This window comes from Aotus nancymaae, unplaced genomic scaffold (genome assembly GCF_030222135.1).
Source record: "Aotus nancymaae isolate 86718 unplaced genomic scaffold, 86718_ANA_hifiasm-v0.15.2.pri h1tg000003l, whole genome shotgun sequence".
In the NCBI taxonomy this organism is placed as follows: domain Eukaryota; kingdom Metazoa; phylum Chordata; class Mammalia; order Primates; family Aotidae; genus Aotus; species Aotus nancymaae.
This window is the reverse complement of record NW_026988414.1, coordinates 17,223,602-17,366,006: the sequence shown is the minus strand read 5'-3', so window position 1 is coordinate 17,366,006 and position 142,405 is coordinate 17,223,602. Positions and strand designations below refer to the sequence as shown.

Sequence of the window (142,405 nt, the reverse complement as noted above, 5' to 3'; positions counted from 1 at the left end):
TTACAGGCATGAGCCACACTGCGCCTGACCTCACACACTCTGAATTATATGGAGTGGGGTCCTAACCAGCTCAGCCTTCCTAGCCAGACTAAACAGTAGCTATTCTCCATTCTAAAAGTGGGAAGGAGCTGCCTATTGAGGGAGAGGTGGGCCTTCTTCCCATCTCTCCATCTTCACCTAGAAGAGATGATTTCCCATTTCTCCATCTTCACCTATTGGCTATGCAGGGGCTGCTTGGAGTTTTAACACTGATCTAGCAGCTCACCTGGCTCCTGCATAAGTAAACGACCTTTCTTCCTTGGGGTGGGGGAGGTATGGGTCTGGGTGATGGGCACTGACTCTACCTCCAGCCCAGCTCCTTCTCTTTGGTCCTGCCCCCCAGGGTTTTACATATCCATATAACCACTGACTCAGGTCAGCTCTTTCCAGTCCAGTGTCAACACGAGCGAGTGATAGAGCCTGAGGACCATTACTCAGGGGAGGACAGTGGTGAGTCATCATGAGAGACTCCTTCCCTAGTCTGGCCATTCTGCTCCAGACTGTGTTGGGAGACTGAGAATAATAACACCTTTTGGACTGGCCTTTTAAAAATAGAACCAATGGCGTCTGTGGCTTTAGGAGGAGAAGTCCCGGGAGTCAGGTGCTCAACCAGCTAGCTTATCATTTCCTGGAGGATGCTGGCTACTACCTTGCCCACTGGTAATTGGAGAGTGTTGTCCTAGGCCATTTGAGGTGGGCTTTCTGAGTCTTTTGGAGGTTACAGAATCTTACAATGTGTGCTGTAAGCCAAGGACACACCCTACCCAAAATTTATATACGCATTCATGCAAAATGTTTCATACAATTTCAGGGGTTCATGGAACCCCCGACACCCAGTCATGGGCTCCTGGCAATGAATTCCTGATATCTGGGCTCTATTTGTCTAATAATTCTATGAAATATGTTTCCTCTGAATTCGATACTCCCCACACCCTCCATAATTTTTTTTTTTTAATTTTTGGTCTTCATTTATTTAAGAAACATGTATTGAGTGCTATCTACTCCTTGTGAAAAGTACAGTATTTCTGGGAGAGAGGAAAGAGGAAGGGTCGCTACCTGGGGTGTCTGCAAAAAAGTCATGGACACTGGAGGTGCAGACGCACTGAAGAACTGACTGGTCACGGCTGACACTCAGAGAGGTGACTGTTACCCACCTCTTCACCCCTTCCCTGGCTTGTTTTGGCAAGATCCTTCCCTCAATACTAGAAGTAAGTCATCATGTGTTGATGTCAGCCCTGCAGCCCTGGCAATCCCATTCCTTTTTTTTTTTTTTTTTTTTTCTGAGACGGTCTCACTCTTGTCCCCCAGGCTGGAGTGCAATGGTGCAATCTTGGCTCACTGCAATCTCTGCCTCCTGGGTTCAAGATTCTCCTGCCTCAGCCTCCCAAGTAGCTAGGACTACAGGTGCCTGCCACCATGCCAGGCTAGTTTTTGTATTTTTAGTGGAGATGGGGTTTCACCATGTTGGCCAGGCTGGTCTTGAACTCCTGACCTCAGGTGATCTGCCCACCTTGGTCTTCCAAAGTGCTGAGATTACAGGCATGAGCAACCGTGTCTGGCCCCATTCCCCTTTTTGAGTGTTTCCAACCCCAGTTTTGGCCAAAGAGACCTAAGGGAAGTCAGTCTGGGACCCTCAATTGCTAGAAAAAACACAAAACCTCAGAAAAAAAGGCTTTTGGGCTGGATTACAGCTGGCTCCGGTGAAACCCCATCTCTACAAAAGAGTAAGAAGAAGAAGAAGAAGAGGGAGGAGGAGGAGGAGGAGGAGGAAAAGGAGGAGAAGGGTAGGGGAAGAAGAAGAAGGAGAAGGAGAAAAGGAGGAGGAGGAAGAGAAAAGGAGGAGGAGGAGGGGAGGGGAGGAAGAAGAAGAAGAAGAAGAAGAAAAGAGACTGGGCTCTTGATCTCAGTGATCAGCACCTCTGAGCGGCCCTGCATCCTCTGGCTCCATCTTCTAGGAAAGATAATAAGGTCTGTTTCATTTAAGCCACTATCAGATGGGTTTTGTAACTTAGCCAAAACCATTGGTCACTGATGCAAATGAACAGTCTCAGAAATAGGGGGTATGCACAAAGGACTGATGGGTTTCTAAGCAGCAGGACCATTGTGGCAGACGTGTCAATCAAGTCACCTATCTGATAGTATTCCCTTCTCAGATATGTGTATTTTCACAAGTCTTACTGAGAAGAAATGAAATTGATCCACATCCTTCCCAAAAAACATTAAAGGTCATTGGCCGGTAGTTGTACAGGTCATTGTACAATGTTATGCAAGGATGCCCCTTTGTCTTTTCCCTAAGGCCAAGACAGACATAGGGTCCAAACTGGGGTGTCTGCAAGAAAGGATACTGGTATTTTGTTCCACTGTTAAATATCTGTCTAGCCAGCTGATTTGCAAAACTTCTCATCTACTACTTGAGCTGGGGAAAATAGGAAATGGCACGGCAGAGGGTTATCAGGTAGGGAGGGTGCCAAAAAGGTCACCTTGAATTCTTAATCCCTAGGAATTAAAGAAAATAAACTCCACACCTTCACATAAAATACACTGTAAATGGTGCCTGAGGAGGTGGGCAACATGGTGATCCTGATACACCTCAAGGGAGGAGGTGGGGGCCCACGACCCAGTATCACTGCCTGTAACATTGAGGGGAATGGTCATACTCAGTCCGACATCTGCTACTAAGATCTGTCCCTAGATCATTTGCCTTCTAGAGAGGATTATACTTAAAACTTGGAGGACTATCTCTGATTCCCATGACACCAACTAGGTGTACGACAATCCAATTCTATTCGGACACTGACTAACCAGAGTTAGTGTCAGACTCCATAGGTTTAAGGGCTCAGTCCCACAAAACAGCCCTCACTTGGGATGCCAGCCATGAGTCCCGGGTTTCTGGGCTACCTGCATTTTCATTCAACTTGGCTACAAATTTAGGAATCCCCATGGCCCATGCCTGCTTCAGGTACAATAATTTGCTAGAAAAACTCACAGAGCTCAAGGAAATACTACACTTACAGTTTATTATAAAGGAAATGAGTGAAGAGCTAGGTGAAGAGGTGCATAGGGTAAAGGCTGGAAGGGTCCCGAGTTCAGGAGCCTCTGCCCCTGTGGAGTCAGGGTGCACCATCCTCCTCATGCATGAATGTGCTCTTCAACTCGGAAGCTCCCAAACCCTTCTCTTTCCTTTGGGGGATTTTATGGCAATTTAATTACATAGCCATGGTTGATTAAATCACGTTGATTTAAATCATGGTTGATTAAATTCAGCCACTGGTGACTGAATTCAAAGTCCTGCCCCTGTCCCCTCCCCAGTGGGACTGAATGTTCCAGCCCTGTAATCACATGATTGATTCCTCTGATGACCAGCCCCATCCTGAAGTCATCTAGGTGCCCAACAAGAGTGACCTTATTCACATACACTTTCATATACGGCTGAAGACAGACAAGGACTCAAAGGCTCCTTTGAGTAACAAAAGACACTCCTTCCACTCAAAAAATTCCAAAGGATTTAGGAGCTCCTTGTCAAAAACCAGGGACCAGACAAGGACAATATATATATATATATGTATTACATTATACCATGGGGATTATATAATAATTGGTGTTTCACCAATTATTCATTAAGAAGTCTTAACTTTTTGGAGTATAAATAGGGTTACCAGGACCCTTTTGAGGATGAAAAAGGATGCATAAACCAGGACTGTCCTGGGCAAATTAGAATCTGTGGTCCCCTTAATATAGAAATGTATCTCTCTCTTTCAGTAGGTACACTAACTAACACATGCCTTCCCTGTTTCCCTGCCCCCTGACCCCCACTTTGCCCTTCCCATTGAGTAATAAGTCCCACGATGTCATCTTGGTGAGGTTCCTTAATTTACCTTCACTTTTCTGCAAAGGTATACAATTAAGGTACCACAGCATACTCAACTACGAAGGTGCAGGGACAGATGGAGAAATGAATCCCTTAACTCTCAGAGTAGCCTGGGTGGGGCCTGGGGCTGTCAGAGCCCTCGGCCAGTTGCCTTGGCCCATGAGTGGTCAACAAATGTCATCTTTTCTTTGAGATTTGGAAGCACTGTTTTAGGCTGTTAGTAAAATCTTGTTTTGACATTTAGGATACAATTTTGTTTGTTCAGTTATTTCACTTCAATTCCAAATGCAACTAAAACACTTTTTCTCCTCTTTTGTGTGTTATGAGTTAGTAACAGGAGCTCCCTCTGGGTGGACAGAGAATGCGATGGCTTTGGCAGGCAGAGTAAGCATTGGATCTCAGCCCCGTCTACATCTCAGCTGGGAACCCATGTGCTGGGCACAAAACATTCATGGTCCTATGGGCACACTCCACAGAATACACACCATAGAAAATGCCATGTAACCATTGTCCCCTGGCGTTGTGCAGTGCCATTGCCCTGGGCTGCTTCCTCTCCCAAGAATTGACTGTGCTGCAAATACAGTCAGTTTCACTATAAAATGACGTATGTGTTTCTAAAAATCACTGTGCTATGTAAAATTGTGTGATTAAAAATCACAGGACAGGTCTGGTGTGGTGGCTCATGCCTGTCATCCCAGCACTTTGGGAGGCTGAGGCATCAGCTGAGGTCAGCAGTTCAAGACCAGCCTGGCCAACATGGCAAAACCCCGTCTCTGCTAAAATTACCAAAATTAACCTGGCATTGTGGTGCACACCTTTAGTCCCAGCTATTCGGGAGGCTAAGGCACAAGAATCTCTTGAACTCAGGAGGTGGAGGCTGCAGTGAGCTGATATCGTGCTACTACACTCCAGCCTAGGCAACAGAACAAGACTCTGTCTCAAAAGAAAAAAAAATCACAGGGCTTATGGAAAAATGGAGTTAAGACACACTCAAAAACATTATCAGTGACACAGTATAAAAAAGATAGGAAACTAATAAAAATGGTAGCACAGTCTCAAACATGTTAGATGGTTAAGAAAGACATAAACACCATGCTATTGTTTGGATGTGTCCCCCAAACATCATGTGTTGGAAACCGAATCCCCAATGCAACAATGTTGAGAGGTGGGACCTTTAAGAGGTGATTGGGTCATAAGGGCTCTGCCCTAATGAATAGATTGATGCCATTGTCATGGGACTGGGTTAGTTATTGTGGGAGTGGGTTCCTGATAAAAAGGATGAGTTCAGCATCCTTTGCTTCTCTCTCTCTCTTTTTCACTCATGTGCTCTCTTGCCCCTCAGCATTTCACCATGGCATGATGCCACATGAAAGCCCTTGCTAGAAGCCAGTGCCATGCTCTTGGACTTCCCAGCCTCCAGAACCATGAGCCAAATAAATTTCTGTTCATTGTAAATTACCCAGTCGGTGGTATTCTATTGTAGCAACACAAAACGGACTAAGACACACTACAATAAATACGGCAGTTTATCTTGAATAAAACCTGAAGTTTAAAGTTGAGGAACGGGTGACAGCTTGTGAGATACCATGCAGTGGTAGAATTGTTACCAGAAAGGAGTCCCAATCCAGACTCCAAGAGAGGGTTGCTGGACCTTGTACAAGAATTTGAGGTGGCCGGCGTGGTGGCTCACGCCTGTAATCCCAGCACTTTGGGAGGCCGAGGCGGGAGGATCACGAGGTCAGGAGATCAAGACCATCCTGGCCAACATGGTGAAACCCCGTCTCTATTAAAAATACAAAAATTAGCTGGGCTTGGTGGCTCGCTCCTGTAGTCCCAGCTACTCAGGAGGCTGAGGCAGGAGAATTGCTTGAACCCAGGAGATGGAGGTTGCAGTGAGCTGAGAACGCGCCACTGCACTCCAGCCTGGCGCCTGGCGACACAGAGACTCTGTCTCAAAAAAAAAGAGAAAAAAAAAAAAAGAATTTGAGGTGAGTTCATATAGTAAAGTAAAAGGAAGTCTATTAGAGAAGTAAAGAAACAAAAGAATGGCTACTCCACGAGCAGAGCAGCCCCAGGGGCTGCAGGTTGGCTGTTTTTACAGTTATTTTCTAAGCATATGCTAAACAAGGGGTGGGTTATTCATGAGTTTTCTGGGAAAAAGGTGGGCAATTCCCAGAACTGAGGGTTCCTCCCCTTTTTAGATCATACAGATGAACTTCCTGATGTTGCCATGGCATTTGTAAACTGTCGTGGCACTGGTGGGAGTGTCTCTTAGCATGCTAATGTATTATAATAAGTGTATGATGAGGAGTGAAGCCAACCAGAGGTCACTTTCATGGCCATTTTGGTTTTGGTGGGATTTGGCCAGCTTCCTTACCTCATGCTGTGTCATTAGCAAGGTCTTTGTGACCTGTGCCAACCTCCTATGTCATCGTGGGACTTAGAATATCTAACCTCCTGGAAATGCAGCCCAATAGGTCTCAACCTCATTTTATCCAAGATGGAGTCGCTCTGGTTCCAACGCCTCTGACAGAAATACACACCATAGAAGGTGCCATGTAACCATTGTCCCCTGGAGTTGTGCAGTGTCATCTGAAATCAGGACATCAGCTGTAACACCATTTGGAGGTAGGTGTGGCTCATAACACACTTGGAGAACTGAGGCAGCTGGTAGGTGTTTGAAGTGTATGTATTTGTATGTTCTGTTGAATTCCTATTCAGCATTCCTATTGATGCTATTGAATTTTACTGGAGTCCTATGATCCCGGAAGACAGCAATAGGTAAAGAAATCCCGTGACTATTCTGTGTTCTGGAAACAGCTTACTACAAACAGCAACACTTCACATGTGACTTAGACACGCCTCATGGAAGGTCCCTCATTAACCTGTGACAAGGCCGGACACAGATCCTCTAAATGGCTTTTCTCGTAACCGTAAAATGCATAGCTGAACTGTTTTGCTCTACTGATCAATCAGAACCAAAATCCTTGTTAACCAAACAAGTTAAGCTTCTCTCCTTCCCTGAGGCCCCTGAGCCTTGGCCCACCCTCAACCTCAGCCACAGACAGCCCCTCCCTGTGAGAGATCCTCCTGGGAGCAGGCTGACATTCTTTGATCTGCTCTATTTGATCACAACAGCCTTTTATCTTAGCATTCACACTGGTTCCTTCTAGCCTTGTTTACTTCTCTCCATAAAAGAAAAACTGGTTTTGCCTAACCCTGGAGATGCTCACAAATCTCGTGGTTAAAGTGTTCTTTCTTTTGCCATAGTCCACCGCCCTTTGTGAAAAATCTTTAAATAAAAGTTTTCTTACCTTGGTCCAGATTTGTTTTTCACTTGACACCGTATGGCTCAGTTCAGCTGGAAGCAGTTTTCTGCTTTCACCTAGTGTCCTGTGGATGAAATCACACGGAAACAAATACAAAATCTGCCTTATGCTCAAATTGTTCTTCAATATATCAATTGCATTGGAACAAATTTGCATTTTCAAAACAAATTCTAAAGCAGAACAGACTAGAGATGTCTGACCCAGACACTTTGAGCCGCAGTGGTGGACTCAATTATTAACATGCCAGGGTCCCTATTACGTGACAGTTTTTTTTTTTTTTTTTTAACTTATGGAAAGAGAGATGCCAGGTGAGCATTTTTATATGTGCAAAAATCCATTACATCTCAAAGGTCTCTCACGCTTATGTTTAAGTAAAGCCTTTCTTCATAGGCTTCCTCTGAGAATTGACCTCACATTCATACAAATGACAGAAACTCAAGGTGAGAAGAGATTTTTAAATCTCTTACACTCTGACACCTTCATCTTACGAAGAAAGTGGTGCTGCTGACCATGAGCTCCCTGAGGCAGATCCTGGGCTAGATCCATATCTGAGACCCTCACACCTAGCTCCACACCTGGTACGATCAGGTACACAGGTGTGCTTGCTGTTTTGAATCGAAATGAATTACCCAAAGGGAAAATAACATGAAGAGCATACAAGAAGAGCTTGCTTCATAGCCTCTTTTTTTTTTTTAAATCAGGGTTTTACTCTGTCACCCAGGCTGGTGTGCGATGGCATGACCGTGGCTCACTGCAGCCTCAACCTCCTGGGCCCAGGCGATCCTCCTATCTCAGCCTCCCAAGTTGCTGGGACCACAGGCACACACCACACCACCGGCTAGTTTTTAATTTATTTCTTTTTACTTTGTAGAGACAAGATGCTCCCTGTGTTGTCCAAGCTGGTCTTGAACTCCTGGGCTCAAGCAATCCTCCCACCTCAGCCTCCCAAAGAGCTGGGCTTACAGGAATGAGCCACTGTGGCCAATCAGTGGCCTCTTGAATGACACCAACGGCCAAAGGCTTCCTTCCAAAGTCAACCAACAACTCCGATCATTGTCTGTCCCACCCTCCAATTGTTTCCTAAACCACCAAAAATGCAGAGCACGTTTGTGCTCAGGGAAGATGGAGTTGAGCATTTTCTGCTTTTCCTCTTTGATTGTTTTTGCCTATATCAAAGTGGGTGATGTGGATTATAAATGGTCAGACTACACATTCTAAAATGTGACTCCTTTGAGAGTTTTTAATCTATCCGAGACACAGACAAGCACAGCACGAAAAGTGAAAATATCGCAGCTTCATTAGGGAAAATTTATAGCTTGTCTAGGGTCACCATGGCGACCAAAAGACAGGAACTATTTGTAGATGCCAGTATCTGTAGAAGAGCTCAGGTAAGGGACAGAGCTACATTTACTGACAACAAACTATGCATCAGGTTGCTTAGCACACATTGCTTTATTTATTTATTTAGACGGAGTCTCGCTCTGTCTCCAGGCTGGAGTGTAGTGGTGTGATTCTCACTGCAACCTCTGACTCCCTGATTCAATCAATTCTGCCTCAGGCTCCAGAGTAGCTGGGATTACAGGCACGTGCCACCACACCCAGCTAATTTTTGTATATTTGGTAGAGACGGGGTTTCACCATGTTGGCCAGGCTGGTCTTGAACTCCTGACCTTGTGATCTGCCCACCTCGGCTTCCCAAAGTGCTGGGATTACAGGAATGACCCACCGTGCCCGACCTAACATTGCTTTATTTAATCCTCATAAGCACATGTGAGACAGTGTTCTCCCATTCAGAACAGAGGAAATTGAGGCTCAGAGGCTGAAAGCTATTTATTGAAGACCACACAAGACTGATCTGAACTCAGGTCTGTCTGACCCTAAAGCCTCCATGAGTTGGGTCTTTTAAGATTGTAATGGTAGCTGTGATCAGGTTGACGCAGGTGGTGGAAGTTGTTATAAAAATGCACAGACATATTGGCACCCTCAGGGAAGAACATCAGTGGGGTGGCATAGTCAGGACTCGGGAGGACACCAGCCTCCCCCAGGATGCCACCATTCCCCAGAGCCAGCTCATTTGTTGCTCTTTCCTTTTTCCTACTTTAGTTTCTTCCTTCTGCGTTCCCTGAGAAAAAGTTGGATTGGTTTCCCAACCATAATCACATACAGAGTAGAGTTGTGGCCCACCACAAGGGCTGTCTTGGGTCAAGGTTCATTCTTTGTCTAATCAGTTGAGTCTGGTAATTAGTATGGGTTCTCTCAGAAGCAAGGATTTGAATACAAGTTTGTCTTTGGAAGGTGTAGGACAGACTGGTAGGGGAATGTGGAAGTGACACAAAGACTGCCAGGTGCGGTGGCTCACGGCTGTAATCTCAGCACTTTGGGAGGCTGTCGCAGATGGATCAGGAGGTCAGGAGTTTTAGACCAGCCTGGCCAACATGGTGAAGCCCTGTCTCTACTAAAAATATAAAAATTAGCTGGGTGTGATGGCACACACCTGTAATCCCAGCTACCCGGGAGGCTGAGGCAGGAGAATCGCTTGAACCCGGGAGGTGGAGGTTGCAGTGAGCCAAGATGGTGCCACTGGGCTCCAGCCTGGTGACAGAGTGAGACTCCATCCCCTGCCCCACAATAAAAGAAGTGACACAAGGAAGGGAAAGTGCATTATTAAGCCAGCTACCATAGAGGGCAACTGAAGTTTAATTCCCTGGGGGAAACACAGCATGAAACATATGCCTCAGAATTATCCCATCCAAAGGAGGAGGAAATAGATGTATTTATACACAGACTTCCTACTGTCACTGAGGATACTAATTCCCAGTCACTTTCACCCTGCCCTGTGCCTGGGAAAAGCCACCTTCCTCAGTTCTGAGGAAAATAAAAAAGGCTCTGGGTTGTAGATACCGGAAGTTGGGAATGGGCGGGAGCCCACTAAAAGGTCACAGGGAAACAAGTGCAGCAGCTTGTTTCCTCTGCTAACAAGCTCTGCTACTCCAGGGCTGCAGGTCACGTGAGCAAAAGCATGGCAACCCCTGTGCAAGGACTGCACACCTCACTTGGCTCATACATGAACTGAGGGAGTGGCAGACACTGAGTGTGATCTCAATTCTTCAGTCAACCCAAGTAACAGAGAGAGAAGCTCTCTAAGAGAAAATGATGTTATTCAGGAATGAGCATTACAATGGGAGTACATGTGGGTATATTCAGGGAAGTAAAGGAAGACAAGGGTTTTTATTTTGTTTTATTTTGTTTTGGTTTGGTTTGGTTTGGTTTTGAAACAGAGTTTCATTCTTGCTGCCCACACTGGAGTGCAGTGACGTGATCTCGGCTCACTGCAACCTCTGCCTCCCGGGTTCAAGCGATTCTTCTGCCTCAGCCTCCCAAGAAGCTGGGATTACAGGTGTGTGCCACCACACCCAGCTAATTTTTTTTTTTTTTTAAATATTTTTAGTAAAGACGATGTTTTGCCATGTTGGCCAGGCTGGTCTCAAATTCCTTATCTCAGGTGATCCGCCTGCCTCAGCCTCCCAAAGTGCTGGGATTACAGGCGTGAGCTACCTCACCCAGCCCACAGAAGTATTTTTTTATGTACTGTTGTAGCGACTTTTGTGCAAGGTTGTTTTTGCAGTCTTTTGTGACTGTTCTTGTTACTAGGCACATATGTGTTCTAGGCACACATGCATGAGAAACCCCCTTCATGGCTTCATTTGTCAATTCGGTTTGACACAAGTGATACCATTTTGATTCTGACAACTTTTGTACTTTCCTTTTTTGGTCCAGATCTTTCTCTGAAGGCATCTTTGATTAATTATCTTGTGGTTAGGTTTTGACTGTCTCTTGGTGTAGACAACTTGTCCTGAGTTGTCAGTCTGGTCCCACCTCAGAAGGAATTAACTGGCAAGTAGGAGTAAGTGTCAAAACCCTTTTAGCCACATTTGAGCAACAAACAAGGTTTGGAGGGGATGGCGCTCAGGCTAAGTCGGCCTGGAGTCTATTGTCAAGTTTAATTTTGTCTGTTCCATAGGATTGTCTAGCATTCAAAGCTCTGGGACAACATTATAGTTAGAAGTCATACTCTTGCAGAAATTTAACGGGCAACAGATACAAAGTTATAAAGGAAAACACGAAGTATAATTGATAGTAATAAGATCATTTCAGTTAGCATAATAGTTCTGAACCATGAACATAGGCTTAAAGGCAACCGACTAATAAATCAAATGACTACAGCGAATTAGGTGAGACCTATTGCTTCTATGTGACCTGTTTCTTAGTTTGTGTATTTGGGTCTCAGCTTCCCCAGAGGAATTTATCCAGGTATAGCATGTGGTATTAGAAATAGCACAGACACTGCCTTTTCCAGCTAGATAATCAAGAGCAATTCTATCAGCGATTATCTCATGACTGGGTTGAGATAAAGCAGAGAGTGACAGTTGTATTAGGGACTTTGTTAAAGTTACCTATTGGATGGACTAAAGGCTTTTCTTTTTTTTTTTTTTTTTTAGACCATGTAAATATTTAGGATCGGCATGACAGATGCAACATTTGGTCAAGTTCCCTGCAGAAGCTGCTGACTGTGAAATTTTAATTGCATCATTATTATGCCAAGTGAAAAAGATAGGCATAAGCAAGGAAAAATTAAGAGGGCAAGAGGCTCTTATTCCATCATGTTAGGAAAAGCTGTCCACAGCATGAAGATGTCAACTGCTCATCCTGGTTTGTAGTTCAAATGTCTCTGGTTATAGCACTGGGTGGTTTGGTGGACTTTTGGTGTGGCCCACACATCAGGCGTGAGGCTTGACCCTTGAAATTTATACCAAGTTGTCTAACTTCAGCTTACAAGGCTATAGGAAAGAGCACTTCCCATTCTTAGTAATTCTGTGGGAGAAAAGTGGATTGGAGGAGCCTAGAAGAATTTAAGATCCAGTTCATTCCACGCAGGTAAATAATAAAAGCTCAAACAAACAAACAAACAAAAATACCCAACACAGGGCTAGGTATATTATAGTTTTTCTTTAGAAACATAGAAACAAGGCCCAGCATGGTGGCTCACACCTGTAATCCTAGCACTTTGGGAGGCCAAGGAGGGCGGGTCACCTGAGGTCAGGAGTTCGAGGCCAGCCTGACCAACATGGAGAAACCCCCTTTCTATTAAAAATACGAAATTAGCTGTGTGTGGTGGTACATGCCTGTAATCCCAGCTACTAGGGAGGCTGAGGCAGGAGAATCACTTGAACCTGTCAGGCGGAGGTTGCCGGAGTGGAAATTGCGCCACTGCACTCTGTCTCAAAAAAAAAAAAAGAAAGATAATCCCAGCACTTTGGGAGGCCAAGGCGGGCAGATCATGAGGTCAAGAGATCGAGACTATCCTGGACAACATGGTGAAACCCCGTCTCTACTAAAAATACAAAAATTAGCTGGGCATGGTGGCACGCACCTGTAGTCTCAGCTACTCGGGAGGCTGAGGCAGAAGAATTGCTTGACCTGGGAGACGGAGGTTGCAGTGAGCCGAGATCGCACCACGGCACTCCAGCCTGGTGCCTAGCGACATAATAAGACTCTGTCTCAAAAAAAAAAAAGAAAGAAAGAAAAAAGAAACATAGAAAGATAATTTTTTTGCTACAGTCATTCTGATTTCTACCAAAGATAATCCGATAAGACTAATTGGTTGTTATTTGTTTTGTTTTATCAAATTTGGCCTGATAAATTCACACAAGCACAGCAGAAATAGTAATTGACCAATAGGAATCTCAGGTTGAATTTTTAAAAATTTCTCAAGGCTAGAAAACTAATCTAAGGCAGAGTTAAGACTTTTTCTGCAGTGCCTATAAATAGCTGAAAGTAGGACATCACATTTAAAACCGTGGTAATATAACCAATGTTGTTTCCAATTGTATCTTGTTATTTAAAAAGTAGCTTCTTATTAAACTTATGCAAACAACTACATTGCCAAAAAAATAAAAAATTCTTATAAAAAAATAAGAATACTCACAAATAGTTTCAAAATTTTGGAGGGACAGAGAAAAAGTAAATGTTGCCAGTTTTGTTCACAAAAGTATACTTTACCAAATTGCTGTAAACTATAGATAACTTGAGAGACAGTCTCCTTAAATCTGGAAAACAAAACATTTAAGTAAAAAACCAACAGTTTCAAATATCTATCTTCATTAGATACTAATCTCATGTAATTAACTTTTGTTCTGTTTCATCTTAATTGTCAGTTCCATGAATTTATCAGTTTCTTCATGGGGGTCCTGAATAACTTTACTTAGTCCATTGATCTTAAATTTATCAGAAACCTATATTCAAGAGTACTTGCCAGAGTCTTTTCCATGAATCTGCAGATGCACTTAAAGAAGAATTAAAACTGTGGAAGACAGAGGCTTAGAACAGCCATGGTTACAAATCTGATGAGAGTTCAGAAATTGACCAGGAAACTCAGTTACGTTTATTGCATACAGCATTTTAAGATAACAGCCAGAAAAATGACTAACAACATCACATTAGGAGCATCAAACATTTATAAATTTTACATAATTTTTAGATCATTCACATCAATAACGCAGCCATATAAATATAACTTAGAGAAGATTTAGCATCACTTTGTTATTTGATCCCATCTGTGCCTCCAATGCTTCCCATACAACTCAATACATCAAATAAGCCTAATTAGTTTAACATCTCTACAGCTGAAAAATACATCCTTTGAGACTCTGAAAACAGCTGAAAAATACATCCTTTGAGACTCTGAAAACAGCTGAAAAATACATCCTTTGAGACTCTGAAAACAGCTGAAAAATACATCCTTTGAGGCTCTCCAGCAGCCCAACTAGAAAATCCCAAAGATAATTCTAGGTTAAAAAGACTTCATTTAGAACTCTGATACTGAGAAAGCCTGCCAAATATGTGAAAAGATATCAAACATTTAATTAAAACAGAATCACAGATAATAGTGAAATAATAGTCATTCACTTAACAAGAGTGACTGAAGATTTCAAGGTTTGAGGGTAGCAGATCTCACACACGAGTGTGAACACTCAGTCATCATGCTTATGAACTAGAAAAGGATTGTGAGTGAAGATTTCAAAAGTAAGCTGAGCATGGTAGTGTGCACCTGTAGTCCCAGCAACCGGGAGAATGAGGTGGGAGGATCCCTTAAGTGCAGTTCAAGGCCAGGCTGGACAACATAGTGAGACCCTATCTCAAAGAATAAAAATTTCAAAAGCAAATGCAGAAAGTCGCATGTATTTTTTTTTTCAAAGGCTAAAGACGCAGTTTTCCTAAGTAATCAAAAACCTAATAAAGACCACATGAAGCACAGGAAATTACCTTGATAAAACACAGAATCTTTTTTCCCTAAGCCAATTACCAAAAAATAAAGAAGATACTTCAGCAGTGTAATTGCTTCTTATAGGAAGTCCTTTTAGACAACCTGAAAATCTAACCTAATGAAAAGGTACTTGAATTCAATTTGACACTGGATGAGTGTGTATCCAAGGCTATGAGCATACACTATATTAAAGAAGTAAACAAAAAAATAAGTACCTTGAGCAGGAAACATATGGCTCTTAGAAAAAGTAAAAGCACATTAAATTTCCTGGTTACATGGAATAATTCAGACATATCAAGAAAAGCTGACAGTACAGAATCAAGTTATTGTTGGAGGAAAATACTGCTTTTCTATGCCTTTAAAACAAACATATCATCATTAGGTCTCAACAGCACAGTTAGAACCAGAGAAAATAAGTACAGAAGCGTACCAAAATGTCAAGGGAGAGAGTCATTAAGTTAATTAAGCAAAAAAAAAAAAAAAAAAAAAGTGTGCCTTCTTAAGGGGAGAAGGAGGAAGAGCAGAAGATAACAGTCTGTGACCTGCAAATCATGTGGAATGAGGTGAAGCAGAAGTTGAGCTTCTGAGACGTAAATCGGAAAATCTTCAAGAGAAAGACTCTATTTTGAGAAATTAAATTATTGCTTTAAATTTAAAAGATAGCATTCTAAACCTAGAATTAGGGAAATTAAACAGAAACCATAAAACAGGAAGAGGTTATAGTTCAGAAGATGGTAAAAAAAAATTAAAGAAACAGATATCAGATTTTTTTGTTTTAGAGGTAGGGTCTTACTCTCTTGACCAGGCTGGAGTGCAGTTTTATCATCATAGCTCACTGCAGACTCCTGAGCTCAATTGATCTCCTAACTCAGCCTCCTGAGGAGGGGGTTGGGAGGAAGACTACAAGTGTGCACCATCATGCCTGGATAATTTTCTTTTTTTTTTTTTTGTAGAGACTGGGGTCTAATGATTTTGGCTAAGCTGGTCTCAAACTCGTGGTGGCCTCAAGCAATCCTCCTGCCTCGGCCTCCCAACGCACCAGGATTACAGGTGTGAGTCACCACACCCAGCCAGATTTCAGGATTAAAAATCAAAACCTCTTGTAATTTTTTTAACTGAGAACAGTGATACTCCAGGAAACTCTTGTTGCTTTAAACATAGAGAACTAGTTTTTGTTTTGTATCAGTATATTCAATTTTCAGAAAAATTTATAAACAATTTCCTTCTAAATTTAGTCAATTTTATACGTACAAAATTTATTTTATAAAATTCATCTTTCACAGACCTTTTGCAACTTGCTCAAACCTCTTATGGCTTGCTTAGGCCTCATTTTGTTCTAGTCTTTCTTTTTAATATCAGAACAAACAGTTATTCTACCTTAGGACAAAAATTTACTTTTCTTTTTTCATCATTTTTACCACACAAGGTTCTATCTGATACAAAGTTACATATCTTTTTCATCTTTCTTAACAAAGATACCTTCTCATATTTATAACTTTCTTTGCATATCTCTTCTACTTATTGATTTATTTCTATCTTGTTTTTATTTTTTCTTAAATCTATATTTTGAAACCACCTTTAAATAATATCTGAATTAGGCCTAGCACTTCTCATCACAATCCAGTGTTTGGAGTCCTGTCATAAAACTGACTTCATAGTTATTGGGGTTAGAGAGGTGAGGAATAATTATTTTTTTCAAACCTCTGTGTTAGTTCAAAATTACCACAGTTGGTTAGTAAGCTGACTTTTTTATATGTTCTATATAAATAATTGTGAATTTTTAATATATTGAGTGCTTTAATCTTGATAACTGGGTCTCTGTTTAATACTTTCATTTGTATAACTCATTTGCAGTCTGAAAAAAACAATTTTTTTTTTTTTGAGATGGAGTCTCTCTCTGTGCCCAGGCTGGAGTGCAATCTCAGCTCACTGCAATCCCAGCCTTCTGGGTTCAAGTGATTCTCCTGCCTCAGCCTCCCAAGTAGCTAGGACCACAGGTGCATGCCACCATGCCTGGCTAATTTTTGTATTTTTAATGGAGATGGGATTTTACCATGTTGGCCAGGCTGGTCTCCAACTCCTGACCTCAGGTAATCTGCCCACCTGGGCCTCCTAAAGTGCTGGGATGACAGACATGAACCACTGTACCCAGCCTGCAGTCTGAAAATTTTTTTAGTGCCAGTCCCTGACATATTATTGGAAGTTAATTTTCTTTGCATTTTAAAATATCTGTCTCCTTTCAACTAAAATATATCATCATCATCATCATCATCTGCATCAAGAAACAAAGTGATGAAAATAAATTAAAACTAATTTTTTTTTGAGACCCACCCCTCCCCAAAACCAATTTTTTTTTTTTTAATGGAGTCTCGCTCTGTGGCCAGGCTGGAGTGCAGTGGTGCCATCTTGGCTCACTGCAACACTTCGCCTCTTGGAGTCAAGTGATTCTCCTGCCTCAGCCTCACAAGTAGCTGATTACAAGCATGCACCACTGTGCCCAGCTAATTTTTGTATTTTTCATAGAGAGAGGGTTCCACCATGTTGGCCAGGATGGTCTCGATCTCTTGACCTCGTGATCCTCCCACCCCACCCTCCCAAAGTGCTGGGATTAATTTTTTGTAGCGATGGAGGTCTCTACATCCACCGTGCCCGGCTAAACTAATGTTTTTAAAAAGACAAAATGCATAGGACAATTAAGGATACGATTTTATCAAGGCTATTGGAATAGGGAGAGCCATCTAGATGTGAAGATCAAAGTGTTGTGGCAAAGCAGCTTTGCCTTAGACCTTTATAAGAAGGAATGACAAGTCACAGGTGAGTGAGAAACAGTTAGAATGGTTTTGCAATCAGGGGAAGTCTCTGCCAGCTCAACAGAAAATGTTTACTTTTGTCTCTAGCTAGTTTCAGGGGGACAGGCAATTCTAATCTTAATTGTTCATGAAAAAAGGAACATGAAGTTGAAGTTTCTGCATTTGACCTTGTCACAAATACCTGGACGTCATCTGTGAATCCTACGGCAGGGAGTCTTATCTAAATTAGTGGAGCCTGGAGCAGTGGCTCACACCTGTAGTCCCAGCACTTTGGGAGGCCAAGGTGGGTGGATCACAAGGTCAGGAGTTCGAGACCAGCCTGGCCATCATTGTGAAACCCTGTCTCTACTAATAGTACAAAAAATTAGTCAGATATAGTGGCAGGTGCCTGTAATCCCAGCTACTTAGGAGGCTGAGGCAGGAGAATCACTTGAACCCGGGAGGCAGAGGTTGTAGTGAGCTGAGATTGCGCCACCGCACTCCAGCCTGGGTGACAGAGCGAGACTCTCTCTCTCAAAAAAAAAAAAAAAAAAATTCTGTATATTAATTTTGCCTTAGTTTATTTCTTTAGGTGGACAGGATATTGAGAATTAATACAAAGTTAACCCTTCCTCTCCCTTGATTTATACAGAAAGTAATTATTGTTAAGTAAAAATTATAGATGGGCCAGGCATGGTGGTTAACCCCTGCAATCCCAGCACTATGGGAGGCCAAGGCGAGAGGATCACTTGAGCCTAGGAGTTCAAGACCAGCCTGGCCAACATGGCAAAACCCATCTCTACTAAAAATAGAAAAATTAGTCAGGTGTGGTGGTTTACACCTGTAATCCCAGCTACTGGGGAGGCTGAGGCACGAGAATCACTTGAATCTGTGAGGCAGAGGTTGGAGTGAGCAGAGATCATGCCACTGCACTTCAGCCTGGGTGACAGAGCAAGACTCTGTCTCAAAAATTAAAAAATAAATTGATTAATTAATGTGGGAAGTAGAAAAGTTCCTTTTTAAGGTTTTCTTTCTTGTTAAAGAATAAGTGTGCTAATAACTTTGGTAAGCCCTATCCCATGTAGCTGTTAGACATGCCATGCTTACAGGCACGTAGTACATTCTGTGTCCTTGTACTTTAACCAAGATATCTGTGCTGGACATGCTCACAGACATGTCCCAGCTCTCCATTGCTTTTACCTGTTTAGAAGAGTTTTAAGTTATTAGCCAACGGGTTTTAGTTTAGATTGTGAGGTCCGACTCCAGTCAATGGAGATGAGACACAGCAGTAAGGACGACCCCAAATGCGGAAGGGATAAATTTGTGTGTTTTCCTTCATTCATTGTACTCTCGTGGCAAGATGGCTAGTGAGAGTACCCTTCCTGCAGTCCAGGAAGTAATTGTGTTGCTGAAAGATCCTTTGTCTCAGTGCTGATTTTTCTTTTTTCTTTTCTTTTTTTTTTTTGAGACAGAGTTTTTGCTCTTGTTACCCAGGCTGGAGTGCAATGGCGCGATCTCGGCTCACTGCAACCTCCACTTCCTGGGTTCAAGCAATTCTCCTGCCTCAGCCTCCCGAGTAGCTGGGACTACAGGCACGCGCCACCATGCCCAGCTAATTTTTTTGTATTTTTAGTAGAGACGGGGTTTCACCATGTTGGCCAGGATGGTCTCGATCTCTTGACCTCGTGATCCACCCGCCTCGGCCTCCCAAAGTGCTGGGATTAAAGGCGTGAGCCACTGCGCCCGGCCTTCAGTGCTGATTTTTCTTTACGGCATCAAGCATCTATTTCCAACAATGAAAAAATAAAATAAAATTCAAAAAGATGCTCCTTCTGGGCCAAATGGTCAGAGTATAGGCTGGATTTTAGCCCAGTCTTGCCTCCTTATGCAGTGAACAGCCTATCCCATCACTGGTAGTGGCCCTGCAGAGTCTCTGGAAGGAGTCCCCTTGTCTAAGGTGACCTTTCATTGACCAGGCCACCTTTCATTTACTAGGTCATTTCTTATTTTCTGTGGAGAAATTACTATTTTAGGTGAAGTCCCCAAATGCCAGTGGGACCTTGACCCCTACTGGTGTCCAGGCTTTTGACACTGTCATGAGAAGGAGTTCAAGGACTAGTAGAAAAATCGTGAAAGTAGAGAGATTTATTGCGAAGTGCAAAGTATATACTCAAGAAAGGGCGGTGTGGGTGTTCTCAAGACAGAGAGCTCTGCCATGGGGTTTGAGGTTTCTATCTTTATGGGTTTCCTTACCAAGGGGTGGAATATTCATGAAGATTCCTGGAAAAAGGTAAAGATTTCTCAGAACTGTTGCTGCCCATTTTTACAGAAAATACGGGTGTTCCTGGAACTGCCCAGGTGCTGGTGGGTGTATGGTTTAGTATGTTAATGAGCATATAATGAGGTCCTAGGAGAAACTTGGGACCACATGTTGGGTCCAGTCGATCTTAGCCAGCTTGGCCCATACCCTGGTTTTTCAGGGTCTTATCAGCCCCTGGCCTATGCAGCCATTTCAAAAGTTTCCTTTTGTTAGGTGAATCTGCTGCCTGGAATTTTCCATTCTCCTGCCACTGCCCTGTATTATTCCTGTAGTGAGCAGAGATCATGACACTGCACTCCAGCCTGGGTGACAGAGCAAGACAGGGTCAAGATATCTAAATACTTGTGAGTAGTGAATACCTTGTAAGCTAGTTACATGTGTTAACTGATTTAATCCTCACAATAACATTATTATACTATTATTAACCTCATTTTTTTGTTTTTTTGAGATTGGGTCTCACTCTATCACTCAGGCTAGAGTATAATGGTGTGATCACAGTTCACTGCAGCCTTCAACTCCTAGTTTCAAGCAATCCTTCCGCCTCAGCCTCTGGAGTACCTGTGCCACCATGCCTGAGTAATTTTTTGCCTTTTTTGTAGAGAAGAGGTCTCACTATGTTGCCCAGGGTGGTCTTAAACTGCTAGGCTCAAGCTATCCACCCACCTTGGCATGCTAACCTCATTTTTAACATATGAGGAGTTGAAGCCACAGAGTGGTTACATTTGCTAAATTACAGGGCTGGGGATTTGAACCGAGGCCACCTTGCTCTCTTAGCCAAGGCAGTGAGAGATCCCACCTACCTTAGTCCTAGCTGAGCTGGGGTATGTGAAGAACGCCCTTGCTACTTCTCCGTGTTTCCAGCTTGTCTATGAACAACTGCTCCTCAGAATGGAAACACTCCTTTCTTTGATATGCTAATACATTCCTTGGTCAGGGCAGCAAAGTCTAAGATTGCTCTGCGTCTTTCAGACAACTTTGTGAATTTCAAAACTTTTTCTGGGGGGCGGGGGTGGGCAATGGCTTCACCCTTAATTTCCTAGTTATTGTGGGATACCTCCCCAGGGTATTCAAGTTCTAACAACAAACACCCACTCAGATCATAGGAAAATTCAAACCAGTCTAAAAATTTCAGAGGCGGGATTGTCTAATTTTTTTCCGTTTACACAATAAACTTTTGAAATGCTGCAAGCAAAAAGAATTCTGGAATTTGTAGATATTTAGATGCTTCGAGGAACTGAGCTATTAGAGGAACCCTAATGTGAAGGCTTTTGTTAAGTGGAGGACCAGATTGTAAATCAAACAATCACCCCCTAGCCCGATAAAAATAACAGCTTCCATTTTCTGGCTCTTACTACAGACTAGAAATTGCAAGGGCTTCACATCTGTCATCATCTCTCACTAATAACACATTTATAGAGGTATAATTCACATACTGTACTTTTAAAGTATGCAATTCAGTGTTAATTTTTTTCTATATATTCACAAGGGTATGCAATCGTCACCACTAATTCCAGAACATTTCCATCACCTGAAAAAGAAACCCCATGCCCCAGTGAGCAGTCACTCCCCCATTCCTCTCCCCTCAGCCCCTGGTTAACCACTAAACTACTTTCTGTATCTATTTGTCTATTCTGGACATTTCATATAAACGGAACCGTACAATATGTAGTCTTTTGTGCCCAGCTTTTTTCATGTAGCATGTTACCAAGTTTCATCCATGTTGCAGCTTTATTTCCTTTTTATAACCAAATACTATTCTATTGTATGAATACGCTACCTTTTGTTTATCTACTTATCAGTAGATGGACATTTGGGTTGTTTTCAAGTTTTGGGGTACCATCATCTCTTTCTGTCTCTAAATGTGTGTATGTCTTTTAATATTCATGCCGCTTCTAGATGTGCTGTCCTCCGTTGATTGGCTGAGTGAATTGTGTTTTCTTTCTTTTGATCTCTTTTTATTTTTACAGATGGGGCCTCCCTGCATTGCCCAGGCTGGAGTGCATTGGCCATTTATAGGCGCAATCATAGTGCACTGCAGCCTCTAACTCCTGGCCTCAAGGGATCCTCCTGCTTCAGCCTCCCAAGTAGCTTGGACTACAAGTGAGCCACACCTGACTGTGAATTGTGTTTTCTGATGTCAACCAAAGAAAAAAAATCAAGCTTTTAAAGAATTAAGTTCTGCCAGTTGCGGTGGCTCAGGCCTGTAATCCCAGCACCTTGGGAGGTTGAGGTGCTGGATCATGTCATGTCAGGAGTTCGAGACCAGACTGGCCAACATGATAAAACTCCATCTCTACTAAAAATACAAAACTTAGCCAAGCATGGTGATGGGTGCCTGTAATCCCAGCTACTGGGGAGGCTGAGGGAGGAGAACTGCTTGAACCTGGGAGTGGAGGTTGCAGTGAGCCGAGATCCTGCCACTGTACTCCAGCCTGGGTGACAGAGTGAGACTCTGTTTAAAAAAAAAAAAAGAAAAGAAAAGAATTTAGTTTGTTTCATTCAGAAGGCTTACTGAAGACTGAAGACGAAGGAATACAGACTGGGAAGTTTCATCAGGCTGCTCCAAAACAGTGTTTTAGCCCACTGCTTATATATAGATGGTACAGGTTCAGTACACACAAAATCACATCAAAGTTTGGCTCTAAGAGAACATCTCTGACTAAAGATTATTAAAAGTACATTTTTTTTTCTTTTTTCCTTTTTTTGAGATGGAGTCTTGCTCTGTCAACAGGCTGGAGTGCAGTGGCGCGGTCTTGGCTCACCGCAACCTCCACCTCCTGGGTTCAAGCAATTCTCCTGCCTCAGCCTCCAGAGTAGCTGGGACTACAGGCACGTGTCACCGCACGTGGCTAATTTTTGTATTTTTAGTAGAGATGGGATTTCACCATGGAGGCCAGGATGGGCTCGATCTCTTAACCTTGTGATCTGCCTGCCTCAGTCTCCCAAAGTGCTGGGATTACAGGCCTCCCAAAGTGCTGGGATTAGAGGTCACCTGGTCCTTTCCTCAGCCCACAAGATTCCTGCAGAAGAGCAGTACTGACTGGATTCACATACCCTGTCTGCATGTTAATAGGGGCATGACTTTTGGCTCAGAGACTTTGGGACTCTCTGAGTTTCAGTTTGGTCAATATATAATGGAATTAGTAACAGTATCAAAGTTTCTGTGAGGAGTGAGTGAAGCGATGACAAGGACCTATCATATTGTAAACTCAACCCTTGGCTTCCTATTTCACTATTCACTGTGGATGGGGAGAAGTCTCTGTGACAAGTTGACCCCTCCCCAACTCTGCACAGGCTGGTCCTTTTTCCCTAACCATCCCTAACCGCCTCCAACCCCCACTATCCTTTCCTGGGTAACTTCTTATTCTTCAGATCTTATTTTATTTTTAAACAATTAAAAATTTTTTTTTGAGACAAAGTCTTGCTCTGTCGCTGGAGTGCAGTGGTGTGATCTCGGCTCACTGCAACCTCTGCCTCCCTGGTTCAAGCGATTCTCCTGCCTCATCCTCGTGAGTAACTGGGATTACAGGTGGGCGCCACCATGCCCAGCTAATTTTTTTTTTATTTTTCCTAGAGACAGGGTTTCACCATGTGGGTTAGGCTGGACTCAAATGCCTGACCTCGTGATCCACCTGCCTAAGCCTCCCAAAGTGTTGGAATTACAGGCATGAGCCATTGCGCCCAGCCTATTTTAACTTTAATTTTTTTTTTTTTTTGAGACAGGGTCTTGCTCTGTCGCCCAGGCTGCAGGGCAGTGGCACCATCTCGGCTCACTGCAGCTTCCGCCTCCCGGGTTCAAGGGATTCTCCTGCCTCGGCCTACGAAGCAGCTGCGATTACAAGCGTTTACCACCACGCCTGGCTACTTTTTGTATTTTTAGTAAAGACTGGTTTCACCACGTTGGCCAGGCTGGTCTCAACCTGGTGTGATCAGCGACTTTAAGTGATCCACCCACCTCAGCCTCCCAAAGTGCTGGAATTACAGGCGTGAGCCACTGTGCCCGACCTTCAGATCTTACTTCAAACACCACTTCCTTGGTACAGCATTCAGAGACATCTCCACATCCCTCCCTTCTAAAGTTTACTTCTTACAAAACCCTGCATTTTTCCTTCATAACTATCACAGTTTGTAATTGTCTATTTAAATTAACCTGTCATGTGTCCATAAACTGTGAGCTCTGCCAGGGACCTTGTTTGTCCTGCTCTCTGCGATGTCCTCAGTATCAACAGTGGTCTAGGATCATAGCGGGCTTTCATCAAATATTTATGGTAAACAGTCCAGTCCATTCCTGAACTCGGGTTCAGAAAGGAACAGCAACCTGTCCAAAATCACACAAGTTAGTGGCAGACTTGATCCCAAATCTCCTAACTTGCAACCCAAGACTCTATCCCCGGAACTGACAAGAATCTTCCTAAACTATTCCCCGATAAAATGTGAGTGCTAAACAAAGTCCCAGAAAGGGAGGGAGTAGAGCAGTGCGGAGAGTTGGAGGAAAGTGATTTGGCTTGGCCCCTCCTCTCTTGACCTTAATGTCAGCATACTGCAAACTGAGGGATTATGGAAATAACGACGTGGCAGGGCGGCTACACTGAGCCAACCAGCGACGCGGCTGCCATTAAAAGTGGCCAGGGCGGGTAGAGGAGAGGAGAGCGGAGACCCTGCGCAGGCGCAGTCGAGCTGCTCCGCTCTACCCTCCTCCGCCCCGCCCCATCTCTCCCGAATCACCAGTTCAAGAGCTGTCAGCTGATGCTACGCTACGCGGTCACGTGACGATGGAGGTGGGTTACGGGGGAAAGCGCAGGCGCAGATTGTGGGCGGCTGGGTCAGCTGACCCAAGGGGCCTTCGAGGTGCCTTAGGCCGCTTACCTAGGTCTCAAAATTGCTGCCGCCATGGCCAGTCAGTCGCAGGGGATTCAGCAGCTGCTGCAGGCCGAGAAGCGGGCCGCCGAGAAGGTGTCTGAGGCCCGCAAAAGTGAGTTTCAGGTTGGGGCTGCCGGGCGTGGGGCTCCCCGGCGTGGCCCGCGCGAGTCGAAGGAAGACCGCTGGGCCGCAGGTGGTGGTGGGTAGATTAGGCCCGAAAAACTGCAGGGTGCGGGCGTGGTTATAGTCGCGGAAGGTTATGTGTTTCGAAGCTCTGAGGAGCTGAGGCCCCGGAAGGCTTGCGGATCGCCTGGAAGCCACGATGTGAGATAGTAAATCGGGCTTGGAAACAATAATGGGTTACCGTCCTTGGGGCCTGGAGGCGTGTGAAATGGGCTATCCAAACGGGGTTCTTTGTCCTTCCCTTCTTCCACTTACTGCTCTGGGTTGGTCAATCTCGATGAAGGGAGCCAGCATACACACAGTTGCTCTGCCTAGAAACCTGGAGTCCTCTTTGCCTTTTCTCCCTCCCTCATTTGCCACCTTCAGTCAGTCGCAAAGGCTTGCGTATCTTTCACTTTTTTCCCTTGTCTACTACCAGCATCTTAGTCCAAGACACCAACTTCTCTAAAGGCACTGTAGCGCTCTAAATCATTGATTGGTGCGTGTGTTTCTGTCTGTCTAATATGTGGCAAGCGCAGTGCCCAGTGTATCAGTTATCTCCCCTAACGTGGCTTCGTTAGGGGAGGTCGGAGTTTGAAATCACCCCAGGGATTAATTGCAGGAGAGAGAAGTGCTAGAGTGGAAAAATGTAAGGTTGCTAAAGAATTTAACAGGTGAGTTTAATCTAGACTGGGGAGTGGAAGAACCCGTTCGACTCTCCTCCAAGCAATCCATTCTCCTCTCTGCTGTCGTCCTTCTAAAATGCAAATATGTGACTTCCTGCTGGCAAGGAACAAAAAAATAAAATGCAAATATTATTTCCCCACCGCCTTTGCAGTCGAACGTTTAGTGCCTGCAGAAGAAAGCTCAAATTCCTTAATGAAGTGGGGGAGGCTCTTATAGGTCAGGCTTGGTACTTTGCTTCAGCTATACTGAATCGCTGTGATCTCTCAGAAGCACCATGATTTCTTTCACCTGCAGATCTTTGTGCACGCTGTTTCCTCTGAAGAGGCCTTTTCCAGTTTTCCTCCCCTTTGTTCTCTGACCCTTAGTCTTCCATCACACCTCAAAATTTAGGGAGCATTTCTTCCGGGAAGCCTTTCCCGACTCATGCTTCTCCCCTCAGACTAGGCATGGAGTCCCTCCCAAGTGCTGATTTCTGCCAGTGCCGTGCAATAAGCTGTTTGTTTATATGGCTCAGTCACTAGACTAAGCTTCTGGAGAACAGAAACGATGTCTAATTTAACTTTATGTATCCCATTTCCCATCTGATGAGAAAGATGCTTCTATCCCTATTTTATAGATGGTAAAAATGAGGCTCAGAGAGAAATGATTTGTTCATACCCTGGGAAGCAACATAGTTGGGACTCAGAAGCCTCTTTTCTCATGCAAGGCTAAGATACTGAGAAAGACTGATCTTAGTAATTCCTTGATGTTTCTCCTAGTATAGGACTTATTCTATCTGACATCCACATCTCTACAATTAGGGGTTGTGTGGTACTTGAAAAGCTTTCTTTGAGGGTATTGGGAATGGGAAGAAGCCTTTTCTTGCTCCCATGACTGGAAAGTTCTGTGTTCTTCCCAGAATATTTGCAGTCATGCCCTCGGTAGAGTATTTCCAGAATGACTTCTCAGAGTTTGTCTTATGATGGTTCATCAGTAACAGAAGTTGTATCTGTCTGGAGGGATATGAGAATAGATTGGGGAAGTGCAGGAAAAAATACTTGGAATATGGTAAGAATAATTCTGAGTGCCCTGGAGGTAGGATTTATGTTTTATACCTTTATCCTGTCAAGCCTGGTGCAGGATTTTGTATATCTCAGGTAGCTGTGAATTTGTTTTAAAAAGTACTAATGGCCAGGCGTGGTGGCTTAGGCCTGTAAACCCAGCACTTTGTGAGGCCGAGGCGGGTGAGGTCAGGAGTTTGAGATCAGCCCGGGCAATATGGTGAAGCTCTGTATCTACTAAAAATACAAAAATTATCTGGGTGTAGTGGCACACACGTGTAGTCCCAGCTACCCGGGAGGCTGAGACAAGAGAATTGTTTGAATCCAGGAGGCAGAGTTTGCAGTGAGCCAAGATCGTGCCACTGCACTCCAGCCTGAGGAACAGAGGGAGACTCCATCTCAAAAAAACAAAACGAAGTGTTGGTTTATGGCTAACATACATCTCAGATTTTTTTTTTTCAGACAGTCTCACTATGTCTGTCGCTTAGGCTAGAGTGCAGTGGCATGATCTTGGCTTCCTGCGACCTCCACCTCCCGAGTTCAGCAGATTCTTGTGCCTCAGCCTCCTGAGTAGCTGGAATTACACATGCCTGCCACCATGCCCGTCTCTACTAAAAATACAAAATCAAATAAATTAATAAAAAATACAAAAATAAATGTTTATATTTTTAGTGGAGACAGGGTTTCACCATGTTGGCCAGGTTGGTCTCAAACTCTTGGCCTCCCAAAGTGCTGGGACTACAGGCATGAGCCACCGCCCCCCGGCCTGTCTCAGAACTGTTAATAGTTAGGAACAGAGGTATTTAGAAGAACTGCAGTTTGAAAAATTGCCTTTCTTGACTTATAATTATGATTGACTTGCCCAGTTAAGAGTTGGGAAGAGACAGTGCATGATATGAAATGGTCCCATCCAATTTTTTAATGAAATCATTGCTTTGGACCTTAACATTTTAAAAAGTTTGCGTTAATGGCGTATTTCATTGGAGTGAAACAAAACACTAGTTTCCATATGTAAGGCCCAAGAAAAACAAGATTTAATAGAAATATGATTTCCTGTTTAAATATTTTTGATTTTTAGAGGCGCCTGTCAATATTGAATGTTGAAGATGTTTGCTGAAGGCAGTAAATGGTATTATGTTGAGTAATAAATGCAGGGAGCCATGGGAGTGGGAGTGATGTCTTGTGAAATCACGCGGAGCTACTGCAGAATGTTCGGGCCGTGAGTGTTATAGATTGTTGGTTTGGAAAATATCTTTAGCTTTGAAATATAGTCCAATACAGCTGATGGGAGGATAGCATATGAAGGATTGCGGTACAGGTGCCCGAAGCAGACAGTAGTAGGCCAGAAATAATATTGGAGTGAATGTGGACTTACAGAAATAGTCATTGGAGTGCTTAGAGAGAGACTTGTTTCAGACTAGTGTCAGGAATGTTGGTGTCCTGGGGTCATTTCTTTACAGGTCCAAAGTTCTGTTCTTAATCAGGAGGTGGAAGATTAAGTTGGTTTTCATTCAGCCACATGGGCTTTAGACAGTTGATAATACAGTGATGTAATTAAGCTTTTATAACAAAGCTTAATTTTAGATCCAGGATGTCTTTTGCTCTGAATTAAATAAATAGGTTGATGGTCTAAAACCCCTCTTTTTTTTTTTAAATTGGTGATTGGACATTCAAAGCAGAGGGGATGTGTTGGCTGTCCTTGTGGTCTGTTTTCATACAGGCTCTGACCAAACCTAGAGATTTTTTCCAGCTGTATGTTAAGCCACTTATTTCTAGAAACCAAAATACCTGTGTCTCCTCTTCTCTTAGCCACTAGTGCAGTCTTACTGTCCAGTGCTCCTCATTCAGCATTCCTTTTCAGTTACCACTTTCTTGACTTCCTTGTGACAGGCACTGCTTTTAGTTTCCAGTGTTACATCATCTGGTTCATTAGTTACATTATAGGTTGATGTCCCTTGGGAGCTTATTAGCCTTCTTGCTAAGCATCTAAGTAGGGCTACAGTTTTAATCAGCAGCATACTTACTTGTTTACTTGTTGAGGAGAGATCCCTAGATGGTTAATGTTACCCATTTTATGTTGGTTCTTAATAGTTGAGATTGAGAGAATATTCTGACACATTCTACAGTTTCTTTCCATCATTTTTATGGGCTGTAGTTACAGAAGGTATTCCTTTTTGTCTTGTCACTTCCTAGTTAAGTACAGCCTGTAGGAGGGAAGAACCTGTACTATTTGTTAGCTCTGAATTCCCTCTTTCCCATGTTGGGACTGTGTCATAATTTATTCTTGGTTTATTGTTAAAATTTAACATCTCATTCTCTCCTTGCTTTTCTGCTTTTAACCACTTCCTGATACAGCTCTCTCCTTTGAAAGCAGGAAAGAACCGGAGGCTGAAGCAGGCCAAAGAAGAAGCTCAGGCTGAAATTGAACAGTACCGCCTGCAGAGGGAGAAAGAGTTCAAGGCCAAGGAAGCTGCGGTGGGGCCCCATTTGTTTTCCTTACTGCTTTAGTTTCCTGATCCCCCACCTGCCAAGGCTCTCAAAATATCCAGCATAGCTCAGAGATTCTGGTAGAATTTTGAAAATTGGGTAATTGTGTGTTTTATTGGATGCTCAGGCATCTGTCTCTTAGGATGATCAGTTTTTCCGCACATATCGAATCCTAATTTTCATTTATTCAGTCATTTAACACATACCTGTTGAATAGTTAACATGTGCCAGGTACTGTGCTAGATGCTAGGGATCAGAGGTGACGAAGAATAGGCACGATCCCTTCCATCATGGAGTGTAGCTTACCATCTGGTGGTCAGGGAGACTCGGTAATACAGTGCAAATCATGCAGAGATAACTGAAAAGTGCTGTGACAGTCATAAACATAAACCAACTGGAGCCCCACTTTAGTATATATATAGTACAGACATTTAACCAGTGCTATGGGCTGTACTGTGGTGTGCACAATAATAGCACAAAAACAGATCACAGAGAGTACAGAGGAAGCAGGGACCATTGTGGAAAGGGGAAAGGATGGAGGAGGACTTCACAGAGAATAGAAACTATCAGGATTCTTGGGTGCAGGCAACAGAAAATATAATTAAAACTGATTCTAAATGGAATATATTGGCCTATATAATTAAAAACCTAGGAGCTTAAATAACATGCCTAGGACTTTCTCTCACCTATGTGTTTGGCTTTGTATTTCTCTCAAGTTCTATATTGTGGCCTCTAGTAGTGCCAGCCCACACACTTACAGGTCCAAATCCAGTGATTAAAGGCACATACCTCCCTCCTAGCATTAAGTAGCAAAAATTGTGATCAATTTTTTCTTTGTAAGAGACAGAGTGACACTCTTATTCAGGCTGGAGTGTAGTGGTGTGATCAGAGCTCACCGTAGCCTAGAGCTCCTAGGCTGAAGCAGTCTACCCCCACCCAGCCTTCTGAGTAGCTAGGACTAGAGGCATTATCTGCTATGCTTAGCTGGATTTTTTTGTTTTTGTAGAGATAGGGTCTTGTTGTGTTGCGTTGGCTGGTCTTGAGCGCCTGGCCTCAAGTGATCCTCACATCTTGACCTCCCAAAGTGCTGGTTCATCTTTGTTCTTGGCAGTTACAGTGCTATTAAAACTTGGCTGGGCACAGTGACTCACACCTGTAATCCCAGCACTTTGGGGAGGCTGAGGTGGGAGGATTGCTTGAAGCCAGAAGTTCAAAACTAGCCTGGGCAATAAACCAGTTCATTGTCTCTAAAAAAAATAAAAATAAAAATAAAAACAAAACTTAACATGTTTCTTTGATTCTTGAACTGGGGCTGATTGATGCTGTAAGTTGTCAGACTGCTCATAAAACAATGTAGAAATACCCTTGTGTCAGGGCAGGCATTGCCTTCATTTTATTTTATTTTATTTTTCCAAGATGGAGTCTCACTTTGTCACCCAGACTGGGGTGCAGTTCCGTGATCTCAGCTCACTGCAACCTCCACCTTCCAGGTTCAAATGATTCTCCTGCCTCAACCTCCCAAACAGCTGGGATTACAGGCATGCATCCACATGCCCAGCTAATTTTTAGTAGAGATGGGGTTTCACTATGTTGGCCAGGCTGGTCTTGAAGTCCTGACTTCATAATCTGCCTACCTCAGCCTCCCAAAATGTTGGCTTACAGGTGTGAGCCACCGCGCCCAGCCTTTCTTCGTATTTTTACATTCTCTTTTCTTTCTCATGTCACAGGCTCAGGAAGTCCTGATAACATGTGCCCTCATATTTTTATAATCTGCTATAGTTGCTTGGAGAGATGGTGCTGGTTATTGTACTGTAAAGCACAAGCTCTGAACCTTTTTTTTTTTTTTCTTTTTGAGATGGAGTTTCACTCTTGTTGCCCAGGCTGGAGTGCAATGGCATGATCTTGACTCACTGCAACCTCCACCTCCCGGGTTCAAGCTATTCTCCTGCCTCAGCCTCCTGAGTAGGTGGGATTACAAGTGCCCGCCACCATGCCTGGCAGGGTTTTTTTTTTTTTTTTTTTTGTATTTTTAGATAGAGATGGGGTTTCACCATGTTGGCTAGGCTGGTCTCGAAGTCCTGACCTCAGGTGATCCACCTGCCTTGGCCTCCCAAGTGCTGGGATTTTAGGTGTGAGCCATCATGCCTGGCCAAGCTCTGAATCTTTCTAGCAGTGTTCCATTGTAACCTCCTTAGTTTTTCAGACAACTCAGTGGAGCTTGGCATATGGCTTATATTCGTGAAACAGGTAATGGGGTTATGAACATAAAAGTATGAGTTAGCAGCTGAGCTGTTATGAAATGCCCCAGGATATTCCTGTAATATGAACAGTTGTAGTATAGTATGAAGAGCCCTAAGGGCGTGGTGGCTCATGCCTGTAATCCCAGCACTTTGGGAGGCCGAGGTGGTGGATCGATTGAGCCCAGGAATTCAAGACCTGCTTGGGCAATATGACCAAACCCCGTCTCTACAAAAAAATGCAAAAATTAGCTGGGCATGATGGGGTGTACCTGTAGTCCCAGCTACTCTGGCTGAGGTTGGAGGATAGCTTGAGCCCAGGAGGTGGATATTGCAGTGAGTCAAGATCATGCCACTGCATTCCAGCTTGGTGACAGAGTGAGACTCCATCTTTTAAAAAGAGAAAATGGAGTGATAACGTCAGGCACAGTGGTGTACATTTGTGGTCCCTGCTAGGCAGGAGGATCTCTTGAGCTTGGAAGCTGAGGCCATCCTAGGCAACATAGTGAGACCCCATCTCCTTGAAAAAAAAAGGAGCGATAGCCTCCTTATAGGTGGTTGTGAGGAATAGGTAATATGAGCGAATCCTTTGCAAATTAATACGTTATCCAAATATGAAGGGATGTTGTTATTAGCATATATATAGTGAGTCAAGAGCAGGTTAGGTGAATAAAAAGGGTCAGACACAAAAGTTACGTCCTCTAGAACCTTATAGGTCAAGTTCTAATAAAGAAGGCACAGCAGTTAACAAAAAGCCAGCTGTATTGTGAAGACCATAGAAGGTTAAAGAAAATTCATGTCAGTGTGTGTGAAACTGCTAAGAGGAACTGAAGAGGTAAGACGTGTACGATAAGAATTCAGGTAATAAAAGGGGACACTAATGAGAAATTAGTTTTCCTTTCTCTCAGACCTGCAATCCCCAGAACCAGTCACTGTTAACAGGTTTCATTTTTTTAATTCTTCTACAATATATATATTTGCAAGAACAGATGTGACACTCGGTGAATCCACTGTTGAACTTAACTAAAACACTAACCAATAATGGTGAAACTCCTTGTATATTCCTCCTAAATTGTGTCTTCCTTGTGTTTATTATTATTACTTGTTTTGTTTGGAGATGGGGTCTTGCTATTTTGCCCAGTTAGGGCTTGAACACACGATCCTCCTGATTCAGCCTCTCGAATAGCTGAGACTACGGGCATGCACCAACATGTCTGGCTTATGTTTATTGTTATTTAGGAATTTTTTAAACACCATGTATCTTCCCACATTTAAAACCACAGATAACGAAGACATACCACACTGATACTGTTGAATATCTTGCTTTTCCCCTCCTTAAACTGCATATTTTACAGTTCATTGCAATTGCTGAATAGTTCTTTTGCATAAAAGCACCATGATTTGCTTGACCAGTCCTCAGTTGTTGAGTTTTTAGGTTGATTCCTGTCTTTGGTTAAGGCTATATAGTAGACTCTGGAGAGATGTGAATATATGTCTTTGGGATAATTTCCTAGCAGTGGAAATGCTATGCAGTTTACTTTTGGTAGATGTGGCTCCTGTTAACTCTGGGAATACCTCACATGTGCTTCAGCCACGAGGTCACATTGCCAGTTTCTGAGTATATTGATTGATGAGCCTGGGTTTCTCCAAGAGTCAGCAAGTAGCTTATGAAATGTACCTGACCAGCCAGAGCGTTGTTCTAATAATCCCTCTGTGACATTGCTCCCCATCTGCAGGCACTGGGATCCCATGGCAGTTGCAGCACCGAAGTGGAGAAGGAGACCCAGGAGAAGATGACCATCCTCCAGACCTACTTTCGGCAGAACAGGGATGAAGTCTTGGATAACCTCTTGGCTTTTGTCTGTGACATTCGGCCAGAAATCCATGAAAACTACCGCATAAATGGATAAAGAAGAGAGAAGCACCTGTTCTGTGATTGGCATTTTAGATGCCCTTGTGGAATATGAAGCTTTAGTACAGCTCTAGTTATCTTCTTATGAAATGGCGTTAAATTATTTCCGTATATCATATAGTAGGTCCTTCCACTTTTTGGAGAATAGCAAATCTAGCTTTTTTGTACAGACTTAGATTACCTAAAAATTTCATCTTTTTACCTCATGTTTCTTAGGAATTTAATGGGCATATGTTGTTTTTTTTTCCTATGCCTTTTGGCTCAAGCAACATGTATATCAGTGTTGACTTTTTCTTTCTTAGATCTAGTTTTTAAAACACCACATAGCAATTCTTTGAAGAAAGGAAGGGAAAAAATTAAATAATTTTTTCCCCTAATACTTTCTTGAAGGTCAGGGGCTTTATCTATGAAAAAGTAGTAAATAGTCATTTGTAACCTGTGTGAAGCAGCAGCCAGCCTTAAAGTAGTCCATTCTTGCTAATGGTTAGAATAGTGAATACTAGTGTAATTGGGCTGCTTTTAGTTTCTCTTAACCAAAATTACTAGATGATAGAATCCAAGAACTTGTTACATGTTATTACTTGGTGTATCAATAATCATTTAAAAGTAAAGACTCTTTGTCATGCATTTCCCCCGCCCCCGTTCCTTTTTTTTTTTTTCCCTTGCCTCTGATGACCAATGGTTCTTCATTTTTGATAATGCAAAATGCATTTTGACCTAGATGGTCTGGAGAATTTCACTTAGGATATTAGCATACAAATAGCACACATATTACATACACATTTGCGTACATAATTAGAAAATGTTCATGGTAGATATGTCATATGATTTTACCCAAAAACTGTTTCACAAAACAGCAAGCAAGTAGTCTGTAGTTTGTCTTTTCTCTAGAGAGCCTTGTCCTGGGACAGACTGGGGCAAGTTATTAAGCATATTTCCTTCCTGGTGGGCTAGATGATGTGCATCATACCTGCAGTACCTTCACACTAGCACTTACAAGTTAAATGTCCTGTGCCGTCTTAGCCGAAAGTCTTTCTTTGGTTGCAAAAGTAATTTCTTGTAGGTAAAAACAGTTGAAAAAACATAAGATTTCCTTGCCTGTTCTGATACAAGACAATTAGATGAACTTAAAAACCCTCATATTTGGCCAGGTGCAGTGGCTGTAATCCCAGCACTACTAAAAATACAAAAATTAGCTGGGCATGGTGGTGGGCACCTGTAATCCCAGCTATTTGGGAGGCTCAGGCAGGAGAATTGCTTGAATCCGGGAGCCGGAGGTTGCAGTGAGCTGAGATGGAGCCACTGCACTCCAGCCTGGGTGACAGAGCCAGACTCCATCTCAAAAAACCCACCTTCATATTTAATACGACTCAGGATTTTTTTTCAGGCCACGACTGTGTCTAGTTACTGTTTCATTTCTCTGTTCCTTTTTATAGTAGAATTCCTCAGAAGAGTGACTGGATGAGCCTTTCTTTTTTTTCTTTTTTTTTTTTTTTTTTTAACTGTTAAAACTCTCAAGGCTTGTTATCCCACTGAAGCTGCCTGTGAAGATCAGCAATGCTGTCCAGGTTGAGAAAGCTGATTCTCTCCCTTTTTGACTTGTACTCTGACAGGGTTGACCATTCCTCCCTTGAGCCACATTGAAAAAATGTTTTTTGAGACAGAGTCTCGCTCTGTGGCCCAGGCTGGAGTGCAGTGACCTGGTGTGATCTCCGCTCACTGCAGCCTCTGTGTCTGGGCTCAGTCGGCCTACCTCAGCCTCCCAAGTACCTACGACTACAGGTGCGCATCACCTCACCCGGCTAATTTTTCTGTTTTTAGTGGAGAAAGGGTTTCTCCATGTTCCTTAGGCTGGTCTCAAACTTCTGGGCTCAAGTGATCCGCCAGGCTTGGCTTCCCAAATTGCTGGGATTACAGGTGTGAGCCACTGCACCTAACCCACTTTACTTAGCTTCCATCATGAGTATTGTGCTTCCTTGCTCCTCATTCTCTCCCTCATTCTTCCTTCAGCTTTTAGTCTTTTCACGCTGCTGATAAAGACATACCTGAGATGGGAAGAAAAAGGTTTAATTGGACTTAAAGTTCCACGTGGCTGGAGAGGCCTCAGAGTCATGGCAGGAGACAAAAGATACTTCTTACTTGGTAGTGGCAAGAGAAAATGAGGAAGAAGCAAAAGAGGAAACCCCTGATAAAGCCATCAGATCTTGTGAGACTTGCTATCCTGAGAACAGCACAGGGAAGACTGGCCCCCATGATTCAATTATCTCCCTCTGGGTCCCTCCCACAACACGTGGGAATTCTGGGGGATACAATTCAAGTTGAGATTTGGGTGGGGACACAGCCAAACCAATGTGCCCCTGGGCCCTCCAAATCTCAGGTCCTCACATTTCAAAACTAATCATACCTTCCCAACAGTCCACCAAAGACTTACTCCGCATCAACCCAAAAGTCCACAGTCCAAAGTCTCATCTGAGACAAGTCCCTTCACCTATGAGCCTATAAAATCAAAAGCTAGTTACTTCCTAGATACAATGGGGGTACAGGTATTGGGTAAATACAACCATTCCAAATGGGAAAAATTGACCAAAACAAAGGGGTTACAGGGCCCATAAAATTCTGAAATCCAGCGGGGCAGTAAATTTTTAAAGCTCTAAAATGATCTTTGACTCCAGATCTCACATCCAGGTCACACTGATGCAAAAGGTAGGTTCCACCTCTTTGGCTTTGCAGGGCACAGCCTCCCTCCTGGCTGCTCTCATGGGCTGGTGTTGAGTGTGGCTTTTCCAGGCACATGATGCAAGCTATCAGTGGATCCCATTCTGAGGTCTGGAGGACAGTGGCCCTCTTCTCAGCTCCACTGGGCAGTGCCCCAGTAGGGACTCTGTGTGGGGGCTCTGACACCACATTCCTCTTCTGCACTGTCCTAGAAGAGATTCCCTACCAGAGCCCCACCCTTGCAGCAAACTTTTGCCTGGGCACCTAGGCATTTCCAAACATCTGAAATCTAGGTGGAGGTTCCCAAACCTCAATTCTTGACTTCTGTGGACCCGCAGGCTGGACACCACGTGGAAGCTACCAAGGCTTGGGGCTTCCACCCTCTGAAGCCACAGTCTGAGCTGTATGTTGGCCCCTTTCAGCCATGGCTGGAGTGACTGGGACATGGTGCCAAGTCCCTAGGCTGCACACAGCATGAGGACCCTGGGCCTGGGTTATGAAACCACTTTTTCTTCCTGGGCCTCCAGGCCTGTGATGGGAGGGGTTGCCATGAAGGTCTTTGACATGGCCTGGAGACATTTTCCCAGTAGTCTTGGGGATTAACATTAGGCTCCTTGCTACTTATGTAAATTTCTGCAGCCAGCTTGAATTTCTCCCCAGAAAGTGGGTTTTCATTTTCTTTTACGTAGGCTGCAAATTTTTCAAACTTTAATGCTCTGCTTCCCTTATAAAATTGACTGCCTTTAACAGCACCCAAGTCATCTCTTGAATGTTTTACCATTTAGAAATTTCTTCCACCAGATAACCTAAATCATTTCTCTCAAGTTCTAAGTTCCACAAATGGCTAGAGCAGGGGTAAAATGCTGCCAAGAGTTATCTTTGCTCCAGTTCCCGACAAGATCCTCATCTCCATGAGACTACCTCAGCTTGGACCTTATAGTCCATATCACTATTAGCATTTTGGGCAAAACTACTGGACAAGTCCCTAGGAAGTTCCAAACTTTCCGACATTTTACTGTCTTCTTCTGAGCCCTCTAAACTATTCTAACTTCTACCTGTTACCCAGTTCCAAAATCGCTTCCATATTTTTGGGTATCTTTTTAGCAGCACCTCACTCTTGGTACCAATATACCATATTAGTCCATTTTCATGCTACTGATAAAGACATGCCTGAGACTGGGAAGAAAAAGAAGTTTAATTGGACTTACAGTTCCACATGGCTGGAGAGGCCTCAGAATCATGGCAGGAGGCAAAAAGTAGTTCTTACATGGTGGAGGCAAGAGAAAATGAGGAAGAAGCAAAAGCAGCCTGATAAACCCATCAGATCTATTCACTATCATGAGAATAGCACAAGAAAGACAGGCCCCCATGATTCAATTTCCTCCCCCTGGGTCCCTCCCACAACACATGGGAATCCTGGGATATACAATTCAAGTTGAGATTTGGGTGGGGACACAGCCAAACCATATCACTAAGGTTTTGCTATTGTACTTCTTCAACATTCTATTGGTGAGACCACATCATTTCATGGCTTTATTATCTATATTGAAGACCCAAATTTCTATATCTAACCCATTTCTCCTGAGCTGTAGTCATTAAATTGCTTATTTGATATTTTGACTTGGATGTCTGGTAAACATCTCCATCTTACATGTCCCAAACTGTATCCAGTCTGGTAAACATCTCCGTCTTAACATGTCCCAAACTATATCCAGTTTTGTTAAGGCTTTACTCTCCTTATTGCTAAGTGTAGCAACTCCTAATCTCTGCCAACTGCAAATACAGATTTCCCAAACTGGAGAAACATGAAGCCCTCATGTTTGAGGGCTTAGGCTCAATTTTTAGCTGGGTTGCCACCAGTATTTTTATTCTGGATTAATAGGGTTGTGCTTATTTATATAACTGCTTGACTATTAATACTGAGCCAAGCAACTCAGCATTGCTAGTCACAGACACCAACAATGGAGAGGTTTTATTTTTTTGAGATGCTCTTTTGCCCAGGCTGGAGTTCAGTGGCAGGACGATCAGGGTCCACTGCAGCTTCGACCTCCCGGGCTCAAACTATCTGCCTGCCTCAGCCTCCGCAGTGCAGGGATTACACATATGAACCATCATGCCTGGTTGGGAGGATTTCTTTTTGTATACTTAATACATCATAGCACTTTGCAGCAGTGTCCCTGGCCTCTACCCACTAGATGCCAGGAGAACCCTTTCAGTTGTGACAATAAAATGTCTCCAGATATTGTCAAATGTCCCCTGGGTGCCAAAACCACCCCCAGATTAGAGAAGATAAAGCACTATATATGGTGCCTAGAACGTTCTAGGTACTCAGCAAATGTTTCCTAATTTTCTAAAAGTTGCTGTCCTTTTCTTAGACTAATCATTCTTGATTATAAGTTTAAGAATAGCTGCATTGGTCAGGACAGGACGGGCTCTGAAAGCTCTGTGGTTTAATGTAACAAAGGTTTATTTCTTGCAAAGTCCGATACAAGCTAGGTGACTTCAGGGCAACTGTTCTCCATGTCGCCACTCAGTGATTTGGATTACTTCCGGTTTGTGTCTCTACCATGTCATCACATGGTTTCCATGATTGTAGTGATGGGAAGGAAAAGTTGGCAAGCATGCATCTGCTCTTACCTGCTTCAGTCCTCAAATGACTTCTTCTCAGCTCATTGGCTGGTGTGGGTCATGTGTCCCAACCTAACCCAAGGGAGGCTAAGAAATAAGGGGGAACCCGTGGATATTCCATGGGTAAAACCATGTTTCTGCTATAATTGCTAAGAGCTTTTTTTTTTTTGAGACAGACCCTTGCTCTGTCACCCAGATTGGGGTGCAGTGGCACCATCTCAGCTCACCACAACCTCCATCTCCCAGGTTCAAGTGATTCTCCCACCTCAGCCTCCTGAGCAGCTGGAATTGCAGGCGCCCACCACCGTGCCTGGCTAATTTTTGTATTTTTAATAGAGACAGGGTTTTGCCATGTTGGCTAGGCTGATCTCGAACTCTGACCTCGTGATCCACCCCACCTTGGCCTCCCAAAGTGCTGGGATTACAGGCCTGAGCCACTGTGCCTGGCCTGCTAACAGCTTTCTACATGCCAGCTAGTTGTAAGAACGTTTACATTTATACTGACTTATTTTTCTTTTTTTAAATGGGATATGATACTGAGAGAGGTTAAGGAACCAGCCCAAGGACGTGCAGTGATGGAGCCAAGATTCAAACTGGCAGTGGTCCGGCTCTAGCATCTGTGTGTTTAACCACGATGTGCACTCAGTACTGAACAACTTCATAGCTATACACTTTTTATGTACCTTACCCATCTGATTCTTTTCCCCTTGCCTCTCCCAAATTGTAGAGTGATGCTCCTTAGTTGCCCTCTAGGCAATTTTATGTCCTGTAAACCTAGAGAGGAGGATGCCCTGATAAAAGGCATAAAATATGGCTCACACCTGTAATCCCAGCACTTTGGGAGGCCAGGGCTGGTGGATCACTTGAGGCCAGGGGTTCGAGACCAGCTGGGCCAACATAGAGAAACCCCGTCTATACTAAAAATACAAAAAAATTACTGGGGTGTGGTGGTGCACGCCTGTAGTCCCAGCTACTCAGGAGGCTGAGGCATGAGAATCGCTTGAGCCTGGGAGGTGGAGGTTGCAGTGAGCCGAGATCGAGATTGCACCACTGAACTCTAGCCTGGGTGACAGAGTGGGACTCCGTCTCTCTCTCTCTCTCTCTGTCTCTCTGTCTCTCTGTCTCTCTCTCTCTGTCTCTCTCTGTCTCTGTCTGTCTCTCTCTCTCTCACACACACACACAGAAAGGCATAAAATTGTTTACAGTAAGCCATTGTGTAACCTTATGGTAACATCTCACAAATTTCCTGAAGAATTACCCCGCCAACTTTCTGGATGGAGGAGGGGAGAAGGAAACTTATTAAAAAAAAAACTTGTAAAAAAAAAGTGACTTGTCAGGGGCCACATATCCAGTCTCTGTTTCTATCAAGGAAAGCCCATTATGTTCTATGCACATATATAAACACACAGCAGCCTTGCAGGTTAGACCCTGTAATCCCACTTCCATGGATGAGAAAGCTGAGGCCCAGAGGTCATAGAATGTTCAACATCACAGAGCAAGGAAGTGACAGAATTGACATCCCATCAGATCACCCTGCAGGCTGCAAGAGAAAATCTACCCTGCTCTGCCTTCAGGCTTTTCTCCCGGGACATTGGTGGACTGGGTACTTGGCTTCCTATAAACCCAGTAAAGCCTTTGGGCCTGATTGAGTAAGGCCCATAACTAACATTTTGCATTTCTTGGTCCTTTATTCTACTCAGGAAAACTGATGGTACCAGAAGTCAACAAAAGCTGTTCAATATGAAAGATACGCTTTGATCAGTCTTGCGTGTTCCTCGTTTTTCCACCTGTTTAATGATTTTTCTTCCCTTCAGGGTCTTTCTGGCAGATCTCAGAGTATTTTTCTCTTGTCAACTGATCTCACATCACTTCAGTGGCTCTGAAATTACTGAAAAAGCTTCAGCACAGGCAGGCAGCTCTAGTTTTGGTTTTTTTTCCCTCCTTCTTGTGCAAATACGTAGGTCTTAGGAAGCAAGCTAAGCACATTCTTTATTGAAAGATTTGGCCAGTGGTTCAGAGAGATCCAGCAGCTGACAGATCACCAGGTCAACATTTATCTTTTCTGGCTTTTAAAAAAATTTCAGATGGCACTGGCTCCTGGGTCAAGTGTGAATTTAAAGCCATAGTTTACTGTGTTTGAAGGGATGATTGATAGGGATGGGTAGGCTTGGAGAGTCAGGGAGCAGGCAGCCTCCTTTCTTTCCTACTTGAAAACAACATACGGCCAGGTGCAGTGGCTCACACCTATAACCCTAGCACTTTGGGAGGCCAAGATGGGTGGATTGCTTGAGCTCAGGCATTCAATACCAGACTGGGCAACATGGGGAAACCCTGTCTCTATAAAAAAATACAAGAGAAAAAATTAGCTGGATGTGGTGGTGGCACTGCCTATAATCTCAGCTACTTGTGGGGCTGGAGGATCGCTTGAGCCTGGGAGGCAGAAGTTGCAGAGAGCTGAAATCGTGCCACTGCACTCCAGCCTGGGTAACGAAGTTGAGACCCTGTATGAAAAAAATTAAAAAAAGAAAATAACTTACAAATGAGAATGGCAGCATTCTAAATGCCACCATTGAAGGTAAGTTTAGGAGAGAAACAAGGCTGGTTGTTCAGAGGGCATGACTGGGATGTCTACGATTACCCTAGGTGGTTTTTAAAGATGAAAAGACCGATAGCCTAGTTACCTAGTTAAAAAAGTCCAGTTGCCTTCAATTGCCCTTCCCTCCTCTCCCCAGCCACCAGAGGAGAGTTCTCCCTCTTCTGACTCTTCTGACCTTGGCACTTATCTTTCTGTTCATAGTGTAGACACAGATCCCTGACCCCTATCTGCCCCGGGGGTTTGCTGGCCTTCCTGATAGGAATTCAGAGGATTTTTTTCTTCTGACTTAGACCCTGTTTCCTGACAAATAGCATGTGATCTGTCTTACTCCCAGCATGCCTCCTGCCAAGCACAGCTATGTGGTTAGTCGCAAGCTCTCACGTTCAGTTAATCTACCTCTCCCATGGTGGAGTTTGTCATTTGACGATGTGACTTCTGGGAGCTGAAATCAATGCAATTGAACCACTAGCGATGGAACATTCTGTGGGACATACTTTTGGAAATAATTTCTAAAACAGCTCACACTTATTAACATCAACTTTATACTAGGTGCCATTCAAGGTACTCTGTATACATAATCTAATTTTCCCACCATCTCTATGAGGCAGGTATTATTATTTCTATTTTGCAGATTAGGAAACTGAGGCTCACAGACAAAGTCAATTGCACAGGGTGACAGAGGTAATTTGTGGTGAAGTCTGGATTCGAACTCAGGCCTGTCTGAGTTCCCAGCCTGAATTACTGCATGCTTTTGTTCAACTGGTTCAGGCCATGACAATGTTTCAAGCAGTATGTCTCCAGGAAAAGTTTAGGAAGTCAGTGAATTTATAACTGGCACATCAGCTCTCCCCACCCAAAAAAAATCCCAAACCAAAAAGCATCAAGATGTAATTTTTGATCTCTGCCTTTTCACTTACTCATCCAGTAGTTCTGAGATTCTCCCAGTACCATCTGCTGCAACGCTAAGGTTCTGCCAGGCTGGAAACAAGTTCATTCTCTTACTTCATCTAAGCTGCCAAATAGTGTTGGCAGCTGGCCCTCAGCCCTGGGTCTGTAACCCTTGCAAACACAACAGGACAGATGGAGCAACTGCTGAGTAAGGGTGGCTTTGGCTGGGGTTTGTGGTTATTTGGATTTATCTATAGTTGAGGCCCTGATGATTTAATTCGTATTTATTCATTCATGACTTCAGATGCATTTACCAATTACTGAGGGCAGGGTTAGGGGCAGGGGGATAGCAATGAGCATGGGTAGAAACAGCCCTATGTCTAAAAGACTTACTCTCTTTTTGGGAAAGGGGACTCTGAGCAATGACCATACCATGTGATGGGTAGGGGATGGGCGTAGGTTAAGCAAGAGTAGAGCCGCAGGGCCGGACACCATGGCTTACACTTGTAATCCTAGCACTTTGGGAGGCCAAGGCAGGTGTATCACTTAAGCTCAAGAGCTTGAGACCAGCTTGGGTAACATGGTAAAACCCTGTCTCTACTAAAAATAAAACATTAGCCAGGCATGGTGGTGCATGCCTGTAGTCCCAGATACTTGGGAGGCTGAGGTGGGAGGATCGCTTGAGCCTAGGAGGCCGAGGCTGCAGTGAGCTGAGATTGTGCTGCTGCACTCCAGTCTGGGCGACAGAATGAGACCCTGTCTCAAAAAATAAAAACAAACAAAGCCAAAAATAAACAAAAGTAACTGAGAATGAACTATGAGAACAGGGAACTGGCCTAGGACCAGGACAGTTCAGAAGAAGGGCCCTTTCAGCTGAAACCCAAGAGTGAGTTGGTTGGTCCCATGGCCTCCTAGGCTCAAACCACAGTGGGGCTGGGGTTTGGAGACTTCCCAGATGGGAGAGAATGGCAACCACTAAGAACTAGAAGTGAGAGAGAACAGAGGGATAGGAATATAGGAGGAACTGAGAGATGCTCTGTATTTTTGGAGCATAGGGTTTTTACGTGTTGGGGGCAAGTGAGTGAAGATTAGTCCAGGGTAGGTTGTGGCTGGGGAGGGGCTTGGGCCCACCACCAGGACCTTGTGAGTTCATCAAGATGATCACTACTGAAGTCTGCTTTCCCCCGGACCTGACTGGATTTCCCCCTACTTTCACTGGGTTTTACCACCCTTTGTCCATTCTATACGGAGCACCCATTCCCCCTGCTATGCCAGGACTGGCCACTAGTGAAATTTCAAAGATGCAAACACACGACACCTTGTTGTTGTCCAAGAATGCACCTCACTTTTACTGAGCACCTTCCACTAAGCACTTCCTCACTTCAATTAATTCTTGCAGTCTCCCGGATTAGCAGACATTGGTGTCTGCCTTTCATAAATGAGGGTACTGAAGCTCAGAGAGTGGGCTGAGCTGCCTGCCAAGGCCACATGCCCGTAAGTGGTGGAGCCTGGTGGGTCAGCTCCAAAGGCTCCTGTCTTCTGTGCCTCCCTAGGATAGGAGATTGATGTGTCAGCACCTGTGTTCATGCTGGAGTGAGCAGCAATGAGAATGAAGAGTAAAGGCAGCCTGGCAGAAAGGGCAGGAGGACCACATCTGGCTTCGTGGGGAGGAAGACCTTGCTGGAGAGGTAGGGTTTAGATAGATGGCGATCAGGCCACACACCTGTTGCAGGATCGCTTGTAATATCCTATCATCAGTGAGTAAAGCTTCAATATCTCTTGAGGCTCTTGCTCCTAAGCTTCTAAATTGTTTTTGGTTTTTGTTTTGAAATCAGATGCACTAAATAGGGACCTGGTGTGTATTGCTCACTCTTGCTCAGTATAATGCCTGTCCCTTAGCCGATACTGATTGTTCATTTGTGGATAAATAAATGGATGAGCTTCATTTTTAGTAGCCCACTGCCTGGATCCTTACTCATCTGGTGAATGAGGTGCCTGGGTGCTATCAGTTACTCCTCCTGCCTCCAAGCATGCTGTCTCTGAGAGCTGGCTGAGCATGTAGCCAGCTAAGTCCTATGGTCTGCTGAGAGTCCCTCAACAATCTGGCAATATCTGTTGAAATAAAAAACGCATGCACAGGCTGGGCACGGTGGCTCACACCTGTAATCCCAGCACTTTGGGAGACGAAGGTGGGTGAATCACCTGAGGTCAGGAGTTCGAGACCAGCTTGGGAAACATGGTGAAACCTTGTCTCTACTAAAAATACAAAAATTAGTCGGGCGTGGTGTCATACGCCTGCAATCCCAGCTACTTGGGCAGTTGAGGTGGGAGAATCGCTTGAACCCAGCAGGCAGAGGCTGCAGTGAGTCGAGATTGTACCACTGCACTCCCACCTGGGTGACAGAGCGAGACCTCGATTCAAAAAAAAAAATGTATGCACATTTGGACTCAGCACATCTACTTATAGAAATGGCATGGTGGCTCACATGTGTAATCCCAGCACCTTGGGAGGTTGAGGTGGGAGGATCACTTGAGTGTAGGAGTTTGAGACCAGCTGGGGAAACACAGTAAGACTCTGCATCTACAAAACAAAAAACAAACAAACAAAAAAATTAGCCAGTTGTGGTGACATGTACTTGGAGATCCATTTACTGGAGAGAATGAGGTGGGAGGATCCCTTGAGCCTGAGAGGCCAAGGCTGCAGTGAGCTGTGATTGCATCACTGCACTCCAGCCTGGGCAACAGAGGGAGACCCTGTCTCAGAAAAAAAAAAAAAAAAAAAAGGAAAAAGAGAGAGAGGAGAGAAAGAAGGAAGGAAGAAAAAAAGGCTGTGGTGTGTTTGCATGTACTCACAATGCCGCTATGTGCATCAGGGCAAGGCCTGTCAGCAAGGCTGGAAACCACTTTCATGTCCACCAAGAAAGAACGGCAAGGAAAACAAAGACCCTTTCTATTAGGTTGGTGCTAAAATAATTGCGGTTTGTGCAACTTTTTTTTTTTTGAGATGATGGGGTCTCGCTTTGTTTCTCGCTTTGTCGCTAGGCTGGAGTGCAGTGTCACGATCACGGCTCACTGCAACCTCTGCCTCCCGGGTTCAAGCGATTCTCCTGCTTCAGCTTCCTAAGTAGCTGGGACTACAGCACGCGCCACCATGCCCAGCTAATTTTTTTGTATTTTTTAGTAGAGACAGGGTTTCACCATGTTGGCCAAGATGGTCTGGACCTCTTGACCTCGTGATCTGCCCTCCTCGGCCTCCCCAAGTGCTGGGATTACAGGCGTGAGCCACTGCGCCCGGCCGCAATGTTTTTAATGGCCAAAAAACAAATTACTTTTAATGGTGCAAAACAATTACTTTTGCACCAACCTAATACAATATGCGCCCCTTAAGAGGAAATGAGGCAGTGTGGCGTGTTCTGGCAGACAAGCGCCAAGGTACTTACTTTGGCGAATGAAAAAGCAGAGTGCCCAACAGAATAGAAAAGGCCTCCTTTTGTGTAACGCACACACGCACCTGCACATATGTGCTCTAAGGAAAATACAAGGTTAGTGCTTTCCTCAGGGGAAAGGGCACTTACTTTTAACTGCAGACCCTTTGAAATTATGAATGATGGCAGTGGGAGTGAGCCCTAGTGAGTACAGCAGTTGGGAACACCCAGTGAGCAACTATGTGTCTGGTAGTTGTGGACATTTCACACACACTATCTCATTAAATCTTCACACAACCTCATGAAGAAGCTATCATTATCTGCTTCTTACAGAAAATGAAGGCACAGAGAGGTTAAATTACCAAAGATGATATAAGAAGTGGAGAGACCCGGATCACAGCCCAGATAGTCTGACCCCGAACCGATGCTCTTAATAATACAGCACACACACAATATTCCATTAAAAACAAGTCCCAACATTTTGGGAGGCTAAGGCGAGAGGATCACTTGAGGCCAGGAGGTGGGGAGCAGCCTGGGCAACACAACGAGACCCCCCCTCCCCAGCCCCCAACTCTAAACGACAAACCAACTAAACAGAAAGCAAACCCAAGTCCCCAATACACTTCTGGTCTCTATTGCCTCATCCACGGATCCCGTGACTGTATGTGAGACCGGGCTGGACCTCCCTTCGGGGTGAGCCGCTCCTTTACAGTGGGGAGACGGCGGGAACCCGTGCCCGAAGATGCCGTGCACGTGGTCGGCTCGGCGCGGAGGCTCCTTCCGGTGTCCCGGGGGGCGCTCGGCTGATGAAACGCGGCCTCCAGCTCCGCTCCGCCGGGGGCCCGGGAGCCGCGTTCCTTCTTGGCACCAAGGCGAGCCCAGCGGGTAGCTCCTCCGGGTGAGGCGACCGAGCATGGGGCGGGCCCGGGAGGGCGGCGCCGGGCTGCGCGGGAGGCGGGCGGGACGCGGGGCTGCGGTGCCCAGAGGCTGCGGTACGAGGGCCGCGGCGGCCCCGACCTTCTGAGTCCCCGGGCGGCGGCGGCGGCGGCGGCGGCGCAGGCGGTGAGTGAGTGTGCGCGGCCCGGGCGCGCGCCCGTGTCCTGCGATCCGGGATTGGTGCCGCGGGGCTCCGGGGCCGAGAGGCCGCCTGGGCGCCTTCGCCTTGGCCTGCATTCCAGCCCGACGGCCTGGGTTCGGCGCCGCAGGGGACTCGGTGCGCCCTGGGGCCCCTGCTCCCTCTTGGCGGCCATGGGAGCGCCTCTGAGGAGCCTCCCGGGAGCCCGCGGTTGGGGAAGGCCGGACTGATTTCTGGGGAGGAGATCCCCCCTCCTCAGCCGACCTGGACAGTTCCAGAGGGCGGAGTCTGAGACTGGGACGAGACAGCTGCCCAAGGCCAGGGCCCTGTATGGCGGGACAGCCCCGGCTGGCCTGAAGAAGCCGGGGTTTCAATTCTGGCACATTCCAGGACCGGCTCCTTGACCTTGGATGGTGCACTGTATTTTCCGGGTCTTAACGTCCTCACCTGTAAAATGGAGAGCTCAGACTCGTGTCGCCAGGGCTTTCCACCCCGAAACTTCTGTAACAGGACCTCTTAGGGTCTCTCGTCGGGTTTTTCACAAACAAAACCAAACCTGATTTAGGGAAACTGTAGTTTCTCTTTTTCTGAGAAAACAGGACATAAGAGTATTTTCCTTTGCAGATGCTCTCTACGAGCTGAAAAAGAGGGGAGCTGACCTTGTGCGAGATGAATAACTGGAAGTTCTGGTTAAAATGCAGAATCAGCAAAGGAGACCCAGAGAAGCTCTGGTTTTCTGCTTAGTTGCAGGGGCCTCAAGGCTGTGCTCACTCCCTCTGGTCTGCCTCCACCCTGGTGTCTGTCTGACCCTCCGCATTATCCTAGGGCTGGTGCAGGGCTGGGCTGGGCTGAAAGGGGAAATGGGGTTCAGGACATGTGATGGGCATCTGCCCTTCGGGTCTGCCAGCACCCCTCCTGCCCTCTGCAGCTTCCTGGTTGAATGAGGGGCTGCAAGGTGAGCACACAGGCTGCCCTGATGTGCCCGTCCTAACCTCTCCTCCATATCCCTTTCTGCTTGGCATTGGCCTTTCTTGGCTCTCACTTCTACCTTTGCCAAGCCCAAGAGCATCCTTCCTCCAGGAAGCCTTCTGGAGAACCCTTCTCCCACCCCAACCAAGGTGCTCCCTCCCACTGCCTTGTTGTAATAGTTTGTTTCGTAATTGTCTTTCCCTGAGTTTATCTTTCTTTCCTACTAGATGGTGATCCCTAGCAGGGAGGGCTGAGTAGGAACTGCAGATTTTATATTCAGTTTCATAGTCGAGAAAACACAGGGCCTGGCCTGAGAAGGTGCTTAGGAAATGTCTGTGGAGTGAAAATGATGGCAGCTATATTTCTTCGGTGATTCCTATTTGCCCAGTGCTATTTTGAGTGATTTACATGTGTGAACTCTTTAAACCTCACAAACACCTGAAGTTGCTGTCGTTATCCCCACTTACATGTAAGGAAACTGAGGCAGAGAGAAGTAACTTGCTCAAGGTTACGCAGGTGGGAAGTGGCAGGACAGGGCCGGTGACTTTTCGCTATTACAGGAAACTGCCTCCAGGTGAACGGAATAAGGTCTGCTGATTGGTACTTTGTGAGAGGCTGATGAGGCCAACTAGGGCTCTATGATTTCTTTCCAAAGACAATGCCTTATGGTGGGATTTTGCAACGAATGGAACCTTACCACGCAGTCTGGAAGGATATCTGTGCAGCTCCAGCCTGCGCATGGTCCCTCGAGTCTCCTCTGTCTTCCAGGCCTTTTTGAGACTCTAGCACAGCTTCTCTGGGCTGTAGGCCCCTAGCTACAACATCCCTGCGTTCCTTGTCTGGAACGTGGATCTCAGGATTCTATCTGCCTCAGGGGCCTAAGAGATGATCAAATGAAGGAAGGAAGGGCTTCAGTGATTGTCAAGTGCAGGGCAGACATCCTTGCGGCTGTTTTTGTTGCATTGGATTCCTGCCTGTTGTGGGGAGGTAGAAGGTAAGAGGAAGGAAGTAAGGCATGATGAGAGTGAGAAATGCTTAGCATATTTAGGAGGCCTCCTGCTGTAGGCCAGGTGAGGAGAAGCCCCCTGCTATCTGCAGTGTAACATCTCAGGGCTGACTTGCATGTGTTGCTTGATCTTGCCTGGGAAATGCAGTCTCCCTTGACCCACTTTTTTTTTTTTTTTAAGACAGAATTTTGCTCTTGTTTCTCAGGCTGGAGCGCAATGGTGCAATATTGGCTCACCACAGCCTCTGCCTCCCCGGGTTCAAGCGATTCTCCTGCCTCACTCTCCCGAGTAGCTGGGATTACAGGCATGCGCCACCATGCCTGGCTAATTTTGTATTTTTAGTAGAGACGAGGTTTCTGCATGTTGGTCAGGCTGGTCTCGAACTCCTGACGTCAGGTGATCTGCCCACCTTGGCCTCCCAAAGTGCTGGGATATAGGCGTGAGCCACTGTGCCCGGACAACACGGTCTTTTTTGTTTTGTTTGGTTTGGTTTGGTAAGGGTGATTTCATGAACATTCTTAGAGACAGTCACACCAGAGTGCTTAGAACCAAGGGCATGGAAATGACGGACTTGGACCCTGGAGCCAGAAGGCTTCGGTTTACCTCCTGGCTCCACAGCTGGTAGTGTAGCCTCCCAACCTTGGGCAAGTCTCTTTACATCTTTGACCTGTAGTTTTTTCTCCTGTAAAGTAGGAAAATCATGTTGAGGAAAGGGGCCTGTGTGGTAAGCAGAGTACTGTATATCATGCTTACATTTCTTTCTGTTACATCCCCACAGCAGCTATATGAGGTAGGCCTCTTTATCCCCATTTGACAGATGAGAACCACAAGGTTCGGGTTAAGTACCTTGACAGCTAATGTAAGGTTAAGTGACTTGACAGCTAATGACAGAGCATGTAAGTGGCTGAGTGGGAATTCAGGTCCAGGTTTTCTGGCTCTAAAGTCTTCAATGTTTTCGTAGTTTGCTGCTTTGCAGCCTTAGAGCTGAGGGCAGGGCGGGGCTTGTCTTTTACATATTCTTGGCTGGGAATGGGGACTCCTTGTCATCTTCCAGAGCTGAAATCGGGGCCAGCTTCAGGTACATGTGACCTGCGCAGTCACACAGTTTTCCCCACTTAGGAAGCCCTTCCATTTGGTTTAATGCTACCTTGACATTCTTCATCATTTTTGAACAAGAAGCCCTACATTTTCATTTTGCGTTGGGCCCCAACCAATTCTGTAGCTGCTGCTGTTTTAAGTATTGAGAGAAGTGGAAGATGGTAAGTGTGAGAGTCCCATCCCCCCTCTAGGGTGCCTGATCTGTGGCCATCAGCCCTTGGACCAGCTTGGAATCATGAAGATATGGGCTGACTGGTCACATCATGTCTTCACAAACATCTAGAACCATGGCAGCAAAAGACGATTCTAGTAGTGTTTTCACCCAGGTGGTTAGCAGGGCTGGTGTATCATCCCAGGGGACTTAGGGCTGATTTTCCTTGGTAAGAGGTAATTCTCAAGCCTGCTAGGGGACCCATAATAGAGGTAAATGTTCGGGTTGCGACTGAAGGTAGTGGCACCGGAAACTCAGCTGACCATGCTCTTGATAACAAACCGCCATTGTCTGCCTCAGCCTCCCAAGTAACTGGGATTACAGGTGTGTTCCACCACACCCGGCTAATTTTTGTGTTTTTGGTAGAGGTGGGGTTTCACCATGTTGGCCAGGCTGGTCTCCAACTCCTGACCTCAGGTGATCTGCCCACCTCAGCCTCCCAAAGGAAGGCAACACCCATGACAGGTGTCACTGCTTTTGCTGATGAACGTGGCTGAATGATTCCTGCTCAGCCTCTCAATGACCCAGCTGTGGAGGCTTTGGAGTGCGTCCTTTGTTCAGATGCTGTCCTATGTCCTTTATAAGTATCATCCATTGATCCTTTGCAGCAACCTTGTGGGGAGGGTACCCCGATTTGAAGAGCTGAAGCTCTTTCGGGTTCAACCACTTGCCCAAGTTGACATAACTAAGAGGTGGTAGAGCTGGCTTACATTTTTTTTGGATACTAGTCAAGTGCGGTAGTGAGAAGGGGAGAAAAGAGGAGAACGAGGAGTTTGGTCTGTAACTGAATGTGGACACTCAGTTGAGATAATGTACTACTTTCAGACCAGCCTAGAGCTGGCATTTAAACTGGTTAGTCTGACTTTGGAGACCATCTTCTTGAAAACAAACTGCCACTGTCTCTGCCAGGGAGCCTGACTACTTTAATATCTGGGTATTTTTGTTCTCTGAGGTTGCTACTTTTTTCTTCCCTTTTTTTTTTTTTGAGATGGTGTCTTGCTCTGTCACTCAGGCTGGAGTGCAGTGGCATGATCTTGGCTCACTGCAACCTCCACCTCCCAGGTTCAAGTGATTCTCCTGCCTCAGCCTTTCAATTAGCTGATTTTTGTATTTTTTAGTAGAGAGAGGGTATTGCCATGTTGGCCAGGCTGGTCTCAAACTCCTGACCTCAGATGATCTGCCCACCTTAGCCTCTCAAAGTGCTGGGATTATAGACGTGAGCCACCGTGCTCAGCCTACTTTTCTTTTTCATTTATATTTCCTACCATGTGATTTTTTTGTTGTTTGTTTTTTGAGACAGAGTCTCACTCTGTCACCCAGGCTGGAGTGCAGTGGCGCAATCTCAGCTCACTGAAACCTCTACCTTCCAGGTTCAAGTGGTTCTGCTGCCTCAGCCTCCCGAGTAGGTGGGATTACAGGTGTGTGCCACCATACCTGGCTAATTTTTGTATTTTTGGTAGAGACGAGGTTTCACGATGTTGGCCAGGCTGGCCTCCAATTCCTGACCTCAGATGATCTGCCCACCTCAGCCTCCCAAAGTGCTGGGATTACAAGCGTGGGCTACCATGCCTGGCTGATTTTTTTTTTTTTTAATTTGTATTTTGCAATGTCTTATGGGAAGCTACTTGAGATCCTGTGTGTAAACAAGACTCCCTGTAATGAATACACCTGTCCTGTGCCGGGTTGCCTGGGGCATCCTCCGTAAGGGAACAGAAATCCCAGCTGCCTGGAGTGGGGCCTGGTCATCTTTTGCGTTCCCCGTGGGCCCCTCTCTGTGCCTGCCTGAGCTGGAGAAGACCCAAGACTAGAAGGGAAGTTCTCAGTTTGGGCCTTGGAGGGTTTTAGTTTCTCTTCCTCCTCCTTCTCCTTCTGGGAATTTTTCTCAGCACATTCAGAAAGGCCAAAGTCGACAAAAAGACTCCGGGTGACACTCCCTGGTGACTTCCACCCTGGAGAGAGCCCTAGGAAGCAGCAGCTTGCCCAGGCCCAGGCCTGAAGTTCTTTTTTTGTGCTGTGTTTTGAAGGCATTTGACGCTGAGCTGGCCGCTGCAGAATGAACCACAGCTCTGAGAAGGGGAAGTAGGAACAGCTGGCACCCTGCCATGGCCTGTGAACCACAGGTGGACCTGGGGGCCGCTGGCCCGTTGCCTCCCTCCTCCCCTGGCTGGAGTGCCCTGCCTGGAGGGAGCCCTCCTGGCTGGGGACAAGGTAAGGTCACCACCCTTCTTTTTCCACCCGCTTTCTACCTCATGCTGAGCTGGACTCACAGGGAGTAAAAGTTCCTTTAGGTGAGGTCGGGGGAGGTGTCTTTGAGATACAGCTCTATGCCACGTTCCCTCATTTTTACCAGTTCTCGCTCTTGGCCTTAGACCAAGCCACCATCACCCTCTGCTGAGCCCCTGCTGTAGCTTGCTTGTTGGTCTTCTCTTTTCCAGCCATTCTCTACATGGCAGCCAGAGAGCTTTTTATTATTTATTTATATTTCTAATTTATTTTTATTTATTTAGAGACAGGGGTTTGCTTTGTCACCCTGGCTGGAGTGCAGTGGCCTGATCATAGCTCACTGCAGCCTTGAACTCCTGGGCTCAAGCAGTCCTCCCACAGCCCCCTGAATAGCTGGGATTACAGGTGTGCGCCACCACATCCTACTAATTAAAAAATCTTTTTTGTAGAGATGGGGCCTTACTTTGTTGCCCAGGCTGGTCTCAGACTCCTGGCCTCAAGCAGTTCTTCTGCTTTGGCCTCTGAAAATGCTAGGGTTACAGGAATGGGGCCCAGAGACCAATTTTTTTTTTTTGAGATGGAGTCTCACTCTGTTGCCCAGGCTGGAGTGCAGTGGCATGATCTTGGCTCACTGCAAACTCCACCTTCCAAGTTCAAGCAATTCTCCTGCCTCAGCTCCCCAAGTAGCTGGGATTACAGGCACCTACTACCACACCTAGCTAATTTTTGTATTTTTAGAAGAGATGGGATTTCACCATGTTGACCAGGTTGGTCTCAAACTTCTGACCTCAGGTGATCTGCCCACCTCGGCCACCCAAAGTGCTGGGATTACAGGTGTGAGCCACCACACCTGGCCCCAGATATCTTTTTAAAATACACATTCAGTCCAACCATGTCACTTTCTGCTTCGTGTTTCCCATTGGGCTTAGTGTGAAGACCCATCAGTATCGGCTTGCAAGGCCTGCCTTCATGTTCTTTGCTGTGCTGTTCTGCCTCAGCACCTTTGCACCTGCTGTTCCTTCTTCCTGTTGTGCTTTTTCCTTGCCTCCTTTCCCCTGATGAATTTCCATTCATCCACCAGACATGATGGCTCACACCTGTAATCCTAGCACTTTGGCAAGCCAAGGCAGGTGGATCCCTTGAGGTCAGGAGTTCGAGACCAGCCTAGCCAACATGGTGAAACCCTGTCTTTACCAAAAATACAAAAATTAGCTGGATGTGTTGGCAGGCGCCTGTAATACCAGCTACTAGGGAGGCCGAGGCAGGAGAATCACTTGAACCTGAGAGACAGAGGTTGCAGTGAGCTGAGATCGCACCACTGGTCTCCAGTTTGGGTGACAGAGTGAGACTGTCTCAGATAAAAAAAAAAAAAGAATTTTCATTCATCCTTCAGAACTCAGTTCAAATATCCCTTCCTTGAAGAATCTTGCTGGTGGCTCAGCCTAAGTCAGGACCTTCTGATATCTTCCTGTTTCTCCCTCTAGCATTGATCATAGTCTGTAAATAATTATCTATGTATAAAGTGAAGTCTGGCTTCTTCGCTAGAGTGTAAGCTCCCTGAAGGAAGAGGACTCCTGTCTTTTTCATCCCTGTATCTACAGTACCTAGCACAGGCCTTGGCCTATAGTTGATGCTCAATAAATATTTTGTTGAATGAATGAATTAATGAGTAGCTGGATATGGGTAAGGGGAACAGCACCCAGAATTGTGGGTGTCTACAGGAATGTGGAGGGTTTTTTGGAGGTTTTGAAATTTGACTGCTTAAAAACAAAGTCTTCTTTTATTACTACTGTTGTTAGGAAAACAATGTGTGGCCGGGCGCAGTGGCTCACACCTGTAATCCCAGCACTTTGGGAGGCCAAAGCGGGCGGGTCACCTGAGGCCGGGAGTTCAAGACCAGCCTGACCAACATGGTGAAACCCTGTCTTTATATATTAAAAAAAAGGGAAAACAATACACACACACACACAAACACACACATTGTTTTCCTTTTTTTTTTTTTTATAAATATGTGTGTATGTGTATATATATATGCACACATATATATGTAAGCTAAGCAGTGTGTACACATATACACACAATAGTAGAACAGATGGAATGAAATAATTTTTCCATCAGAACTTCGAAGACATTGCTCCACTGATTTTTAGCACATCAGTTCTTGTTCCTCTGTAGGAAACTGCTTCCCCCCTGCATGTGCATGCGCACACACAAACACAGACACACACATTTTTCTTTTGTAGCTTTACTTAGCGAAGATGTAAAAACAAGTATATTTAAATGGAGGACTTGCTGTTCTCACTTTAAGGAACAGATGAGAGCTGGTATTGCCAAGAATCTAGGAACTCTTGGTTTGAAAGGCATCCTGAAAGCTCTTTGCATTGCTTGGGCAAACACATAACTCAGTGTACAACGAACTAGACCTGGGAATGGTTCCGATTCTCCATGCATGGAGTCCAAATCAAAGTGGGGTTTTCATTCTTGCTGTGAAGTGGAGAGCTGGTCTCGGACCGGATCTGCTTGACTGCCTGCATTTTGTGCACTACCTTCCTTTCTCGCTTCTTGTTCTCACTTTCATTTTCCTTGTGTACAAGGGAGTTTCTTTGCTTTTCAAAGGCTCAGTTTTCTTTTCCATGCTGATGGTACCCAGCTTTGGGGGGCGCTTGGAGGATGAATTGAAATCATGAATGAAGCTCCAGCTTGGTGTCTGGCACTTAGTAAAGGGCTCCATGCCCAGAACCTGTTCTTATTGCCTTTCTTTTTGTTTTGTCTGGTTTTCCTCATTTGCTTATTTTAAAGTTTATTTTTAGGCTCTGCACATTGGCTTATACCTGTAATCCCAGCACTCTGGGAGGCCTAGGTGGGTGGATCACCTGAGGTCAGCAGTTTGAGACCAGCCTGGCCAACATAGTGAACACTGTCTCTACTAAAAATACAAAAATTAGCTGGATGTGGTGGTGTGCACCTGTAATCCCAGCTACCGGGGAGGCTGAGGAAGGAGACTTGCCTGACCTTGGGAGGTGGAGGTTGCAGCGAGCTGAGATCATGCCATTGCACTCCAGCCTAGGTGACAAGAGCAAAACTCCATCTCAAAAAAAATTGTTTTTATAGTTTTAGTTACTTACTTATTTTTTTGAGACAGGATATCACTCTGCTGTCCAGGCTGGAATGCAGTAGCATGATTTTGGCTTACTATAGCCTTGACTTCCCAGGCTCAGGTGATCCTCTCACCCCAGCCTCCTGAGTAGCTGGGACTACAGGCACATGCCACCACGTCTGGCTAACTTTTTGTATTTTTTTGTAGAGACAGGGTTTTTCACCATGTTGCCCAGGTTGGTTTCAAACTCCTGAGCTCAAATGATCCGCTTGCCTCAGTTTCTCAAAGTGCTGAGACTACAGGCGTGAGCCACCATGCCCAGCCAGTTTTATCTTTTCATATTTTACTTTTATGAAACCACCTTAAATCCCTTCTGGAACAAGGTGTGGGAGGGTAAAAACACAAATAAATCAATGTTGCTTGATTGTAACTTTTGAGTTGTGACAAGCTTGCTTTTAAGTTATGAAAATAGCCAGTTATTTTGTACCCGTCTTGTGCTGAACACTTTATTTTTATCATCTTAATTATTTGTAAAGTCCTCTGCAGTGATGTACATCCTCTAAGCGAGGAAACAGGCTCACAGCTTCGAGTTACTTCCTCAACTTACCGTGTTAGTGAGAGGCTGAGCTCCAGTTTGAACCCCAAAACTATCTAGCTTGTATTTTCACCGCCTCACCACCTGGCCTCCTCATCTCCCCCACCACTTCCCCCCCAAAAAAAGGAGAGAGAGAAAAACACAAAATAAAGTTCTTTTTGGCAGGATGTAGAATTGAGAATTCTGTGGAACCCTTGAAATCATAGATGATATCCCAGTGTATGAAAAAAGAACCTTTTACTCTCTGGGTGCAGTGGCTCAGGCCTGTAATCCCAGCACTTTAGGAGGCTAAGATGGGAGGATTGCTTGAGCCCAGGAATTTGAGAGCAGCCTGAGTGATATAGTGACTTTGTCTTTACAAAATAAAAAAATTTTTAAAAAGGCCAGGTGTGATGGCTTACGCCTGTAATCCCAGCACTTTGGGAGGCTGAGGCAGGTGGATCACTTGAGGTCGGGAGTTCAAGACCAGCCTGACCCCAACATGGAGAAACCCTGTCTCTACTAAAAATACAAAAAAATTAGCTGGGTGTGGTGATGCATGCCTGTAATCTCATTACTTGGGGGGCTGAGGCGGGAGAATTGCTTGAACCTGGGAGTTGGAGGTTGCTGTGAGCCGAGATCACGCCATTGCACTCCAGCCTGGGCAACAAAAGCGAAACTTTCTCTCTCTCTCTCTCTCTCTCTCCATATATATATATATATATATATATATATATATATATATATATATATATTAGCTGAGTGTGGTGGTGCATGCCTATGATCCCCAGCTACTACTTGGGAGGCTGAGGTGGGAGGATTGCTTGAGCCTTGGGAGGCGGAGGTTGCAGTGAGCCATGATAGTGCCACTGCACTCCAGCCTGGGTGACAGAGTGAGACACTGTCTCAAAACAAAACAAAACTCTTCCTACCTTATTAATTCGTTTATACACCAAACATGTATTTAATATGTCTCCTGTTAGTATCAGATCAGGGGATTCAGTGACAAACCAGTGTGGGAGTGTATAGTCTGGTGGGGAAGATAGATTTTATTCAAGTAACTGCATGCATATGTAATCAGATAATTGCAAACATAGGTATTTTGCTTTGGTGACTATTAAGGAGAAGAGCATTCAGTTATAGGTTTAGCAGAGGATTTGATCAGTTAGGAGTTTTGGGTGTCAGGGAGGTCTCTCTGGGGAAAGTGAATCATGGGCTGAGATACAAATGATGCATGGGCCGTAACTGGGTGAAGCTAGGTAGATGCTTCTAGGGAGAGGCACAGCATGTGCAAAGGGAGGGGGGTGGAGGAGGACACTGTGTTCAGGAAGTGAAGGAGGCTGGTGTGGTGAGACACAGAACGAGGCTGAGGGTCTCAAGGTGAGTCTGGCAGGAGGCTAGTTTTCCTAAGGGCTGGAAGAATGTGGTGACAAAGTTGGCTTTTGCAAAGCACCAGGAAGCTGTTGAAAGTTTTACTCAAGGCATTGGTATCATCTGATCTGCACCCTGGCCACTGTGTGGAAGAGGCATCGTAGAAGTAAAGGTTTGCAGAAGCCGCTTAGGAGGCTACTGTAGAGGGCCAAGGGACAGGTGAGGATGCCACAAGGGCACAGAGTGGGCAGATGTTTTCTTTGCCCAGTGGGCAGGGCTTGGTGATGCATTGGGGGAGAGGGGAGAAAGAGAGTTTGGATGGGCCAGGAATTTCCAGGAAGGTGAAGTGAGTCATTTGGCTTTGAAGACTTAAGTACTGTTCAGAGCTAGACTGGGGTGACAGCAGTTTTGGGCCAGCGGACAACACACTTACACTCGAATCCTTTCAGTCCTGCCTCATTGTCTAAGCAGCAGCCACAGAGAAAATGGCAAAATATCCACTTCTCAGCAGTGCGTGGCTGAAACCTGGGATCCTAGAATCTCAGGGCTGGAATCTCTCCCAAGCCCCAGACCTCCTGGCTGCTGACCCGTGGCTCACGGGGCCTTGTACTGTGGTACAAGGAGATCTCGATCCGTTTGTCCAGTTTCTCTACTTGGAACTGCAGGCAGGCAGGTTTGGCCTCGTGCTGATGCAATTCCTCACTGGGCTTGAGGGGATTTCAGTCCAGACCTTTCCCTTCAGCTGGTCTCATGGTCTGACTTCATCCCACCCTTGGAAGGCAGGAGCTATGGTAGCTGTTGTGAGCAGCCTGGGTTGATGCATGCTTTTTGAGGGAATAAACATGTAATTTATGTTTTTGAAATGCTGAGTGAGTGGCAGCTATATGTAGGCAGGATTACCAATAAGTCAGTGTATTAGTTTTCTATTGCTGCTCTAACAAGTCACCACTAACATAGTGGCTTAAAACCATGGATTTGGGCCAGGTGCAGTGGCTCACGCCTGTAATCCCAGCACTTTGGGAGGCCGAGGCAGGCAGATAACATGAAGCCAGGAGCTCAAGACAGCCTGGCCAACATGGGGAAACCACATCTCTACTGAAATATAAAAATTAGCCCAGCACGGTAGTGCATGCCTGTAATCCCAGCTACTTGAGAGGCTGGGAAGAATTGCTACAAGAATTGCTTGAACCTGGGAGGTGGAGGTTGCAGTGAGCTAAGTTTGTGCTACTGCACTCCAGCCTGAGTGACAGAGAGAGACTCTGTCTCCAAAAAAACAAATTAAAAAACTCAATACGGATTTGTTATTGATTGATTTAATGATTGATTGAGATGGAGTTTTGCTCTTGTTGCCCAGGCTGGAGTGCAATGGTGTGATCTCAGCTCACTGCAACCTCTGTCTCCCAGGTTCAAGCAATTCTCCTGCCTCAGCCTCCCAAGTAGCTGGGGTTACAGGCGCCCACTACCACACCCAGTTAATTTTTATGTTTTTAGTAGAAATGGGGTTTTATCATGTTGGCCAGGCTGGTCTTGAACTCCTGACCTCAGGTGATCCACCTACCTTGGCCTCCTAAAGTGCTGGGATTACAGGCGTGAACCACTGTGCCGAGCTGGATTTCTTATTTTATAGTTCTGTAAGTTAGAAGTCTGACACTGATCTCACTGAGCCGAAACCCCCAAGTTGGCAGGACTGTGTTTCTTTCTGGAGTCTCTGAGGAGAATCTGTTTCCTTTCCTTGTCCAGCCCCTTGGGGCCACCCACATTTCTTGGCTCATGAGCCTCTCCTGCCATGGTCAAAGTGAGCGATGCCACATCCCTCTGTACCTTTCATCCATAGTCACATCTCCCTCTGACTCTACCTTTGTCCCCCTCTTCCATGTTTAAGGTTCCTTGTGATTTCATGGGGCCCACCCAGATGATTCAGGATAGTCTCCTTATTAAAGGCCAGCTAATGAGCCCCCTTACTTCCATAGCTATGGAAGGCAGCATATTTGCAGGCTCTGTGGATTAGGGTGTGGACGTCTCTGGGGCCATTGTTCTCCTGCCTCAGCCTCCTGAGTAGCTAGGATTACAGGCGCATGCTACCAAGCCTGGCTAATTTTTATAGTTTTAGTAGAGACGGGGTTTCACCATATTGGCCAGGATGGTCTCGAACTCTTGACCTCGTGATTTGCCTGCCTCGGCCTCCCAAAGTGCTGGAATTACAGGCATGAGCCACTGCACCTGGCCGTTTTTTTTTTTTTTTTTTAGACAGAGTGTTGCTCTGTTGCACAGGCTGGAGTGTAGTTCTGTAATCTGGGCTCACTGCCACCTCAGCCTCCTGGGTTCAGTTATTTCTTACTTAGATTCTCTGAGCCTACTGGGAATTTGACTTATTCAGCTGAGTATCCTTTGCAGTTCTTGAATAAAGGTCCACCCCTCAATGTAGTTAGTTGTTCAGTCTCTGTTTAAATGTTCCTTGTGTTGGGGAACATTTTTTAGGGGGACAAAAAAATGCCCATTCTTTATGGGGACAGCTTTTGCTCTTGGGAAGTTCGTCCTTATATGGTCTCACATTGCGGTCCTAGTAGCCTCCTCCCTCTGGCCTTCGTTCTGCCTCCTGGGGGCTTCCCAATCAAATCCAGTCCTTTTCCCAAGGGGATTTGAGGATGGCCACTGTGTCCCTCCTTGTTGCGAGGGAGTTCTCACAGCCAGAGGAGTGATGCCATCAGGCTTTGGGCTCACCCCAAAACCCGGTATGGTTATCAGTCAGCCAGATGAAGCTTCTGGTCTGCTTCCAGAGCTCCACAATGGCCAGGTCCTCACTGTTCTCCGGATCGACAATACCTGTGCACCCATCTCCTTCGATCTGGGAGCCGCAGAAGAGCAACTGCAAACCTGGGGCATCCAGGTGAGTGCTGATTTCCTTGAATCCCTACCATTTTCCCTTTCATCCATTCATCCATCTATCTTTTCATCCAGTTATTCACAAATCTTTATGAAACACTCTGTGCTAGCTGTGGTAGGGTATGTAAGGAAGGTGGATTAGAACTGCCCTCTCTTTCCTCTCTTCCCAATTAATTCACTTAACAAATGTGTATTTTTTTGGGTGCCCATTCTGTCCCAGGCACTTAACTGGCTAAATATAGAGGTGGATAGGACATAATACCTATCCCCAAAGGTCCCAGTGGGGGAGATGGACATGTATTGGAGAAATCAGGACAGTATGATATCAATGCCACAGGAGAGGAATGCACAGGCATTGAAGACATTCCCAGGAGAAAATGAGAAACTTGACTGGGGGAAAGCAGTGGTTATGAAAGCTTTGCAGAGGGGCAGGTGCTTGATCCGGGGTCTTGAATAAATAGGAATATGCTGGGTGGACAGGAGGAAGTGCATTTTAGGAGAGGGAACTGCATATGCACGGGAAAGTATATATGAATTCATTAGATAATGATGCAGCACCTTTGAGCACAGTGATCTGAGGCCAGGCTTCACAGACCCATGGAACTGGATGCAAATCTAGCTCCGGTGCTCACTGCCTATGTGACTTTGGGAAGGTGACTTAACCTCTCTGAGCCTCAGTTGTATCATCTGTAAATGTGGATAATATTGATACCTATTACATGAGGTTTTTGTTAGGATTCAATGCAATAATGCTTGAGGAATCCTTGCATTATCTCTAGCATGTAGTAAATGCTCAATATATTATAGCTATTACTGTTATAAAGTACCTATATGTACGCTTTTTACTCTCTTCTCAAAGCCCCCAACATGATCAGGCCTTTCCTGTGCTAGCGAAGGAGGATTAATTAGGACTAGGGAAGATACACTGCTAATTTTAGCCTGAAGATTTTAGAATTTACTTCTTTTTTTTTGAGAGGGAGTCTCGTTCCATTCCCCAGGTTTGAGTGCAGTGGTGTGATCTCTGCTCACTGCAACCTCCACCTCCCGGGTTTCAGTGATTCTCCTGCCTCAGCCTCCTGATTAGCCGGGATTACAGGAGTGTGCCACCACACCCAGCTAATTTTTGTATTTTTAGTAGAGACAGGGTTTCACCATATTGGCCAGGATGGTCTCAAACTCCTGACCTTGTGATCTGCCTGCCTTGGCCTCCCAAAGTGCTGGAATTACAGGCGTGAGCCATCGCACCTGGCCATTTTTTTTTTTTTTTGAGACAGAGTGTTGCTCTGTTGCCCAGGCTGGAGTGTAGTCGTGTAATCTGGGCTCACTGCCACCTCAGCCTCCTGGGTTCAAGTGATTCTCATACCTCAGCCTCCCTAGTAGCTGGAACTATAAGCATGTACCACAGCTGGCTAATTTTTGTATTTTTATAGAGATGAGATTTCACTGTGTTGGCCAGCTTGGTCTCGAACTCCTGACCTCAAGTGATTCACCTGCCTCGGCCTCCCAGAGTGCTAGGATTACAGGTGTGAGCCACTGTGCCTGGCACATTGGGTTGTTTTTAATGAATGAACAGTTTACATATTGTTCTACTGTGTTCCTAAATATAATTTTTTTTTCTTTTTTATAAAAAGAGGCAGGGTCTCGCTATGTTGCCCAGGCTGGTCTTGAACTCCTAGGCTCAAGCAATCTGCCTGCCTCAGCCTCTCAAAGTGCTGGGATTACAGGCATGAGACACTGTGCCTGGCCTAAACATAATTTTCAATGGTTAAGTTCTGTTTTCTTAGGTCTACTCTCACAGGACTTTATATTCTATAGACATTTTTGTTTGGGCGGGATGACGTGATTGTTCAGTCTTTTGGACTGCATTAATAGACATTGATATTGCAGTATTGATAATGGCATCTGTATATTGAATCTTCACTAAGAGACTGGCCCTTTGCCCAGCACTGTACATGTATTATCTCATTTAATATGTACCTTAGTTCTACAAGGTGGGTACTTTTATCCTTATTTTACAGAGGATAAAACTGAGGTTCAGAGGAGTGGTGTTACTTGCTCCAGGTCACACAGCACATTAATGGCAGGGCCAGAGTTTGGGCTCAGGGCTGTCTGACTCCAGGGCCTATGCCTTAACCGTCAGGCTATGCTGTGTCTGCTGCAAGGTACTGAGTCTGAGGCTGTGTAGATCCTTCTCCAGATGTGGTGATGGTTGTTCCCTGAGCTGAGAGCTGCACTGTGTGACTTCCACCCAGTGCTCCAAGCTCCTCATTCTGCCTTTTGGGACAGCCCAGAATGTGCCTAATTATAGTCACATGAACTGGAAACAGCATGCTTGCCATCAGCTAGGAAGTAGGGACTGGCTTTCCTGTAGCTGACTGATCTCTTTCCCTGGGTTCCAAGCAGGTCCCAACCGACCAGTACAGAAGCTTGGCAGAGAGTGCCCTCTTGGAGCCCCAAGTGAGAAGATACATCATCTACAACTCAAGGCCTATGCGGCTGGCCTTTGCTGTGGTAAGGGGGAGGTGGCCCGCATCCTGACCCTGCACTGGCGCCTTGTGGCACTACCAAGTTCAGCATTGTGTCTTGCAGCCTGTTGGTGTCGGTCAGGGGTTTGGTGGCTGGTGGCCCAGGTGTCTGGAAAAGAACAGTACATATGGACATTGATTTGGGATCAGAGGAAATTTATGGGAGAGAGTTGTAACCAGGTCCTTGCATAAAGGATGAGGGTCAGGGTTTACTGTGGGGCAGAGCTTGGGATTGGGAGTCTGCAGATCCACCCAGGCTCTGGGCTCAATGTCTGGCCCTGGCCAAGACTTTCCTCCTCTCCTTAACTTGGTTTCCCCATCTGCTCAACAGATGGGTCTATTTCAGCTCTAGTCATATATACGTGTGCATATATATGTGTGTATACACATACATATACATATACAAATATATGTATACCTCTTCATATTTATATATAAACTTACATACATAAATGGCAGAGGCAGGGTTTGAACCCAGGCAGTCTGGTTTCCAGCATCTGTGCTTGGAACCACTACGATTTGCTGCTGTTTTGTATGTGTAAATGGCCAAATAGCATACCTGACTCCATGTCCCACTTCCAGGGAGAAGGGAAGGGGTGGGAACCAGCATTGATTCATTCCCTGGCAAGTGCTGGGCTGTTACTTATGTTACCTTGTTAACTCTTATTATAATGCTGTGAAATAGGTGTTGTTATCCCCATTTTACAGATAAGGAAACTGAGACTGAGAGGAGTTATAAATTGTCCAAAGCCGTGTAGTATTTGAAGGATCATTGTGGTCTTTGAACAGAAATCTGTCTCACTTCAGTCCACCTGCCTTTTTCTGTTTTATTTAAAATTAAGGTAAACAAGGATTAGGAGTAGCTACTAATCCTTCTTGTCTAATTTTGCTTATAACCAATGAAAATGAGCTCCTTCTCACAGACCCAGGGATCTGCATCAATCTCTTACTGGTGCTGTGAGCTGTCTGAATCCAAGGAGGGTATCAGTAGTGTCTGAAGGGTGTCCCTTTGAATGGAGCTGCTTTATGTGAGGACTGGAGTTCCTGACCATGCTCTCTCTGTGGCGTCTTGCAGGTTTTCTACGTGGTGGTGTGGGCCAATATTTACTCCACCAGCCAGATGTTTGCCTTGGGGAGCCACTGGGCTGGCATTCTGCTCGTGACGCTGGCCGCAGTGAGCCTGACCCTGACTCTTGTGCTGGTCTTTGAGAGACACCAGAAGAAGGTGAGACATCTGGAGACCCCTGCCATGCTTCCTCCAGAAGGGTGGTGCAGGCATGAGAATCAGATTTTTCTCTTTTGCCTGCCTCAAAGAATTTCCCTAGCCATGAAAATTCACACTAGCCCATAAGCCCAGTGACTAAAAGAAATCACATCCTCTCTGCTTTTCCTGACTGATCCCTGTGGATTGTTTTTCTGGAAGCAAGCTGTGTTTTGAGAATGTGGGAAGAGGGCACTAATAGCCTGTATCCTGACAGTACTTTAGTTAACTGAACCCTTTCATGCACTTCCTCTCCCTCGGTGCTCAGGACAACCCTGTGGGCAATGGAGGGTTAGTTACTGAATCCCCGCTGCAGCACAGGGTGCCTGAAGTTGAAGTCTGGGAAGAAGCAATTTACATTATTCCCTCCTGTGATGGGCAGATGCTGACCTGGTGTTCTATTGACAGTCATGTCTTTAATCCCAGCAGTGACCTTTGAGGCAAGGTGAGTGGTTACTTGTCCTGAATCCCAATGTTAGTGATAGAGCCAGGATTCAAAGCCTGAACCCTCTGATTCCTGATCATGTTCAGAAAGGAGGCGGATACTGCCCAGCTTATGTATGATTTTAATTGTATTCTGTCTCTTCAGTGTCTGCCTTTTGATATGTATTGAGCATATCATATGTAGTGGATCCTCCACTAAATGTTTAACACATTAACTCATTAAATCCCTTGACATTAAATCTGGGTAGAGGCTCTTACGCTTATTTTGCAGTCAAGGAACACTAGACTCAGAAATGCTCAAAGAGTAGCCCCAACCATGCTACGAATAAATGCCAGAGTTGGAAATCAAGGCCAGGGCCTCAGATTCCAAGCCATGTTCTTAGCCAGTACCCTTTAGAAAATTGTTGGTTTGGCCAGGTGCAGTGGCTCATGCCTGTAATCCTAGCACTTTGAGAGGCCGAGGCGGATGGATCCTGAGGTTAGGAGTTCGAGACCAGCCTGACTGACATGGTGAAACCCCATCTCTACTAAAAATACAAAAAAAAAGATGAGCCAGATGTGGTGGCGTATGTCTGTAATCCCAGCTACTCAGGAGGCTGAGGCAGGAGAATCACTTGAAACCACGAGGCAGAGGTTGCAGTGAGCTGAGATCGAGCCACTGCACTCCAGCCTGGGTGACAGAGTGAGACTCCGTCTCAAAAAAAAAAAGAAAAAAAAGAAAACTGTTGATTTACTATAGCTGCTGTAATAAATTACCATGAACTTGGTGGCTTAAAACAATACCAATTTGTTATCTTCCCGTTCTGTAGGTTAGATATGTCACATAGGTCTCACTGGGCTGAAAATCGAGTGCAGGCAGGGCTGCTTCCTTCTGAGGCCTCTGGAGGAGAATCTGCTTTCTTACCTTTGTAGCTTCTGGTGGTCCTCTGCATTCCTTGGCTCATGGCCCCTTTCTCCATCTTCAAAGCCAGCAATGGCGGATCCAGTCTTATTCACATCTCCTTCTCTGACTCTTTTGGCTCCCTCTTCTACTTTTTTTTTAGATGGAGTCTCACTCAGTCGGCCAGGCTGGAGTGCAGTGGCACGATTTTGGCTCACTGCAACCTCCACCTCCTGGGTTCAAGCGATTCTCCTGCCTCAGCCTCCCAAGTAGCTGGGACACAGGCATGCACCTCCACACCTGGCTGATTTTTATAATTTTAGTAGAGACAGGGTTTCACTGTGTTAGCCAGGATGGTCTCGATCTCCTGACCTCATGATCCGCCTGCCTTGGCCTCTGAAAGTGCTGGGATTACAAGTGTGAGCCACTGTACCTGGCCCCTCTTCTACTTTTAAGGACCCCTGTGATTACATTGGGCCACTGGATAATCTGAGATAATCTCCTGCTTTTAAGGTCAGCTGAGTAACAACATTGATTTCATTGACAGCTTTAATTTCCCTTTGCCATGTAACAACATACACATGGGCTCTGGGGAATAGGACTTAGACATCTTTGGGGACCATTTTTCTGCTACCACACCTATGCTGTCTTTCCACCTACTTGGGAAGCTCCTGTTTCCCGATCCCCTGATGGCTGGTGCAGTGCTGGCCTCTGAGACCCTTAGCAAACACTCCGCTCTTGCGTGACTCAGAGCGGGAGGGCAGGATGTTGGGAAATGTAAATCAGCATTTGGGGCATGAGTTCTACTTAGCGCCTGTGTTCACGGAGACAGATGGGAACTTTATGGTATACTCATTCTGAAAGGATCTTTGTTGGGCTTTGCCACGGGACTGACAAAATAATTCTGCCCTTGGGGTCTGTTGAAGCTTTCATGGACTTGTGTTTGGTCTATGAAAAATAAATTGAGCTGGATACTCCTGCAGCAAAAACTTTCTTTTGGGAAGGGGAAGAAGCAAAGTGTTTTGTTTCAGCAGGAGCAAGCAAAAAAATTGGCACCTGACAGGTGCTTTGAGGATGTGGATGTAATTCACACGGTGAAAGGAGTGTCTGCTTTGGCTCTCTGCCTCTGTATCTTCTTTCCTCCTTTTATTCAGCTGGTATTTATGAAGCCCTTGAGAGTACCAGGACATACCTTGTCCAGGGCCACACAGCCAGGAGACTCCAGAGCTGGTCTTTGGCCCAGGAGTGACACTATTAAATTTACTGTTTCAACAATATCTATGTATGTATGTATGTATGTATCTGTCTGTCCGTCCATCCATCCATCCATGCATCTATCTATCTTTCCATCCATCCATTCATCTATGTATGCATCTATCTATCTATCTATCTGTCTATCTATCTATCTGTCTATCTATCTATCTATCTGTCTATATATGAATGACAGAGTCTTACTCTGTGCCAGGCACAGATCCCAGAAAATGAGCAAGAGCAAGGTACAGCATGGAGGCCGCAGGTGCATCCCGGCAATGCCATCATCACTGTCTGCTCATTTAGGAGACTCCTTTTTTCCTTCCTAATAATGTCCATCACTTAATGAGCACCTATTATGTGCCGTATGCTTGGGGCTTCACATCTGTGCAGGCAGGATACCTCCGCCATTTGCTAGCTCTGCAACTTGGGGTAAGTTACTTAACCTATCAGGGCTTCAATTTCCTCATCTAAAATTGAGATAATAACTGTAGCTCCCTCATAGGGTTGTTGTGAGAATGAAATGACTTAGACACACAAAGTATTTATAATAGTACCTGGTATAAAGTAAATGCTTTGTAAGTATTAACTGTTATCGACTCTGTTTGCCAGTGAGGAAGTGGAAGCTCAGAAAGGTTAAGTAACCAGTCTATGGCCACACAGCCCTTCTCAGGTCTTCGTTTGGGTCTCAGCTCCAGGACCTCCTCCTCCCTGAATCCCTTGTCACTCAGGACTGTGTAGATCCCCTCTTCCTGACCATTGTCACTCTTAGCATCCATTCTGTGTCACTTGGTGTCCTTGAGAGCCTCAATGTCCTGCATAACTGTCTTGTTTTCCCTTTGGTGCACTTTCTCAGGACTGGAAGGTTTGGGCTGGGCGTGGTGGCTCACACTTACAATCCCAGTAATTTGGGAGGCTGAGGTGGGAGGATCACTTGAGCCCAGGAGTGTGGGAGGATCACTTGAGCCCAGGAGTTTGAGACCAGGCTGGGCAACATAGCGAGACCCTGTCTCTACAAAAAAATAAAATCAGCAGTGTGCAGTGGCACATGCCCATAGTCCTAGGATGCTGCGGTGGGAGGATTGCTTGAGCCTAGGAGTTGAAGGCTGCAGTGAGTTGTGATGGCACCACTGTACTCCAGCCTGGGTGACAGAGTGAGACCCTGCCTTAAAAAATATATATTGGAAGGTTTGTAAAGGCAGGCAAGTCCCTGCCTTGTAGAGTATAGCACATTGTTAGGGCACGTGAGAAGTTCCAAGTTTCTACAAATATTTGTGGCTAATATGGCACAGTGAAACACGATGCTTCCAATTCACTGTCATCCTCACCGTGATATTATCAGCTGACATGTATTAAGTGTTCAATTCTTTCAATTATTCTACATGGATTAACTCATTTCATCCTTATTATATCCCTCTGAGGTTGGGGCTTTATTATCTCATGTGGGGGTGAGGAGATAGATGGAGGCAGAGAGAAGAATAGTAATTTGCCTGAGGTTACCTGGGCAGTGAGAGATAGAGTTAGGGATTGAGCTGTTGGGATACGGATTTCTAGAAGGAAGAACAGCCCTTACTACAGTTCTAGGCAAAACAAAATATAATTATTCCTTGATTTTCATAGTCGAAGCATTCCTGGAAAACTCAGTGTATATTAAACTCATGCAAACAATCACTTTAAGTGGCTGGGCGTGATGATTCATGCCTGTAATCCCAGCACTTTGGGAGGCCGAGGTGGGAGAACTGCTTGAACCCAGGAGTTGGAGACCAGCCTGGGCAACATAGTGAGACCCCATCTCTACAAAATATTTAAAAATTAGCCAGGTGTGGTGGAATGCAGGTGTGGTCCCAGCTGCTTGGGAGGCTGAGGCAGGAAGATCTCCTGAGCCCAGGAGCTCAAGGCTGCAGTGAGCCGTGATCGTACCAGTGCACTCCAACCTCCGTGACAGAGCGAGGCTAGGTCTTAAAAAAAAAAAAAAAAAATCACTTTAGGTATAAATGTAAACTGGAGTTAGGTTGGCTGACCAGAGAATTCTAAGTAGATTTTTTTACCTGCATGTAATCTCAGTGGGGCATTTGAAGTCCAGGCAGCCCAGGAGACAGTCTTCAACATGCAGAATGGTTTCTAATAGGACATGTCTTTAAGTGGAAGGCATGGTTTAGAGCCTGGCCCTCCTCCACTAAGTGCCAGTATTGTCCATCCCATCCCTGTGACAACCAAAGGGTCCTTCTTACCTTTCCAAAATACCCCTTTTGGGGTGCTGCCCCTTTTGGGAACTGTTATCCTTGATTGGGGTGCTCTCTTCTAACTGCGTCTGAAAGTCCTCTTGCGCTCACTTTCTCAAACCAGCTTTTGGGGTTCCCTTGTTCCTTCTCTTCTCCCCCATCTGTTTAGTGTCCACTTTCCCAGCTGAATGTGTGGCATCCATTGGTTTGGGTGGGAGAGCAGAAAACTGATTCCCAGAGCCCCTCCTGAGGGCCAGTGCTGTGTTAGGTACTTTAAAGTAGGTGCTTTCTAGATGGAGCGAGTGCTTCACTTACACAACAGATTTGATGTGTCAGCTCAAACAGATCAAACCCATTTGATCTCCCCTCTTCCGCAAATGTCTTATGCACCTTGACCGTAGTCCCAGGCCCTGGGTTAACTGCATCACACACAACCTCAGCGAAATCTCACTCCATTCCTAGGAGACAGAGACATTCTTTTATTCTACAACTGAAGAAAATACGTTTCAGGGAAGGGACATACCTTGTCCAGGGCCATATAGCCAGGAAGCAGCAGAGCTGGGCTTTATCCCAGGGTTTTCTGACACTATTGAATTTACTGTTCCAACAGTTCCCCATCTCATTTTAGTTTTCTTCTTCTTTCTTTTTTTTTTTTGAGACTGAGTTTTGCTCTGTCACCAGGCTGGAGTGCAGTGGTGTGATCTCGGCTCACTGCAACCTTCGCCTCTCCGGTTCAAGTGATTCTCCTCCCTGAGCCTTCCAAGTAGCTGGGACTACAGGCATGCGCCACCACACCCAGCTAACTTTTGTATTTTTAGTAGAGACAGGGTTTAACCATCTTGTCCAGGATGGTCTCGATCTCCTGACCTTGTGATCCGCTTGCCTCAGCCTCCCAAAGTGCTGGGATTACAGGTGTGAGCCACTGCACCCAGCCTGCTTTCCTTCTTTTTAAGAGATAGAGTCTCACTCTGTCACCTAGGCTGGAGTGCAGTGGTACAATCATAGCTTACTATAACCTCACACTCCTGGGCTCGAGTGATCCTCTTGCCTCACTCTCCCATGTAGTTGGGACTACAGTGCACGCTCCCGCACCTAGCTAATTTTTAAACCATTTTTTATAGAGATGACATCTCGCTATGTTATCCAGGCTGAGCTCAAACCCCTGGCCTCAAGAAATTCTCCTGCCTTAGTTTCCCAAAGCACTGGGATTACAGGCATGAGTCACTGTGCCTGCCTCCACCCCAACCCATTTAATAGGGGGGAAATGGGAGAAGCCTGAGCGTGGGGATTGTCCCTTGGCATTGAGAGTGGGACAGTATGTTTCTACTGCTCAGAGCCCAGGAGCTCCCCAGTAGTATGGAGGTCCGGTCATGGGCCTGACATTTGTCTTACAGGCCAACACCAACACAGACCTGAGGCTGGCAGCTGCCAATGGAGCCCTCCTGAGACACAGCGTGCTGCTGGGGGTGACAGACACAGTGGAAGGATGCCAGAGTGTGATTCAGGTACTGTGTCTCATAGTGACCTCTTCCTCATGGCCCAGTTTACGTTGGGCTACATGGAGAGCAGTGGCCTTATGTTCTCTCAACCTGCACAGTGTCTGCAGTAGTCTGCTAATGAATGAGATGGCTATCGGCAGCCCTTTCCTTCCTCCCTGCCCCGGTGTTTCTTCCTCGAGACACCTTCTCTGTGCAGTAACCAGTGGCCTGGAACCTCCACGTGGCAGGGCTGAAAGGGAAGTGCAGATAATATCCAAACCTTGCTGGCCACCTGGCATTTACTCAGCAGACAGATGGAGCCTCCTTTGCACTGTGCCCTCGGTTGGACAGTGACGACACTGACGACCCCATGCAAGGTCCCTGTCCTGCCAGAGGACGACAGGCACACAGTGAGACAGTCAATAGTAGCCTCTTCGGCCTTATAGCAAAGGGATACCCCCCCGACAAGGCTGAGAGGCAAGGTACACAGGGTCCCTTTGAAGGGCTGCATGGAGCTCACCATGGCTGGGGCTATGTCAGAGTGACACAACGGGAAGAGATGAGGCCAGAGAGGCAGGTCAGACGCTGAAGGCCTTGTCTGCCTGGCTTGGTCATTGTCTTTGCCCCAAAGGTTGTGGGGAGATCTGAAAGTGACTAGTGTGGAGTCACAGGGTGAGTCGGAACACAGTTAGGCCAGATCTGCTGATCCTGGCTGAACTCTGCCTATTCCTCCATCCGTGCCTGATCTGCCTGGTGGAATTGCAAGACCTCCTCAGCACCACATCTGCATTCTCACCAGTCATGCCTCTCACCTGGTGGGATCCCAAGGGGTAGGTGTGCATGGGGGACCTGGGAAGAGGCTCCTCATGCACCTGCCTCAGTTACCCCACAAATGCTCATTGAGAGCCTATTATGTACCAGACACCGTCCCAGGGATTGAGGCTGCAGCAGAGAACATGTGCAGGTCCCTGTGTTTGTGGAGCCTGTCACACTCAAGGTGGTGTAGGTATGAGATGATCTTACCTAACATTGGGGTGAAGCAGATGGCATCACAAGATTCCTGGCACTTCAAGTGTGACATTGTAGACTGGGAACTCCCGGAATTTGGGGGTCCTTCTTAGCCTCATTTACCTCCAAACCTCCTTTATCCATTGGCATGTAGTAGTGACTTGGCATGTGTTAGTTAGCTGAATGCATGGATGGATAGGTGACCAAAGAACGGACACATCAGCTGGGCGTGGTGGCTCATGCCTGTAATCCTAGCACTTTGGGAGGCTGAGGCATGTGGATTGCTTGAATCTAAGAGTTCAAGACCAGCAACATGGAAAACTCTGTCTCTACAAAGAGTACAAAACCTGGCTGGGCATAGTGTCACGTGCCTGTAGTCCCAGCTACTTGGGAGGCTAAGGTGGGAGGATCACCTGAGTCCAGGAGGTCAAGGCTGCAGTGAGCTGTGATCGCACCATTGCATTCTAGCCTGGGTACCAGAGTGAAACCCTGTCTCAAAAAAAAAAAAAAAAAAAAAAAAAAAAGGACACATCTTTTTAGACAGCTGGATTCTTTCAGTTTCAAAATAGTATCTTGGGATGATGTGATACACTATCTGGGATGTCCTTCAGCTTCACTGGTGGGTGTAGTGGAGGTGGGGGTGTTGGGGATAGGTACCAAGTGAGGATGCAGATGAACCAAGAGTGGCCATGAGGTGACCTAACAGTTGCAGGAGGATGAAGGATTGCTGTCATCTACTTTGGTACATGATTGGAAATTTTCATAGTAAGAAGCTTTAAAGGAATCATTTGAGAAATACTCTTGTGGGTAAGACATTGGGATACTAATTGGCAAGAAGCCTATGACTTTGGGTTTCTATGGGTCAGTCCATGGGAGGAGGTAGGCCTGGGATTCAGAGGAGGTGGCCAGTGGATGGGAGTTTGGGGCAGGGGCCACCAGTTTCTCGAACTTCAATTAGGATGTGTGGCAGGTGTGGTCTTGACAGGATGTCGTAAGGTGAACGTGGAGGATTTCAGCCTGGTTAAGTTTAGCCTGGCTGGCCCCTGGGGTGGAAGGGGGGTGCAGGTGGGGTGCAGATTTCTCGTCCTGCTTCCCTCCCCACAAGCACCCAGGTTGATTACCTCGGACCTGGTTGTGGGCCGCAGGTGTCAGCTCTGAAGGCTTTTACTCATTTGCATGTTCATGCCCCGCCTATTGAGGATGAAGGCGGCCTCAGGTAGGACAGGTGATGTCTGGGATGCTCAGTGGCTTGTGGGAAATGGGCCACAGCCATTTGGAACAGAGTTGGACTTTTTCTTTTCTTTTTTCTTTTTCTTTTCTTTTTCCTTTTTCTTTTTTGAGACAGAGTCTTGCTCTGTCGCCCAGGCTGGAGTGCAGTGACTTGATATCGACTCACTGCAACCTCCACCTCCCGGATTGAAGCAATTCTTGTGCCTCAGGCTCCTGAGTAACAGGGATTACAGGCGCCCACTACCATACCCAGCTAATGTTTTGTATTTTTTGTAGAGACAGGGGTTTCACCATGTTGGCCTGTCTTGAACTCCTGGCCTCAAGTGAAACCCAGAGTGCTGGGGTTACAAGTGTGAGCCACCACATCAGGCCTGGGGTTTGACCTTTTCTAAATTTGCACCCAAAGCCATTTTTCTACCAGCCATACAAATGAGACGTGGTCATGGTGTGAGACTCTGGGAGGGAGCCAAATGGCACGTTCCTGCCAGACAGCCGGCTAAATAGGACTGTCCCAGGGAGGGAGAGTTCCAGGTTGGGGTGGCTTTGAGCCACGGTGTTCACAGCTTCTTCCCCCCACAGCTTTGGTTTGTCTACTTCGACCTGGAGAACTGTGTGCAGTTTTTGTCTGATCATGTTCAAGAAATGAAGACTAGCCAAGAGGTAAGATGTCTTCAGTGAAAAAACCAAACAAACCCAAACCCAGAAGGCAAAGTTGTATCGATTACATTATCTTAACGGTGGGAAAATGTCTAAGAAAAAGTTACTTAGAAGAATACCTATGAGCAATCAATCACTGGTTGTTTTTGCCTTGGGAATTATGGCTGCTTTTCTGCTTTTTTTTTTTTTGAGACAGAGTCTCACTCTGTCACCCAGGCTGGAGTGCAGTGGCACGATCTCAGCTCACTGTAACCTCCGCCTCCCGGGTTCAAGCAGTTCTCCCTCAGCTTCCCGAGTAGCTGGGATTATAGGTGCCCACCATGATGCCAGGCTAATTTTTGTATTTTTGTAGAGACAGGGTTTCACCATGTTGGCCAGGCTAGTCTCGAACTCCCGACCTCAGGTGATCCTCCCCACTTAGCCTCCCAAAGTGCTGGGATTACAGGCGTGAGCCACTGCACCCAGCCTTCTGACTCTTTTTAACTCATTGTTTCTCCCATATTTCCTGTGGTGAACATATTTCTTTATAATAATACTATTAATAATAAATTTTGGTGGATCTCGAAGTTTCATGTATTGAGGCAACTTTTACTTGTTCACAGTGCCTTTTTACCATTTATTAAGAACATCAGAGGAATCTCGCTCTGCTTCTCCAGAGGAGGAAACAGGCTCTGGATGACCTGTTACCTGCCTGTGGTCATGGAGCTGGCTGGCGATGCCCAGGTTTGGAGGCCAGGCCTCCTGTCTCCAAGCCCTGGGCTCCTTCTCTAGGATCAGCATTTTCTGAGCTCTGGCTGCAGTGGATCTTGAAGTCAGGGTTGTGACTTAGCCCTGAATCTGGCTCATTAGTTCCTGTGTGGCCTCAAGCAAGGCCTTTGAGTCTCAGTTTATTCATTTGCAACATCTGGATAAAGATACCCACATCCCAGGCTGCTTTGAGCAAGTGAGAACATGAAAGGAAAAATATTTGTTTGTTTGTTTTGAGGCAGAGTCTGGCTCTGTCACCCAGGATGGAGTGCAGTGGCACCATCTTGGCTCACTGCAACCCCTGCCTCCCAGGTTCAAGTGATTCTCATGCTTCAGCCTCCCGAGTAGCTGGAACTACAGGCACATGCCACCATGCCTGGCTAATTTTTATATTTTTAGTAGAGACAGGGTTTCACTACGTTGGCCAGGCTGGTCTTGAACTCCTAGCCTCAAGTGATCCACCTGCCTCAGCCTCCCAGAGTGCTGGGATTATGGGCTCAAGCCACCCTGCCTGGCCAAAAAGGGAAAAATATTTAGAAGCTAATAATGACCATCCGTAGGGAATTACATAATATCACCAATGTGACCAGCTTTTTCTGAGGTCATCATCTGAGTCTGAGACCTCATCCTCTGCTGAGTCTGCGCTCGCGGAGGGACTGTCTCGCAGACACCACCTAATTTAAGCACTCCTGAGCCCCTTCTCTGTTTCCTTTGCAGTCCTTGCTGAGAAGCAGATTAAGCCAGTTGTGTGTTGTCATGGAGACTGGGGTGAGCCCTGCAACAGCGGAGGGGCCTGAGAACTTGGAGGATGCTCCTCTCTTGCCCGACAGTTCTCGTCCTATGGAGAGGCCACTCATGCAGACTGAGCTTCACCAGCTTGTTCCCGAGGCTGAGCCGGAGGTAACAGGCACTAGGGCTAGTCACGGCCATCCTCCCTTGGGGGAGTTTGTGTAGAGAAAGTCTATGTGGGGGCTTCCTAGATTCCCAGGGACATGGCTTCTCTCAGTTGGTAGACACCATACAAATCTAGCTCCGGAGTTTTCAGTCTTTTTATTCTTCACCCTAGCACTTTAAAAAAATAGTTAACAGGAAGCATTTTGTATTTATTGGGACTTTTTGTTGCATTATTTAATATCTTGGATATTCTTTTTGATGGTTGCATTGGATGGGTAGTTGCATGTTGATAGATTATAGCTTACTTCACCATGAACATATTGACAAATATTTGGGTCTTTTAATCAATTATTTATTCATCTATCCAACCGTTCATCCATCTACTTTAATTGCAGTTAGATAGTTGATTCTTCTTTGCAGTTTTTTTTTTTTTTTTTTTTTTGAGACAGGGTCTTACTCCTGTCACCTAGGCTGGGATGCAGTGGTGTGATCACTGCTCACTGTGGCCTCAACTTCCCAGGCTCAAGCAATCCTCCCACCTCGGCCTCCTGAGTAGTTGGGACTATAGGCATGCACCACCATGCCTGGCTAATTTTTTTGTATTTTTATTAGAGGCAGGGTTTCGCCATGTTGCCCAGGCTGGTCTCCAACTCCTGGGCTCAAGAGATCTACCCGCCTCGACCTTCCACTTCTTTGCATTTCTGTTTAATTCCAATTCTTTCAGCCCCAGAGTTCTGTTGGGTCCTGCCATCCACATTGCCTCTTGGCTATGGCTAAGCACTGGTAGACCACAAATCTGAAAATGTGTTTTGCAGCTTGTGCTACCTTCTTCTCACAGGGACAGACCCACTGTCAGGGAGACAAGCAGTGATGGTGACCTCAGGTGACCTTTGAGACTTCAGAAGAGCACTTACATCTTTTCAGCCAAGAGGTTAGGGGATTCACGGTCCAAACCAGCCCAGGCTTTCTCTTTTGTACTGAGGGGAGTAGAAATCCTATGAGTAGTACTATTTAAAAGAGAAAGTGATAGGCCAGTGCAATGGCTCAACAGAGCAAGACTCTGTCTCAAGAAAAATTATCTTTTTATGTTAATTTTTAAATTTTATTTAGTGACAGGGTTTCACCATGTTGCCAATGATGCTTGTCTTGAACTCCTAAGCTCAAGTTTGGCCTCCTGAAGTGCTAGGATCACAGGTGTGAGTCACTGTGCCCTGCCAAAATATTTAAAAAAAATAAAAATAAAAGAGAAAATGATAAATGTATTAATCTCTTCACTTTATCCTATTGACTTTTTTTTTTTTTTTTTTAAAGAGAAAAGATTGATAAGGTTATGTACTTTCTTGCAACATGCATGTGTGGGTTTTTGTGCAATAACCCATTCAATATGGGGCTTTTAAATGTTTTTTTTTTTTCAAATTTATTCAAACCAATAGTAATGCAATTTCTTGTCATGAATATCAAGTGTGCGTGCACATGTTTTTAAAGTCGCTGCCCTTATAATTTAGTTAGGGAAAATATAATCAATGCCCAAGTCTCAGCCTGGGCCAGATGATCATATTTCAGTAGGAACCCAGTGTCTGTAAAAGATGGAAAGATAGTGATAATGACCTCTTCCATTTTTACAGATTTTTCTCATGCATAAAATTCATTAGCATTCTCTTCAAGGTATGAATTATTTTCCCTTCTTCCTTGATGGGTGAAATAAGGTTCCAAGAGGTCAACTGACTTTCCCAAGGTCGCCAGAAAGGGAGAGTGTGGTAAGCCAAGGGCCGAAGCCAGCCCTGCTGATTCTAAGTAGGCCAATGTTCTTGCTACAGTTCTTTGCTTCTTACGTTACTGATTTAGAGTAAACTGGCAAGAAGACCGATCTGAGTTAGGGAGTGGTAAACTATTTGAAGTGTTTTATATTTTCTAGCATGAAGGATAACTTGAAACAAACGCTAATCTTATGATGGAAAGATATTGATGCCATGCGTGGAGCACTAGGCGCTAGGCTCAATGCTGTTTGTCTGTTAGGCTCTTTAATCCTCACTCTGACTTCGTGGGGTCAGTGCCACTATTTTCCCCATTCTCCCAATGAAGAAATGGGCTCAACAACGTGAAGCAACTGCTCTGGGTTAATCATAGAGTGACTGAGCTGAAATTCCCTTTTGGCCTTTTTGACTTTAAAGCCTGTCCTTAATTACTAACTTTATAGACATAACTAGCATTGATGTAACCCACACCTTATTTCATCACGTTCTGAGTCGACGCAAGTCATGTGAAAGACCTTCAACACTATGCTTAAGGAATTTAAGCATTTCCCCTGAGATCTCATCTTCTAGACTGGTGAATGGATCTTTACAGCTCTTTAAATGTGTTAATAAGAATGTGCATTCAGGCCTAGCACAGGGGCTCACAGCTGTAATCCCAGCACTGTAGGAGGCCAAGGCAGGAGCCTAGGAGTTCGAGAACAGCCTGGGGAACATAGTAAGGACATAGTAAGATCCCGTGTCCTTTTTTTGTTTTTGAGACAGAGTTTCCTTCCTTTTGCCCAGGCTGGAGTGCAATGGCACGATCTCAGCTCACCGCAACCTCTGCCTTCGGGTTCAAGTGATTCTCCTGCCTCAGCCTCCCGAGTAGCTGGGATTACAGGCACCTGTTAGCACACCTAGCTAATTTTTTTGTATTTTTAGTAGAGACGGGGTTTCACCATGTTGGCCAGACTGGTCTTGAATTCTGAGCTCAGGCAATCTGCCCGCCTTGGCCTCCCAAAGTGCTTGAGCCACTGTACCTGGCTTAAGATACGTGTCTTTAAAAAAGAAAAAAAGTACATTTTTTTCAGTTAAATTTTTTAATCCTTTTTTTTTTAACTTAAATTTTTTTTTGTGGCAAATATACATAATATAAAATTTACCATCTTAACCATTTTAAGTATGTGGTTCAGCAACATTGGGTACATTCACGTTGTTACACAACTGTCACCATCATCCATCTACAGAATATTTTCATCTTCCCAAATCAAAGCTCTGTGCCCATTAAACACTAACTTCCCCTTCCTTCCTTTCTCCCTCCCCTCAACCCCTAGAAACCACGGTTTTACCTTCTCTCCCTGTGAGTTGATTACTCTAGGTGCCTTGTATTAGCGGAATCATACAGTATTTGTCCTTTTGTGATAAAACTAAATTTTATAAGCAACCTCTTTTTTCCCTTTTTTATGTTTTTCTTTCTTTTTTTTTTAAATTTTACTGTCAGTGATCATATTTAAGTGTAAGCAGTCTCTTTTAATATGTTAGGAGTACTCGTGTTAAGAAATCTACCAGGTACCTTGTATGAATTAAAGAATTCTGTTATCATGGGACTATTTCTCTCCCCATCGCCACTATTTATTAATTTTCTTCAAGTGAGTCACTTTGATCTCATATACTTTACAGACTCATAGACATTTGAAAGTAGAAAAAAGAATGTATTTGTGGCTGGCTAGGTTGACTTTCTTTTTATGTTTTTAAAATATATTTTTAATTTGAATTTTATTTTTGTAGAGACAGAGTCTCGCTCTGTTGCCCAGGCTGTTCTTACATTTCTGACTTCAGGTGATCTTCCTGACTCGGCCTCCCAAAGTGCTGGGATTGCAGGTGTGAACCACCATGCCTGGCCAGCTCGGTTTAAAAACTTAGGTAATTAGAATTAGGTAATTTCTCTAGCGCTTTGAGCTTGCATATCTTTTTTGTGAGTATTGTTCTTGCCATTCAGCAGTTAGTTACCCACCTTGGCAGTGAGGACACTGAGGCTGCAGGAGCCCCACAGCCTATGGGTTGCAGAACTGGGCATCTAGACCAGGCCGGCATCTTCTGAGAGCCCCAGGTTGGCCTGGCCTGGTTCTTCCTAGTGAGCATCACTCCTGAGTCCAGGGGCAAGAAGGCAGCGTGGCTTTTCCCCAGTGCCTAAGCCCTTTTCCCTCAAGGGGTACCCCTGGGGTATTCAATCTGCTTCCCTGCCTTTTCTAGGAAATGGCCTGCCAGCTGCTGGCAGTGTTTGGTGGCTACTACATCCGGCTTCTAGTGACCTCCCAGCTCCCTCAGGCAATGGGGACACGACACACGAACTCTCCGAGAATTCCATGCCCCTGCCAGCTCATAGAAGCCTACATCCTGGGCACAGGGTGCTGCCCGTTCCTGGCAAGGTGACCTAGGGACGAAGGTACTCATCTTCCTCCAAGACTGAGCAGTCGGGAAAGCTTCAGGAGCCCAAGATGGGCAATGGGGAGCCCCAGGTGAGGAGCGAAGTATCTGGGGGCACTCCAAAAGGGGTCTGACCTGTCAGCAACAGGGGTGTTGTGCTCACTCCAGGACCCAGCACAGAAATCCTTTTTTGACATCTCATGCTGACCCCTGGCCTTTGCAGAAGCTGACAGCTACAGAGCTAGTCCCACCAAAGCTACTCTCTCTGCTGCTTAGAACCATGGACATGTATGGAAGGACCGGTCCCCCATCCCTTTCATTGTCCAGAGAGCCCAGGAGATGTGAAGATGACCAGACTGGGTGAATCATGTGTCCAAAACTTGGCCTCAGATAATGTTTCCATCTCCGACCCCTCCATGCCAGATGGGGAAACTGATGCTCAGTGAGGATACTACTCTATGTGGCATTGCCTCGAACCCTTAAAATGATCAGACTGCCTCTTTCCAATATGAAGAAAAAGTACGTTTTCAGAATTCTCTCCATTTTTTAAGTTTTTCTCTCCCATATTTTGTGAAAAACAGAGGTACATGTACATGTCGTCTATCAGTGCACAAGCTACAGAAGACAGAGACAGAAGACAGAGGTCAAGGGCAGATAACTGTTGATGGGGATGTTTGGGAAAGATTGATCCTGTTTCACTTGAGGACTTACTTTGTTCACAGGCATGCACGCTTGTGGTTGTGGTTTTATATTACAGATGTAGAAGAACAGTTCTGTTTCCCGACACGAATGTTGTCCTGGAATGAAGTGGGATCAGTCACTTGTGGAATTCTGTGAAGAGCTCAGAGGCTTCCAAGTGACCTGCTCCTGAACAAGTTTAAAGACCTATTGTTTCACAGACCCAAGTCCAAATGCCCTGACCTGGCATCCGAAGGATCCCCAGCCCCCAAGACCTAGCCTTCGTGTGCGATTTTGCTTCATCTCCCACAAAACCCCTTTATGAGTTGAAGCTCTTTCCTGGACTGACATACCTATTCCTTTCTATTTGTTGGACTCCTAGTCATGCTTCAAAGTCCAGCTTTCTGTAGCCCTTCTTTAGGAAGCCTTCCTACATAGCCAGCCCCACTGCTGTCTGCCTCCTTTAAATTCTTGATACAGCTGCTGCCTGTTCTGATGTTTTATGGTATTGATTCTGTTTTCCTGTGTACATGCCAGTTTTTCTAGCTGGGCTGTAAACTCCTCAAGGACAGAGACTACACGTTGTACTTTTTGTGCATGACCTGGACCTGCTAAGGAAAAAAACAAAGATGTCCTGTGGATTGATTGCTTTGACATCCCCATAGCAGCTAATACAAATTGCTGTCCAAACTCACTTGAATGATATGATTGCTATAGACCTTGGCTCTGGACCTGATCTGCCCACTTCAAGCTGTGTAATTTTTTGGTGGTCCTCAGTTTGCCTCCCTATATAATGGGTGGATTGGATGATTCTTTTTTTTTTTTTTTAATTGAGGCAGAGTCTCACACTGTCACCCAGGCTGGAGTGCAGTGGTGCCATCTTGGCTCACTGCAACCTCTGCTTCCTGGGTTCAAGTGATTCTCTTGCCTCAGCCTCCCAAGTGGCTGGTACTACAGGTGCATGCTACCAAGGCTGCTAATTTTTTTGTATTTTTAGTAGAGAAGGGGTTTTGCCATGTTGGCCAGGCTGGTCTTGAACTCCTGGCCTCAGGGGATCTGCCCACCTCAGTCTCCCAAAGTGCTGGAATTGCAGACATGAGCCCCCATGCCCAGCCTGGATAATTCTTCAGGGCCCTTCTAGGACCAAAGTTCTGGGAGTTTCTAGCTTATTCTGCTCCCTTGTAGACCTTGGCCTGTTTCTCTTTATCCACATGCAGAAACATCTGGCTGCCCCACATGGCTGAGTTGACCTGGGTCTAGTACGCCCTTGGACAGAAGACTAGCCTACCTAGCAGGAGACCTGGATTTTTCTTCCTGATCTGCTGCTTCCAAGTTGTGTGACCTTAGCTAAGTCACTTCACCTTTCTGACTGCCACTTTACTGTTTAATAAAGTGTATTTGGTGAACAAGAAACGTTGTTAAAGCACATAACTCACCATTCAAGAGATGGGTTTGGCCATTCACTTTCTCTGTGCCAGAGAAGAGAGATCATGAGTGTGGACCAGCCCCTGGAAACGCAACTTTAGTCAAGGCTGAGAGCAGCTTTGCCCAAGGAAGTTATTCATGAAGGTGACCACTGTCTTTCTGACCTGGCACAGAGGAAACGTTGGCTGTGAATATGACCAGTAGAAAACCTGTATTTCTAATTCAGTCCTAGAACCCTGGTAAGTATAATAACAGAGAATAAAAGAGTGTTTGTTAAATGAAAAAGCAGCAGTTTTTTCAATTTTAAGGTTTACTTAAACAGCCTTTGATATGTGTTTCTTTTCCTGTCTTTAGAATTTCTGATAGTCTCACCTGGGGGTGGGGCGTTCAGGATATGCCCACAATGTATATCTCCCTTGCATCAGTGCCTCAGATTCCTCATTTATAAAATCCCCATGATCTCTGTCTCACCTACTTTACAGGGTTGCTGTGAAGATCAGATACTACACACAAGAATGCTCATCAGTTTTTAAATTTAATTTAATTTTCTTTAAATGTAATTTTTTCATAGAGCTAGGGTCTTGTTATGTTGCCCAGCCTAGTCTTGAACTCCTGGTCTCAAGTGATCCTCCCAGCTTGGCCTCCTGTGTTGCTGGAATTACAGGTGTGAATTACCATGCCCAGCCAGCTCCTAAGTCTTAATAAGAGGCTTTGTGTTAATGACAGGTGTGGCCATGGTGGTGGCAGTGGATGTCTTTGAGTGGGACTGAAGGTGGTAACTCACTGCGTGGATTCTAGAGTTCCATTTATTCTAATCCAAGTTCTTCCACTTAAGAACAGTGTTCTTCCTCTCACCGAGTCTCATTCCTCATCTGTAGGATCAGGATAAGAGCCCTTACCTGGCAGGTTGTGAGGATTAAATGATGTAAAAAAAATGTCAAGTGCTTGCAACTTTGAATTCCAAACTTGAGTGAGAGCTCACTAAATTGTTGCTTAAAAAAAAAATTCTGTCTTGTAAATAGTAGACACCCAATGTACATTTTTGTTGACGTAACAGGTCATTAACAGTTAAGGTTATTCAGTCTGCATCAGACCTCAGCTATTTCAGTGCCATACCTGGATATATTTATGTGAATAAAGATTTTAGTCAAATCTCTGGAATTCAGCGTGCAGAGATAACACAGCAAGGAGATAAAGAGCAAGCTGGTGACTTCGGGCAAGATACTTACTCTTTTTGTACTTCCTATACCTAATTTCTCATCTATTAAGGGGTGTGTGTGATAATAAGGGGGTTAATGGAAGTGATTGAGGTGAAGCACAAGGCCTGGTCAACAGTAAGGGCTCAGTCAGTGGGGGTGTTTCTTCTGCAGCTGCTGGCTGCTGTTGGCTTCTTGTTTATGTTATCCTATGTTATCTTATAGTTTGGTGTTTTTACATTTAGGTCTGTGGTTCATTTTGGGTTAGTTTTTGTGAAGGGTATAAGGTCTCTATCCAGTTTTTTTTTTTTTTTGCATATTCGTTCCAGCATCATTTGTTGAAAAGACTCTCTTTGCTGCATTTGTATTGCCTTTGCTTTTTTTTTTTTTTCAAGGATAAGTTGACTATACGTATGTGGGTCTATTTCTGGGCTCTCTGTTCATTCCATTGATCTGTGTATCTGTTCTTTCCTGATAACACACTGTCTTGATTACTGTAGCTTTATAGTAAGTCTTGAAATTGTGTAGTGTGAGTCCTCCAACTTTGTTCTTCTCTCTTAATGTTGAGTTGGCTATTGTATGTCTTATGCCTTTCCGTTTAAACTTTAGAACCAGTTTGTCAATATCTACAAAATAACTTACTGTTTATTTTTATTGGGATTGCATTGAATCCATAGATCAAGTTGCAAGAACTGACATTTTCACAATATTGATTTCTGTCCATAAACATAGAATCTGTCTTCATTTATTTAGTTGTTTTTTGATTTCTTTGATCAGTTTTGTAGGGTTTTTTCTTTTTCCTACAGTTTTTTTGGGTAGTTTTTCATATTTTGTTAGATTTATACCTAAATATCTTATTTTTGGGGGTGCTAATATAAATTATATTGTGTGTTGGTTTCAAATTACATTTGTTCATTGCTGGTATATGGGAATGTGATTGACTTTTACCTACTCACATTGTATCCTGCAACCTTGCTGTAATTTCTTATTGGTTCTAGGAGTTTCTCTGTTGATTTTTTTGTTGATGAGACAATCATCTCGCCTGTGAACAAAGACAGCTTTATTTCTTTCTTCCTCATCTGTATATTTTTTATTTCCTTTTCCTGACCTATTTCATTGGCTTGGACTTCCAGTATGATGTTGAAGAGTAGTGGTAAGAGGGAACATTCTTGCCTTGTTTGTGATTGTAGTGGGAGTTTCTAGTGTCTCACTGTTTTTTTTTTTTTTTTTTTTTTGAGACAGAGTCTTGCTCTGTTGCCCAGGCTGGAGCAGTGGTGTGATCTCGGCTCACTGCTACCTCCATCTCCCGGGTTCAGGTGATTTTTTCTGCCTCAGCTTCCTGAGTAGCTGGGATTACAGGTCTGCCCTACCACACCTGGTTATTTTATTTTATTTTTTTTAGTAGAGATGGGGTTTCTCCGTGTTGGCCAGCCTGGTCTCAAACTCCTGACCTCAGGCGATCTGCCCTGCTTGGCCTCCCAAAGTGCTGGGATTACAGGCATTAGCCATTGTGCCTGGGCTTCACTATTAAATATAATGTTAGCTCTGGATTTTGGGGTAGTTTTTTTTTTTTTTTTTTGAGACAGGGTCTCACTCTGTCACCCAGGCTGGAGACTGGAGTACAGTGGCATGATCACAGCTCACTGCAGCCTTGATCTCCTGAGCTCAAGCAATCCTTCTGGGCAGCTAGGTCTATACCACACCTGCCTAATTTTTTTTTTTTTCAAAATGGAGTCTTACTTTGTCCCCCAGGTTGGAGTGGAGTGGCGGGATCTTGGCTCACTGCAACCTCTGCCTCCCAGGCTCAAGTGATTCTCCCACCTCAGCCTCCTGAGTAGCTGGGACCACAGGTGCGCACCACCATGCCTGGTTAATTTTAGTAGTTTTGGTAGAGATGGGGTTCTGTCATGTTGCTGATGCTCAGACTGGTCTTGAACTCCTGAATTCAGGTGATCCACCCGCCTTGGCCTCCCAAAGTGCTGAGATTACAGGCGTGAGCCACCATGCCTGGTCTGGGCCACCACACCTGGCCGTAATTTTTAAATTTTTTGTAGAAACACAGTCTCATTATGTTGTCTGGGCTGGTCTTGAACTCCTGGAGCTGATCTTCCCACCTCAGCCTTCCAGAGTGTTGGGATTTCAGGCATAAGCCACCATGCCCAGACCAGATATTCTTATCAAGTTGAGAAAGTTTCCTCTCTATTCCTTCTTTACTGAGAGGAAATTAGCTTTCTTTTGATTAGTCATTGCATAGTATATCTTTGTTCATCCTTTTACTTTTGACCTCTTCACAATCTTATATTTAAGGTTTCATCCTTGTAGGCATGTAAGATTAGCTTTTTTGAAATTCAGTTTTTTTCTAAATCAGAATATTAGCACACTATGTCTGATGTGTTTACTGATAGATTTGAGTTTGAATGTACCATCTTACTAATAATTCTTTCTATTGATTTTCTCTTTCTGTGTTCTTTTTTCTGTCTTTTTTCCTTCTTTTGGATTAAGGTTGTTCGTTCTGGGTAATTTCTCCTTTATTAGCATATGAAGTATACTTTTCTTTTAGTTCTTACCCTAAATTTAACAAGCATCCTTGACTTATTGAAGTGTATTATAAGTGATCACTTCTATCATTTCCTGGACAACCCAGCGATTATACAATTACTATTTTTTTTAAGATGAAGTCCCCCTCTGTGGCCCAGGCTGGAGTGCAGTGGCACAATCTTGGCTCACTGCAACCTTTGCCTACAAGGTTCAAGCGATTCTCCTTCCTCAGCCTCCTGAGTAGCTGGAATTACAAGTATGCACAACCACGCCAGGCTAATTTTTGTATTTTTAGCAGAGATGGGTTTCATCATGTTGTCCAGGCTGGTCTCAATCTTCTGGCCTCAAGTAATTCTCCTGCCTCGGCCTCCTAAAGCACTGGGATTACAGGTGTGAGCCACCATGCCTAGCCTGAGTTTTAAATTTCATCTGTTTTAGTATTCAGTCCTATAATTTTTTTTTAAAAAAATAATTCCCAGTTCTCAAATACAATTACCTCATCATCTATTCTTCTCAATATTTAATTGTACTGCTTTTAAAGTTCATGTCTGCAAACTCTAATATCTGGTTCTTTTTTTTTTTCCTTTTGCTTTTCAGCAGTTGGTCTTATTTTTTGATATTCATGGTAATTTTTCATTAAGTGCTAGACATTAAAAGAAATGAAATATTGAAGAGATATATAAGGATCTTCCCTCAGACAGGATTTACTTTTGCTTCTGGGGAAAATAGGCTTGAGATAGATTTGACCTTGGGCTTTGTGAGAGCTAGTCTAGTTGTGATTAAACCTTACTCTCAGGTTTCAGCCCTTCAGGGGTTTTAGCTGAAAACATGTTTATATATATATATTACATATGTTTTTATATGTATATATATAAACATATATATGTTGTAATATATAAATGTATAGTAATATATATAAACATATTAACATTTATGTTTTATATATAATATTTATGTTATATATATAATATATAATATATGTATTTTATATATATATATTTTTTTCTAACCAGAACTCCCCTTTTATGGTGAGCCCTATACCTCCAATTTTTGTTACCCAAGCTGTGAGACTTCTGAAAGCTCTACTCAACTTTTCAGCCACTTGGACTTTGCTTAGGACTTGGCAGGTCCCTCAAGGGGATTAGAAGTCTTCAGTGTTCATCTTCTCTCTCTGTACTTTTCTCTTCAGCATCTTGGCCCCTCATGTCCTGACTATGTTGATATTTCTCCGATGCATTCAAACATATTTAAGAAAAAAGAAAACAATTGCTTTTAAACTGCTGTCAGCAGGAGGGTTGGTCTGATACAAGTTAGTGTGCCATGGTCAGATGTAAATCCAAATGTGCCTTCCATGATTATTGGTGGTGTTATTATTTGAAAATCCTTCAACGAAAGATGTCACCCTGTGGCTGAGAGCCCTTTAAAAATGTCAGAGGATGGAGGCTTCTTTGCATCCCTTCTGTGAAGGAGTTTCTAAATTATCAAAGCAGGAAGTGACATTTAAGGAGCATCTTTTTTGTGTAAAGCACCTGCTATGGCTGGTGCAGGAAGCAGTTCCAAGAAATAAGGAACATGGGGTTTGCTGGGGAAGGAAAGTGGGACCTTGGCATGGAAGGAGGTGAGGAATGCATAGGACAAGGGGAATCTGGGTAAGAGGATGGGTCCTGGGGATACAGTATGAGAATGGCTGTGGAGAGGACTCTGGACACGAGGTCCAGGAAAGTGAACTGCATCTTCACCCAGTGGATGCCAGTGGGGTCTCATCCCATGGGGAAGAGGTGCCACAGTGAGTGAGCTGACAACACACACATGTGGTAAGCCTCTCTGCTTCCTTCCACCCATAGTTCTTTTCCCTTTTCCTGCTAAATACTGCCAACCTTCTTAATATGGTCATCTGGATGTCCCATAGGACTCTCCAGCTTGGAATAGCCCAAAATTAAGTGATCTGCTGTGTGTTGTCAACTTGGCCTCAATACCACAAGGACCTCATTCCCTGAAATCTTCATTCCTGTATGGTTCTGAGTTAGAATTGGCCAGCTTTGCGTGAGAAATATGACTCAAGGCCCACTTCTTCCTTACTGCTGCTGCCCTACTTTAGGCCTGTATCACTGTCTGTCCTGATCACCTAGGCAGTTGCTTAATTTGTTTTGTTTTGTTTTGGTAGAGATGAGGTCTTGCTGTGTTGCCCAGGCTGATCTCAAACTCCTGGCCTCAAGTGATCCTCCTGCCTCCGCCTCCCATAGTTCTGGGACCACAGACATAAGCCACTGTTTCCGACCCAGCCTCTTAATTTGATTTCTGTGTTAGTCATGATCCAATCGGGAGACAGAAACCACATAACAGTTTGAATATGAGAAGTTTAATATAAGCACTAACTAGAACAGGGGATTGAAGTAATGAAGGCATGGTAAGAAGTCAGGAGAGCTTTAAAGAATACAGGAATAATGGACATAGGGAGCAGCCAGCACCCCTAGAAATAAGAAAGAACCTCCCCAGGCTCCATCCCAGCAGAGATCCAGACCTTGCTGAGAAGGGCGTGGCATTGGCTCACAATGGCAGAGAAGTCTGGGAGAATGTTCTAGAAGTCTGCCCTTGGGTGCCAGGGAAAGCTGTCATGGAGCAGTGTCTGATTAGGGGGACACCTCCTCTTTGTGGGGGACACTAGGAGAAGCTGCTAGTTGCAAAGTGCTACTGACCACCATCTTCTGCAGGATTCCTGTTCTGGAAAAATTGCCTGCACTGCAGGAGGGTGATGCTGGAGAAGCCGTGAGCTCTGTGCTATTAAGAGCCCAGCACAACCGGAGGAAGGCCCCTTCCTCCTCCAGTGTCTCTAGCACCCCCTCCTGACAGAGGCTAGCATTGTACCAACTACCAAAGGAAAAATATTTAAAGGGCCAGCTTTGTTTTTGAAGAGCAAAACATTTGGGGTCCAGAGCAATAACTGAATGTCATTCTACCATTATCGAGGGGCAGCATAACCTCATAGTTAAGAGTATGGACTCTGTAGTTGAGTTTCTTGAGTTCAAGTCTTAGCTCTGGCACTTAATATAAATTGGTGTAAACCTTAAAAGATTTATTTAACCTGAGTCTCGGTTTCCTAATCTGTAAAATCAGGTAGTAATAGTTCTAACCTCATTGAGTTGTGGTGCTGATTGGGTTGACATTTATGAAGCATTTAGAAGAGGACCTGGCACAGAGTAAGCAATGCACCAGATTGTCTATTGAGATTATTACTACGCTGAAGTCCATCCTTCAAATTGTAGTCAGGTTGGGCTTTCCTTTGTAAGTATGAATTTTACTCCACAATCCTATGGCATAGACATCATATTCCTTTATTCTTCCCCTTTCTGAGGTGGGCAGGCACAGGGAGTGCTAATTAATAAGTTTTTTTCTGGCCGGGTGCGGAAGACATTAGCACTCCCTGTGCCAGCCTCAGGATTACACTTCTGACCTCAGGATTACACCTGTAATCCCAGCTTTGGGAGGCCAAGGTGGGTGGATCACCTGAGGTCAGGGGTTTGAGACCAGCCTGGCCAAAATGGCAAAATCCTGTCTCTACAAAAAATGCAAAAATTAGCTGGGTGTGGTGGCACATTCCTGTAGTCCCAGCTACTTGGGAGGCTGAGGCAGGAGAATCCTTGAAACTGGGAGGTGGAGATTGTAGTGAACTGAGATCATGCAACTGCACTCCAGCCTAGGTGACAGAGCAAGACTCCATCTTAAAAAAAAAAGAGTTGTCTTCCAACTCACATTGTTTGTTATGGTCTGAATGGTAATGTCCCCCTCCCCACCCAAATTCATGTGTTGAAATCTTAACTCCCAAGGTGATGGTATAAGAATGGGGCCTTTGAGAGGTTTAGGAGGATTAGGTCATGAGAACAGAGCCCTCATGATTGAGATTAGTGCCCTTACAAAAGAGCCTGAGAGAGACCCCTCTCCCCTTCTGCTATGTGAAAACACAGCAGGAAGCGCCGTCTGCAAGGAACAGACCCTCACCAGACACTGATTCTGCTGGAGCTTTGACCTTGGACCTCCAAAACTGTGTGAAATAAACTTCGGTTGTTTGTAAGTCACCTAGTTATAGTATTTTGTTTTAGTAGCCTGAACGGACTAAGGCATTGTTCATAGTACAAAAATCGGAAATCAGACTTTGTCACTTTGTTGCTTGAAACTCACCTGTGACTTCCCATTACTTTCAAGATAGAGTCCAGCTCCCTTTCCCTGGATACAAAGCTCTTGATGCTCTGCCCACCTCACCTCCCACCAAACTCTGGCTCAGGTTTTCACCTGAGTCATCCAGACTTGGCACTTTGCTACCCTCATGCCCTGCCAGGTTGTGTCTCTATTTTCCAACTTTGCTGATTGTGTTCCCTCCTTCTGGAATATCATCCCCTCTCCTTTTGGCTAACTCCCTTTCAACCTTCAGAAAACTCGAGCACCATCTCCTCCAGGAAGCCTTCCATGAATCCCTGAGTCAGTTGCAAAATACTTCTTTGCCATTTTGCTCTCCAAGTTTTTGCCCTGTTATGTCAAGAGTGATACACTTCTGTGCCTGGCTCCCTGGCTCATGTGGAAACCACGTGGGGTCTTCTGCATATTACTTATGATTCCATGCTCTGTGTTTCAGCATGAGCAGCGCTGCGTATCTGCACTGGCTACGCATTGCATAACTCTAGGGCTGCTGTTCGCGGAGTTTTTCACAACCTGCCCTGCTCTTCCCTATGGCCCTGAGCGTCAAATGGAGTCGCACAGTAGGTGAGCAGAATTGTGCCCTCAAGCTCTGGACATTTTTGACAGCGGCCTGTTACACAAACTGGCCTCTCCTAAGGAGCACTTCCTTGTTAGGTTGGTTAGGAGTGACTGAAACAAAATGTGTTAATGTGTTAAAATGATAAAACCATGTTTCTTTCCAAGAGGTGGCAGGGTCTAATTGTTCCATGTTCTTAGGAATGTCAGAGGTAGGGCTGGGAAAGGGGGAAAGAGGAGAGACACATCCTCTGATGTGACCAAGGACTTTAATTGGAGGCAGCTTCCCCCACGGTGGCTTTTTCAGAAGCTGGAGTGACTCTTGCTGGTGGCACAGGGATGGCTCAGACGTCTTCTTCTCTTGCAGGGGAGTTTCTGAATCAGTCTTCATGACTCCTGTCCACTGCTGTCTTCCTCATGGAGATGCCCAGCAGCTGTGCAGCCTCGAGAACCCGCATGGGTGCCGCCGGCTGGAATGCTCAGGGCCTCCTAAGGGTGTGTGCTTTGAGTATCATGCTGGTGTCATAGGGGAGGCGTGAATGTCTGTTTGGCACAGCACTACAGAGAGAATTTGTGTTCAGATCTGAAAGAACAGGAATAAACATATCCTGGATAAAGGCTTTGAGTGATGCGTGAATAGCCCATCTTAGTCATACTCCACTCAGAGACTCCTCAAATCATTCATGGCTTTGAAAATAAAAGTTTGCTTGCATGAGCTAAGAATGACCTCAAGCTGGGTAAAGCAGTTGAGGTTTTAGAGTTGACGCATTACCTCAGCATGGCCCAGCTGATCCTAATACACGTCCACAGTTACCGTTTGTGCATGCACTTACACACGGTGCCTCCCTTCTCCTAAGAGCCTGTGCAGTGGGCAATATATTATTGTTATCCTCATTTTGGAGAGAAGGATGCTGAGGTTTAGAGAGGGAGGGTCAGCGACATGTCCAAGCTCGGTAAGCAGCTGAGGCAGAGTTTAAACTACAATCTAATAAAATTATGGCTAGGCGCAATGGCTCACACCTGTAATCCCTGCACTTTGGGAGACCGAGGTGGGTGGATCATGAGGTTGGCTGGCCAGCATGGTGAAACCCTGTCTCTACTAAAGATACAAAAAAAAAAAAAAAAAAAAAAAGTTAGGTGTGGTGGCCTGTGCCTATAATCCCAGCACTCTGGGAGGCCGAGGTGGGCAAATCACAAGGTTGGGAGTTCGAGACCATCCTGGCCCACATGATGAAACCCTGTCTCTACTAAAAATACAAAAATTAGCTGGGTATGGTGGTGCACACCTATAATCCCAGCTACTCAGCAGCTACTCAGGAGGCTGAGGCAGGAGAATCGCTTGAACCTGGAAGGCAGAGGTTGCAGTGAGCCAAGATGGTGCCACTACACTCCAGCCTGGGTGACAGGGCGAGACTCTGTCTCAAAAAAAAAAAAATAAATAAATAAATAAAAACAAAGTTCAATGAACTCAGTGAATAAATAAATAAACTGCCATGGAGGACTAAAGCCAGTGATTTCAATGAATATCTACTACCTAATAACGAATCTCTAATAACTGATAGAGTCTTTAGGCTGTGTCGTTCCAGGCTGGAGTAACTACGCCCTTTCCATACTCCCAGAAGGCTGAAAGAAATCTGAGAGGGTCCCAGCAGGAGGTGGCCGGGGAGGCAGAGGCCCAGAGAAATCATTCAGGTGTTCCTGACACTATTACACACCCACGTCTGGAACCTACTGAAGGACTGTGGATGATGCTGTTGGAACACCCTTGGACTGTGGAAGCCAACAGTGGTAGAAGAGCCCTTGCCGGTCTTGCAGCAGCAACAGAAGATCTTGGACCCCATGTTTTGGTGGGCGGTGGGAGGAGGAAAGGGCTCAGGGGCTCCTGGCTTTGCTCCAATCCCAGAAAGCCATTGTTATCTAAGCACTGGGTCATACTGGGCCCTCCCCTGCTGTAGCTCCCCGTGGCCAGGAGTTCCAGGCCCACCTGCTTGGGCCCACTACCGTGAGGGCCCATCTTTCCTCCACTGTGCACATTTCTTCTGCCTGTGGAAAGGACTTGGAGCCTCTGCTCTGCCAGTCTTTACCTGTAGCATTGCCTTCTTGAACCGCAGATGTTGGGGGTCTGGCACTGTTCTCTGGACAGCGTTATTTTCTAGATGAACTTAAGACTGCAGCTGAAAAATGTGAATTTCTTCTTTGCCAGGTCCTATGGCAGCAGAACCTAGGAGATGCGGCAGCCCACACAGACAAGCTGATGTTTAGGAGTCGGATTTGCCTTCCCTCTAGGTGTGTGTGTGCTCTTGGGTTGTAATCTCTTTGTGCCTCACTTTATTTTATTTATTTATTTTTGAGACAGAGTCTTGCTTTGTAGCCCAGGCAGGAGTGAAGTGGCTTAATCATAGCTCACTGTAGCCTCGAACTCCTAGGCTTAAGTGATCCTTCTGCCTCAACTTCCTGAGTAGCTGGGGCTACAGGTGTGTGACACCACACCTGTCTAATTTTTTTTTTTTTTTTTTTGCTTTTTGTAGAGACAGGATCTCACTATTCTATCCAGGATGGTCTTAAACTCCTGGCCTCAAGTAATCCTCCTGCCTCAGCCTCCCAAAGTGGTTGAATTACAGGCATGAGTCACTGTGCCCAGCCACTGGCCTCACTTTCTTATCTGGAAAATGGGAACGGTAATACCACCTTGGAGTCATGAGAGTGTCTGTAAACTGGCTGCCCTGAGGGGAGGTGCTCCAAACTGCTTTCCATGCTCATCATCTTCCCATGTGGCTCCATTATTCCAGCTGGACCCAGGTCCCATGGGAGCATGATGATGAAGCCCAGCCTTGCTGGTCCCAGTCCTGGCACTGCCACTCACTTGCTGTTAATTTTTTTCAAAACAGATGACGATTTATTAATTAGATCTTCTTTTTAATACTCTGGTAAAGTCACTGCAACCTCTGCCTCCCGGGTTCAAGCGATTCTCCTGCCTCAGCCTCCTGAGTAGCTGGGACTACAGGTGTGTGTCACCACACCTGGCTAATTTTTGTATTTTTAGTAGAGACAGGGTTTCACCATGTTGGTCAGGCTGGTCTGGAACTCCTTACCTCATGATCCGCCCACCTTGGCCTCCCAAAGTGTTGGGATTACAGGCGTGAGCCACCGTGCCTGGCTGCTTTTTTATTCTTTAATCTCAGAAATTAATGGGAATAGAAACAGCCACAGTGTCAAGGACACTGACATTCATTGAGCATTTGGGCAGATCCTTTGACATCGCTGAGCTCATGTCATTTTTGTCTCCACATTGCAAGGCAGGACTTTGTCCGATTTTCCAGATGGAGAGAGTTGAGCCTCAGAAAGGTGACTTGCTCAAGTGTGGCAGCCAACAGGAACAGCTGGGATTTTAATGTCGTTTTAACTGAAGGCAGAGCTTATTCTGTCTATGCAATTCCAGAATGAGATGTTCAGAACCACCTTGACCTCCACGAGTTGATGGTAAGTGGTTTTTAAGCGGAAAGGCTCCATATGAAGACTGGCAGAACAGCATCACAGGTAAGAGCACACTTTTTTTTTTTTTTACTTAGATAGACTTCGGATCCTGATTTCTCCTGCACCTTGCTGTGTAATTTCGAGTAGTCTAGCCTCCTTGAACCTCAGTTTTCCAGTCTGTACAATGGTATGGTAAAACCTACCTACAGAATGCTGTTGTAAGGATTTGGTGACATAAAGATGTCAAGTGCTTTGCAGGATATCTGGCATACAGTAAGCGTTTAATATCACTGAGATGCTGGCTGGGATGGAGTGGAGTGTGGTGTTTCTTGCATTACCAATGCCCACATCTAGAGGGAAGCAGGAGCCAATGAAAAGGGTCCTCGGGTTGTCCACAGTGGGCTGTGAGTTTCAGGTCTCTAGGGACCCCACGGCACTTTGATCAGAATAAGAAAGATCAATGAGGTCAAACAGGAAGGCTTCTGGAGCTGGGGGAGCCCTTAGGAGTCTTCCAGCACAGGTGGGGAGACTGGAACCCAGAGAGAGAGAAACAGTGGGGTCAAGGCAGATAAGGGTTCTTATAGCACTTTGCTTCTTGCAGCAAAGTGAATAGGTGTCCAGGAGTGATGGGGACATTTTCTATTTTAGCACAGAAAAATTACCCCCTCCTACCCTTAGGTCTAACCTATGAGCCTCACTCACCTGCAGCTGGCAGAGTGGACAGGAGGCTGTCTGTGATGCCACAGAGTGGGGGAACCAGAGAATGTTGGGGACAGCAGGGTTTGGACTGAACCACAAAGGCAGGGAGGAGGGAGGACATATGCTGACCCTCTCTCCAGCGGTCCATTCCTTTGCCCACCATGCTGCATTGTGCACTGTGCCTATCAGGTCGGCTGGAGGGGTTCTGCCTCACGCGTCTCTTATCCCTTTTGGATTAGTAGTCTAGCCAGGTGTGTTCTTCTTGTGGGGCTGCTAGAGGAAGACACAGCAAGCCCCACTGTGAAAACACATTTCTAAGCCGCTGCTAGTGTCCTATCTGCTGTGTTTTCATTGGCAAGTCACATGACAATTTAGTTTCTTCTCACCGAGAAGGGGATATTGGTGAATTACTGACTGCTGCCACCTCCTCTTCTGTCCCGGTCTCTGTGCCATCGTGGCAGAAACCTGCCTCAGAGTGGGCTGCCGATTCTCCTGATGTGATTAGATGGAGCCTACCCAGATAATTGGGGATTATCTCAAGGTCACTGATTAGCAACCTTAATTGTATCTTCAACCTTAATCTTCTTTTTCAGTGGGGTCATTATTCTGCTTACCACAGTCTTTAAACACTTGTATCAAGAAAATAAAAGACTGAAATAAATTCCCAATTCTAAAAGCAGAAGAACAACAACAAAGTAACCAAAATAATGTATAAGATTAAAAGCAGAATTCACCAGAGTATTAAAAAGCAGATCTAATTAATAAATCAAAATCTTTTTTTGAAAAAAATTAACAAAAAAGAAATACTATGTAGCTTAATCAGGAAAAGGGGAAAAAGCATGAATATATAAAATTAGAAAGAATAAGCAGGAAATAATTGTTGAAACAAATGAAATTTTAAAAATCTTGAGAGTCCATTATATACTTTTATGTGAAAAAGTTTGAAAAACTCTATGAAGTAGTTAATTTCCTGAGAAAATACAGTTTATTAAATTGACTGTGTTAAAGATAGAAACTAGTCATTTCTGTAGAAGAAATTTATTAAGAAACTACCTTCCCTCAAATAGGACCAAACAGGTCCAGATAATTTGACAAAGAGAGTTTCACCAAGCTTTTAAAGACCAGTTACAGTACTACATAAATCATCCTAGCGCATATAAAATAAAACTTCCAACTTCTTTTTGTGAAGGAAATGTATATTGACAACTGCATCTGATAGGGATAATACAAAGAGAGAAAATTACACAGCAATGTCACCTACCAATACTGATACAAAAGTACTTAATAAAGTATTAGTGAAGAGAATCCAACATCATAGGATGAAGATAATAAATCATGGTCAGATGAAACTTATCTGTGGAATGGAAGTTTGATTCAATATGAGTAAAAAAATTATGTGATTTATTTCCTTACGGATGCTTAAAAAAAAGAAAGAGGGAATTGATGGATATTACATTAATATGATAAAATCGCACTCTCTTTATCTCTATCTCTACGTCTTTGCCCTAAACTCAACTTCTTCCTTAACGTGCAAATAAATACTGGAGCTATTTAAAATCAGTAACGAAGCACAGAAATCTACTAACTTTAACATTGTACTGGTGGCATTAACCACTGCAATTAGATAAGGTAAATCAGAGACATAAAAATTAGAAGAAGAAGTTAAAGTATTTCTACTTGCAGATAATATAAGAGTATTACTGATAAGCTATAGGAAAGCAATAACAAAACTACTCAAACAATGAAAGAATTCAGAAGAGAAGCAAGGCATACAATTGGCATACTGAACTCAATAGTGTTATTATACACAAGCAATAACTATCTACAATAGTGAGGGAGAAAACTCCATTTACAAGAGCAACAAAAGATAAAATACTTAGGAGTAAAGTTAATAAGAAATTTGCAAAATTAATATGAAGAACATTTGAAAATGGCCCTGAAACCCAAAGTAGGTTTGAACAAATGAAAAGCCATTTGTTGGTGGTTAGGAAGAATCACTGTTACAGATGGGTCAGTTCTTTCTAATTTATAATTTTCCCTAAGTTAATTTATAAATTTAGCACAATCATGATGAAAATAATATCAAGATTTTTTATGAAGCTAGACAAATGATCCTACCACTTACATGAAAAAACAAGCAAGAATAAAACAGGCAGACTCCCCAGTGGAGTAGAATAGAAGGTTCAGAAAGAGACACAAATATATATGAAAATTTAGTACATGATAATAAAGGTGTCATCTCAGATGGATAATTGGACCAAAGATATTCTCCTTAATAAATATGCTGAAATGACTATGTAATCATTTGGATAAAATGTAAAGTTAGATCCATACTTCCTAAATGCGTAACAGTAAATGCCAAATGGAACAGGTTATACATGTAAATAATAATGCTATTCAAGCAAACGAAGAAGTATGTGTGAATTCCTCTATAAACTGGATGTAGGGAAAGGCTTTCTAATGAGAATCCAAAGTCCAGATTCAACGAAAGATTAATAAATTTGACTTTGAGGAGCTAATATTTCTAGTATATAAAGAGCACTAAAAAACTAATGGGAAAAATACAAAAGAGTGGAAGACATAAACGGATAATTAATTTTTTTTTTTTTTTTTGAGATGGAGTCTCACTCTTGTCACCTAGGCTGGAGTGCAATGGCGGGATCTTGGCTCACTGCAACCTCTGCCCTTCTGGTTCAAGCGATTCTCCTGCTTCTGCCTTTTGAATAGCTGGGATTACAGGCGCCCGCCACCATATTCAGTTAATTTTTGTATTTTTCATAGAGATGAGGTTTCACCATGTTGGCCAGGCTAGTCTTAAACTCCTGACCTCAGGTGATCTGCCCACCTCAGCCTCCCAGAGTGCTGGGACTACAGGTGTGAGCCATTGAATCTGGCTTATAAACTCTTACAGAAGACTTGGCAGCATCTAACAAAACTGTATATGTCTTTTCCATTTGGCTCTAAAGACATACATTGGCCCAGCACAGTGGCTTTTTGGGAGACAGAGGTGGGAGGATCACCTGAAGTCAGGAGTTTGAGACCTGCCTGGCCAGCATGGTGAATCCTCATCTCTATTAAAAATACAAAAATTACCCTGGTATGGTAGTGGGTGCCTGTAATCCCAGCTACTTGGGGGCTGAGGCAGGAGAATCGCCTGAACCCAGGAGGCAAAGGTTGTGGTGAGCCGCCGAGATGCTGCAAATTGGGAAATGTAAACAATTGGTGACTCTGGGTAAAAGGTAAGTGGGAGTTCTCTGTATTACTCTTGAGACATTTCTGTAAATTTGCAATTAATTCAAAAGGTAACCAAAAAGCCAAATTTTTTCCTTCCTTCCTTCCTTCCTTCCTTCCTTCTTTCCTTCCTCCCTCCTTCCCTCCCTCTCTCCTTCCCTCCCTCCCTCTCTCTCTCCTTCTCTCCCTCCCTCTCTCTCTCTTTCCCTCCCTCCCTTCTTTCCTCCCTCCCTTCCTTCCTTCCTTCTTTTCTTTCTTTGAAACGAAGTCTCACCCTGTCACCCGGTCACCCGGGCTGGAATGCAGTGGTGCAGTCTCAGCTCACTGCAACCTCCGCCTCCTGGGTTCAAGTGATTCTCTGGCCTCAGCCTCCCTAGTAGCTGAGATTACATGAGTGCACCACCATACCCAGCTGATTTTTGTATTTTTAGTTGAGATGGGGTTTCACCATGTTGACCAGCCTGGTCTCGAACTCCTGACCTCAGATGATCCACCCACCTCAGCCTCCCAAAGTGCTGGGATTACAGGTGTGAGGCACTGCCCCCAGTCAAAAGGCTAAAGTTTTTTTTTTTTTTCAGATGGAGTTTTGCTTTTGTTGCCCAGGTTGGAATGCAATGACAGGATCTTGACTGCAGCCTCTGCCTCCTGGGTTCAAGTGATTCTTCTGCCTCAGCCTCCGGAGTAGCTGGGATTACAGGCATGCACCACCATGCCCGGCTGATTTTGTATTTTTAGTAGAGACAGGGTTTCTCCATGTTGGTCAGGCTGATCTCGAACTCCTGACCTCAGGTGATCCGCCTGCCTCGGCCTCCCAAAGGGCTAAAGTTTTAAAGCTCAGTTAGATGTGACAATATATTTAAAAATGATAAGACATTATTTGGTAACGGGGAAAGGAAAAGATGAGAGATGTCCCTGATGTGACCAAGAAATTTAATTGGAGGCAGCTTTTCCCATGGTGGGTTTTCAGGAGCTGGAGTGACTTGCTGGTGGCACAAGGATGACTCAGACGTCTTCTCCTCCTTCAGGGGAGTTTCTGAATCAGTCTTCATGACTCCTGTCCGCCGCCCTCTTCCTCATGGAGACACCCCAGCAGCTGTGTAGCGTCAGGAACCCGCATGGGTGTTGCCGGCTAGAATGCTCAGGGCCTCCCAATGAGACACGGCTGGAACGGCCAGTGCTCCTGGCTGTAGCGGTTTACTCTTGTAGAAAGTTTCTCTTGTAGAAATTTCTTTGGGAAGCATATGCATTCAGATCTGAAGAAGAAAGGAAAAAATTACGCTGGGTGAGGGCCTTTGAACTGGGCTTGGATGAACTGTTCAGGTCGTTCACATCCACTGCTGATCCTTCCTCAGATATTTGAATCCCAAGGGACCCAAGGCAACCCCTAGCCTAGGACTTGGAGGTCTTTTGTGATAGGAGTGTGTTTGCTTGCAGTGTGTTTTGTATTGTGCTACGCTGGTGGCTTCAGTAATGGAAGAGTGTCTTGCAAAGCACAGTGACATGGAAAGTAGGAGACTTGGACCCATCCTGGCTCTGACACTTACGTCATTCCCTAGCGCACTCATGAGAAGTCCCTTTCCCTCTGTGAGCCTCAGCCTTATGGCAGGTGGTAAGGGCAGAGGGAAGGAGTAGGCGAGCTAGGGAGGCTCCTACCTTCTCAAGCTTGATTCAAACAGAGCTGTTCCTCTTTGATCTTTTATAGTAATTGGACTCTGTGAAATTTTGTTTTCAAGGGGGTTTAGTTGTTAGGAGAATTCAAAATGACTGGGTTGGATAATCCTTAGTTCTCAACAGGACTCCTGGGGTGGCTGTGAGTTATGTGAGGCCACCTGGGCATAGAGTTGGTGCCCAGTAGTGTGGCTGCATTTCTTCTTCCTGGGATGTGCCACTGTCCCGGGATTGGGCATCTGTTCTTCCATGACCCAGAGGCATTTCACCCTGAGTTGAACTACACTCAGTCCACAAGTGTTTTCTGGCATGCTTCACTTGCCATGCACCTGGCTGGATCTAGGGAAATAACAGGAAAGAGAACTGATGTGGGCACTGGCACTTACTGTCTAGTGGCCAAAGTAGATATCAAGTAAGCATATAAAAAATACACTTATGGGGCCACATGCCATGGCTCACGCCTGTAATCCCAGCACTTTGGGAGGCTGAGGTGGGTGGATCATGAGGTCAGGAGTTCAAGACCAGCCTGGCCAAGATGGTGAAACCGTGTCTCTACTAAAAATACAAAAATTAGCCAAACATGGTGGCGTGTGCCTGTAGTCCCAGCTACTCGGGGGGCTGAGGCAGAGAATTGCCTGAATCCAAGAGGTGGAGGTTGCAGTGAGCCCAGATTGTGCCATTGCACTCCAGCCTGGGTGACAGAGCAAGACACCATCTCAAAAACAAAACAAAACAAAAAAACAAACATAAACTTATAAGAAGATGCCACCAGGTACAGTGGTTACACCTGTAATCCCAGCACTTTGGGAGGCCAAGGTAGGTGGATAACAGGAGCTCGAGACCAGCCTGGCCAACATGGTGAAACCCTTTCTCTACTAAAAATACAAAAATTAGCTAGGCTTATTGGTGGGTGCCTGTAATCTCAGCTATTCAGGAGGCTGAGACAGTAAAATCGCTTCAACTTGGCAGGTGGAGGTTGCAGTGAGCCGAGATTGGAGATTGTACTCTAGTCTGGACAACAGAGGGAGATTCCATCAGAAAGAAAGAAAAAAGGAAAGAAAGGAAAGAAAGAATAAAAGAAAGAAGGAAAGAAAAAATGATGCCATAAAGCCTTGGAAGGAAAATATGGATGTGTGCCCTTTCCCCTGAGAACTGCTCCTCCTCATGCACTTCCTAGCTTGGAAGATCTTGGAGTCAGGTCATGGACTCTGGGTCTCCCCAAAGTCCTCTGGAATATGACTGCAGCTACTTGATGGGAGCGATTCCATCTCGCCACCTCGCTTAGCTGAAATGTCAATGGGGTCTGGTCATCAGTATCAGGCCCTCTGTCTGGGGGTTTCTGGTCAGCGTTAGGACCCCAATTTGGGACTCACCCTCAAACTCACTGCTGCTGGAGGAAGCTCTCTTTTTCGGCTGGATCAGGGGTTGTCTCGAAGGCAAATGGGAGGCTGCGTTGATGGGCTTGGGATTTTGTCTGTCGAGCTCATCCCTCGGAAGCTGCAAATCTGGCAGTGAGAATTCCACAGAGTTACGTGGGGAGGCTTAGGTGAGATCACGGAAGTGAAGGCCTTTTGCAAGCTCTGAAGCCTCGCACACAGGCAAGTGATGGTTATTATGAGCGGGGGGGGCAGACCTGAAACTACCACCTCCTGTCCTCTGAGGACTTCCCTTCACAGGCAGGTGCTAGATTCAAAGTGTGTATTTAACAAAACACATTATATTTGTAAATATTTATGGGGTACATGTGAAATTTTGTTACATGCATAGAACATGTAATGATTAAGTCAGTGCAAAGTATGTATTCTTTTTAAAACATTAACATTTTTCTATTTATAAATGTAATGCATACTTTTTTTTTTCCGAGGCTTTTTTTTAATTGCATTTTAGGTTTTGGGGTACATGTGAAAAACATGCAAGATTGTTGCATAGGTGCATACGTGGCAGTGTGATTTGCTGCCTTCCTCCCCTTCACCTATATGTGGCATTTCTCCCCATGCTATCTCTCCCCAACTCCCCACCCCCCGCTGTCCCCCCACTGCCCCCCAACAGACCCCAGTGTAGAGTGCTCCCCTCCCTGTGTCCATGTGTTCTCATTGTTCAACACCCATCTATGAATGAGAACATGCGATGTTTGATTTTGTGTTCTTCTGTCAGTTTGCTGAGAATGATGGTTTCCAGGTTCATCCATGTCCCTACAAAGGACGTGAACTCATCGTTTTTGATGGCTGCATAATATTCCATGGTGTATATGTGCCACATTTTTCCTGTCCAGTCTATCATCGATGGGCATTTGGGTTGGTTCCAGGTCTTTGTTATTGTAAACTGTGCTGTAATGAACATTCGTGTGCATGTGTCCTTATAGTAGAACAATTTATAATCCTTTGGATATATACCCAGTAATGGGATTGCTGGGTCAAATGGAATCTCTATTTTAGGTCCTTGAGGAATCGCCACACTGTCTTCCACAATGGCTGAACTAATTTACACTCCCACCAACAGTGTAAAAGTGTTCCTATTTCTCCACATCCTCTCTAGCATCTGTTGTCTCCAGATTTTTTAATGATCGCTGTTCTAACTGGCGTCAGATGGTATCTCAATGTAGTTTTGATTTGCATTTCTCTAATGACCAGTGATGATGAGCATTTTTTCATATGCTTGTTGGCCTCATGTATGTCTTCTTTTGTAAAGTATCTGTTCATATCCTTCACCCATTTTTGAATGGGCTTGTTTGTTTTTTTCTTGTAAATCTGTTTTAGTTCATTGTAAATTCTGGATATTAGCCCTTTGTCAGATGGGTAGGCTGCAAAAATTTTTTCCCATTCTGTTGGTTGCCGATTCACTCTATTGACTGTTTCTTTTGCCGTGCAGAAGCTGTGGAGTTTGATTAGGTCCCATTTGTCTATTTTGGCTTTTGTTGCCAATGCTTTTGGTATTTGGTCATGAAGTCCTTGCCTACACCTATGTCCTGAATGATTTTGCCTAGGTTTTCTTCTAGGGTTTTTATGGTGTTAGGTCTTATGTTTAAGTCTTTAATCCATCTGGAGTTAATTTTAGTGTAAGGTGTCAGGAAGGGGTCCAGTTTCTGCTTTCTGCATATGACTAGCCAGTTTTCCCAACACAACTTATTAAACGGGGACTCCTTTCCCCATTGCTTGTTTTTATCAGGTTTGTCAAAGATCGGATGGTGTAGATATGTTGTGTTGCCTCCAAGGCCTCTGTTCTGTTCCATTGGTCTATATCTCTGTTTTGGTACCAGTACCATGCTGTTTTGATTATTGTAGGCTTGTAGTATAGTTTGATGGCCGGTAGTGTGATGCCTTCCGCTTTGTTCTTTTTGCTTAGAATTGACTTGGCTATGCGGGCTCTCTTTTGGTTCCATATGAAGTTTAAGGTGGTTTTTTCCAGTTCTGTGAAGAAGGTCATTGGTAGCTTGATGGGGATAGCGTTGAATCTGTAAATTACTTTGGGCAGTATGGCCATTTTCACGATATTGATTCTTCCTAACCATGAACATGGAATGTTTCTCCATCTGTTTGTGTCCTGTCTTATTTTGTTGAGCAGTGGTTTGTAGTTCTCCTTGAAGAGGTCCTTTACGTTCCTTGTTAGTTGTATTCCTAGGTATTTTATTCTCTTTGTAGCAATTGTGAATGGCAGTTCGTTCTTGATTTGGCTCTCTTTAAGTCTGTTATTGGTGTATAGGAATGCTTGTGATTTTTGCACATTGATTTTGTATCCTGAGACTTTGCTGAAGTTGCTTATCAGTTTCAGGAGATTTTGGGCTGAGATGATGGGGTCTTCTAGATATACAATCATGTCGTCTGCAAATAGAGACAATTTGACTTCCTCCTTTCCTAATTGAATACCCTTTATTTCTTTTTCTTGCCTGATTGCTCTGGCTAGAACTTCCAGTACTATATTGAATAGGAGTGGTGAGAGAGGGCATCCTTGTCTAGTGCCAGATTTCAAAGGGAATGCTTCCAGTTTTTGCCCATTCAGTATGATATTGGCTGTTGGTTTCTCGTAAATAATGCATACTCTTTATATAAAAGTTAGGAAGGCTGGGCGTGGTGGCTGACGCTTGTAATGCCAGCACTTTGGGAGGCTGAGGTGGGCGGATCACAAGGTCAGGAGATAGAGAGTATCCTGGCTAACACAGTGAAACCCCGTCTTTACTAAAAATACAAAAAATTAGCCAGGTGTGGTGGCACGTGTCTGTAGTCCCAGCTACTCGGGAGGCTGAGGCAGGAGAATCGCTTGAACCCAGTAGGTGGAGTTGCAGTGAGCTGAGATTGTGCCACTGCCCTCTGGCCTGGGCGGCAGAGTGAGACTCTGTCTCAAAAAAATAAAAAATAAAAAATAAATAAAAGTTAAGAAATATTGAATAGTATGAAGGAGGAAAAAATGCCCCAAACACCTCTTCCTCCAGTTATTATCACAGTTCCAGTCATTTCCTATTCGTCTTTTATACAGTCCATCATATCCTATGTATTATGGATGAATTTTACTTATTTCTTTCTTTCTTTTTTGTGACAGGGATCTGCTCTGCTGCCCAGGCTGGAGTGCAGTGGTGCAAGACTCCATCTCAAAAACAAAACATACCGTGAGCAATCATAGCTCACGGTAACCTCAAACTCCTGGGCTCAAGCAAACCTCCTACCTCAGCCTCCTGAGTAGCTGGGACTCAGGCATGTGTTACTGCCCCCAGCTAATTTTTAAAATTTTTTGTAGAGAGCAGGAGTCTCACTACGTTGCCAGGCTACTCTTGAATTCCTGGCCTCAAGTGATCCTTTAGCCTCAGCCTCCCACAGTGCTAACATCACAGATGTGAGCCACCCTACCCAGCCCTTTACTTGGCTTTATTCATATACATTATAGCATAAACATTTTTCTCATGCTACTAAATTTAAAAAAATGGTTGTACAATATTCTAGTTTTTGAGTAATGTAAGATTTATTTAACTAAAATTCTAATGTTGGAATTTTTGTTGGTTTTTTTTGAGTGAGAGGTCTCACTCTGGCACCTAGGCTGGAGTGCAGTGGTGCAATCATAACTTACTGCAGCCTCTACCTCCTGGGTTCAAGCAGTCCTCCCACCTCAGCCTCCCGATTAGCCGAAATTACAGGTGTGCACCACCATGTCTCGGCCACTTTTTATTATTTATAGAGGTGGGATCTTCCCATGTTGCTCAGGCTGGTCTTGAACTTCTGGGCTCAAGTGATCCTCCTGCCTCCCAAAGGGCTGGGGTTACAGGTATGAGCCACTGCACCCGGCTCAAATTTTGCTGCTATAAATACTATTGTGATGAACATTGTGGTATATGAGACTTTGTCTTTATATACGTTTAGGTTTCTAGAAGAACAACAAATAATTTTGTCAACAGTCTGAGCTGTGTTCTGTAATATACAGCTCTGTCATTTATTAGCTGCATACCTTGACTAATTGCTTACCACCCACCTGCCTCTCCATTCATATCTGAAAATGGGATAAAGTAATATCATTTGGCTGGGGGTGGTGTCCCATGCCTGTAATCCCAGCACTTTGGGAGGTTGAGGCGGGTGGATCACAAGGTCAGCAGTTCACGACCAGCTTGGCCAACATGGTGAAACCCCATTTCTTCTAAAAATACAAAAATTAGCTGGGCATGGTGGCACACGCCTGTAATCCCAGCTGCTTGGGAGGCTGAGGCAGGAGAATTGCTTGAACCTGGGAGGTGGAGGTTGCAGTGAGCCGAGATCACACCACCGCACTCCAGCCTGGGCTACAAAGCGAGTCTCCATCTAAAAAAAAAAAAAAAAAAAATCATTTTACTGTTAAAATGCGAAATATATACTCTGAAACAGTAAGGGATTTATCTGACCACAGCTGGGTCCCCAGTGCCTAGACAGTGCTTTGCATGTTATAGGGTCTCAGTAATTATCATCATTCTTACCTTGGGAAAGGCATTGATATTTGTAAGGTTCTTGATTTTTATTGTGACTCTACTTCAAGGAGAAGTATTTTAAATACCCTCACATGTGGATTTCTGTCAAAATACACCTTTGTACTGTCCTGTCTCTCAATGGGACTCTGCTAGGTTCCTGGCCATCTGTGCTCACCCCTCCCGCCTGTGTGAGTCCTAGCTTTGCCTGATCTTGAAAATAATGCTTCTTCTTCTTCTTCTTCTTTTTTTTTTCCTGTCTGAAATTGTTGATTTTGTTCCTTGATCTTCTCTGCTTGACCTCTTGTCCTGGATCTTCAAGAAGGATTTGAGGCCAGGCATGGTGGCTCATGCCTGTAATCCCAGCACTTTGGGAGGCCAAACTGGGCGGATCACAAGGTCAAGAGATAGAGACCATCCTGGCCAACTTAGTGAAACCCCGTCTCTACTAAAAATACAAAAATCAGCTGGGCGTGATGGCATACACCTGTAGTCCCAGCTGTTTGGGAAGCTGAGGCAGGAGAATCACTTGAACCCGGGAGGCGGAGGTTGCAGTGAGCCGAGATTGCACCACCACTGCACTCCAGCCTGGGCAAAAAGAGTGAAACTCCGTCTCAAAAAATAAAAAAAAAAAAAAAGAAGGATTTTACTATAAACTGAAAGCCAGGGTACCTTCTCTGTGTTTCTTTCTTCCCTTGACATGGTAGCCTAGGAAGCTTCATGTTTCAGATGCCCTGGATAAAGATGAAAAAGGGATGGCTGGTTTGTACTAGACTTTGTGTGAGCAAGATATGCATTTTTATTTTTATTTTTATTTTTTATTTTTAAGACGGAGTTTCGCTCGTTACCCAGGCTGGAGTGCAATGGCGCGATCTTGGCTCACCGCAACCTCCGCCTCCTGGGTTCAGGCAATTCTCCTGCCTCAGCCTCCTGAGTAGCTGGGACTACAGGCACGCACCACCGTGCCCAGCTAATTTTTTGTATTTTTAGTAGAGACGGGGTTTCACCATGTTGACCAGGATGGTCTTGATCTCTTGACCTCTTGATCCACCCGCCTCGGCCTCCCAAAGTGCTGGGATTACAGGCGTGAGCCACCGTGCCCGGCATGCATTTTTATTTTGTAAACCATTGAGATTTCGAGGCTTATTTATTTTAGCAGCGGAACACGTTCTATCCTGATCAATACCTATATATTGTTTCTATATGTTGAGTGCCTACTCTGTGCCGGGCCCTGAGCTAGGTGCTTATTTATATTGCCTCATTTTACCCTCCCAATGATCCTGAAAAATAATAATGTATTGTGAATATCCCTATTTTACAGGTAAGGACAGTGAGGCTCAGGGAGATCAAGTGACGTGCCCAACTTCTGTGGTAGAGCTGCGATTTGAACCAGCATGTATTGCTCTCAAAACAGGGATCTTCACTACTATTTGTATAGTCTTTAATCCAGTGCTTCTTAAAGTATAATGCACACTCAAATTTACCTGGAGATCCTGTCAAAGTGCCGGTTCTGATTCAGTAGGTCTGGAGCAGGGTTTGAAAACGCATTTCTAACAAGCTCCCAAGTGATGCCAATATTGCTGGCCCATAGCCTACACTTTAATTACAAGAGTTTAAGTTCTCTTGTTTATTGGTTGAGTAGTTAGCCATCCAACACACACATCATTTTAAATTGGAATTTTCACTCAAAAGATGAAGGCAGTCTGGGAGTATCCCAGCAGGCAGGGAGTGAGCACGATGAGGCTTAGAGAGGCCATGCAGAATGTCCCTGTCTGATACCTACTTTGGGTTGATGGCTTGTGCTCTTGGGGTTGACTGGGAACCTTGGAGTCTTGGATGACATAGGGCTCCCGACAGTCCCTGCAGCATAAACAGAAGATCTTCGAGATCAGGTTTTGGTGGGCTGCTGTTGGAGGTAAAGGAATGAGGGGCATGGATTCTGGACTCTGAATTCCAGATGCCTATTGGAAATTGACTGTGGTGGGGGTATCATTGGGACAGCCTCTCCCAAGGTATTAATACTCCTCCCCCACCCCAATCTTCTGTAGCTTCCCATGGCCAGCAGATCCAGGCCCTTCTGCCTAGGCCATTTTTCCTATTCTGTACAAAGTTTTCTTACCCATGGAAAGGAGTGGAAGCCTCTACTCTGCCAGCTTTGTTTGCAGGGGTGCCTTAGTGAATCAGCCAATCTTGAGTTTGAGCCCAATTCACTGGGCTGGGCTGTTTCCTAAATAAACATAAGACTGTGGCTGAAAAATGCTCATCCTTCACCTGTGTTCACACTCCAGGTAGGATCTGATGACAGGAACATCCCACCTCATGCAGACATGCATGTAAACATGCTGAGGTTTCAGATAGCTCTGTGTCCTACCCCGCTCACAGGTTCATGTTCTTTGTAGATTACTTACCCTTTCTGAACTTCACTTTCATCATGTGAAAAATGAGAATAGCAGTGTCTACTTTGCTGGAGTAAAGAATCAAATATAGGGAAACTAATCCCTGTGGTTCTAGGTATACAATAAGTGCTCAATCAATGGTTATTCCTTTCCCTCCCTTCTCTTCATGTAGCTCACTGGCTTCAAATTATCCCAGCTGGTCCAGGTTCTATGGTAAGGAAGCATATAGACTTGTAGGTTTAAATTCTGGTTTTGCCGCTAATTTACTGGAGGGCTTGGGTAGGTCCATGCTTCTTTCTGTGTCTCAGGCTCCTCATCAGTAATAAAAAATTAGACTAGATGATCCCTTCAAGGATCTTTCTAGTTTTGAATGTCCAGGATTATAAGGCCTTGCTTTAGCTCCCAATTCCTTTATTTGTATATCAACTTTTCCAAATCTCTGTATAGATTCTGTTCTCACTCCCCTTCTTGTGCCAAAACCCCCCTTTAAAAGGAAATTCCTATCATGGTATTGGTTAGGCGTCCCTCACAATACCTAATTCACTTCGCTTTGTGAGCTTTGCCTTCACTATAGCCACTTGAGTCTCACTTTCTCTACTGCTATACCCTGGCCTGAGCCGCCATCATCTCTTCCCTGAATTATTGCAATAGCCTCCTAGCTGGTCTCCTTATTTCTCTTACCCTGGCTTCCTTCATAATTAATACAAAAGCTGGGGTAGTTCTGTTAAAATGTATCATGTCACCCTTCAGCTCAAAACTTCCAAGGATTGGAAAAAATGGGTATAGTAGATGGAGAGATATAGTATGGAAGGAAGAAATGGAAACACAAATAGAAATTCTAGTTCTTTTTTTTTTTTTTTTTTGAGAGGGAGTCTCACTGTGTCACCCAGGCTGGAGTGCAGTGGTGTGATCTTGGGGCTCACTGCAACCTCCACCTCCTGGGTTCAAGTGATTCTCCTGCTTCAGTTTCCTGAGTAGCTGGGACTACAGGCATGTGCTACCATACCTGGCTAATTTTTGTATTTGTAGTAGAGACAGGGTTTCACTATGTTGGCCAGGATGGTCTCGAACTCCTGACCTTGTGGTGCACCTGCCTCAGCCTCCCAAAGTGCTGGGATTACAGGCATGAGCCACTGCGCCCGGGCAAAATTCTAGTTCTATAAAAACCAGTAGCTGAAGAAAATATGTATTGGGTAGGGTTAACAACAGATGGGACAAAGTAAAAGCAATGATCAGTAAACTTGCAAAAAGTTCAATAGAAATGATCCAAACTGAAGCAGAGAAAGAAAAAAAGATTTAAAAAGGATGAAGAGTACACCACTGACCCGAGGGAAGCTATCAAGCTGTCAAACATACACGTGTGACTGGACTCTCAGAAGGACCAAGGGCAGAAAAAATATTTGAAGCAATCGTGACTGAAAATTTACCAAATTTGATGGAAGGCATCAACATAAGTACTCAGTGGGAACCAAACATGAAAAACAAAAAGAAAATCACACCTAGGCTCATTTTGGTCAAATGGCTAAAAACAAAACTAAAGAACAGGATCTTAAAACAACTGAAATAAATAAGGATGAAAAAAAGAACCTGTAAACCTTTAACTTCATATTCCATGAAAATATCCTTCAATAATTAAGGCAGCATGAAGACACTGTAAGATAAACAAAAATAGAATTTGTCTTTAGAAGACCCAGGCTGTAAAAAATATTAAAAGATCGAAGGAAAATGATACCAGATGGAAATTCACATTTACTGAAAGGGATGAATAGGGTAAGAAATGGCAAATAGTGGGGGGTAAATGGAAACTTTTTTTTTTTTTGAGACAAAGTTTCACTCTGTCACCCAGGCTGCAGTACAGTGGTGTGATCACAGCTCACTGCAGGCTCAAACTCCTGGGCTCACATGATCCTCCTGCTTCAGTCTCCCCAGTAGCTGGGACTACAGGCGTGCGCCACCACGCCTGGCTAATTTTTGTGTTTTTTGTAGATTCGGGGTCTCCCTATGTAGCCTAAGCTGGTCTTGAACTCCTGGGCTCAAGTGATCCTCCCACCTTGGCCTCAGAAGGTGCTGGGATTGCAGGAATGAGCCACTGCACCTGGCCAAAAATATTTTTTTCTCTTAGTCTTTCTTTTCTCCAAAATTGTTCAGTGGTTTTGCATATTCCTCAGAAGAAAAAACAAAGTTCTCACCTGGGTCTTAAGATATTCTGTAATCTAATCATCCTTCTTCCCTCCTCCTCCTGCCTACTCACAACCTTCATCACCAACTCTGTCTTTAATTCCTTCAATTCCCTAATTCCATTTGCCCCCTTGCTGAGTTTTAAAACATAGCAAACTCTCAACTCAGAAATTTGTGCTTGTTTTACTCTCTGCCTGGAATGAAGTTCTCTTAGAGAACAACATTCTGTCATTACCTTCAAGTGTTTGCTTAAATGTTACCTTTTCTAGTGAGACTTTCTCTGTCTATTGCATTTAACATTATACCCCCTTGTACTTCCTAATCTCTTCCTCACTTCTTTTCAGACCTTTCCTTCCTTCCTTCTTTTTGTCCTTCCTTCCTTCTTTTTGTCCTTCCTTCCTTCTTTCCTTCCTTCTTTCCTTCCTTCCTTCCTTCCTTCCTTCCTTCCTTCCTTCCTTCCTTCCTTCCTTCCTTCCTTTCTTTCTTTCTTTCTTTCTTTCTTTCTTTCTTTCTTTCTTTCTTTCTTTCTTTCTTTCTTTCGTCTTCACTGGGTCTCACTCTATGCTCAGGCTGGAGTGCATGTAGTGTCACAATCATGGTTCACTGCAGCCTTGAACTTCTGGGTTCCTCCTGGCTCAGCCTCCTGAAAAGCTGGGACTAGAGGTGCATGCCACCAAGACCAGTAAATTCTTAATTTTTTTTTTTTTTTAGAGAAGGGGTCTCACTCTATTGCCCAGACTGATCTTGAAATCAAGTGATCCTCCCATGTCGGCCTCCCAAAGTGCTAGGATTGCATATGTGAGCCACCGTGCCCAGCCTTATTTTCTACACTCTATATAATTTGCTACGTTACTGTGTTTAAGGTCTGCTTCTCCCCACTAAATTGTAAGTCATATGGAATCATGGATTTCAGCTGTTTGGTCTTCTGCTCTATTCTCAGTGTCTATAGCAGTACCTAGCAGAGTGCGGGAAGTCAATCATTGTTTGTAGAATAAAAATTGATGGTGTTTGTAGAATAAACTAGCATTTGTTCTTGTCTTGAGTAGAAGCATTTGCAGGCCCTGGGGGCAGCAGAGAGGTGGTGGTAGTTTTTGTGCCAGAAACATCACAAGCTGTAGAACATAGCTTACCTCATTCACGTGCTAAGCTGACTGATTGTTCCATGAGTCAATTTTAGTTCTGCTCTGTTTGCTGGTTGGGACTATTTTTCTTCCCTGTTCACTGCAAAGCATATCTATCTTCTTCCCATGTTCCCTACTTTATAAAATGATCCTACTATTCACTCTGTCTTTAGAGCCAGAAGCCTGCCAGCCTCCTGCCATCTGCTTACATTCATCAGTCTTTGAACTTTCCAAATGTCTTCAGTCTGTCTGCCCAATCAATCCTTTGCCATTTCCTTTACCATAGTTTAAGCCACCATTACTTCTCACCTGGACCACTGCTAAAACTTTCTCATTAGCTTGTTTGCCTCCACTTAAAGCTAGAGTTATCTAGTAGACATGTAAATCTTATCTTTCTTCTGCCCCAACAACCCACCACCCCACCAAGGGGGTCCCCAAGTCTGCAGATCCAACTCCTTTTGTGATCACCACTGTTTTAACTTCAGCCTCATCCTCTCTGGGTTGCACTCACCGCCCTACAGCCACAAGAGATGCTGTATAGGCAGCTCCCCCAATCACCTTTTACTGCATGGATCCTGTTCACATCCTGCTCCCTCTACCTGGGATGTTCTTACCTCAATCCTTCACTCATCAAACTTCAGGATTCAGCTCAGGGGCTGCAGGAAGCCTGGGATGAGTTAGGAGTCCCTCCCTTGTGCTCCCACAACACTCCTCATTAGCCCACCGTGTTTTTCTCTATCACAGCCTGTTATTGTACAGTGACTGCCTAACTCATGGCAAATGCTCAATAAATACTTGTTGAAATGTTGTCTTGTAATTGCCTATTGTTAATAGTCTGGATACCAGTTCATGAGCTTTTTTCTTTTTCTTTTTTTAATTTTTGAGACAGGGTCTCACCCTGACACCTGTGCTGGACTATAGTGGCACCATCAGGGCTCACTGTAGCCTCAACCTCCCAGGCTCAAGCGATTTCCCTGCCTCAGCCTCCTGAGTAGCTTGGACTACAGGCTTGCCCTACTATGCCTGGGTTATAGCTTTTTTGTTTTTGTTTTGGTAGAGATGGGATTTTGCCATATTGCCCAGGCTTGTCTCAAATTCCTGGGTTCAAGTGATCTGCCTGCCTCAGCCTTCAAAACTGCTGGGTTATAGGCTTGAGCCACTGAGTCCAGTCGAGCTTCCACCCCGCCCCCCTGCATTTATTTAACATATATTTACTGAAAACCTGCCTGGTGCCAGGTACTGTTAGGTGCTGGAGATACAGCAGTGGACAAGACACAAGATAGACAAATGTCCATGGAAGCAGGGAAAGTATTTTATACACTGTTGCATCCTCAGCACTCAGCCCAGGGATGGGCACAGAATAAGTACTTTATACATATTTGTTGAATAAACACATGAACCTTCTCTGACTGTTGGATAAAAACTGTATGCCCAACAGATCTCCTTTCTCTCTTTCACTAATTGATCTTCAACTTTCTGCACATAAGCTGTTCTACGTGGTTAGGTACAATGCAGGATGGACACATACAGATGTCCCCATTGTGTGGATTTTTTGGATGAAGTGGGAGCACTCACTAGGTCCATTTAGCCTCAGTCGCCAATAGTCTTCTGGATCTGCTGCCAGGTGAGTTTTTTTTTTCCCCCATAGACCTAGTGTCAGTGTCATAGTATTTTTTTTTTTTTTTTTTTTTTTGAGATGTAATCTCGCTCTGTTGCCCAGGCAGGAGTGCAATGGCATGATCTCGGCTCACTGCAAACTCCGCCTCCTGGGTTCAAGTGATTCTCCTGCCTCAGCCTCCTGAGTAGTTGGGATTACAGGCACCTGCCACCACACCCAGCTAATTTTTGTATTTTTAGTAGAGATGGGGTTTCACCATGTTGTCCAGGCTGGTCTCAAACTCCTGACCTCAGGTGACCCACCCACCTCCCAAAGTGCTGGGATTATAGGCATGAGCCACTGCACCCAGCTTTTTTTTTTTTTTTTTTTTTTTTAACATGATTTGAGCTCTGATGTATTTCATTGAGGTCTCTTTAGTGGATTTATTTCATTTTCCTATAATTTATAAAGAAATAGAAATTTATACAGGCAGTTAGCTCTTTTGCTTTGGAGATGTGCCATTTAGCAAATATCCTTGCTATTAATCTGCTTCTTATTCTGCTACTTGCTTTAGTTTCAATTGTCTTCATCCACTTACACAAATGCTTGCCTCCCAGGGTTTGGCTTGTTCCAGACTGCCTTGAGTATGCTAAATATAGAAGGAAACACTTCATAAGAAAGGAATGGAAGCATAGCTCTGACAAGCCCCCACCATGAGTCAGCCTGAGAACTAGTGGTTGGAGTTCTGTTGGATTGGTAATTGATTTGTTTAAAAGAAATCGCTAAACCTTGGACTTGGGTCCCTCTAAACCTTCATGAGCATGTGTTCTGTCTTGGTAAATCATAAAAGAAGGTCATTTTCTTTTAGCTTATATTCTGGAATCAGTCATTTTCAGGTTGCTGATCATATGGCCTCTTTTAGGCTCTGCTTGGCCAAGAAATTCAAGACACAGTGCACAAGAAGAAACTATTGATCAATTGTAGTGTAGTCTTTCCTGCTTGTCATGGTCTCATCTGCATTAAGGTTTTGCCTTTTCCTGGAGAAACTCTGTATATATATTCCCACTATAGGTACTCTCATGTATTTGTCTTGATAAATGGCAAAAGTTCATAGGTGACTTAGAATTGCCGTAGCCATTATGACAAAGTTTTGATGTCAAAAGTAATATTTAAGAGGAACTCTAGAGAAGAGAGAAGACAAAAACGCCAAACATCTAATAGAAGTGTTCTTTGCCTGGAATTCTCTGGTCTCAGGAAAAAAAAATAAAACAGAAAGACCTTACTCTTACTCAGACCTTCTGATACCTGCTTTCGTTGCTTCTCTCTTTCTCTCTCCATCCAACTTGACCTTTACCACCCATATATACTCCTTTTATTCCTTCCCCTGGCTGCCTAAATAAACTTTTTCAGGAAGCATTTTTTTCTAGAAAAGAACAATCACATAGTACAATACCCGCCTAAAACTTCTACACTGAAGGTAGATCCAGAGAGGCTGAATTTAAACTCTGAGTAAGAGTTGAGTTGAGTGAAAATAGAATCTTCTCAAATTTCAGAACAAAAGGAAGTTTGTTTTGTGTATCCTGTACAATTCAGGATTCTGTTCATTACTTATTGTCTTGGACTATCATATTTGTACTAATTAGTCCATTTTGTTGTTGACCTTCAGGCCAGGCACAGTGGCTCACGCCTGTAATCCCAGCACTTTGGGAGGCTGAGAGAGGAAGATTGCTTGAGTTTCAGAGTTTGAGACCAGCCTGGACAACATACCTCATCTCTACTAAAAATCAAAAAGATTAGCTGGGCATGATGGTGTGCACCTACAGTGCCAGTTACTCAGAGGCTGAAGAGAAAGGATTGATTGAACCTGAGAAATCAATGCTTCAGTGAGCTATGATCATGCCACTGCACTCCAGTCCAGGCAACAAGAGATCGTCTCAAAAATAAAAAAAAAAAAATAAAATAAATAAATAGATAAATAAATAAATTGTTGACCTTCAACAGTGGGGAAAATGTTTAAGAGTAGCAGGATGAAAAAGATCAGAAGATTCAAACAACCGATCTATGCATAATTTTTTCAAGAATTAAAGAATGGACTTGAGAAGGTAAGAAAAATAGGAAGCACTCCACATGAAACTATTTCCAAAGATTTTCTCTTAAGGGCAGATAGGGCAAAGATTCAAAATCACAAACAAAATGATGCATCCATAGGTGACTTAATAGACTTCAGGACACTTTCAAAGGACATTTGGGGGCAAGCAAAGAGTTTAAGTAAAAGGAGCCCTTCTTTTTATGTGAAAGGCTTGTATCTAAAATAGGGGATTTAGGAAAAAATCAATTGGAATGGGAAATTCCATTACGGTAGGTATCTTGGTCATTTTCAAAGAGTCCTAAAATATTAACTAGAAATCAAAATAATCTTACAGCCTACTAGATAAAACAACTGGCCCCTGAAATAAAGACAGGACCCAAATCTCTCTGTTCTTTAAGAATCTGGAGTCTGGAAAACACTTGCACTTACTGTATGCAGAAAGGCCACTGGAAGAACTAATGTTCCCTGTCAGAAAGACAATTGTCTGTATCTGTCTGCCAAGTCTCTCTGAGGAGACCTTTGCACTTAACACTCCTAGCTTGCCTCTAAACTCCCAAGGGGCATTGTCTGTACGTACAGATGAACAGCTATACCGCTTGCTTATTGATATGGTTTGTTGCTTATGTGGAAATCAGACTCTCCTATGCCAACTATGATTAAGACATTGTTCTGCATGATGAATATTTAGACCATTCCGGTACATGATTCTCCAACACCCACGGCGGACTATGTCTTCTTACAGAGAGTCTGAAGGGATGAAACCCTTCTTTGGGCTTTAACTACTGGTAGATGAAACAGACTTCTGAGGATTCTGAGTTGAACAATTTAAAGTGCCTTTTTCCCCTCACCTTGACTGACATAGTAAATCATACAGCCCACATCCTAGGTACAACTGACCAATTTGAAATCCTTAGCTCAAGTAATTATGGATCATAGAAACCTTTGGGTTTGATTTTAGCTAATTAGGGGAGACAGCACCATTGTTAACACTCCCTGTTGTGCCTGGGATAATATCACAGGTGAGGTTAATCTATAGCTAAGCCCAAAGAAAAAGCAGCCTGGCTATCGAAGGTAGATGGTCATGCCAGGGAAATCATAAGGCATGATTCCAGAGAGAGTTTCAAATCCTTTTGAAAATACTTTTAATTATTTTTGGTTCTGTTGTCCAGAGAGCTGAATGCTTTTATGTAGCCTCTGGTATGACAAATGATGCAATAAATGATTCAAAGACAAAAATGAGAAGAAATGAGGCAGACTGATACTCAAAATGAAAACCAGATCTCTGTAAACAAAAAGATGGAACTGTGTTTTCAAGGACAGCCAACGGCAGTGGTGAAGATCTGGACAATCTTGGAGGGTCTTTTCTGCGGCTTTGGTTGAGGGAGGACCAGAAGGCAGAGAATAAGAATAAAAAGAGAAGCTCCCCCATTCCTAGGTAACAATGGATTGCCCTGTAACTATGGTAACACCAAATCTCCAGAACCTGTGTGACACCCTTTAATCTATTAATGAAACTCCCTCAGCAACCATTCTAACATGCATGCTGGGAGGTACACTTCATAGCTAAAGGTCTACCACTCCTAAGCACTGCTGCCTGTGAAACACCACCAGTCCATGAACTCAACACCTCCCAAAGCCCCTTGTACATCAGCCATGAGCTTTGTTCAGAGACTTTGCCATACAAGCACAGTTCTCCCTTGTTTAACCAGAAATAAATTCAGCTTTAGTTTCCTATAGTGAATGGAGGCATCCTCCACCAAAGCAGCTTATGGATATACAAGAAAATATAGTTATGCAAATTCTCTCTTTAATACAAATGGTAGCTTATTATACACCATGTTTTGCACCTTGATTTTTTTCAATTAAAAATATACCGTGGAGATCGTCCATAATGTCAGTCAGCAGGGATTTGAAGCACAGGTTTGTTGGCACCTCGAGCTGATGCTGTCTCCACGTCTTTACTAGACAATTTCGCAAGAAAGAGGATAGTAGAACCACTTTCTCCTCTGAGTGTTGACAGCAGAGAGCTTTGAACTTTTGAACCCTCTTCCGGAACAAAAAGGCTCTTAGGGAGAGCAGTGTATAAGTTACAAGTATATTCTCTGGGGTCTAATTCTTGGAGATCTGTTAGCTAGGAAATTTAGAAGAATTTATGACCTTTTTGAATCTCCGTTTTCTGACCTGTAAAATGGGGATGGTAGTAATAGTATCTACAATAGAAGGTAGTTCTGAGGATTAAATAATGATGGAAAGTGCTTAGCACAGCTTTCTGGCGTGTCATAAAGGCTTAATAAATACAAATGAAGATTCTGATGCTGATGAATATGTAGGGAGATGCCTAGAGGAGTATGTGGTATTTCCTGCACTACCAGTGATGCCCTCTAGAGGGAAGCAGGAACCAAAGAAGAGGGCCCTTGGGTTGTCCCCAGTGGGCTGTGAACTTCAGGTCTCTAGTGACCCCACTGCACTTTGATCAGAGGAAGAAATATCAATGAGGTCGAACAGGAAGGCCTCTGGTGCTGGTGGGTGGGTGAGCAGGGGGGCATGGGGTCATTCAGCACAGGTGGAGACTGGGACCCAGAGAGAGAAACAGTGAGGTTAAAGCAAATGAGGGATGGTGATTGCTTCTTGTAGCAAAATGAATGGGTGTCCAGGAGTGGTGGAGACAGCCCTTTCAGTATAGAAAAACTATCACCTCTCGCCCTTAGGTCTAAACTGTGAGCCCCACTCACCTGCAGCTGGCAGAGTGGACAGAAGGCTGTCTGTGATGTCACAGAGCTGGGAACCAGGGAATGTTGGGGTGGGTTTGGACTGGACCACAACAGTGAGGAGGAGGGAGCAGGTCTGCTGACCACGATGCCACACTGTCCACCAGACTGTCCACTGGATCACCAGTCCTGGAGCCTCAGGAAGCACCCAGAGGATGGCCAGAAGGGGGCAGTACAGCGCTGGACACTGTAGATCTGGGTGCCATTCTGTCTCTGTCCGCCCACTGGGTAGTAACCTTAGGCAAAGGGACTTCACATGTGGGTTTTCCCTCTGCAATATGGGAATAATAACAATTTTTTTCTTTTCTGAGACAGAGTCTCCCTCTGTCACCCAGGCTGGAGTGCAGTGGTGTGATCTTGGCTCACTGCAGCCTCCACCTCCTGGGTTCAAGTGATTCTTCTGCCTCAGCCTCCCGAGTAGCTGGGACTACAAGCATGCACCATCACCCTTGGCTAATTTTTGTATTTTAATAGGGACGGGGCTTCACCATGTTGGCCAGACTGGTCTTGAACTCCTGACCTCAAGTGATCCCCCTACCTCAACCTCCCAAAGTGCTGGGATTATAGGCATGGCCTGTGCCTGGCCAGGAATAATAATTATATGTCCTGTATACATTTTTAAGTATTAAATGAAATCAGGTAAACATTTAACATGGTGCCTAGATGTAGTGAGCATGCCAAGAGAGGGTAGGTATTAATAACATATGCAAAAATAAAGTGATATTTTCTTCCCATTTTATCTTTTAGAAAAGAGGGAATCGCTTGGTATTGGAGTCCTCACAAAATCTCTCACCTTATGGGGCACTCTCTCCATTCCTTTATTTAGGACAAACAAGTACTATTAGTATTTGGGGAAGCCTCATTGGATTAACATGTTCTCAATCACTGCTGATACTTGATGTATATAGAGGTCACTGGATACAATAGAAACAGAAGAAAGCAAAGGGATTCAGCACAGCTGTGGGGCCATTCAGGCGGCAGGGAAGGGTGATGTGACCTTACCATCATAAATATTTGATGGTGAGTTAAAGCCCACAGGTAAAGCCACACTCAAATGGTAATTGAAGGTTCTCCATTTTGGCTGCAAGTGAGATTTACTTGAAGTGTTTTTAAAACAAAGAATACCTGGGGCCTAACCCCAGATAAATTACAATTTTGACAGGGTGTGGAAACTGGGCAGCAGTATGCTTACAAAGGTTTCCAGGTGATTCTTGTGTATAATCAAGAACTACTAAATTCACCTGTGGGAATCATTACGCATAGGTAAGTGGCGGTTCTCACCTTGGGCTGAATATTAGAATCATGGGAGGAGCTTTAGAAAATGCCACTCCTAGCGCCAGCTCCAGCTCAGTAAAATCACTTAGTTGGGGAAAAGGCCCAGGTATCAATAGATTTTATAGCTTCCCAGTTGTTTTTAATTTGCAGCCAGCATTAAGAACTGCTGATTTATTGAGGCTTTTTTTTTTTTTAAATCTTCAATTTTATTGATATGATACAAATGGATCCTTTTTAGCTTGGGATGAGCTTTTCAGGAACAGCATTATTTATATACAGATTCAAAAACATTATTTAAAAAATAACTTAGAAATGAAGATAATATATTCTGGAAACCTGTGCTAGATGAGGTTAAAGATGTGTATGAAGCATTTGAATGAAATTGTTTTAGAAAGTGAAAGATTGAGGATCGTGATATAGTTTGGCTGTGTCCCTACCCAAATCACATCTGGATTTGTAATCCAAATTGTAATCCCCACGTGTAGGATGAGGGACCTGGTGGGAGGTCATTGAACCATGGGGGCGGTTTCCCCCATGCTATTCTCGTGATAGCGAGTGAGTTCTCACGAGATCTGATGGTTTTATAAGTGGCAGTTTCTCCTCTCTCTCACCTGCTGCCATGTAAGATGTGTCTGCTTACCCTTCTGCCATGATTGTGAGTTTCCTGAGGCCTCCCCAGCCATGCAGAACTGTGAGTCAATTAAACCTCTTTTCTTTATAAATTACCTGGTCTCAGGTATTTCTTTGCAGTGTGTAAAAACAGATTAATACAGATAGTAAACAAGTATTTCCAAATTAATGTTTTTATGTAATATGCTCTGGCAAACACATAGCAGGTACTGAATACTTGTAAGTTGGTACTTGATTATTTCACCCATAGCACCAAATGTTTATGAATTCAAACTGGAGACAATAGTTAAAATCTTTGCATAAAGGAACTGGGGACTTGCCTTCTGTTTGGGGTGGTTTACCATTCAAGCATGTATGGTGTGATTACTTTCTTCTCCTTGGGTCTGGGAGGGGAGATGGGCCAACAGGCTTCTGTATTAATTTCTGGTTCAGGTAGGGAATAATGAAATCTCAACCTGAAGCATTGGGCTAAGACAGGTGGGTGGATTTTTAGTCTGGTGATTTCAAGTGCATGTGTTCTGGGGTCTGAGTACCTGGGGGTGAAGCTTGCCCTCTTAACGCATAACTTTGGCCATAGCCATTAACCTCTGTAATTCTCAGTTTCCTTAACTTTAAAATAGAAATAATAATAGAGCTGGTGTGAGGAGCAAATTAGACCAGCCATGGAAAGCTGTAAATGTAGTACCTGGTAGAGAGGCAGCACTCAATAAAGGTTGCTTGTTATTATTATTATCTGGTGTTGAGAGTGAAGGATTAGCTTTCACACCTGTGGATGGGAAATTAGGGAATTCAATGAGGTTTTTCAAAATCTCTATTTTGCTTTTTATTATTTTTATTTTTATTTTTTTGATAGTCTCACTCTGTTGCCCAGGCTGGAGTGCAGTGGCATGCACTCGGCTCACTGCAGTCTTGACCTCTTGGGCTCAAGCCATCCTCCCACTTCAGATATCCCACCTCAGCCTCCTGAGTAGCTGGAACCACAGGCGCACATCACCACACCAGGCTAAGTTTTAAATTTTGTAGAGATGGGATCTTACCATGTTGCCTAGGCTGTTCTCAAACTCCTGTGCTCAAGCAATCTTCCCACCTCTGCCTCCCAAAGTGGTGGGATTACAGGCTGAGCTACTGTGTCTGGCCCAAAACTTCATTTTGAAATAATTACAAATTCACAGAATGTTACAGAGGTAACTGTTAACTTTCTCTCTGCAGAGAAACAAAGAGGTAACTTTGTAACTTTCTCTCTGCAGAGAGAAACAAAGAGGTAATTTTGTAACTTTCTCTCTGCAGAGAGGTTCTGTGAACCCATCCCCCAGCCTCCTCCAATGTTAACATCTTGCCTCGTTATATTACAAGATCAAAATCAGAAAATTAACATTTATAGACCTTATTCAAAGTTCAGTCGTTATTCAGGTACTCTGTGTGTGCGTGCATGTGTGTGTGTGTGTGTGTGTGTGTGTGTAGTTGCATGAAATTTTATTACATGTGTAGCTTTGTGTAACTACCACCACAATCAAGATACTTAACTGTGCCATCACCACAGGTTCCTTTCTGCTTCCTCTTTATGGCCACCCCCACCCCCTCTCCCCAGCATCTCTAACCCCTGGAAACCACTAACCTGTTCTGCATTCTATAATTATGTCATTTCACGAATATTACATAAATGGAAACATGCAGTATGTATGTATCTTTTTGAAGTTGGCTTTTCTCAGTCAGCACAACTTCCTTGAGGTTCATATACATGACAAACATGTATCAATAGTTGGCTCCTTTTTATTGTTGAGTAGCAATCCATAGTAATGCCTGTACCAAAGAATTTTTTTTTTTTCCATTCGCCCATTGAAAGATATTTGGATGGTTTGTAGTTTTTTGTCTATTTCAAATAAAGCTACTGGGAACATTTCTGTACTAGTTTCTGGTGAAAATGTGTTTTCATTTCTGTATGATAAATGCCCAATGTACTTGCTGGATTGTATAGTCAATCCATTTTTAGTTTTAAAAGAAACTGCCGTATTATTTTCCAGTTACTGTACCATTTTACATTTCCATGAACAATGTATGAATAATCACACTTCTCTGAATCCTCTCCAGCATTTTTTCCCACTATTTTTTACTTTAGTCATTCTTCTATCTTGAGCCCCGGAGGTTGAGGCTGCATTGAGCCGTGATCGTACCACTGTGCTCCAGCCTGGGTGACAGAGCAAGACCCTGTCTCAAAGAAAAAGAAAAAAAAAAATCACTGTATGGATATATCACATTTTGTTTATTCATTCATCTGTTGACAAATGTTTAGGTTGTTTTCACATTTTAGCTCTATGAATAATGCTATGAATATTTGTGTGCAAGTTTTTGCGTGGTTGCACATTTTTATTTCTCTTTATATACCTAGAAGTGAAATTGCTAAGTCATATGATAATTCTATGTTTAACATTTTGAAGAATTGCCAAACTGTTTCCAAAGCTGCCGCACCATTCTGCAATGCTGCCAGCAATGCGTGAAGGTTCCAGTTTTTTCATATCTTTGATGACACGTTTTATTGTCTGTTTTTTAAATTTCAGCCTAGTGTGTTTTAAGTGCTATCTCATTGTGGTTTTGATTTGTATTTTCCTAATGACTAATGAATGATGTTGAGCATAGTTTTGTGTATGTATTGACCATTTTCATATCTTGTGTAGAGAACTGTTTATTCAAATCTTTTGCCCTTTAAGAAGTTGAGTGACTCCCTTTTTCGTCCTTTCATTTACCTAATTTTAGCTGAGCGCTGCCTCCTCAGTAATGCCTCCAGGCAGCTGCTGAAGTCCCTCACAATAGAAAGAGAATGACAGGCAGGCTCCAAGTCTTTGGCAGGTGATGGCATCAGGCTAGAATTTAAGCTCATCATTTTGTTTTTGTTGTGTTTATGTGTTGATCTTTTCTGTTTATGGTACTGATATGTACCTTTGTTTTAATGTAAAAGAATAAGATGGTTTAAAGATAAATATTAAGGAAATAAGAGTAGAGGTAATAGAGTCACAGTGATGTGTGAATAAATGGGGTTTAAAAAACACTCTTTTGAGGTACGTCATTGTGTTAGGGTTCTCCAGAAAAACAACCACTAGGATCTTGCTTTCCTCTCTCAGTGTGTCTGTCTATCTGTCTGTTTCTCTCTCTCTCTCTCAGTTTCTCTCTCTCTCTCGGTGTCTCTCTCTCTCTGTCTCTGTCTCTGTCTGTCTCTGTCTCTATCTGTCTCTGTCTGTCTCTGTCTCTTTGTCTCTGTCTCTCTGTCTCTCTCTATCTCTATCTCTGTCTCTATCTCTCTTTTTCTCTCTTTGTCTCTCTCTCTCCCTCTCCCTCTTTCATTCTCTCTCAGTCTCTCTCTCTCTCTTTCTCGCTCCATCTGTACATATGTCTTATTATCTACAAACTGGATACCTAGAAAGCTGGTGATGTATTTCTAAGGCCAGAGATCCGGAAAGCCAGTGGTGTACAATTCAGCATGAGGCTGAAGGCCTGAGGACTGGGGGTGCTGAGGGTAGGTGAAGATGGATGTCCAAGCTAAGGCAATCAGGCAGGGAGAGGTGGACTCCTCCCTTTCTCTGCCTTTTTGTTCTGTTCAGGCCTCCAACAGATTGGATGCTACCCACTCCCGTAAAGGAGGGCAAACCAGTTTACTTAATCCACTGGTTCAAAGGCTGATCTCTTCCAGACATACCCGGAAATACTGTTTAATCAGATAGCTGAACATTTCATGACCCCGTCGAGTTGACTTATACAGTTAACTGTCACAGCCATTCTATCCATGACCTATATAATCAATGTTATGGGATGGTTTTTTGTTTCCCGCCTAAGAAGCTGTGGATAGGCGTCATTACAGATGTAAACTCATCCCTTGTCCATGCTGTTAGAGCTGGAAATTTGGTTTATTCTTTCCAAGGACTTCAGATTCTTGATTTCCAAGAATCCTCGCCCCTAAGCTCTCTTCAAAGCCCTGAGGTGATTGTCACAAATAAAACCCATCTGTGTCTCTTACATAATTGATACTTATAAACCTTTTAGAAAAAAAAAATCTTCCTCTGTAATGTAATTTCCCATTCTAAAAATAGGTTTGACTTTTGGATTTCTGCTTAATAAAAATATATTTTTCGATTACACTGGAGACAGAGAAAAAAATTTCCAGTATCAGTTTGAGACTTGTGAGAAAATAGAGACAAGACAAGTTTCACTGTTCTCGCTGAAGGCTTTGTATTAAAATTTTGCCACAGTGGCTGAGTTCTGAATGTGGGGCTGGGGAGGAAGGAAGAGTGAACACTGTTGCCAGTCATTTAAGATGTCATTTATTACTCACATCTGACCCCAAATGCGAAGGCTGCGGCAGGGAGATGAAGCTGGCATTGCCGTACACGCTATGGTTAAGGAGCGCATCTCTGAAATTCTATGGTTTCTCTGAGTAATCACTGAATCATCTCTTTATTACAGTGAAACTTCTCAGTGCCATTATTTGCTGTGGAGCGGAGCTAGAGAGCATCACTTTGTGCCTTCTTGGGCAGCCTCGGAAAGGGCTTAGGTTCTGAAGAGGTGGTGCCCGTCGCTTTCCAAGGCTCTCTTCCCCACTAGATGGCCCACAGAACCGTGTCACGGCGCAGATCACCTCTCGGGAGCACCTGGTGGGCAGTCCCTCTTGGTGCTGTGTTTTGTGCTTCCCTTTTGGAAGAGAAGAAGGAAGGAGCCACCGCAGTGTAGGGCAGCATATAATTCAGAGTTAATATGGCTCCCCTGTCCTTCCACACATGCTTGCTTCTTGTCACCAAGTCATCTGGAAGGTCCATGGACAAAATATTACCCAACTCTAGTTAGATTCAGACTTCCGCCTTTACCATGCAGGGCAAATCACTTTCTTTCTCTGAGTCCCATTTGCTCTTCTTTGAAATGGCACCCACATGTCCCGCCTTGCCCAGGGCAAGAAGAGCCGGCATGTATGAAGTTACCTTTTGAACTGCAGGTGTGCTGCATCTTGGAAGGACTTCTGTGCCTTCCCCGATGACACACTGTGCTGCCTTGCAGTAGCCACCCACTTCTCTATGCTTTTGTGCTCATGAAGCTCAGAAGCTTGATCATGATTAGTCTATACTGAGCCTTATAACTGATTTCGAGACAGAGTGTTAATTTCCAGAGATATGGAAGACACTTTTTTTTTTCCTTTTTGAGACAAGGTCTTGCTCAGTTGCCCAGGCTGAAGTGCAATGGCACTATCACGGCTCACTGCAGTTTCTTCTTCCCTGGCTCAAGTGGTCCTCCTACCTCAGCCCCCTGGGTAGCTAGAACTACAGGCATGCACCACCACACCTGGCTAATTTTTTTCTATCTTTTGTAGAGATGGAGTCTCACTATGCTGCCTAGGCTGGTCTTGAACTCTGGGACTCAAGCAATTCTCCCACCTCAGCCTCCCAAAGTGCTGGGATTACAGGTTTGAGGCACTGTGTCTGGCCAGAGGAGGTTGTTTCTTAAGTTTGTTCTGATGAAACCCTAAAAAGTGAAATCGACATTCTCAGAAACCAACAAAATAAGACAAATCTGGCTTTGGCAGGGATGTGGGAAACCTACAGGAAAAATTACGGCTTTGCCAATGAAAATCAACTAGACACTGTGGGTTAAGGAATCTGTGGGGCCTCCTTGCCCAAATATAGGCAGGAATCATTTTATTTTTGAATTCTTTTTTTGAGAGTGAGTTTTTTTCTGTTGCCCAGGCTCAATGGTGCGATCTCAACTCACTGCAACCTCTACCTCCCGGGTTCAAGCGATTATCCTGCCTCAACCTCCCGAGTAGCCAGGATTACAGGTGCCTGCTACCACACCCAGCTAATTTTTGTATTTTTAGCAGAGATGGGGTTTCACCATGTTGGCCAGGCTGGTCTCAAACTCTGGACCTCAAGTGACCCGCCCATCTCGGCCTCCCAAAGTGCTGAGAATACAGGCGTGAGCCATTGCGCCTGACCTGCAGGAATCTTTTAGGGGAAATAAGCATAATAGTAACATTTGTGATGTTAACTATGCGTAAGACACTGTACCAAGTGCTTTGCTCTGGAGACAGCTATCTAAGATGAAATCCCAGCTGGTGAGCTGTGTGATCTTGGATGGCTTATGTGGCTTCTCTGAGCTTCAGCGTCCATGCCTGTAAGTGGCATCATAATGCCTAATGGCTTTTTAAGGATTCACTGAAACACGGGACTCAAGTGTTTACTCTTTAGGCACAGAGTGAACACTCAATATCTAGTGTTGCTGTTTTGTTGTTACAATTCATGCATTTCTTACAAAATGCAGGACAGCCATTTCTGCTGACCCTGGGCTTCAGTGCTATTTTGAATATTTTAGTTTTTTTCCTCAAAGGGAGAGATAAATACTTGAGTTTTAGAGTAAGAGTAAGCAGATTCTTGAGTTGTAAATTACATGAGTCTTATTTATCAAATATAAAGTGGGTAGTTTCTTTCATTGCAGAACCATAAGGCTTTATAGAACTTTTAGAAAGCTGTAATTAGACTCTGAATAAAGGTTTCTTTCCTCTTTATAAAGTACACATATGGGCTATGTAATTTGATGGTAGTAAATTAAAATGCATTTTTCTCTAATCCTACTCCAAACAGGACCATATAAATGTTGCCTGACTGGATATTAACTATTGAACCAATTCTTTTCCATATCTTTTTGGGTCTCTGCTTCCTTAGATTGAGTCCCAGGCCAGAGTTGAGCAACATAATTGGATCTTTGTTCTCTGACCTCTACTGGGTACCTGAGGGTTATAGCTAGAGACCTTAGAAGACCAGATGCCTGCCCCAGACAGCTGCTTCTTTGTAACTTGAGTAAGCCCAGGCAGATCTTTTTCCAACACAAGTTTCTGCTAGCTGTTGGCCTTTCTGTTCGCAAAATACTTTTGGACTGAAGGGGCGATGTCACCTGGGTGTGCAAATGGGTACATCTTCGGTAGCATCTGATGGAAGGCCAACCCCTTCAAAATCTTCACTCTGATTTCTAGCAAGGAAAGAACTAAGAGGAGCTAAAGAGCCCATGCAGACTAACTCTCCCTTGCTCCCACTGCATAGATAGGAACATTGAGTCCCTCAGAAAAAAAAAAAAAAAATTTGCCCAAGGTCACAAGTTGAGTCCCTGGTTGAGCTGCGATACGGACTTAGGTCTGTTTGATCCCAAACCTGTCTGCACTTGCAGCAGAGGCTTCTAATTGTTTCCCAATTTCCTTTATCCATGTCTCCCTTAATAAGAGAACTTGCAATCTGTGGCTGGAAATATAACTGTCTGGAATAGAGACAATTACTTTCCAGTCTTCTCTGCAGTAGAGGTAGCTGTGAGACTGAGTTCTCACTAATGACAAATAACTGATAGCATCCTATGTGACTTCTGGAAACATTCTTTTGTCTTTCTTCCTTCCTGCTAGCTGGAGTGTAGAGGTGATCTATTGTCACGATAATGCTTAGTAATAAATACTCCCCAAATCTCAGTGGCTTATGGCAATGCCTATTGCTTGCTCCCGTGCCTGGGATTGCCAGCCAGGCAGTTCTACTGAAATTGGCTAGGCTTGGTCATACATCTGGGGACTTGCCTGGTTACTGGATGATCTACAATGGGCAGGGGTGGTAAATCTGGGTGACTTGACCCTGGTTCATGTCTCTCATCTCCAGCGGGTTGGCCCACGCCCATGGAAGAGGTTACAAGGGATGAGTGGAAACATGCAAATAATTTTTCTTGCCTCTGCTTGTGTCATGTTCTCTGATTTTCTGCTGGCTCAAACAAGACACATGGCAGGGCCCAGAGACAGAGTAGGAGGACACCTCACTTTCATATCCGTGGCATGGGTGCAGGGTGGAAGGAAAGTTGAGGCCTTAATGGATCCAATCTATTGTTGATGGATGACTGAATGAACAGAGGATGGATGGAACGGCAGCAAAAAAAGGCAGACAGGGGAGGAAGTTCTCTTCACCGTGTCCAATATAAAGGAAAATTAAGCACTAGAGAGCAGTTTTCTGCGGCTCTACTACTCTCTGAGGCCCTCCTGGCTTCGGAGACTGCCTATGGTCCGCGGGGGTGCTTGGAGCTTTGCTGCACACACAGATTGTGGGGTGTTTATTTCATGACTTGCTCCTCTGTTGGGGAACCTCTGCTTCTGAGTGAGTCATTGTGAAAGGCTTCTTAAGCTTTACTTTGGGGTTGGGAAGAGTCTGTTTTGGAGCTGAGAAGCCTTTTCAGAATTCCTGAGCTTATAACATGAAAACTTTTGTGCTGTGGCCTGAGAACTGAGCTAGGAAGCAAGGGACATGAGTTTCAATCCTGCCTTTGCCGAGTCAGGAAGAAAAACCAAAAACAAACCAGGAACAAAACACACCAGAAATAGGAATCTCTCTTGGACAATTTTTAAGTACTGTAGAACTTGTCAGCAAGAGAGAAGGGAAAGTTTTAAGAATACATTTTAACCCAGGCTTCATGGTTCTTGGAGCTTCCAATAATATATTTTTAAAAGAAGATACAAATTTTAAAGGCGATAAAACTAAGTTTGATAATTTAGTTTTCCTTTTTCGTTTTTTTTTTTTTTCAATTTGAGAGCAGGTACTGTTTATTAACTGACCAGACTGGAGAAATAATCATGGTAGGCACTTACATTTATTCTTCTAAGAAGCCTGTTGATCTGGGCCTCCCTATCGTCAGCATCTCCACCTTCTACAAAACGGGTGGTCTTTTTCTTCATTCCACCTTCTGGAGAGGATAGATTTAAAGGCCACAGGAAGTTACTTGCTTCTTTGAAACATTTTCCAACAGTATAGATCTCATTAATCGGATCCTCCATGCGGATGATACCCGATTTACCAAGAGATCGAACAATCCAAGTGTTCTCTATCAAGGCAAGTCCCTTCTTACTGATTTTGCCGTAACCATGCTTGTAGATTAGTTGATTTACTGACTTCAGATTTGGGTACCCACATGCAGTATATGGTTCTACAATCCACAGCATGTTCATTGAAGCCTTGTTGAGCTTCACAAAGGTTCTATTGAAGATTTGACTAAGGCAAAGAAGCTGCAACACCTTTCGGACTTTTGGGCTCACACGATTGATACCTCTGATCCTGGTGACAAACACCTGTTTGGGTTTGCCATGTTGACTAGGCTGGTCTCGAACTCCTGGCCTCAAATGATCTGTCCATCTTGACCTCCCAAACTGCTGGGATTACAGGCATGAGTGATGGTGCCTGGCCTCAACTGGTCATTTTCCTTCTGTAGAAGAAAGAAAAGTGATTCTGGCAAACTTTCTGAATCTTAAACACAAAGTTAAATGTTTTGTTTGCTTACTCAGCTTAAATACAAGCAAAGTTAGATCCAATTCCTTGGCATCCATGGCACCAATGTCCAGGGCACTAAAACAGACCCAAGTTGGATGGAGGGGCTGAACTCTGGGGGCCTGCCACAGGTCTTTCTGATCCTGTTTTAGAGCAAGACAAATATGACCATCAAATCCCAGAACGTCAGAGCAAGGGTATCAGAAGATAAAAATTTATCCAACTGCCTTTCCCATCATGTAATTCTGGGGAATGCTGAGGTTCATAAGAGGGAAGAGTCTTGGGGGCCACTAAGAACACTGGGTCCTCCCCCCGGTTGTCTGCACCTGCGTGGGATTATCTCCTTCCAGCCCACATAGCTCACACCTCTTTAGGTGGCAACTGGCCAGTTCCAGTTGCATTCGTTAAAGACATATTCTAGATCTGCTTTCAGAAGATAGAAAAAGATGTTATATAACATTGCCCCAGGGAGCAGTAGCTGTTTCATTTTCTCATCACTTGAGTTTCCCCAGTCTAACCTCCATAAGTTTGCTAAATGGATCCAGGGCCTGTCTCATTTTTTTTTCCCCATCTTTTATCCCCTTCTTCCCTGGCTTACGCTGAAATATACTAAAAAGAATGCCTTCTTTTTCCTAGTGCATGGTTTGTGATTTCACTTCATTTTGAATTCAGAGTTAAATGAAGTGACTCATGCCTGTAATTCCAGTACTTTGGGAGGGTGAGGTGGGAGAAATGCTTGGGTCTAGGAGTTCAAGACCACTCTAGGCTATATAGTGAGACCCTGTCTCTACAAAAAAGTTAAAAAATTAGCTGGATGTGGTGGCACATGCCTGTAGTCCCAGCTACTCAGGAGGCTGAGGTGGGAGGATCTCTTGAGCCTGGGAAATCAAAGCTGCCGTGAGCTGTGATCATGTCACTGCACTCCAGCCTGGGTGATAGAGCAAGGCTGAGTCTTAAAAAAAATTCAGGGTGGGTGAGAGATTGAAGGTGTCTGCCACAGGCAACGACAGCTGTGAGACGGAAGGGCTCCCCAGGACTGCCTTGAATCTCCTTCCATCAGAGGCCAAGAAGTTCTTAGAAGAAGCAGCCCAGAGATTCTTGTCCTGTCAGTTTATCTTTTCTTTTTTTTTTTTTTAATTAAATGATAGCTGTTTGTACTGACATCCTGTTAGTTTGAATCACATGGGACAGTGGTTCCCGTGGGCAGAATGATGGTTGCTAGTGGAGGAGATGGGCTTGAGATTAAGATTCCTCCGCTGGTTCTTTGGGTGAAAACCTTGCAGCTGGAATCTCACTTCTTTTTTTTTTTTTTTTTTTTTTTCACAGTACATAGCAGTTATTTATTTAAATACTTGAAAAGGTTGATGATGGAAAAAATAGGTTTATCATGAGAGTTTATATTCATTAGATTTATTTTATCATTTAAAAAATTACTGCCTCTAGGTTATCCTATCCTGATATAGAACACTTTGTGACACATGCAGTTACTGTAATATACTATAATAGACACAGCCATTATAGAATGATTTACACTTGGGAGGAAAATTCAACAGTAGTAAGGGTGACTCTTTATTTAAACTAAAAACATTGGTAATATACAAATTGTTTTTTCTCATTTCATTGAAAGGGCTATAAAATTCAACATACTGACAAAAGAAGCAACATAATCACATAGATAACGTCTCTGCGAATTGCTTTTGCCTCACTTCATCCTTAAAGGTGAGCTGCACACTCAGCTATACAATTTTCTAGACTGTGCAATGGCTTCAAGGCTGGCCTACCACAAGTGACTGAAAAAAAGTCATGTTGGTAAGCTGACACTGGCTTGTATGTTTTTAAAAACGGAGAGAGAATGGCAAATTGTGTCTTATGTCCTTATAGAACCCAAAGGATCTCTCTGAGTAAATGTGAAATAAATAAAGTGATCCATGAGTAAATACAGTCTCTGGGCTAACTTAAACCTAGGAGGGTGAGCCAAGTGAGCACTAACAATACCATTTAGAAATGTCTAGAAACATCATTTCTAGAACTGAGCTTGGGAGACCACATCTTGCCTGAATATGTACATATATTTACAAAATATTCCCTTTTGGCCTCTGGAATTTAGCCATTTTAGTTTGGCTGTTAGCTGTTTTCTTTCCATATGCTAGCCAATACTGCAGTTATAACTATCATTAAAATACTCTTACGCATGAATTACAAATATTAATAAAGTAACTCTGCATGTATAAATATCTCAATATTTCTAGCAGAACTTAAAGCATTCAGAATGTACATAAAAGTATTTGTTTTTGGTAGGGCCACTATTTGTTTTTATATCATCGCTGTTTCAATAATGCTTTGTACATTGCAAAGCCCAAAACTGCAAAAACAGTAGCACCAAAACTTGCTCGAAGCCAAAACGTGGAGCTCTTGAGGTCAGCTTGTGTCACGTGCGGATACATGGCCATTGTAGTCAATTTAACAAAGATATCCTTACTGGGGGCATCAGCAGTATTGCAAGTGAAGGCTTGTGGTGGAGGCATTTTGTGTTTCCTGCAGAAATCAGTAGGTGAAATACTATACTCTTGTTGAACTTCATGCAGGTCTGACTTTGCAGCTATGATTAAGCAGGGTATTCTGCTGTCCATAAAGTGTTGCTTAAAAATCCTGGCACGGTATTCAAAGGATTTGGGGTTACTGACATCATATACCAGGCACACAACGTCACAAATGATCTCAGCTTCAGTTAGAAATTCCGATTCTGAGATATCATGCAACAACAAGTATTTCTCTTGTCCATTTACATAAACAGTGTTAATCGCATAGTAAGATTTATGATCTTCACGAATTTTCTTCTGCCTCATTAAGTTTCTTCCAAGAAGAGCCTGAAGAACTCCACTTTTCCCACAGTTTTTCATTCCAATTACATTACATCTGAACACATGTCTTTGAGTTTGTTTTTTCTGCAGGTCTATCTTTTTATCTCTTGTTACTGTAATAGCTGAAGCTTGAGACTCTTGCTCAGTCAATATCGAATAGCCTAGATAGCCCAAATACTCCAGGCACCGCTGTACATCTAAATAAGTCGTTAGCGTCCACTGGGAAAGGAATCCCTGGTAGGTGATCCAGCCCCTTTCATTGGTACAAACTGTGTTATTCACATCTGGCCCCCAAGGTATGTAAGGGAAAACTTTAAATAAATCTTTAAGCTCATCAGGTGACAAAGCACAGTCTCTATCCAAATCATGCTTGTCAAAGGTGCTTTGGAGAAACAAATATGCATGATGATTTAATTCAGTAGTGCAATCAGGAGGTATTTTTAGCAGGGGGAACAAATATTCAGGTGTCAAATCCAGATCATCATCATAACCAAATCGTCGAAGCACAGTCCAAGTAGTTTCATGTCTCCCTCTCTGGATAAAAAGTGTGTGTAAAAAGAGAAAACCTTTCAGAGTCAACCCACTGTCAGCTACACCATCGCTTATATGTTTTCTGACTACATTCTTGACATCTTCCAGAGCTTGAGGAGCTAACGGAGTGTTGAAACAAATCCTCTGAAAGAAGTTGAGTTCAGCATCATTGAGAGTACCATCATTATCTTGATCAGATATTTTAAATATACGAGTAAGGGCTTTTATACAGGCTGGTTTCGTCTCCTTCTCCTCTGGGCAGTACAGGGGCCCTGTAGGATGAAGAACAGCTTTCTGTGCATAATAAAAGAGCTCTGATATATTCTTCAGATTCTTCGCTGAACACTTCACACAGGTTTCTATTTCTGTATACTGGTTCATAATAGGAAGGATGGTCTCCGTACTACTATATTCCACCAGATCAGATTTGTTCCCAACCAATATTAAAGGCAGCCTGCTGTCTTTGTCTGTTCTTTCATTTATGAGAGGAATCCATCGACTTGTTACCTTATCAATAGAATGCTTGTTGTTAACGGCATACACTATACAGATGACAGCCTGTGATATTTCTTGATGAAGTTGTTCATCACTCTGTTCTGCTTCTGAGTAATCTACAATGTGCGTTGGAACTCTCTCTGGGGTGACATCAGCTGGAATGGTGATTTCTTCTGCCCGGGGAGGAACGTTCTCCCACCAGCAGGATCCGCACGTCTTTCTTCATGTCGGCGGCTCTCGGGGGCCGGCCTCCGCCCGTACACATGGAGTGGACTCCTCTCGCCGGGAGCGCCCACCCCACGGCGCCACCTGCCAGCCTCTTCGGCCGCTGGGGCTCGCCGCGCCGCCCCCAAAGCTGCTTCCTGGAATCTCACTTCTTTAGAGAAAAGCAGCAGTCCCTGCCTCACCTGCTGATAGTGTCTAGGATTGGGGTTGCTTCTAGTGTGGAGGTTTACAACCACTTCTTTATCTTGTGATCTTCCAAAAAGAAGGAAGATGACTACCTCCAGAACTGGCTTGGAAGGCATTCAGAGTCCTGGGGTTTAGAGTGAGTCTTTAGAGATGCTGAGATCCCATGGTTTTCTCATTGGATTGCTTAGCATCAACTTATATTCTCTGACCTCAATTTCCCCATTGTCAAAACTTAAGTTCATGTAGATATCATCCCAGAAATCAGGGAATGGCTGAACAGAAAGGGCCCTGACCTCTTGCACAGGCTTCAGGCAGAGCAACTCTCTTCTGATCTTCTGATAAATTTCATAAACAGGATCTATGAGCTCTAGTATGTCAAAGAAACAAAGCGCTTCTATTCAGAGTCTACTTTTTTTATATTTTTAAAATTTTTAAAATTAAAATTAAAATTTTTTTAATTTAAAATTTTTTAAATTTAAAGACTCATTGCAACCTCTGCCTCCTGAATTCAAGCAATTCTCCTGCCTCAGCCTCTTGAGTAGCTGGGATTACAGGCATGCACCACCACACCTGGCTAAATTTTGTATTTTTAGTAGAGACAGGGGTTCGCCATGTTGACCAGGCTGGTCTCGAACTTCTGACCTCAGGTGATCCACCTACATCAGCCTCCCAAAGTGTTGGGATTAAAAGCGTGAGCCACCGTGCCTGGAAGGGTCTACATTTTTATCAGTCTGAAAGAGCCAGGATTTTGTCCTTACTAGGTTTGCCATTTCACCTGAAGGCAGGTGAAGGACTGGATGCCATTTCACCTGAAGGACAGGTGAAGGTAGAAGGCAGAGGACTGGATCCCAGGAGCTTTCGGGTTCCCTTCCTGGTCTGACTTTGGGTGGTTTTGCAAGGTTCACTCCCAGAGGAAGAGAAAGGTCCCAATTTCACATGGTGGTGTGAGTCGGAAAAAACAACCACAAAAAACAACGCCTGCCATCCCCCCAACTTTTACTATCTCTGGGGCCTCTTCTGAATCTCTCTGCAGAGAGAGATCAGGGATGCCCCGAAATCGAGATTGTGGTAGAGAACTGAGACCAACTTGTTCACAACACGGTTATATGTTGGATGCTTAGTCATATCAGGACTCAGAAGATGTGAAGAGCCCCGCCCTATGAGCTGTTTGAAGGTCACACCAGCTTCACAGTGATGGGAAACAAGACCAGTGTCTCCGTTTGTGGGTTCCCTGCACCAAGGGTACAATTCACTGGGGCTCTTCCCACCATGGCCTGGCCATTTCTCCACCCACCCACCCACCACCTGACTTCTGGAGAATGGGGGGAAACTTTACTTAATTTTTTTTGGTCTTCTTTTTCTGTTTTCTTCAGATTTGTTATAAGGGGGCCAGATTGGCATGGGAAATGTGGTAGTGGCCTGAGGCTTTGGGGCTGAAAGAGCCCAGGGTCTGAAATCATCAGAACTGTCTCCAGATGAATTGACTCTGAGCCAGAAGGCAGCATGTGACTCATCATGGGTAAGAAGCCACAGCCTTTTTTGTATGGTTGCAACCCCCTGCCAAGCGAAAGCAGAATGACCCCTGTCACTGCTTTGGGGTCACAGAGCCACTCAGGAGGGTAAAGAAATGATGTCTATGAAGTACCTGCTATGGGACAGGCATTCGATCTAAGTTGTCCCATTTAAACCTGACAATGCACAGTGAGGGAGGTGTGAGTATCACCCCTGTTTTGTAGATGCAGCCCAAGGAAGTTGAACACCTCTTAGGGGAGAGGTCTCTGGTATTCATTCTCCCTAGACCAGAGGGAATGAATGATCCCTTGGCATCCTCTATTTTCAGCCCCTCTGCCTTAAAAAAATGTGTGCTATAGAAGGGAAGGTGTCACGTCTGCTCTGCTGTGTGTCTTCAGGAAAATCCCTTTTCCTCTCTTGTCTATTTCTGCTCCTGTAAAATAAAGTCTTTGGCATAAGGTCTCTTTGTGCTCAAGAATTCTATATTCCATGCCCACTTCTTACTGCTTACACTCATCTTTCCTAGTTCCAGCATAGGCCATATCACACCTCCTGGAATGTTCTGTCCATTCCCATGCTCCCATGGACAATGGTGAGTGAGGAGGTAGAGTAATTGGGATAAGACCTTGATATTGTAGGAAACATGGTGAATGACTTTGAAATGGACCAAAAAGATGACTGGGTGTCTTCATCAGAAAACGAGGTGTTTCTGTGGGGCCTCTGGGCCTTTCATTGCCTTTGAACTGTTTCAGAACTGTAAGTTGTAGATGACTGAGAGTGTTGCAAATGATTCTTGTCCGTAGATATGCAAATATATTTTCTGGTGGTAATGCAATCGTCTTACCACATCTCCTGTGGAATAAACCAGTTTTGCATCTTTATTCATTTCAGTATTGCTTGCTTGTGTGTGTGTGATTCTTGGAATTATCCTTGTAACTAGATGTGACATCCTACTAGTTCTTTCACAAATTAATGAGCTAAATAAAATTACCGATATGCCTTTTTCTGATATTTCGATGAGTGTTATGATTATGTGGTCTTTCAGCAATTATCCTTTAGCAGTATATAAGTAAGTATAATTCAAGTCTATTTGGCATTGTTGATGGGTAAAGGGTGATGGTGGGGTGTATTAATATAAACCTACCTATATATTTTAGCCTGGGGGCTGCTTTTCTGGCCCAACACATTTTTCATGACACCCTCCCTCCTGGCAGGCGTCCCAAGGCTTCCGCTTATCCTGTGTGCTGCCATCACCCTGGGACCCCGTGCTTATCTCCCTGCATTTCCTGGTGGGGAATCCACTCTTCCCAGCTCCCTACTTCTAAGCTACCCTAGAAGCTTTGCTAGCCTACTGCCTACTTCTGTGTTCATATTTGACCTATCATCATCTGGGGAGAATAAATACCTACCATGGGGCAGTGATAAGGGTTCAGCTATGATGCACGTGTCTGAGGGTACCGACCTGCAGTCATTCCAGGTACTAACTGGTGCCTTGTGCCTACTCCATGTTCATTTATGAGAGTGGGGCTCTCCCAACACTGGCAAGGTGGTGGAATGCTCTACTACTTGAAAATGAAATACAGGCCTAAAGAGCCCAGATTTCCACTGCCCATGGGATAATACTCAAGTTAATCCCATTTTATTTGCATCATAAAGGACAGTTACAATGAGTTAACATTGGGTTAGGAGAATTTCCCAAACCAAAAGGAAGGGGTAGAACAGAGTCCTCCTCCCTCACTCAGATCCTCTTTGACCAAAGGCATAGACTCCTACAACAGCCAACATTGGGGGAAGCTGGCCATCTAGAGTCAACGTGAAGAGTACAGCCACAGGTGAACATCCAATCAGTGCAGGATGTTAGGTGTCCCTACTTCTCAAAGCAGATGTTGAGAACTTGCTGACACCTCCAGTGTTGCCTGGAATGATTATTTTCTAGGAATTTCCTCACTAGCACTTTACAGAATATATTTCCATCCATTCTGAGTTGAGCCCTACAATAACTCCTTGAGTTAAGCAGGAGAAACTCGATTATTCTCCAACTTAACACATGAGGGATGTGACCTTCAGAGAGAGAAGCGACTTGCCCAAGTGGGTGTGGCAGGGAAAGAACTGGAGCCAGGACATGACAGACCTGGCGCATCTCATTCCACTCTTCACTCTGACTCTAGATGGGCAGCTTCCCCCAACCTTGGCTGTTATAGACGTTTGTGCCTTTGGTCAAAGAGGATCTGAATGAGGGAGGAAGACTGCTCTACCCCTTCCTTTCTGTTTGGGATATTCTCCTAACCTATTGTTAGCTGATAGTAACTGTCCTTTGTGATGCAAATAAAATGAGATGATTGACTTGAATGTTATCTCCTCTGTCTCTCTCTCTCTCTGGTAGCGACATGGACAAGAGGCAGGAGGTCAGGGTGCCTAGTGAGGGCTCCACCCTCAAGCCTGGACCTATGGCTCTAAATGAGAACAGGCATTCCTATTTTTGTGCCTAAATGTTGTCTTTCCAATTCCACTCTGGCCCACCCCACCCCCTATCCTGTACCCATAAGAACCCTAAATCCCAGGGTCCATGAGCAGAAGAGCAGTAGAGCAGCAGAGTGGCATGGCAGAGAAGGAGAGAAGAAGCATCTGAACGTGGAGAGGACTTTGGCTGGGGACGGTCAGAGAGGAGTTCAGCTTCCAGACAGCTGAACTCCAGGGGAAGATTATCTTCCCACTGCATCCCCTTTTCAACTCCCCATCCCACAGAAAGCCACCTCCATCACTCAGTAAAAACTCTGCACGCATCACCTTTCAAACTGTTCTTGTGACCTGATTCTTCCTGAACACTGGACGAGAATTTGGGACCCACTGGGTGCAGGAACCCAAAAAGGCTGTCACATTGGCCCTTTGCCCTTGCCAGCAGAGGGCAGCTGTTCCGTACGATGGGGCAAAAGGGCCACTGAGCTGATAACATGCCCTCTGGGACTCAGGGGTTGCAGGCACCCCCTCTTGGATGGCAGAGCTAAAAGAGCATTGTAACATGCTTGGATGCAGCCGTGAGGCCTGCACAGGGCCTGCTCCTGCTGGAGAGAAGTGGGTGGGGGTTCCAGCCTTTGTTTGCTTTGGTTCCTGCACCCATCTGCTCATGTGCTCACCCTGTAAAGGGTTGATCGTGGTGGCTGAGTAAATGAGCCACCCCCTTCACAAGAGGTCCCACAAAGGGGTCAAGGGAATTCTGTTTTAGTAGAAGCTGTTAAAATACATATGCCTGCAGGTAAATGTATTGATTTACAGTGACTTAAAAATTAGGCATTTGTATGTCATATAACAAGGAGTCTGGAGACATGTGGCTCAACACTGAGTAGAGATTCTAGGAATCTCGCTGTCTAATAAGGTCATTACTAGCCACAGGTGGCTATTTAAATTGAGAAGAATTAAAATTAAAGAAAAATGAAAAAGAATCCAGTTCTTCCATCACACTAGCAACATTACAAGTGGCCAGTGGCTACTGTGCTGAGTCAGTGCAAATGTAGAGCATTTCCATCATGGGAGGAAGTTCTGGTGAACGTCACCAAGACAGCTCCTGCCTAAGGTGTAGTGTATCTGTTCAAAGAGCAAAGGAATATAGAAGTTGATGGTGTTAGCCATGTTTGTTCCTTTTTATTAAAAAAGACGCACTTTTGGCTGGGTGCAGTGGCTCTCATCTGTAATCCCAGCACTCTGGGTGGTTGAGATGGGTGAATCACCTGATGTCAGGAGTTCGAGACCAGCCTGGCTTACATGGTGAAATCCTGTTTCTACTTAAATACAAAAAATTAGCTGGGCGTGGTGGCACGTGCCTGTAAATCTGGGAGGCAGAGGTTGCAGCGAGCTAAGATTGCTCCATTGCACTCCAGCTTGGGCAACAAGAGCAAAACGCTGTCTCAAAACAAAACAAAACAAAACAAAAACACACACACACAAAAAAACTTTTTCAGAATTTCTACAAGACTTCTGCCAGTATCTTATCAACCAGAACTATGTCAAGTGGCCCTTCTTAGCTACAAGGAAAGCCGGGTAAATGAGAATATTGAATAGGGCTGGTAATTTTGTGGCACTAAAAGAATTGGGGTATGGCTAGCAAAGAAGAGAAAAAGATATTGGGCAGGAGACTCTGCACTGGGAAAGGCTTATATTTTCCTGGTCGCCCCTACTCTGAGATGCCCCTCTCTCCTGGATTTGTTCAGCACCATGGACTATTCCTATATGTGCTGGTCTGTTCCACCCCATGTTCCCCAACAAGCTGTCTTCAATTTCCTCAAAAAACAACAAAAAAGCAAAAACAAAAATGCTCACTGAAGGTTTTTGTGTGCAGCACACTTTACTAGAAGTTCAGGGGACATAAAGGAGGCTTAGATCATGTTAACACATCCCTTAATGCTAACATCAGACATTCCTGATCTTTACATTCTGTCTGTACCATTCTGTCATGTAGATGTTTCTCTTCTCACTCTTCGCTTACCTACTTTTGGGATCTTCACCCATCAGGCCTCCTGATTTCCCTCCTTTTATTAATTAATTTAGGCTGATATCACAGATCACGTGGCATGCAGAGTCCCTTTGCACACCCAAAGACTCTGCAGCCATAGACTGCTACCTTCAATGCCTCCCCACCTCCCGCTACTTTTGTAGTGCCAGAGAACCTGGGAGGAAGACTCTGAAATGTCAATCTATTCCTTTCTCTCTCCTTACCAGCTCTGCCAGACAAGAGGGCACCACACAGATTTATCTTCCTTCTGATAGAAACAACATCATCTTTGGAAGGCAGAAACAATTACAGCTAGTTTTTATTTTACATAACATGTTTTTTTCTTCTCTTGCATTTATATATAGCATCTGCATGATGAACATTGAAAAAGCAGTCAAGCGTATTGATTAAGAACAAGAGGTTAACAGATTTTTGAAGAAATGGAATACAATAAGGAAGCCTTAATCCTGGAGGCAGAGTAGCCCAGGAGTCAGACCGGAAAATGCCGGTCTTAATCACTGAGTGACCTCGGGCAAGAGCACTTAACCTCTTTGGACCTGGTTTTTCCTTTTGTGTGGTGAGACGGTTGGGTGAAGCAGAGATCCACGAACCATGGTCTTCAGGCCAAATTCTACCCCAGGCCTGTGTGTGTATGTGCTTGAGCTAAGAGTGTTGTTTTTACTTTTTTTTTTTTTGAGATGGAGTCTCGCTCTGTTGCCCAGGCTGGAATGCAGTGGTGCCATCTCAGCTCACTGAAACCTCCACCTCCCAGGTTCAAGCAATTCTCCTTCCTCAGCCTCCTTAGTAGTTGGGATTACAGGCATGTGCCACCACACCAGGCTAATTTTTATATTTTTAGTAGAGATGGGGTTTCACCATGTTGGCCAGGATGGTCTTGAACTCCTAACCTCGGGTGATCCACTTCGGCCTCCCGAAGTGCTAGGATTTACAGGTATGAGCCACCATGCCGGGCTCTTTTTTACATTCTTAAAGAGGATAATAAAAATAGAAGAATATTTGACAAAAACTGGATGTGACCCACCAAACCTAATATATTTATAATTTGGCCCTTTAGAGAAAAAGTTGGCCCATGCCTGGATTAGATGGTCTCTGAGGGTTTTTCCAACTGTCAAGGTCTACAAGTCTAGGACCCTGGCAGCCTAGACAATTTGGGGGGGGTGTACTGCTCATGTTCAGGGCCTTGTGGGGCTCATGAGAGTGCAAATCATGGGAGCAGCTTCCCTCATCTCTGGGGTCTCTCCATTCCCATATCTAAGGGGAAACTGGAGGGAGCATGACTAACCAGGGACTCAGTCTGGAAACTGTGAGATGGTGACTTTATGGTGAACCTGCTGATGTGGTCTGTGGTCCCTCAGCAGCTGAGCAGCGGGTGCCCATGTCAGAGTGCAGAACGTCTGGTTTTTCAGTCACAGAGGAGCCTGCCCATCCGAAGCAGACAGAACACGCTTTGCAGGAGGCTGATGGCTGCCTGTCTCTGTATGGGATTTGGCATCCTTGGCTCTTGGTCTGCTGCTCTGGTGATTCTGGGGCTCCTCCTTGGGCCTGAGAAACCAGCCTTTTATTGCAGGCCTTGGAAGGCACCGAGCCTTCCCTTCTAGTCATTCTGGGTGTGACCCAGGCCAAGTCACTTCATTTCTCCAAGACGTGATTATCTCAACAGTCAGGTGATGCTAGTGATTCCTGTCTATAGACTTCTTAGACTTCCGATTGGGTTATTGGGAAAGCAAAAGAAGGTATTATATGGAAAATCAGATACAGACAGAAAAGGCCTGAAAGCCTCAAAGTCCCAACTGGAGATTAAAAAAAACAAAAACCCTAGTGTTTATTGAGCACTTAATTAGAAATCAGACATGAGACCCTTGGATAAACCTTTGCACTAAAAAAGCATACATAGTTTATTCATGTAGCACTCACAACAATCCTCTGCATACATGTTGTTATCCCTGTTTTTGGGTGAGGAGACCATTTTTAAGAGCAGCATTTGGATTCAGTCAGGGATGGTGTGATCTCTTGGTCTTGTGCACTTTCCAAGACCTGGAAAGATGATACGTGGCTGGAACTGATATTTTTAGGCGGCCGTAAGGATTCCTGCATTCGCTCAGTTGGCTTCCTTATTCCCTTCGTGGAAATGACCAGTACTGCTCTAGGGGTACTTCTTGTCTGCTGTCCCATAGGATTTTACCTTGGTTCCTGACTAGCCACGTGGATAATTGTTCCTATGAAAACTCTTAACTGACGTATTTCTATTGTTTAGTAACACTAGAGAACAGAAAAAAGACAACTGTTCTTGGGAAGTAAACAGACAAAAAAGATTGCATTCTGAAACGCTATATATATATATGCAAATGCTGTATATATATGCAAGAGAAGAAAATAACATGTTATTTAAAATAAAAACTAGCTGTAATTGTTTCTGCCTTTCAAAGATGATGTTGTTTCTATCAGAAGGAAGATAAATCTGTGTGGTGCCCTCTTGTCTGGCAGAGCCGGTAGGGAGAGAGAAAGGAATAGATTGACATTTCAGTCTTCCCCAGGTTCTCTGGCACTATGAAAGTAGTGGGAGGTGGGGAGGCATTGAAGACTGTCCATGGCTTTGCAGTCTTTTGAAATAATAGTAGAAATAACGAAACAGGTTTAAGATAGGATTGAAATGTTCTGCTTTGGGTGGATTTTATGCTAGTAGAGATTTCCAAATCTGTTGATTTTTTTTTTTTTAAATTAATTAGAGATGGAGTCTCTCTATGTTGACCAGGCTAGTCGTGAACTCCTGGCCTCAAGCAATCTTCCCATATTGGCCTCCCAAAGTGCTAAGTTTATAGGCATAAGCCACTGCTCCTGGCCCCAAATATTTTGATTTTATCTTACCTCTCCCACTGCTAATTTTCATCTCTTTTCTGCCTGCATCCTGAGTAATTGTGGAATGAAGGCATTTTAGAATTACTGTTGTTCAGTAACATCTAAATCATAATTTTCCTTTTATGGAGTCATGCTATAGAGTTTTCTAATCACTATTATTTCTGTTGTCTTAGTTGAATATTATAGAAACCTTCTCAGATCTGGATAGTATTAAAATCTATTTTCTTGGCCAGGAGTAGTAGCTCATGCCTGTAATCCCAGCACTTTGGGAGGTGCAGGTGGGCGGATCACCTGAGGTCAGCAGTTCGAGGCCAGCCTGGCCAACATGGTGAAACCTCGTCTCTACTAAAAACAGCACAAAAATTAGGTGGGTGTAGTGGCGGGTGCCTGTAGTCCCAGTTACTCAGGAGGCTGAGGGAGGAGAATCGCTTGACACTGGGAGGTGGAGGTTGCAATGATCCAAGATGGCACCATTGCACTCCAGCCTGGGCGACAAGAGTGAAATTCCGTCTGGAAAAAAAAATCTGTTGTCCAGAAGAAAGAATGGGGGCTCAGGGAGGTTAAGTGACTTGTTTAGAACCATGCGGTAACTCCCCAGTGGAAGCTGGATTCCTGAGACTGGCTACACCTTAGCTGCCTCTCTGGGGAGGGCAGCCTACTCTGATTTCATGGTGTATGATATTAACAGTGGCAACCACCACAAACATTGGCTGGTTCTATGTTTAATCGCTTCTTTTTAAAACATCATAAAAACCTGCAAAATACGCATCGATTATTACTGCAGTCTCACAGATGAGGAAACTAAGACTTACAGGGGCCCACACTTTGCCCAAGTTCACTCAGTCAGTTGGAAGCAGGATCTGAGCCCAGCTCTGCCTGCTCTGGGACCTGCATGCTTGCCCACTGTTTTCTGTGCTGTGATTGGCACAGCCAGGGAAGATTTAGATACTGGGGAGAGGAGGGCATAGGGTATCTTGGCTCATAAATCCATCGGAATTTTTTTTTTTTTTTTTGAGACGGAGTCTCGCTCTGTTGCCAGCCTGGAGTGCAGTGGTGCGATCTTGGCTCACTGCAATATCCACCTCCCTGGTTCAAGCTATTCTCCTGCCTCAGCCTCCCGAGTAGCTGGGATTACAGGCATGCACTACCACACCCAGCTAATTTTTGTACTTTTAGTAGAGATGGGGTTTCACCATGTTGGTCAGGCTGATCTCGATCTCCTGACTTCGTGATCCACCCGCCTCAGCCTTCCAAAGTGCTGGGATTACAGGTGTGAGTCACCACACCCGGCCCAATCCATTGGAATTTTATGTGGCCAGGGAGTGAGTCTGGTGGGGCACCTACATGCAAGTTTGGTGATCAAGACACACACAGTGTGCGTTTAGACATCTGTCATCAGGAAATCAGTATGTATTCAGGCAGCTAAAAGGATGGTCTGAAAACAGCAGGCAAGTAGGGTCAGTCTGGGCAGGTGAAGTGTTTGTGCACGTGTCAGTGTCTTCCTCCCCCTGCTTTTTTTTTTTTTTAAAGCTCAGCATGAAGGAGTTAAAAAGCATTTATTAAGCACCTCCTATATACCCTGAGTTCGCTGCAAGATACATATTTATTATCTCCATTTTAAAGCAGAGGAAATGGAGGCTAGAGAAATATAATGACTTGGCCAAGCTTGCATGGCTGGAAGGGCAGAACTAGGATTTATACCCGGATCTCCTTGGTGCCGAGAC

General features: G+C 44.4%; 5 protein-coding genes, 1 long non-coding RNA gene and 1 other non-coding gene across 11 annotated transcripts; 3 read left to right on the top strand and 4 right to left on the bottom strand.

The window, feature by feature from the left end:
- Positions 1–14,196: 14,196 nt before the first annotated feature.
- On the bottom strand, positions 14,197–14,299 carry LOC135277456 (small nucleolar RNA U13). Its single transcript, XR_010345049.1, has one exon. It is a non-coding gene; the product is annotated as a small nucleolar RNA U13 (small nucleolar RNA).
- Positions 14,300–24,452: 10,153 nt separating this feature from the next.
- ATP6V1G1 (ATPase H+ transporting V1 subunit G1) lies at positions 24,453–33,681 on the top strand. Its single transcript, XM_012461904.3, has 3 exons — positions 24,453–24,641; positions 28,793–28,893; positions 32,879–33,681. Exons 1-3 carry the CDS (start codon positions 24,560–24,562, stop codon positions 33,050–33,052), a joined length of 357 nt encoding a protein of 118 aa, XP_012317327.1. The 5' UTR covers positions 24,453–24,559; the 3' UTR covers positions 33,053–33,681.
- A 12,429-nt stretch (positions 33,682–46,110) lies between these two features.
- TMEM268 (transmembrane protein 268) lies at positions 46,111–83,008 on the top strand. Of its 5 annotated transcripts, none has more exons than XM_064378605.1 (9): positions 46,111–46,368; positions 51,691–51,874; positions 59,709–59,818; positions 62,218–62,325; positions 63,415–63,564; positions 69,792–69,902; positions 72,693–72,773; positions 74,235–74,417; positions 78,398–83,008. In XM_064378605.1, exons 2-9 carry the CDS (start codon positions 51,769–51,771, stop codon positions 78,575–78,577), a joined length of 1,029 nt encoding a protein of 342 aa, XP_064234675.1. In that variant the 5' UTR covers positions 46,111–46,368; positions 51,691–51,768; the 3' UTR covers positions 78,578–83,008. The 5 variants fall into 5 exon arrangements, with proteins under 5 accessions (XP_064234675.1, XP_021527856.2, XP_021527857.2 ...); XM_021672181.2 differs by having other exon boundaries at positions 46,111–46,204; positions 78,398–81,362; XM_021672182.2 differs by lacking the exon at positions 46,111–46,368 and adding an exon at positions 46,930–47,160 and having other exon boundaries at positions 78,398–81,362.
- A 6,398-nt stretch (positions 83,009–89,406) lies between these two features.
- On the bottom strand, positions 89,407–90,995 carry TEX53 (testis expressed 53). The gene is made up of 2 exons (XM_064378596.1): positions 90,887–90,995; positions 89,407–89,737 (listed from the first exon to the last, which is right to left on the bottom strand). Exons 1-2 carry the CDS (start codon positions 90,993–90,995, stop codon positions 89,634–89,636), a joined length of 213 nt encoding a protein of 70 aa, XP_064234666.1. The 3' UTR covers positions 89,407–89,633.
- Positions 90,996–91,297: 302 nt separating this feature from the next.
- On the top strand, positions 91,298–113,384 carry LOC135275869 (uncharacterized). Its single transcript, XR_010343435.1, has 3 exons — positions 91,298–91,440; positions 92,451–92,634; positions 113,102–113,384. It is a non-coding gene; the product is annotated as an uncharacterized LOC135275869 (long non-coding RNA).
- On the bottom strand, positions 97,697–106,573 carry TEX48 (testis expressed 48). Its single transcript, XM_064375446.1, is given in 5 exon segments — positions 97,697–97,765; positions 97,768–97,811; positions 99,600–99,731; positions 105,927–106,049; positions 106,552–106,573. Coding segments are annotated over 5 exon segments (390 nt in total).
- Positions 113,385–129,053: 15,669 nt separating the features above from the next.
- On the bottom strand, positions 129,054–131,603 carry LOC105723668 (mitochondrial Rho GTPase 1-like). The gene has a single exon (XM_064378587.1). It carries the CDS (start codon positions 131,279–131,281, stop codon positions 129,827–129,829), a length of 1,455 nt encoding a protein of 484 aa, XP_064234657.1. The 5' UTR covers positions 131,282–131,603; the 3' UTR covers positions 129,054–129,826.
- Between the last annotated feature and the right edge of the window lie 10,802 nt (positions 131,604–142,405).

Excerpts from the sequence above, each read along its gene's own strand:
- TMEM268 (XM_021672180.2), top strand. The coding sequence starts at position 59,435 with ATGGGGACAGCTTTTGCTCTTGGGAAGTTCGTCCTTATATGGTCTCAC. Across the intron at positions 59,819-62,217 it reads TGCAAACCTGGGGCATCCAG|GTCCCAACCGACCAGTACAG; the intron begins GTGAGTGCTGAT and ends GGTTCCAAGCAG. Across the intron at positions 62,326-63,414 it reads TGCGGCTGGCCTTTGCTGTG|GTTTTCTACGTGGTGGTGTG; the intron begins GTAAGGGGGAGG and ends GGCGTCTTGCAG.
- LOC105723668 (XM_064378587.1), bottom strand. The coding sequence starts at position 131,281 with ATGAACCAGTATACAGAAATAGAAACCTGTGTGAAGTGTTCAGCGAAG.
- TEX53 (XM_064378596.1), bottom strand. The coding sequence starts at position 90,995 with ATGGGGTCCAAGATCTTCTGTTGCTGCTGCAAGACCGGCAAGGGCTCT. Across the intron at positions 89,738-90,886 it reads GCATCATCCACAGTCCTTCA|ATCTGAACACAAATTCTCTC; the intron begins GTAGGTTCCAGA and ends CTGTTCTTTCAG.
- ATP6V1G1 (XM_012461904.3), top strand. The coding sequence starts at position 24,560 with ATGGCCAGTCAGTCGCAGGGGATTCAGCAGCTGCTGCAGGCCGAGAAG. Across the intron at positions 24,642-28,792 it reads GGTGTCTGAGGCCCGCAAAA|GAAAGAACCGGAGGCTGAAG; the intron begins GTGAGTTTCAGG and ends CTTTGAAAGCAG. Across the intron at positions 28,894-32,878 it reads TCAAGGCCAAGGAAGCTGCG|GCACTGGGATCCCATGGCAG; the intron begins GTGGGGCCCCAT and ends CCCCATCTGCAG.